This window comes from Cherax quadricarinatus, chromosome 29, assembly GCF_038502225.1.
Source record: "Cherax quadricarinatus isolate ZL_2023a chromosome 29, ASM3850222v1, whole genome shotgun sequence".
Lineage (NCBI taxonomy): Eukaryota > Metazoa > Arthropoda > Malacostraca > Decapoda > Parastacidae > Cherax > Cherax quadricarinatus.
This window is the reverse complement of record NC_091320.1, coordinates 31906803-32014373: the sequence shown is the minus strand read 5'-3', so window position 1 is coordinate 32014373 and position 107571 is coordinate 31906803. Positions and strand designations below refer to the sequence as shown.

At 39.3% G+C, this 107571-nt stretch overlaps 2 protein-coding genes across 2 annotated transcripts; one reads left to right on the top strand and one right to left on the bottom strand.

Moving 5' to 3' along the window:
* Positions 1–1430: 1430 nt before the first annotated feature.
* On the bottom strand, positions 1431–75565 carry Rab3-GAP (Rab3 GTPase activating protein). The gene is made up of 27 exons (XM_053779268.2): positions 75413–75565; positions 74850–74989; positions 74478–74687; positions 71887–71971; positions 71232–71355; positions 60405–60609; positions 58539–58715; positions 53828–53978; positions 53458–53547; positions 51947–52086; positions 51166–51334; positions 49999–50133; positions 48774–49006; positions 46456–46607; positions 29901–29999; positions 29484–29637; positions 26396–26587; positions 25349–25744; positions 18079–18312; positions 16217–16390; positions 15571–15752; positions 15066–15284; positions 12012–12161; positions 11769–11894; positions 11513–11665; positions 11112–11305; positions 1431–10537 (listed from the first exon to the last, which is right to left on the bottom strand). Exons 2-26 carry the CDS (start codon positions 74977–74979, stop codon positions 11141–11143), a joined length of 4245 nt encoding a protein of 1414 aa, XP_053635243.2. The 5' UTR covers positions 74980–74989; positions 75413–75565; the 3' UTR covers positions 1431–10537; positions 11112–11140.
* A 114-nt stretch (positions 75566–75679) lies between these two features.
* On the top strand, positions 75680–85330 carry LOC128690426 (myb-like protein X). Its single transcript, XM_053779103.2, has 5 exons — positions 75680–75852; positions 78749–78798; positions 79565–80436; positions 82542–82965; positions 84531–85330. Exons 1-5 carry the CDS (start codon positions 75830–75832, stop codon positions 85121–85123), a joined length of 1962 nt encoding a protein of 653 aa, XP_053635078.2. The 5' UTR covers positions 75680–75829; the 3' UTR covers positions 85124–85330.
* The last annotated feature ends 22241 nt before the right edge of the window (positions 85331–107571 follow it).

The following is a 107571-nucleotide window of genomic DNA, read 5'->3' as shown; positions in this document are numbered from 1 at the left end:
AAGCTCTCAATACCAATACAGAATATTCCATGTTGACAAACAACCTGCACTTGGGAGAGGAAACCTATGACAATTTGGTAAATCATGGACTGTCAAGTCCCAACTGAGTGAGAAACAACAGAGAAGACTGGAAGACAGATCATTAGGACGGATGGGAAAAGCGAGTGGTAGATGAAATTTAATAATGGTCCCAAATGACAAAAGTTTTCAAAGTGTGGGTTATTTATGAGCTGTACCAGCCACAGTATAGTAACTTTTTATTCTTTTATGTTGTGCTGATAGTGTTTAAACACCAAGCAGAGAATATTTGGGCACAAAAACTGTGGTTTCCTCGCAGTAAAATGTTATCTATCAAAGTCTTCTAATTTAGCTTTTCAACTCTACAATGATAATGAGCCTAATCTGGTACTGGGCAGAGTCAGTGAGCCATCATTTTCTGTGTATCACATTCATTTTATAAAGATTTAAACTAAAACAGACATTCCCGCTGACGGTCATAATGCACAGAGAGAGATTATGTATGAAACAAAATTCGTACATACCAAATGCCTAATAATGTTAGTGTTAGGAAACTTAGAATGAACGATCACCTGAGGTATCTCTACTTGTGTTACAATGTATCGTAATATTTCTTTGCTTTTATCATCCAGATAATACTACCTCGCTAGCTGCTTCGGTAATAGCTAAACCGAAGCCGCTGGATCGTCATAGTATTATCAGTCGTCCTTCATCATTTGTGTATATATGTATGGTTAAGTACAACAAGCTCGACTTTGTCCAAGAGTTGGGTTGTTTATGACATCATGATTTGGCGCCTTCTCTTTACCTGTTCCCGGCAGTCTCTCTCGAGCAAGCTCTGAGAACAGTCCTACTTAGCTTTGGCTCTTCCTCGTCTACCCTGTGAATGGGGAAACAGACCAACTCATCTATTCGAAGATTATTTTACAGTGTTTGCAAGGACGAGCTTGGGAAATTGGTGTTTTCTCGGTTATTGGAAAAGTGGCACCTCCATCTGAGCTGTAAGGAAGTATATATTATTATTATTATTTTTTATTATCACACTGGCCGATTCCCACCAAGGCAGGGTGGCCCGAAAAAGAAAAACTTTCACCATCATTCACTCCATCACTGTCTTGCCAGAAGGGTGCTTTACACTACAGTTTTTAAACTGCAACATTAACACCCCTCCTTCAGAGTGCAGGCACTGTACTTCCCATCTCCAGGACTCAAGTCCGGCCTGCCGGTTTCCCTGAATCCCTTCATAAATGTTACTTTGCTCACACTCCAACAGCACGTCAAGTATTAAAAACCATTTGTCTCCATTCACTCCTATCAAACACGCTCACGCATGCCTGCTGGAAGTCCAAGCCCCTCGCACACAAAACCTCCTTTACCCCCTCCCTCCAACCCTTCCTAGGCCGACCCCTACCCCGCCTTCCTTCCACTACAGACTGATACACTCTTGAAGTCATTCTGTTTCGCTCCATTCTCTCTACATGTCCGAACCACCTTGGTATATTTAAGCATTGAAATTGCTTAGTATTTAATGGGCCCAAATCATAAGAATTTGAATATACCTTTTATTGTATATTCTGAATGAAGATAAGTATGTTCATTAAAGTTAACATAGTATAGACAGCTTTGTCTTGATTTACCCCTTTTGATTAAGATTGATATAAACGAAACATCAAGGAATTTGTTTCAATAACTGTATTATGATAAAAGGAGACCCCCCTCCTTTTTCTCCTTGAGGAGAAAACGTAACCCGGGGTAATCCTAAACCTTTTTAAAAAATATCTCCTATTCGTAATAGATGGGGGCCTGTGTCAGGGAGATCTACTTTGGCCCATTATTGAACTATCATAAAATATGGAAGAGTTAAAATCCTTATTCGATGACATTACTTCTCAGAGCTGCCTGGCCACATTGAAATTACAAACATGTTGGCAAATCGCTAGAGTTTTAGGGGTACCATACGAGACACACTATACTGCAAACACTGTGCGCTCCATTATACGAAACTTATTGTTTCCCGATGATCAGGATGAATCTGTAGACAAAATAGAAGAATCTGATAGCCTGATTTCCCAGTTAAGTAGTACACCTCAGAAAGGGAGGGAATCCGATACAGCATGACCTCCAGAGGAGATACCAAGGGTTAGTCAGAAAGAGATCGAGGTGGCACTTATAGCCGACCCTATATCTCCAGCCCTTACGATGTTCTCCAGACTGACTGAATCCGACCAACCCGGACCTACAAACAGCAATCCGCGACCGACAAAATCTTTCCTTGAAACACTATCCTCAGAGCAATGTGAATGGATAGAGCGCATTCTCCATCTTCAAGCTAACCAGCTTGAGCTGCAACGAAAGTTGAATCAGGAGGACTTCGAAAGAGTCGATTCGTTATGAGAGACAGTTAATGAGAAAAATTAGGCGGTCGAGGTAAAGGTATTCCCGACCACTTTGACCTACACTGCGCTACTCATTTGGTTCCCAAGTTCAGCGATACTAGCCCCAACTCTTTCTTCGAAGCATTCGAAAACCAAGCACGCATGATGCATTGGCCCAAGGAACACTGGGCTGCCTTATTACATACAGTCCTTACGGGGAAAGCTCAAAACTGTACGGCTAGGTTACCTTCTGATCAATACTCCAATTATGACATCGTGAAAAAAACCGTGTTAGACTCTTATGAATTGTTGCCGGCTACTTATCAGAAAATTTTCCGGAGTTTAACATGACAACCCCATCAATCCTGGCTTGAGTTTGCGAGGGAGAAGCAAACGGCATTCCACAGATGGAAGAGGGCCATTCAGTGTACTACGGTGGAGGATCTGACTCGAATGATCTTACATGAAGACTTCTTCAACCATGTACCGAAGAGGCTACACTCGTACCTAATCGGACATTCTACTTCTACGGTGACCGAAACAGCCTCTCTAGCCGATCGTTATGATGTAACGTTACGTTTGACCGATTCCAAGATTCTGAGTAAGTTGACGCCTCCCCAACGAAAACCAGATGATCGGAGGAAGAATACTCTGACCTTCCCCTTGGTGAGAAAGTCTCAATCCCTCATGGGGGAAAAATTACCAAGTCGGGGCAGGGATGAAGCTCCAAAAGCTACTAGTAGATGGAACCAAGATCCATATTGTCAATATTGTAAGAAGATCGGGCATCTGCAGAACCAGTGTTTTAAGAGGAATAAAGACCAGAAGGACTATGGAAGAACATATCCCACTCAAATGATTACTCACTCGACTGGTGATAGCAAAAAATCTAGTGAGGTGAGGTTGACTTCTCCTCCTTCCAAGAATCACCTGCGCTGATGACTAGATATCGGAACTCCGGCGAATCTCATGAAGAAGGCAATGGCTCCTTATTATTCAAAAGATCAAGTTGGGTTAGATCAGAAAAGGTTCGTGGACATTAACACATTTCGGGACACCGGTTCTTACATCACGTTACTGAGAAAGGGAGTGTTACCTACAAGTGAGAATGATGTTTCCCAGTTGGAAGTTCTGTTAGAAGCCTATGGAGGTGCTCTAATCAAAGCTCCTTTGTGTAGTCTTTTTGAAAATTTCTTATTATAATGGATGGATCACAGTGGGATTATCCTCAGGGCCCTTTCCCATTGAGGGTGTAGATTTATTAATAGGAAATGATATATTTCATAAAGGGATATGTCCCGAACCCATAGTGTTCCTTAACACTTCAGACGATAATTATGCTCTAGAAGTTTCCAAGCAAGGAACGTCCTTATTCCCTCTTAATGTGATAACACGGGTGATGTCTCCTTCAGAGAGGGTTACCCCTTCACCCAATAGAAATGATATGGGGATAGGATTATTATTTAGTGATATGAATCAACCTGACACCTCCAAGCCGTATTCTATCACGAAAGTACCTAATATAAATTTTCCTCAGGCCAGAAACTGGGGAAAAGAGGACTTGATCCAGGCACAAATGGATGGTCCTGAGTTAGAAACTTGTAGAAGAATGGCAGTACCCGAGGAACTGATTAAGGTAAAAGAAAACTGTTATTTTGCGGACAGTTCAGGTATCCTAAAAAAGAAAGTGGTCATCAAGAGATTGAATTTACACAGAGACCTACTTGTGTTGCCTAAAGCATTCCATGACCTAGTTCTTGAATTTGCCCATGGCAGTACCCAAGGTGGGCACCTAGGCATTAAAAAGACTTTGGGAATAATCAAGAAATACTTTTTTTGACCAAAAATGTATGACACCATAGTAAAGTATGTGGCAAGAGTGTCATGTATGTCAAGTGGCCGGTAAAACCGCCCATGTCTCCAGGCCCGTTCCTTTAATCCTGATTCCTGTGTCTGGGGAACCATTTTCCCGCCTCATAATAGAGTGTGGGCCCTTTGCCCAAGACTAGACAAGGCAACCAATATCTTTTCACAATAATGGATACAGTCACCCGGTATCCCGAGGCTATCCCTCTGCGAAAAATCACAGCCCGAGTGTTGGTTCGATCCCTAGTAAAGTTCTTTGCCCAGGTGGGCATTCCCCGAGAGATCCAGTCGGACCAGGGTAGCAATTTCACATCTAAAATATTTAAAGAAGCCTTGTCTGGTCTAGGAGTGAACTCGGTGTACTCCACGAGTTATCGCCCACAGTCTCAAGGGGCGCTGGAAAGGTTTCACCAGACCTTGAAATCAATGTTACGTGCCTGCTGTGAACAGACCACAAAAGATTGGGATGAAGGTATACCCTTCTTATTATTTGCCATTAGAGAAAGCGAGCAGGAGAGTACCGGTTTTTCTCCTTTCAAAATTATCTATGGACACGAGGTTCGCAGCCCGATGGCAGTACTACGAGATACCTGGACAGGACAGACTGAGCCTACATTAAAAGCATCCATAGTGGCAATGAGAGAGCGGTTAGCCCCCTCTAGGGAATTTGCCATTAAAAATCTAGGAGAGGCTCAAGTCAAAATGAAACATTTATAAGATCAACGCTCAAAGCCTCGATCATTTGAACCTAAAGACCTAGTGTTGATACAAAGATTGACTCCTGGACATTCGTTATTACCCCGTTATTTAGGTCCATATGAGGTATTGAAGAAAGAGAACGATGTCAACTACGTAATTCGGATCCCTGGCAAAAGAAAAATCACTCGAAAGATTTCATATTAACCAGCTGAAGGCATACAGAGGAAGCTTTCTGGTTATGCCAATTTCAACATCACCCATAGAGACGAAACCCATATACGAAGAAGTCACCAGAGAAAAGGAGATCAGTCTCAAGAATTCGGAAACATTAGAAAATCTCGACCAATTCTTAGACAATCTAGGGCCGGAAAAGAAAATGCAAGTTAAAGAACCAATAAGGAAATATAGTTCTTTGTTTGAGGATGTACCCAAGAAGTGTACATTAGGAGAACATGACGTGGATGTCGGGGAGACTCGGCCAATTAAACAACCCCCCTACAGAGTTAGTCCAGCGAAACAGCAAATACATGTAATGAGAGATGAAATATCTCTCCTGCTGGAGCATGGACTGATTGAAAAGAGCAAGAGTCCTTGGGCATCCCCTTGTATATTAGTCCCCAAACTGGACGGCAGTCATCGGATGTGTACGGATTACCGAAAAATAAATGCCGTCACTCGTCTCGATAGTTACCCATTACCTCCCATTGACGACCTAATCGACACAGTCTCTACAGCCAAATTTGTCAACAAACTAGATTTATTACGAAGATATTACCAAGTACCCCTCTCGCCAAGAGCTAGAGACATTTCAGTCTTCATTGTGAAAGATGGGTTATTCAATTATACAGTTACACCCTTCGGATTATGCAATGCAGCTGCAACTTTCCAGCGTCTTATGAATGAGCTCACTTTTCCTTTACAAGGAGTGGCCGTATACTTAGACGACTTGGTTGCTTTTAGCGATAGTTGGCTTGATCATTTAGTTAGACTGGAAGAACTTTTAAAGGCTTTATAAAGTCATAATTTCGCCATCAATCTAGCCAAATGTGTTTTTGGTCAGGCCAAGGTACGTTATCTAGGGTTTGAAATAGGACAAGGCACAGTGGCCCCGATTCAAGCGAAAATCCAAGCCATCTCGGATTTTCCTTCTCCCTCGGACCGGAAAGGAATTCAACGTTTTTTAGGAATGACAGGATACTACAGGAGATTGTCCCAATTATGCCCAGGTCACTGCCCCTCTGACAGAACTTACTAGTTCAAGAGTGAAGTTTAAGTGGACCCAAGATTGTGAAGAAGCTTTTCGAAGACTGAAGCGTCTTCACTCCTCGGCTCCTATCCTACAAAGTCCCAACTTTGAGAAACCATTTACCTTACACATCGATGCTAGCAGTTATGCTCTAGGAGCCGTGTTACTTCAAAATTCCACCAATAATGACATTCTTCACCCTATTTGCTATTTTTCCTCTAAACTACGCCCCCATCAACTTAATTATTCTACTGTAGAGAAAGAGGCTTTAGCCCTTGTGGTGGCTTTAGAACATTTTGACTTGTACCTGAGCTCTTCACCCCATAAAATTTCTGTATATTCTGACCATAACCCCCTTACATTTATTAACACCATGAAATCTAAAAATCTCAGGATATTAAGATGGGCACTTAGAATTCAACCCTATGCTTTCGAAATTTCACATATGAAAGGTCCCGATAATGTACTGGCTGACGCTGTCCCGCTCTTAAGATGCTTCTTTTTTGTTCTTGTGTTATTAATAATGTTCTATTTTTGTCCAGATGGAGCGAGACGAAAATATCTTTACGAGGTCTTCGGGACATGCGAGCGAGGATGAAGAGTTTCTGTGTGAAGTTCTGCAGTTACTTCATCTCCAGGCACTCCAAAAGGGCTTCTCATGACAAGAACTTAATTACCGATCCCACTCTTGGAGGGTGGGGGTGTTACGATGTATCGTAATATTTCTTTGCTTTTATCATCCAGATAATACTACCTTGTTAGCTGCTTCGGTAATAGCTAAACCGAAGCTGCTGGATCGTCATAGTATTATCAGTCATCCTTCATCATTTATGTATAGATGTACGGTTAAGTATAACAAGCTCGACTTTGTCCAAGAGTTGGGTTGTTTATGACGTCATGATTTGGCGCCTTCTGTTTACCTGTCATTCACGAGGCTTGTTCCCGGCAGTCTCTCTCGGGCAAGCTCTGAGAACAGTCCTACTTAGCTTTGGCTCTTCCTCGTCTACCCTGTGAATGGGGAAACAGACCAACTCATCTATTCGAGGATTATTTTACAGTGTTTGCAAGGACGAGCTTGGGAAATTGGTGCTTTCTTGGTTATTGGAAAAGTGGCACCTCTATCTGAGCTGTAAGGAAGTATATATATAGTAATTTAAATAGTATGTACAAAGATTATCAACTTGGTATATTTAAGCATTGAAATTGCTTAGTATTTAATGGGCCCAAATCATAAGAATTTGAATATACCTTTTATTGTATATTCTGAATGAAGATAAATATGTTCATTGAAGTATAGTATAGACAGCTTTGTCTTGATTTACCCCTTTTGATTAAGATTGATATAAACGAAACATCAAGGAATTTGTTTCAATAACTGTATTATGATAAAAGGAGACCCCCCTCCTTTTTCTCCTTGAGAAGAAAACGTAACCCGGGGTAATCCTAAACCTTTTTAAAAAAGATCTCCTATTCGTAATATTATGGGAGATTTTAAATCAGAGTTATGAACTTTGTCTTGACAGAGATTGTCTGTTTTGTGATGCACCAACTAGTAGCCAGTACACATGCATGGGACATTTTGTTATTTATGTAACATAATTCACTAATATTAAAGACAGTGAAGTTTAAAGTGACCAGAAACAGCAAAATATATATACCTGAACTGTCTATTAGTCTAGCTCCCCAAAATAAATAGGCTCTCATTACTCATCTACATAAATTACTGTAAATATGTTCTATGCTACTCACATTAAATGTAAAAATGAAGAGGGCAGTCATTTGTCCTTCAAGTATCTGCTAAATTCTCAAGACTGCAAATGGTTTGAGAGCAATGCAAGCTGTTTCCACAACCATTTATAAAACCATAAAAAACCTTACACTGAAGCAACAGTTTACAGGTTTTAATCATTTAAACATGCACAAGGAAGTCTTTTGCTTACACATGATATTTACTATTATTCTTTATAACTGGCACTAAATACAGGACTGCAACATTACATGATGTATTCAGAACAGCTGGAATTCAAACACATGGCAAGGCAGTTCTAAAACTGCACTAACCACTGTACCATACAAATCTAGGAAGTCATCCAACTAGTATATTTCTATGCACTAGGTGAGAAAGTGTGGCCTCCTAGTGCAAGGTTTTCGTAGACAAATTAGTGCAGGAGATTAGTCTGCAAAGACTCTGACATTGTGATCACAGGGAGCCCCCAGCTAACCTTCCTAAGGTATAAAAATATACCTAGTTGGATGAATCTTGATAGACCAGCATAGTAGTGGATAGTGCAGTGGCCTCCTAGTGTTAAGACTGGCTAGCTACCTGGTCTGAGAGCTGAGCACAATAGTGTTATCAGTAATGTAAACATAATCTATATTAATATTGTTATATGTGTGTGCAGCATACTTCTGTTTTTCTTTTTGGGCCACCCTGCCTCGGTGGGATACGGCTGGTTTGTTGAAAGAAGAAGAGTGTGCAGCATGGGTGGCAAATGTTGCAACAAAAAAGCTGGAGGAAGAGGAGATGTAGCGTCTAAGCAGTGTGAACATAATGCAGAGAATCTCTAGCTTGAAGATTAGGAGGAGGTGCGGGGATTCTAAAAATATTATCCAGAGGGCAAAGGAGGCATTGTTGAGGTGGTTTAGACATTTAGAGAGGCTGGAACAAAATAGAATGACTTAGATGGCACATAAATCTGTAGTGGAAAGAAGGTAGGGTACAGGTCATCCTAGGAAAGGTTGGAGGGAGGGGTAAAGGTGTTTCTATGTGTGAGGGGCTTGGATTTCCAGCAAGTGTGCATGAGTGTGTTAGATAGGAGTGGAGACAAATGGTTTTTATGACTTGATGTGCTGTTGGAGTGTTAGCAAAGCAACATTTATGAAGGTATTCAAGAAAATGGTTAGCCAGATATGAATCCTGGAGGTGGGAAGTACAGTGCCTGTGCTCTGAAGGAGGGGGGTGTTAATATGTTGCAGTTTTTTTAACTGTAGTGTAGGCATGCCTCTAGCAAGACAGTAATGGAGTGAATGATGAGAGTTTTCTTTTTTGGGTAACCCTGCCTTAGTGGGAAATGGACGATGTATTAACGATGTAACCCATAATTTTTTTTTATTAATTTTCACAACATATGATGAATATTTACTATATGTATGTATTAATATATGCTAAAAATCCACAATGAAAAAAATGTGTGTATGTGTGTTAAATATATTACTAAAAAGTTTTTTTTTAAATTAGGCTGCTTGACAGAGTGGGTGTAGTCATAGAGATAAGAATTTATTATAAATGCTATGAAAATAGAAGCTGAAACAAAGCTGAAAGAGGCAGGAGAATTTCAGTGGAGAGAAATTAATGGAATTACATGGGGTGTACCCAAATTACATGGAGTGTATCCAAAAGAATCAGAGATAAGGGCATAGCAGTACTATTAAATGATCAACTATGGAAAGTGGGATTATTGGAGTATAAATTAAAGAATTATGTAGACTGGAATAAAGGTGAGATGCAAGGAGGGATTATTGAGGTGGTTTGGGAATCTAGTGGATAAGGAAGATAAAAATGACAGAGCATGAATAAATCTAGGGGTGAAGGTATGTCACCCCAAGAATGGGTGGAAGAAGGGTACAGTTTTTTCAGTGTCAGGGGCTTGAGCATCCAGCAGGCTTGTGTATGTTTTAAGACAGGAATGAGTTTTTAATGGAAATGCATGATGTGGAAACCAACAAGAACTGGGTGTTAACCCTTCAAAATGGACCAATAAATGCTTTCGACAAAGATTTCTTAAATAAGTGATATAGGCATTATCATAAATTAGATCTCTGGCAATGAATCCAGAAACTACATACATCATTATTATTATTATAATCAAAAAGAAGCGCTAAGCCACAAGGGCTATACAGCACTATACAGCAGATTTATCTATGCCCTTTGAAGGGAATTTTTTTCTTTAGAATTCTGACATTTGATTTTTTTCATACTTTTGTTTACCCTTTTTATGTTAAAAGTTTATAATGTTTTGATTTGTAATCTCCATGAAAGCCCCTTAAGAACCAGTATAAAAGGAAATAACATATAACATTTAAAAAAAATTCTTGTAACCCATAGGCAGCAAAAATTATAGAAGCTGAACAGCTACACTGTCTTCCATGGTTTCAAGTCCTCAGTGAATGCAATAAAAAAATTAACCTTGTAAAATAGGCAACACATCTGCAAAACTATCCTATGCTACTGGAGATCTCGTGTGTCACAAGAAGTACCATCCTCGCAAGTAGTATTTCACACAACACTCCTGCCTCGTTAACTTCGTGACCTCCATATTTTTATCACAGAGTTCTGCAACAGATACAATATTATTGTATTCATGTGGAAGTGCTAAACACATAAGGGTTATACACAACCTAGGGAATGAGAAGTAAACAGGTTTGACCTAAGGACAGGGAGGGTAGTTTCAGTTCCTTTAATCAGGAGCCAGTCACTAGCATTATGGCACCTCACTTAAACAGTTACTATACATTAGACAAGCTATCGAGAGATTCAAAATAAAAATTATTACAGTACTAATATAATGTATGTGGAATCTGCAAAAACTTATCAGTTTACTAAAAGCAAAGAGATTAAAGAATTTTACAAAAACATATTTTTTAAGCTATTTCTAAGAATTAGAATTTATCACAAATTTCAAGTCAGGAACAACAAATCTAAATTGTACTTCATATCCTTGGTAATACAATGGTAGAATACACCAACAGTTTGTAGGACAACATGTGGTTTATTACACTATTTATGAAGATGTTTAGTCCACTAGGAACTATCAGCTCGTGAATTGATAAAAGTTCCTAGTGGATGAAAAATCTTCATAAATAAAATGCCACAACTTGCATACTGCATCTTATTTCATAATCCTTACCCATTTAAAGATACGCAAAAATCCAAAGACTACGTGGAAGAATTCTGATCTTCTATAAATGCTGCTAAAGTATCATAGAGTGCAGTAGCCAGTTTAAACTCTTGAGTGGTGTCTGGGAGAAGGTTGAGAGCACGTGTCAGTAGGTTCAATGTTTTCTCTAGTGGCACAGCCGGACAACGTAGACTCCCGGAATCCTGAAGTGGGAAAAAAAATTAGAGGATTTAAAATGGGAAAAAAAAAAAAAAAAAAAATCCAGTTATATCTAAACAATAATTACATAATCTCAAAAATCATAAGAGTAGAAAATTTTTGAACTAACAAAAATCTAAAAATTAAATAAATATGCACTATACAATGTAACTACAGTACCTCACAGTCAATAAGAAATGCTAATAGCTTACACAGGATTTGACCCATTCAGTAATAGTAGGTGACATCAATGCTAAATGATGCGCAGTATACGAGGAGTTCACAAGGAAATAGTGGAGCCTTTGTCCTGCAATCAACACTAACTGTGACCCCAACAATGGTCCATCATTGACCACTGGCACCACCTGAAGATTATGGATCACAGATTAATTTTTTAAATAATTTTCAGTACAAATTAAAACAAGTTCAATATTTGTTTTAAGGAACAAGTGAATAAGAGATGCGTACTTCCTCGGCCATGCTATCAAAGCCCGATGTATAGAGCTCGCAGATGTGGTGACGATGTAAGACATCAAGAGATATTCCCCATGCCCTACCCAGATCTATTGCTTGTCTGATGCTTGGTGAAGTACCCTGAGGACAAATATGTTAAAGTTACCAAAAAGGGCTACAAAAGTTATTCAGAGTATACATCTGCCTACAGGGCTTCTCTTATCAATTAATAATAACCTACTCTGTAGAAAAACCAACCTGGCCAGAACCTGCAGTGTCTGGGAGAGAAGTAACTGTGGCAGTAATCACTCGACACAGGAGAGCCAAACGTGCTTTGGCTATGGTGGCATCAGTGTAACCTCCTATGGTCCAGCTCGTTGTCAAAGAATTGAACAAAACACTACGGCCCTGAAGTAGTTAAAATGTTTTATAACATTAAAATTTCTCTTATATAAAGTAATAAATCCCAACTGCCTTCATTTACATCTAGGTTAGCCCAGGTAACCCATCAATAAGGTTAGCCCAGGTAACCCATCAATATGGTTAGCCCAGGTAACCCATCAATATGGTTAGCCCAGGTAACCCATCAATAAGGTTAGCCCAGGTAACCCATCAATAAGGTTAGCCCAGGTAACCCATCAATAAGGTTAGCCCAGGTAACCCATCAATAAGGTTAGCCCAGGTAACCCATCAATAAGGTTAGCCCAGGTAACCCATCAATAAGGTTAGCCCAGGTAACCCATCAATATGGTTAGCCCAGGTAACCCATCAATAAGGTTAGCTCAGGTAACCCATCAATAAGGTTAGCCCAGGTAACCCATCAATATGGTTAGCCCAGGTAACCCATCAATATGGTTAGCCCAGGTAACCCATCAATATGGTTAGCCCAGGTAACCCATCAATATGGTTAGCCCAGGTAACCCATCAATATGGTTAGCCCAGGTAACCCATCAATATGGTTAGCCCAGGTAACCCATCAATATGGTTAGCCCAGGTAACCCATCAATATGGTTAGCCCAGGTAACCCATCAATATGGTTAGCCCAGGTAACCCATCAATATGGTTAGCCCAGGTAACCCATCAATATGGTTAGCCCAGGTAACCCATCAATATGGTTAGCCCAGGTAACCCATCAATATGGTTAGCCCAGGTAACCCATCAATATGGTTAGCCCAGGTAACCCATCAATATGGTTAGCCCAGGTAACCCATCAATATGGTTAGCCCAGGTAACCCATCAATATGGTTAGCCCAGGTAACACATCAATATGGTTAGCCCAGGTAACCCATCAATATGGTTAGCCCAGGTAACCCATCAATATGGTTAGCCCAGGTAACCCATCAATATGGTTAGCCCAGGTAACCCATCAATATGGTTAGCCCAGGTAACCCATCAATATGGTTAGCCCAGGTAACCCATCAATATGGTTAGCCCAGGTAACCCATCAATATGGTTAGCCCAGGTAACCCATCAATATGGTTAGCCCAGGTAACCCATCAATATGGTTAGCCCAGGTAACCCATCAATATGGTTAGCCCAGGTAACCCATCAATATGGTTAGCCCAGGTAACCCATCAATATGGTTAGCCCAGGTAACCCATCAATATGGTTAGCCCAGGTAACCCATCAATATGGTTAGCCCAGGTAACCCATCAATATGGTTAGCCCAGGTAACCCATCAATATGGTTAGCCCAGGTAACCCATCAATATGGTTAGCCCAGGTAACCCATCAATATGGTTAGCCCAGGTAACCCATCAATATGGTTAGCCCAGGTAACCCATCAATATGGTTAGCCCAGGTAACCCATCAATAAGGTTAGCTCAGGTAACCCATCAATAAGGTTAGCCCAGGTAACCCATCAATATGGTTAGCCCAGGTAACCCATCAATATGGTTAGCCCAGGTAACCCATCAATATGGTTAGCCCAGGTAACCCATCAATATGGTTAGCCCAGGTAACCCATCAATATGGTTAGCCCAGGTAACCCATCAATATGGTTAGCCCAGGTAACCCATCAATATGGTTAGCCCAGGTAACCCATCAATATGGTTAGCCCAGGTAACCCATCAATATGGTTAGCCCAGGTAACCCATCAATATGGTTAGACCAGGTAACCCATCAATATGGTTAGCCCAGGTAACCCATCAAATGGTTAGCCCAGGTAACCCATCAATATGGTTAGCCCAGGTAACCCATCAATATGGTTAGCCCAGGTAACCCATCAATATGGTTAGCCCAGGTAACCCATCAATATGGTTAGCCCAGGTAACCCATCAATATGGTTAGCCCAGGTAACCCATCAATATGGTTAGCCCAGGTAACCCATCAATATGGTTACCCCAGGTAACCCATCAATATGGTTAGCCCAGGTAACCCATCAATAAGGTTAGCTCAGGTAACCCATCAATAAGGTTAGCCCAGGTAACCCATCAATATGGTTAGCCCAGGTAACCCATCAATAAGGTTAGCTCAGGTAACCCATCAATAAGGTTAGCCCAGGTAACCCATCAATAAGGTTAGCCCAGGTAACCCATCAATATGGTTAGCCTAGGTAACCCATCAATATGGTTAGCCCAGGTAATCCATCAATAAGGTTAGCCCAGGTAACCCATCAATATGGTTAGCCCAGGTAACCCATCAATATGGTTAGCCTAGGTAACCCATCAATATGGTTAGCCCAGGTAATCCATCAATAAGGTTAGCCCAGGTAACCCATCAATAAGGTTAGCCCAGGTAACCCATCAATAAGGATATAAGTTGATTATTAACAATGTGTAATACATTAATATCATGCAACCAAATCACAAGAAAATTCCACTTTGCTTTTACCATTAATTCAGCTTTTGAAGCAAGATGAAATTACTAAAAGTTTTGACATGTAAGTACAGTTTAATCATGTCCATCACTGACAGCTCTAGAACTATCTTCAAGAGCCATCAGTTAAACACGGTAAAGGTAACTTCCCCACACTAATATGGTGATATCTATCACAAGAGCAGCAGCGCTGTATAGCCCTTGTGGCTTTGCACTTCTCTTTGATTATAATAATAATAATAATAATATCACAAGAGCAGAAAGTACAAACTAACAGCTTGCAAAGAATGAGGTTCACGGACTGAATTGTTTGATGAAGGATAACATCTGAAGAAGTCTGATTGAACAAAACAAAATTATATGAAGCACTATCAATAAGTCCAGTAAGAGACAAAAAATTTTGCTTGATAAAAGTTCCTTGATGAAAAAATTACAAAAGATATGCAATTTTTTTTAACATAATTTACATAAATTGAATAGACATATTAACACTTACCTTGCCATCAAAACATGTCAGAGGTCTGAAACCTTTCAGGTTGTGCTGGGATATGAGGTAGAGAACAGACAACAACTGGTAATGCAGGTAAACCAGGTCGTAACAAGTCATCTTCTGCATGATAGTCACCTCCACTAATGCTGGGGAACCCACTTGACCCATCCAAAATCTGTCAGCTGATAGTACCAGTGGCTTCTCAACCTCGCACACTACATTTGCCTTACAACAGAAATGCATATAAATGGTTATGAACAGTGCAGCTCAAAGAATATTTTCTATAAATTATTTAAGGAATGTTTCCAGTGCTGAAAAGCCAGCCAATTTAATTATCACAGTGGTATTTCACCCTAGCAACAAAATACTGATTTCATAATCCCAATCCTTTCTCCAAGTCAAAATAAATTAAGAATATTTTTCACTTCAAAAGGGGTATTAACACCCCAATTTATCATATTTTGTATGACTGAACGGAATTATTATTTACGAATGCAGAAATGCAACTTACATTCATTATTTGCTCTAGTATTCCTAAGGCAATATGAAACATGGGTGCTAAGCTGTGTTCTCCAAGGCCCAAGTCGCGTCGGCACAGTCTGTCTTTTGGTAACCGACCCACCTTTTCCATAAGACTCGATGCAGCTTGCACGCACTGGCTCACCCATGTCTCCCATATCATTAAAGACACTCCTGGGAAAAAAAAATCAGTAGCAAAGACAAATACTCTGAAATAAGCTTGAAAATGCCCGGTGAATCATTCGTAATATGAGGACTGCATTTCTGGAAGGCAGCTAGGGAATGAGAGATGGAAAATGAACTTTCTTCTTTCAGTCACTACCTTGGTGGAAAGCAGTAAATGTTATTAATAACTGAAATAAAAATAAAGCCAATCTAAATGTAGACTAATATAATTTTTTTGTGGTTATCACAAGTCATTTGTAAACCTATGACACAAGTAATGACATACTGCAGTGGTACACAGGATGGGTTTTAATTTGTCTCGCTGCTTGCTGCCAACACAAAGTGTGTGACTGAGTATTTTATTTATAGCCAGTACATCTAATCTAAACAGACTCTTAAGTGCCTATCTGACATAAGCTTTGAGAGAGATGAAAATTAAAATAAATTCACAGTAAAATGACCACATGGCATACCATGTCTGATGTGAGAATTCTTTATTCTCGTAATGTGAGTCAAAGCCTTGGAGAGCATACTGGTGTCATCAGGAGTCTTGTGCCAGGCTGCTGCTAGTTCCCAAGCCATGTTTGTAAATATAGAATCACCTGCTACTGAGTGTGGAAATTTTTCACCAACTCTTTTCAGCAGTTCTGAAAATATTGCAAAAATTTTAAGTGGTGTAAAGTTAAAGTAAAACATGCGTAATGTGCAAAGATTTAGACTCGGTGAAGCTTACAATTACAGTGGACCCCCGCTTTACGATCACCTCCCAATGCGACCAATTATGTAAGTGTATTTATGTAAGTGCGTTTGTACGTGTATGTTTGGGGGTCTGAAATGGACTAATCTAATTCACAATATTCCTTATGGGAACAAATTCGGTCAGTACTGGCAACTGAACATACTTCTGGAATGAAAAAAATATCGTAAACCGGGGGTCCACTGTATTTGGTCGTGGCCTTCTGACAACTTACCAGTCCACCCCATAAAAAGTAAATTTCACATAAGATGTTCAAAATTAATAGTTATATGGAGGAAATTTTGTTGGGAGAAAAAAGACAGCACGAAATAAAAGAGAGGTTAAAAATAACTCTAGAAGTATATGCCTCTGCTTTGATGTCATAGACGTGTTGAAAATATCTTGGAAAATGTGTTTTGCCTTACAGCATTCCATTACTACAGCAATTTAAAATTATGACCAAAACTCGCTACACGGCAACCCATCTTTCTTATGCGGCGAGCCCCACCCGGTTTGTTTACCTTCTCCATGAGCCCATTTCTCTATTGTGCATGGAAACTTTCCAAAATTTCAAGTGTTTTAAAGCTATTGCATATTTTATGTGAACTCTGATAATTATACTTTTGTGTACCTGTACCTAAACATACTTACACACTGGCATGCAGGTACACATTAAAATCACTAAGTCTCTCTCTACTCTTGATGCCATATTAATAATAATAATCTCTTGGGGACATTAAACGTCGTATATTACGTTAATATAGACATTTCCATTAATCCATCTATGATATTTTCTACAAAATTATATAATAAACATGGTACGTAACATATAAACATGATAAATACACCCCACGGTAGAATAAATTAACATAAATATGAGATGTGGTAGCCAGGCGACTTGTAGGAGGGATGGCAAGAATAGCGTTTTCTCCAGCCCAACATCAGAGAAAATGTGTACACTATAATGTTACTGGGGGTAACCTTCATATGCCTTCACTCACAGCTTCATTTCTTCTAAAAATAGTGGGACAAGAGAATGGGAGTGTTCCTCTTTATTTATTCTACTGTATCAACATGGAGACAACTTGTACACAATGTAAAGTGTTTGTATTATGGTATACGATTCACAGACATGGGAATGAATGTGTATCAACCCAAAGCAGATGCATCTGTTTGTATACATTACATGTGGGTGAGGTGGTGTCAGGTGGGGTGGGGTGGGCTGCCCTGACTGGCTACCTTACTTCCTGCACCTGACTTCCTACAAATAAATACGACTCATCTTTCACCTTACATTAAGACTACAAATATTTTAAGTTACGTAATGAGTGTACTGTGCGTGTATTTTACTTTGTACTGTGTTTTTTAATGTCTAGTCTAATACTAACTTAATGTAAGTTAGTGTAAGCTTACTGTCTGGCATTTATAAGAGGAAAAAAATGGCATCCTGCTTTAAGGCGGTAACCTGGAACCTAACCTGCCGTATAAGTGGGGCCCTACTATACACACAGTATTCTTGGATAGGATGCAAGATACCAAGGTAGAGGGATTCAATTCTCAAGGTGGTTTGGAATCCCAACAAGATTTCATAGCACTTACCATCAATTTCTTCACAGGTCTCAACATCTGCCCTGAGTTCCTCTGTAACTTCTGCAGAATCTGGGGAATACTTCAGATTATCATCAGCCACTTTGTCAACAACACTCTCAACTTCCATATCCTCCCTTTCCTTGGATTTTCTGAACACATCTTGTTGCACGAGAAGCTTCTCAATGGTAGTTAAAGGCAAACCAGAACCTATAAACCAGTTTGCAACCAGCTCTGCAACATAACCTGTAAAAAGCATATGGGTATATTAGTTATCCCCATTACAGTTTTAAACATTAATTGTTTCTTTAAGAAAAAGAGGATAAGTAAGTATACAAGATATGATGTAGGGCATAATGACAGTAGTGTATTGGTAGATAAAAGATTGTTGAGCAGACTTTAGGATGTACATTTTCATAGAAGGGCCAGAGATATGTCACATCACTTTTTAGTTGCAGCTACAGTGAGAGTAAAAGGCAGATGGGATACAAGGAAAATATAGCAGCAAGTAAGAGAGAGGTGAAGGTTTATAAACTAAAGGAGGAAGCAGTTAGGGTAAAAATATAAACAACTACTGGAGGATAAATTGGCTAGTGAGAGTATAGACAATGGTGTCAAAGATGTATGGGGTAGGTTTAAGAATAGTGTTAGACTGTTCAGCAGAAGTTTGTGGTTACAGGAAAGTTGGTGTGGGAGAGAAGAAGAGTGATTGTTGGATGATGATGTAAAGAGAGTAGTAAGGGAGAAAAAGTTAGCATATGATAAATTTTTACATTGTAGTAGTGATGCAAGGAGGGAGGAGTATATGGAGAGAAAAAGTGAGGTTAAAAGAGTGGTGAAGCAATGAAAAAAGACAGCAAATGAGAGAGTGGATGAGATGTTATCAACAAATTTTGTTGAAAATAAAAAAGTTTTGGAGTGAGATTAATAAGATGAGGAAGCCTAGGGAACGAGAAATAGAGGTTTTGGGAAGATGGAGGGAATATTTTGAGAAATTGTTAAATGTTGATGAAGATAGGGTAGCTGTGATTTCGTGTACAGGGCAAGGAGGAATAACATCTTGTAGGAGTGAGGAAGAACCACTTGTGAAAGTGGGGAAAGTTCATGAGGCAGTGAGTACAATGAAAGGGGGTAAAGCAGCTGGGATTGATGGGATAAAGATATAAATGTTAAAAGCATGTGGGGATATAGTTTTGGAGTGGTTGGTGCTTTATTTAATAACTGTATGGAAGAGGGTAAGATACCTTGAGACTGGCAGAGAGTGTGCATAGTTCCTTTGTATAAAGGCAAAGGGGACAAAAGTGTGTGCAAAAATTATAGGGGAACAAGTCTGTTTATAACCGTGGTTGTTTAATATATTTATAGATGGGGTTGTAAGAGAAGTAAATGCGAGGGTCTCGGCAAGAGGCGTGGAGTTAAAAGATAAAGAACAACACATAAAGTGGGAGTTGTTAGAGTTGCTCTTTTCTGATGACACTGTGCTCTTGGGAGATTCTGAAGAGAAGTTGCAGAGGTTGGTGGATGAATTTGGTAGGGTATGCAAAAGAAGAAAATTAAAAGTGAATACAGGAAAGAGTAAGGTTATGAGGATAACAAAAAGATTAGGTGATGAAAGATTGGATATCAGATTGGAGGGAGAGAGTATGGAGGAGGTGAATGTATTCAGATATTTGGGAGTGGAGGTGTCAGCGGATGGGTCTATGAAAGATGAGGTGAATCATAGAATTGATGAGGGGAAAAGGGTGAGCGGTGCACTTAGGAGTCTGTGGAGACAAAGAACTTTGTCCTTGGAGGCAAAGAGGGGAATGTATGAGAGTATAGTTTTCCCAACGCTCTTATATGGGTGTGAAGTATGGGTGATGAATGTTGCAGCGAGGAGAAGGCTGGAGGCAGTGGAGATGTCATGTCTGAGGGCAATGTGTGGTGTGAATATAATGCAGAGAATTCGTAGTTTGGAAGTTAGGAGGTGGTGCGGTATTGCCAAAACCGTTGTCCAGAGGGCTGAAGAAGGGTTGTTGAGGTGGTTCGGACATGTAGAGAGAATGGAGCAAAACAGAATGACTTCAAGAGTTTATCAGTCTGTAGTGGAAGGAAGGCGGGGTAGGGGTCGGCCTAGGAAAGGTTGGAGGGAGGGAGTAAAGGAGGTTTTGTGTGCGAGGGGCTTGGACTTCCAGCGGGCATGCACGAGTGTGTTTGATAGGAGTGAATGGAGATAAGTGGTTTTTAACCTTTAAATGGTCCAAACGTATATATACGTTTTTTCAACATCTGAAAGTATGTAAAAAAATGTAGATCTTTTTTGTTTTACATTTGAAAACGTAAAAAAAACTTTTACCTACATTTTTTTTTTTTGTTATATTTGAAAATATGTAAAAAAAAGTAGATCTACTTTTGTAGCACTACGAATTTGAACGTCAATCTCTTTGGACCGTTTAAGGGTTAATACTTGACGTGCTGTTGGAGTGTGAGCAAAGTAACATTTATGAAGGGGTTCAGGGAAACCGGCAGGCCGGACTTGAGTCCTGGAGATGGGAAGTACAGTGCCTGCACTCTGAAGGAGGGGTGTTAATGTTGCAGTTTAAAAACTGTAGTGTAAAGCACCCTTTTGGCAAGACAGTGATGGAGTGAATGATGGTGAAAGTTTTTCTTTTTCAGGCCACCCCGCCTTGGTGGGAATCGGCCAGTGTGTTAATAAAAATAAAAAAAAAGTCTGTTGAGTCCTAGGTAGTAGGTTAGTAGGCAGCAACTGCCCAGGGAGGTACTACCGTCCTGCCAAGTGAGTGTAAAACGAAAGCCTGTAATTATTTTACATGATGGTAGGATTGCTGGTGTCCTTTTTTCTGTCTCTTAAACATGCAAGATTTCAGGTACATCTTGCTACTTCTACTTACACTTAGGTCACACTCCACATACATGTACAAGCATATATATACATACCCCTCTGGGTTTTCTTCTATTTTCTTTCTAGTTCTTATTCTTGTTTCTTTCCTCTTATCTCCATGGGGAAGTGGAACAGAATTCTTCCTCCGTAAGCCATGCATGTCGTAAGAGGCGACTAAAATGCCGGGAGCAAGGGGCTAGTAACCCCTTCTCCTGTATATATTACTAAATTTAAAAGGGGAAACTTTCGTTTTTCCTTTTGGGCCACCCTACCTCAGTGGGATACGGCTGGTACATTGAAAGAAGTCTGTTGAGTCATAGGTAGTAGGTTGGCAGGCAGCAACTGCCCAGGGAGGTAGTACCATCCTGCCAAGCTAGTGTAAAATGAAAGCCTGTAATTGTTTTCCAAGATGGTAGGATTGCTGGTGTCTTTTTCTGTCTCATAAACATGCAAGATTTCAGGTACATCTTGCTACTTCTACTTACATTAAGGCCACACTACACATGCCTGTACAAGCATATATATACACACCCTTCTGGGCTTTCTTCTATTTTTCTTACTAGTTCTTGCTTATTTCCATTTATCTCCATGGGGAAGTGGAACAGAATTCGTCATCCGTAAGCCATGTGCATCATAAGAGGCAGCTAAACTGTCAGGGGCAAGGGGCTGGTAGCCCCTTCTCCTGACTATATTACTAAATGTAAAAGGAGAAACTTTAGTTTTTTCTTTTGGGCCACCCAGCCTCGGTGGGATACAGCAGGTGCATTGAAAGTAGTAGTAGTCTGTTGAGTATACCTGGTAAAGTGTATGGTAGAGTTATTATTGAAAGAATTAAGAGTAAGACGGAGAGTAGGATAACAGATGAACAAGGAGGCTTTAGGAAAGGTAGGGGGGTGTGTAGATCAAGTGTTTACTGTGAAATGTATAGGGAACAGTGTTTAGATAAGGGTAAAGAGGTTTCTGTGGCATTTATGGATTTGGAAAAGGTGACTGACAGGGTGGATAGGGGGGCAATGTGGCAGATGTATGGAATAGGAAGTAGGTTACCGAAAGCAGTGAAGAGTTTTTAGGATAGTGAGGCTCAGGTTAGAGTATGTAGGAGAGAGGTAGATTATTTCCCAGTAAATGTAGGCCTTAGAGAGAGATGCGTGATGTCACCATGGTTGTTCAATAAATTTACAGATGGGGTTGTAAGGGAAGTGAATGCTCGGGTGTTGGCAAGAGGTGTGGGGTTAAAAGATAAAGAATCTAACACAAAGTGGGAGTTGTCACAGTTGCTCTTTGCTGATGACACTGTGCTTTTGGAAGATTCTGAAGAGAAGTTGCAGAATGAGTTTGGTAGGGTATGTAAAAGAAGAAAATTAAAAGTGAATATAGGAAAGAGTAAGGTGATGAGGATAACAAATTAGATGACAAAAGATTGGATATCAGATTGGAGGGAAAGATTATGGAGGAGGTGAATTCATTCAGATATTTAGGAGGTATACCATCTTTTAGGAGTGAAGAAGAGCAGAATGTAAGTGTGGTGGAGGTACGTGAGGCATTACGTAGAATGAAAGGGGGTAAAGCAGCTGGAACTGATGGGATCATGACAGAAATGTTAAAAGCAGGGGGGGATATAGTGTTGGAGTGGTTGGTACTTTTGTTTAATAAATGTATGAAAGAGGGGAAGGTACCTAGGGATTGGCGGAGAGCGTGTATAGTTCCTTTATATAAAGGGAAAGGGGACAAAAGAGATTGTAAAAATTATAGAGGAATAAGTTTACTGAGTATACCAGGAAAAGTATACGGTAGAGTTATAATTGAAAGAATTAGAGGTAAGACAGAATGTAGAATTGCGGATGAGCAAGGAGGCTTCAGAGTGGGTAGGGGATGTGTAGATCAAGTGTTTACATTGAAGCATATATGTGAACAGTATTTAGATAAAGGTAGGGAAGTTTTTATTGCATTTATGGATTTAGAAAAGGCATATGATAGAATGGATAGAGGAGCAATGTGGCAGATGTTGCAAGTTTATGGAATAGGTGGTAAGTTACTAAATGCTGTAAAGAGCTTTTATGAGGATAGTGAGGCTCAGGTTAGGGTGTGTAGAAGAGAGGGAGACTACTTCCTGGTAAAAGTAGGTCTTAGACAGGGATGTGTAATGTCACCATGGTTGTTTAATATATTTATAGATGGGGTTGTAAAAGAAGTAAATGCTAGGGTGTTCGGGAGAAGGGTGGAATTAAATTATGGGGAATCAAATTCAAAATGGGAATTGACACAGTTACTTTTTGCTGATGATACTGTGCTTATGGGAGATTCTAAAGAAAAATTGCAAAGGATAGTGGATGAGTTTGAGAATGTGTGTAAAGGTAGAAAGTTGAAAGTGAACAGAGAAAAGAGTAAGGTGATGAGGGTATCAAATGATTTAGATAAAGAAAAATTGGATATCAAATTGGGGAGGAGTAGTATGGAAGAAGTGAATGTTTTCAGATACTTGGGAGTTGACGTGTCGGCGGATGGATTTATGAAGGATGAGATTAATCATAGAATTGATGAGGGAAAAAAGGTGAGTGGTGCGTTGAGGTATATGTGGAGTCAAAAAACGTCATCTATGGAGGCAAAGAAGGGAATGTATGAAAGTATAGTAGTACCAACACTCTTATATGGATGTGAAGCTTGGGTGGTAAATGCAGCAGCGAGGAGACGGTTGGAGGCAGTGGAGATGTCCTGTCTAAGGGCAATGTGTGGTGTAAATATTATGCAGAAAATTCGGAGTGTGGAAATTAGGAAAAGGTGTGGAGTTAATAAAAGCATTAGTCAGAGGGCAGAAGAGGGGTTGTTGAGGTGGTTTGGTCATTTAGAGAGAATGGATCAAAGTAGAATGACATGGAAAGCATATAAATCTATAGGGGAAGGAAAGAGGGGTAGGGGTCGTCCTCGAAAGGGTTGGAAAGAGGGGGTAAAGGAGGTTTTGTGGGCGAGGGGCTTGGACTTCCAGCAAGCGTGCATGAGCGTGTTAGATAGGAGTGAATGGAGACGAATGATACGAGACGAATGATACTTGGGACCTGACGATCTGTTGGAGTGTGAGCAGGGTAATATTTAGTGAAGGGATTCAGGGAAACCAGTTATTTTCTTATAGTCGGACTTGAGTCCTGGAAATGGGAAGTACAATGCCTGCACTTTAAAGGAGGGGTTTGGGATATTGGCAGTTTGGAGGGATATGTTGTGTATCTTTATACGTATATGCTTCTAAACTGCTGTATTCTGAGCACCTCTGCAAAAGCAGTGATAATGTGTGAGTGTGGTGAAAGTGTTGAATGATGATGAAAGTATTTTCTTTTTGGGGATTTTTTCTTTTTTGGGTCACCCTGCCTCGGTGGGAGACGACCAACTTGTTGAAAAAAAAAAAAAAAAAAAATTAGGAGTGGATGTGTCAGCAGATGGATCTATGAAAGATGAGGTGAATCATATCCTGGGACACTGACCTAAGGAGGCCTGGTCACAGACCGGGCCGCGGGGGCGTTGACCCCCGGAACTCTCTCCAGATAAACTCTCTCTCTCCAGATGGATCTATGAAAGATGAGGTGAATCATAGAATTGATGAGGGGAAAAAGGTGAGTGGTGCACTTAGGAGTCTGTGGAGACAAAAAAACTTTGTCCACTGAAGCAAAGAAGGGAATGCATGAGAGTACAGTTATACCAACACTCTTATATGGGTGTGAAACATGGGTGGTGAACATTGCAACAAGGAGAAGGCTGGAGGCAGTGGAGACATCATGTCTGAGGGCAATGTGTGGTGTGAATATAATGCAGAGAATTTGTAGTTTGGAAATTAGGAGGAGGTGCAGGATTACCAAAACTATTATCCAGAGGGCTGAGGAGGGGTTGTTGAGATGGTTCGGACATGTAGAGAGACTGGAACAAAATAGAATGACTTCAAGAGTGTATAAATGTGTAGTGGAGGGAAGGCGGGGTAGGGGTCGGCCTAGGAAATGTTGGAGAGTGGGGGTAAAGGAGGTTTTGTGTGCGAGGGGCTTTGACTTCCATCAAGCATGCATGAACATGTTAGATAAGAGCAAATGGAGACAAATGGTTTTTAGAACTTGTACTGTTGGAGTGTGAACAAGGTAACATTTATGAATGAAGTCAGGGAAATTGGTAGGTCGGACATGATTCTTGGAGATGGGATTTACAGTGTCTGCACACTGAAGGAGGGGTGTTAATGTTGCAGTTTTATAACTGTAGTGTAAGCGCACCTCTGGCAAGACAGTGATGGAGTGAATGATGAAAGTTTTTCTTTTTCGGGCCACCCTGCCTTGGTGGGAGAAGGCTTTGTGTGTTAATAAAAAAAAAAAAATATTATTGAGAAAATGCAATACATTCAATCTTCAAATGCTGGAATACTTCACATACCTTTACCCTTATCAAGCAAAGCTTTGACAGAGACTTCAAGTTTTAGTCTTCTTTCTGAGCCATTTGGTGGCAAGAGTGACAGGAGTTGACTCAGTGGCATTAGACATTCCAGCTGCCACAGCACTAAATTCCACTCTGCCATCTCCATGGACAAACTTTCCCAGTCATTCAATGAAGGATATGAGACTTCGGCAGCTTGGTCAACATCCATCTTGCTTGGCTCAGTTCCTTCGTTCTTTTCAGGCTGATGCGAGTGTGTTTCAAGGTTGGCATGGGTGCCTCTACAAAGAAGTGCAGCCATGAATGCGTGGTAGGGTTGTGTGGATGCTACCAACTTGTCCCTCACTGCATTCCACCACTTACTCTGTTCAGCAATATCACAGAGAACTTTATCACCTGAAAAAATAAAAAAAATTAGATAACTTTGTTTTTTCTAGGTAGTAGGTTGGTAAACAGCAACCACCCAGAGAGGTACTACCATCCTGCCAAGTGAGTGTAAAATGGAAGCCTGTAACTGTTTTACATGATTGTTGTATTGCTGGTGTCTTTTTTCTGTCTCATAAACATGCAAGATTTCAGGTACGTCATGCTACTTACACTTGGGTCACACTACACATGCATGTACAAGCATATATATACACACCCCTCTGGGTTTTCTTCTATTTTCTTGCTAGTTCTTGTTCTTGTTTATTCCTTATCTCCATGGGGAAGTGGAACAGAATTCTTCCTCTGTAAGCCATGTGTGTCATAAGAGGTGACTAAAATGCCGGGAGCAAGGGGCTAGTAACCCTTTCTCTTGTATACATTACTGAAGTTAAAAAGAGAAACTTTCGTTTTCCTTTTTTGGGCCATCCTGCCTCAGCGGGATATGGCCGGTTTGTTGAAAGAAAGAAAGAAAGATTTCCAGTGATTGTAACACTGACTACTTATCTTCTTCTTGAATTCCATTTCACTGTTAGAAATAGCAAAAATAATTAAAGCGTTAACTTGAAAAAGAAAATACCAAGAGAATCCTAAGAAGAAAAGTCTTTACATTGTCAGTCTCACCTGCTAATGCAGAGAGTACATGTATAATGGTTCCAAAATGGAGTACAGCCACTGTATCTGGTTGAGGACTGAGGGACCAATGTATGAGAGCCAAGTGAAGCAATGACTCCAAGTTTGCACCACTGGCCTCCACAGTCTTGCTGAACAATTTCACACTCTCGCCATGCCATGACCATCTATACAGGAATTCACCTGGAAAGAAAAATTTGTATACAATATATATATAAAAAAAAAATTAAAAACATTCATGAAACTGGACACATGAACAGTACATTAAGTTCGGGTAAAAAGTTGCAAAGTGTTTGCTACAAATGACTACAAATATATATTCATTATTAAGGTTTTACCCTTACAGAATCTCAAATTTTTTATTATGTCATTAATAATTATAGAATAAATTTTGAAATAAGAATGGCGAAAGGTAGGAACAACCATTACAAAGAATAATTAGAGACCAAAACATTTTTGTCTCATGACATAACCACTTTAGCTTGAATGAACTGGACAGACAAGAGTGTCTATACCACATAATATGGCCTGATTCTAAGTACTATATCAAAACTTCCAATGACTAAAGTGCAAATTATAGTCCCAAAATTCATGTGTCACTTCGTCAAATTGAGGTTTGGAAAGGCCACAATAAGGTTTGATTACGCATTTTTTTTTTCACATAAATATGGAGGAAAAAACTAGTTTACAATTATCAAAATCTATATAGTCAGAAAACAGTACTGATTTTTTGTTTTTTATATATTTCTTTGCTTATTTTTACCAAAGAGTTATAAACAAACCAGATAGTCAACAAACAGTGATATAATAAAAATACAGTAAATGCAACTGAGTCCTGGAAGTGGGAAGTACAATGCCTGCACTCTAAAGGAGGGGTTTCGGGATATTAGCAGTTTGGAGGGATATGTTGTGTATCTTTATACGTACAGTAGGGCCCCACTTATACGGCGGGTTAGGTTCCAGGCTACCGCCGTAAAGCGGAAATCGCCGTAAAGTGGAACACCCTTTTTTTCCACTTATAAATGCATACAAACACTAGATAACAAGTTTACACTAACATATATTAAGTTAGCAATAGAACCAGGCATCAAAAAACAATAAAAAGGTACAATACACACATAGTGCACTCATTACTTACCTTAAAATATTTATAGTCTTAATCTAGGGTGAGACAAGTAGTATTTATTGTAAGAAATCAAGTGTGGTATGTATTGTAATAGGCAGGCTATTTCACCAGGCCACCCCACCCACACATACTATTCTATGATATTTAAGCATCCCAGAGCGATAAAATGTATATACAGTTCACTCATTACTTACCTTAAAATATTTGTAGTCTTAATGTAGGGTCAGGAGTAAGTAAATGAGATAAAACGAATAAATGAGAGAGAGAAAGAATGAATACATGAGAGGTGACAGGCCAGGCACAGAGTAAACAAAACAATGAGACTCCGTGACTATTGTTATTATTACCACTTGTGGAAGTCTCTGCTACCACAGATCACATTTATGTTTATTTATTCTACTGTGGGGTGTATTTATCTTATTTATATGTTATGCATCGTGTTTATTATATAATTTTGAAAAAAATATCATGGATGGATTAATGAAAATGTGTATATTACCGTAATATACGACATTTAATGAGACTCCGTGACTATTGTTATTATGGCGTCACTTGTGGAAGTCGTCTGCTACCAGAGATCACATTTATGTTTATTTATTCTACTGTGGGGTGTATTTATCTTATTTATATGTTATGTATAGTGTTTATTATATAATTTTGAAAAAAATATCATGGCTGGATTAATGAAAATGTGTATATTACCGTAATATACGACATTTAATGAGACTCAGTATTGTTATTATCACCACTTGTGCAAGTCGTCTGCTACACAGCTCACATTTATGTTTATTTATTCTACTGTGGGGTGTATTTATCTTATTTATATGTTATGCATCGTGTTTATTATATAATTTTGAAAAAAATATCATGGATGGATTAATGAAAATGTGTATATTAACGTAATATACGACATTTAAATGACTTGATGTGTGTAAGTTTATTTAGGTACAGGTATACATAAGTATAATTATCAGAGTATATATAAAATATGAAATAACTTTTAAAAACATTTGAAATTTTGGAGTTTCCAGACAAAATGGAGAGACTTAGTGCTTACTGAGCTCATGGAGAATGTAAACAAACAGGGTGGGGCACGGTGACCGTATTAGAAAGTCAGGTGGGGGGAGCCGTATAGTGAGTTTTGGTCATAATTTGAAATGTCCGTATTAGCGGAACGCCGTAAAGCGGAACGCCGTAAAGCGGGGCCCTCCTGTATATGCTTCTAAACTGTTGTGTTCTGAGCACCTCTCCAAAAACAGTGATTATGTGTGAGTGAGGTGAAAGTGTTGAATGATGATGAAAGTATTTTCTTTTTGGGGATTTTCTTTCTTTTTGGATCACCCTGCCTCGGTGGGAGACGGCCGACTTGTTAAAAAAAAAAATATGCAACTGGTTAAAAAAAAAAAAATATGAGAATATAGTTAAATTCAAAATTCAATATATTCCTCCTTCCTTATACCCTACCTCCTTCCTAAAACACCAACCAACTAACCGGCCTGTCCTGTCTGGAGTGATATGCATATATCATGAGCCCGTGAATACTTATCATCCTGCTACTATTTCCTCCCTCCCTCTAACCCCTAGCCCCAACTCTCCTGCTATTGCAACCCAATTTTTTCTGGCCAGGCATTTATTTTTTTGACTTGGTGGAAAACACTGAAAATGAAAACTAACCATAGAATTTCATTCAAAATATATGCATTTAATTTCTCAAACCAATTTTTTCTTCTTCAAGTCCTTCTCATGATATTGTTAAAAAAACAAGTGGTACTGGGCTTGGGTTATTACATTCAAGTAAATTTAAACAGTTTATAGTGAATTACTGTCAGCCAGAGGGTCATCGCATGAGAGCAAATTCACACAAGGCAAAATAGCATAAAGGAAGGGCAACCTGTACAGTATGTAGTACTGAATTAGGTTAAAAATTAAAATTGCTGTATAATCAATATTTACCAAGCCTTAGCTTCTTCTCCGAGGGCAAGTCTTCTTTTAATTCAACTGGAAGCACCGAGACACTGCCATTCTTCACCAGCGTACCCACAGACACGTCCCAACAGCGTATAAATGAACCGATGGTTAGATTTTGCGCACACTCCGAGAATTTCACCTGGCAAAAAAACAAAGTAGTATAACTACCAGCATCCTATGTTGTATAATCTGCAATAACCAAACATACACATTACAAATTATGGTCATCACTTTGGTATTCAATCCACATTATATATCCAAGACAAGACAAGGTTGTGAAATTCAGTGTGTACATGGTACTGTGCTACCACCTGTGACCTGTATCAACAATTATACTGTATTTCTAATAAAAGTGATTTTCATCCTCAAAACTTCTCGCTCTTACAGAAAAATTAATAGTACCTTTCTAGTACTAAGACGCTTTGAGTAGCCATTACGTTCACACCCTGCTACTACCTCTTCAGTTTCATGTGGAGTCAACAATAGGAGCTTGGCTAATTCCTGAAAGGACAAAAGAATCTCAAAAAAAAAAAAAAAAATTATATATTCTTTCTTTCTTTCAACACATCGGCCATATCCCACCAAGGCAGGGTGGCCCAAAAGGAAAAATGAAAGTTTCTCCTTTTACATTTAGTAATATATACAGAAGAAGGGGTTACTAGCCCCTTGCTCCTGGCATTTTAGTCGCCTCTTACAACATGCATGGCTTACGGAGGAAGAATTCTGTTCCACTTCCCCATGGAGGTAAAAGGAAATAAACAAGAACTAGAAAGAAAATAGAAGAAAACCCAAAGGGGTGTGTAAATATATGCTTGTACAAGTATGTGTAGTGTGACCTAAGTGTAAGTAGAAGTAGCAAGACATACCTGTAATCTTGCATATTTATGAAACAGACAAAAGACACCAGCAATCCTACCATCATGTAAAACAATTACAGGCTTTCGTTTTACACTCACTTGGCAGGACGGTAGCACCTCCCTGGGCGGTTGCTGTCTACCAAGCTACTACCTAAAATACATTTCTTCTTTCTTTCAACACACCGGCCGCATCCCACCGAGGCGGGGTGGCCCAAAAGAAAAAACGAAAGTTTCTCCTTTTACATTTAGTAATATATACAGGAGAAGGGGTTACTAGCCCCTTGCTCCTGGCATTTTAGTCACCTCTTACAACACGCATAGCTTACGGAGGAAGAATTCTGTTCCACTTCCCCATGGAGGTAAGAGGAAATAAACAAGAACAAGAACTAGAAAGAAAATAGAAGAAAACCCAGAGGGGTGCATGTATATATGCTTGTACATGTATGTGAAGTGTAACCTAAGTGTAAGTAGAAGTAGCAAGACATACCTGAAATCTTGCATGTGTATGAGACAATAAAAAGACACCAGCAATCCTACCATCATGTAAAACAATTACAGGCTTTCGTTTTACACTCGCTTGGCAGGACGGTAGCACCTCCCTGGGCGGTTGCTGTCTACCAACCTACTACCTATAATACATATATATATATACATATATATATATACAGTGGTCCCTCGTTTTTCGTAATTAATCCGTTCCTGGAGCCGTTACTATAAACGAAATTTACGATCTGCGAATAAATTTTCCCCATAAGAAATAATGTAATTAATTAATCTGTTACTGACACCCAGAAGCATTAAAACAAAAAACTTTTTTACATGAAATATACATGTAGTACATAAACAATACAATGGGAAATGATGAATGAAACATTAATAGCTTAACACTTACCTTTATTGGAGATTCTTCTTAGTGTATGGGAGACTGGAGGAGGAGAGAGATTGGATTGTTTACAGTTTGGAAGGGGAATCCCCTTCCAGCAACACCTCAGGTACCAATTGCTTCTCTGGGGTTGCTTCTCTTCTCTGTTTCTTAATGCCACTAGGACCACCTTGAGAGTCACTCTACTCTTGTCTCACAAAGTAACTGTGGAGAGAGCTCTGTTTCTGGCATCTCTAACACTTCCCTAAAATGGCCCAAGACTGTCACTGTACATATTTCTCACCTTCTTTACCACAGGCTTGGCACTAGGAGCTTTCTTTGAAGCCATGGTAGCTTATTTAGTACTTGCAAGCACTAAAATGAGTGGAATATTATGAAATATTTCGTAGAAGCACTTGAGGGGACCTTCACTCACTGGTAAACAATGCCAGACTGGCTGGGTTGGGAGGCTGCCCCGGCTCACACCGTGCATACGCGTCCCGGAACTACTATTCGCCAGTCAACCTATGAAAAGCGAGTCCATGTTTATACGAAAATACACCTATGATCGGCAAAATTTACGATTGCTGAGAACTACGAAAAGCGAGGGACCACTGTGTACATATATATATATATATATATATATATATATATATATATATATGTAGGTAGTAGGTTGGTAGACAGCAACCACCCAGGGAAGTACTACCGTCCTGCCAGATGACTGTGAAACAAAAACCTGTAACTGTTTTGCATGATGGTAGGATTGCTGGTTTCTTTTTCTGTCTCATAAACACGCTAAGATAACAGGGATATCTTGCTACTCCTACTTACACTTTGGTCACACTTCATAGACACGCACATGCATATATATATATACATACATCTAGGTTTTTCTCCTTTTTCTAAATAGCTCTTGTTCTTTTTTATTTCTTCTATTGTCCATGGGGAAGTGGAAAAGAATCTTTCCTCCGTAAGCCATGCGTGTCGTATGAGGCGACTAAAATGCCTGGAGCAATGGGCTAGTAACCCCTTCTCCTGTATACAATTACTAAAAAAGAGAAGAAGAAAAACTTTATAAAACTGGGTTGCTTAAATGTGCGTGGATGTAGTGCGGATGACAAGAAACAGATGATTGCTGATGTTATGAATGAAAAGAAGTTGGATGTCCTGGCCCTAAGCGAAACAAAGCTGAAGGGGGTAGGAGAGTTTCAGTGGGGGGAAATAAATGGGATTAAATCTGGAGTATCTGAGAGAGTTAGAGCAAAGGAAGGGGTAGCAGTAATGTTAAATGATCAGTTATGGAAGGAGAAAAGAGAATATGAATGTGTAAATTCAAGAATTATGTGGATTAAAGTAAAGGTTGGATGCGAGAAGTGGGTCATAATAAGCGTGTATGCACCTGGAGAAGAGAGGAATGCAGAGGAGAGAGAGAGATTTTGGGAGATGTTAAGTGAATGTATAGGAGCCTTTGAACCAAGTGAGAGAGTAATTGTGGTAGGGGACTTGAATGCTAAAGTAGGAGAAACTTTTAGAGAGGGTGTGGTAGGTAAGTTTGGGGTGCCAGGTGTAAATGATAATGGGAGCCCTTTGATTGAACTTTGTATAGAAAGGGGTTTAGTTATAGGTAATACATATTTTAAGAAAAAGAGGATAAATAAGTATACACGATATGATGTAGGGCGAAATGACAGTAGTTTGTTGGATTATGTATTGGTAGATAAAAGACTGTTGAGTAGACTTCAGGATGTACATGTTTATAGAGGGGCCACAGATATATCAGATCACTTTCTAGTTGTAGCTACACTGAGAGTAAAAGGTAGATGGGATACAAGGAGAATAGAAGCATCAGGGAAGAGAGAGGTAAAGGTTTATAAACTAAAAGAGGAGGCAGTTAGGGTAAGATATAAACAGCTATTGGAGGATAGATGGGCTAATGAGAGCATAGGCAATGGGGTCGAAGAGGTATGGGGTAGGTTTGAAAATGTAGTGTTAGAGTGTTCAGCAGAAGTTTGTGGTTACAGGAAAGTGGGTGCAGGAGGGAAGAGGAGCGATTGGTGGAATGATGATGTAAAGAGAGTAGTAAGGGAGAAAAAGTTAGCATATGAGAAATTTTTACAAAGTAGAAGTGATGCAAGGAGGGAAGAGTATATGGAGAAAAAGAGAGAAGTTAAGAGAGTGGTGAAGCAATGTAAAAGGAGAGCAAATGAGAGAGTGGGTGAGATGTTATCAACAAATTTTGTTGAAAATAAGAAAAAGTTTTGGAGTGAGATTAACAAGTTAAGAAAGCCTAGAGAACAAATGGATTTGTCTGTTAAAAATAGGAGAGGAGAGTTATTAAATGGAGAGTTAGAGGTATTGGGAAGATGGAAGGAATATTTTGAGGAATTGTTAAATGTTGATGAAGATAGGGAAGCTGTGATTTCGTGTATAGGGCAAGGAGGAATAACATCTTGTAGGAGTGAGGAAGAGCCAGTTGTGAGTGTGGGGGAAGTTCGTGAGGCAGTAGGTAAAATGAAAGGGGGTAAGGCAGCCGGGATTGATGGGATAAAGATAGAAATGTTAAAAGCAGGTGGGGATGTAGTTTTGGAGTGGTTGGTGCAATTATTTAATAAATGTATGGAAGAGGGTAAGGTACCTAGGGATTGGCAGAGAGCATGCATAGTTCCTTTGTATAAAGGCAAAGGGGATAAAAGAGAGTGCAAAAATTATAGGGGGATAAGTCTGTTGAGTGTACCTGGTAAAGTGTATGGTAGAGTTATAATTGAAAGAATTAAGAGTAAGACGGAGAATAGGATAGCAGATGAACAAGGAGGCTTTAGGAAAGGTAGGGGGTGTGTGGACCAGGTGTTTACAGTGAAACATATAAGTGAACAGTATTTAGATAAGGCTAAAGAGGTCTTTGTGGCATTTATGGATTTGGAAAAGGCGTATGACAGGGTGGATAGGGGGGCAATGTGGCAGATGTTGCAAGTGTATGGTGTAGGAGGTAGGTTACTGAAAGCAGTGAAGAGTTTTTACGAGGATAGTGAGGCTCAAGTTAGAGTATGTAGGAAAGAGGGAAATTTTTTCCCAGTAAAAGTAGGCCTTAGACAAGGATGTGTGATGTCACCGTGGTTGTTTAATATATTTATAGATGGGGTTGTAAGAGAAGTAAATGCGAGGGTCTTGGCAAGAGGCGTGGAGTTAAAAGATAAAGAATCACACACAAAGTGGGAGTTGTCACAGCTGCTCTTTGCTGATGACACTGTGCTCTTGGGAGATTCTGAAGAGAAGTTGCAGAGATTGGTGGATGAATTTGGTAGGGTGTGCAAAAGAAGAAAATTAAAGGTGAATACAGGAAAGAGTAAGGTTATGAGGATAACAAAAAGATTAGGTGATGAAAGATTGAATATCAGATTGGAGGGAGAGAGTATGGAGGAGGTGAACGTATTCAGATATTTGGGAGTGGACGTGTCAGCGGATGGGTCTATGAAAGATGAGGTGAATCATAGAATTGATGAGGGAAAAAGAGTGAGTGGTGCACTTAGGAGTCTGTGGAGACAAAGAACTTTGTCCTTGGAGGCAAAGAGGGGAATGTATGAGAGTATAGTTTTACCAACGCTCTTATATGGGTGTGAAGCGTGGGTGATGAATGTTGCAGCGAGGAGAAGGCTGGAGGCAGTGGAGATGTCATGTCTGAGGGCAATGTGTGGTGTGAATATAATGCAGAGAATTCGTAGTTTGGAAGTTAGGAGGAGGTGCGGGATTACCAAAACTGTTGTCCAGAGGGCTGAGGAAGGGTTGTTGAGGTGGTTCGGACATGTAGAGAGAATGGAGCGAAACAGAATGACTTCAAGAGTGTATCAGTCTGTAGTGGAAGGAAGGCGGGGTAGGGGTCGGCCTAGGAAGGGTTGGAGGGAGGGGGTAAAGGAGGTTTTGTGTGCGAGGGGCTTGGACTTCCAGCAGGCATGCGTGAGCGTGTTTGATAGGAGTGAATGGAGACAAATGGTTTTTAATACTTGACGTGCTGTTGGAGTGTGAGCAAAGTAACATTTATGAAGGGATTCAGGGAAACCGGCAGGCCGGACTTGAGTCCTGGAGATGGGAAGTACAGTGCCTGCACTCTGAAGGAGGGGTGTTAATGTTGCAGTTTAAAAACTGTAGTGTAAAGCACCCTTCTGGCAAGACAGTGATGGAGTGAATGATGGTGAAAGTTTTTCTTTTTCGGGCCACCCTGCCTTGGTGGGAATCGGCCGGTGTGATAATAAAAAAAAAAAAAAATATATATATATATATATATATATATGATGAGGGAAAAAAGGTGAGTGGTGCGTTGAGGTATATGTGGAGTCAAAAAACGTTATCTATGGAGGCAAAGAAGGGAATGTATGAAAGTATAGTAGTACCAACACTCTTATATGGATGTGAAGCTTGGGTGGTAAATGCAGCAGCGAGGAGACGGTTGGAGGCAGTGGAGATGTCCTGTCTAAGGGCAATGTGTGGTGTAAATATTATGCAGAAAATTCGGAGTGTGGAAATTAGGAGGAGGTGTGGAGCTAATAAAAGCATTAGTCAGAGGGCAGAAGAGGGGTTGTTGAGGTGGTTTGGTCATTTAGAGAGAATGGATCAAAGTAGAATGACATGGAAAGCATATAAATCTATAGGGGAAGGAAGGCGACGTAGGGGTCGTCCTCGAAACGGTTGGAGAGAGGGGGTAAAGGAGGTTTTGTGGGCAAGGGGCTTGGACTTCCAGCAAGCATGCGTGAGCGTGTTAGATAGGAGTGAATGGAGACGAATGGTACTTGGGACCTGACGATCTGTTGGAGTGTGAGCAGGGTAATATTTAGTGAAGGGATTCAGGGAAACCGGTTATTTTCATATAGTCGGACTTGAGTCCTGGAAATGGGAAGTACAATGCCTGCACTTTAAAGGAGAGGTTTGGGATATTGGCAGTTTGGAGGGATATGTTGTGTATCTTTATATGTATATGCTTCTAAACTGTTGTATTCTGAGCACCTCTGCAAAAACAGTGATAATGTGTGAGTGTGGTGAAAGTGTTGAATGATGATGAAAGTATTTTCTTTTTGGGGATTTTCTTTCTTTTTTGGGTCACCCTGCCTCGGTGGGAGACGGCAGACTTGTTGAAAAAAAAAAAATATATATTATATATTTTTTTTTTTTTTTTTCAACAAGTCGGCCGTCTCCCACCGAGGCAGGGTGACCCAAAAAAGAAAGAAAATCCCCAAAAAGAAAATACTTTCATCATCATTCAACACTTTCACCACACTCGCACATTATCACTGTTTTTGCAGAGGTGCTCAGAATACAACAGTCTAGAAGCATAAACATATAAAGATACACAACATATCCCTCCAAACTGCCAATATCCCAAACCCCTCCTTTAAAGTGCAGGCATTGTACTTCCCATTTCCAGGACTCAAGTCCGACTATATGAAAATAACCGGTTTCCCTGAATCCCTTCACTAAATATTACCCTGCTCACACTCCAACAGATCGTCAGGTCCCAAGTACCATTCGTCTCCATTCACTCCTATCTAACACGCTCACGCACGCTTGCTTGAAGTCCAAGCCCCTTACCCACAAAACCTCCTTTACCCCCTCTCTCCAACCCTTTCGAGGACGACCCCTACCCCGCCTGCCTTCCCCTATAGATTTATATGCTTTCCATGTCATTCTATTGTGATCCATTCTCTCTAAATGACCAAACCACCTCAACAACCCCTCTTCTGCCCTCTGACTAATACTTTTATTAACTCCACACCTTCTCCTAATTTCCACACTCCGAATTTTCTGCATAATATTTACACCACACATTGCCCTTAAACAGGACATCTCCGCTGCCTCCAACCGTCTCCTCGCTGCTGCATTTACCACCCAAGCTTCACACCCATATAAGAGTGTTGGTACTACTATACTTTCATACATTCCCTTCTTTGCCTCCATAGATAACGTTTTTTGACTCCACATATACCTCAACGCACCACTCACCTTTTTTCCCTCATCAATTCTATGATTAACCTCATCCTTCATAAATCCATCCGCCGACACGTCAACTCCCAAGTATCTGAAAACATTCACTTCTTCCATACTCCTCCTCCCCAATTTGATATCCAATTTTTCTTTATCTAAATCATTTGACACCCTCATCACCTTACTCTTTTCTATGTTCACTTTCAACTTTCTACCTTTACACACATTCCCAAACTCATCCACTAACCTTTGCAATTTTTCTTTAGAATCTCCCATAAGCACAGTATCATCAGCAAAAAGTAACTGTGTCAATTCCCATTTTGAATTTGATTCCCCATAATTTAATCCCACCCCTCTCCCAAACACCCTAGCATTTACTTCCTTTACAACCCCATCTATAAATATATTAAACAACCATGGTGACATTACACATCCCTGTCTAAGACCTACTTTTACCGGGAAGTAGTCTCCCTCTCTTCTACACACCCTAACCTGAGCCTCACTATCCTCATAAAAACTCTTTACAGCATTTAATAACTTACCACCTATTCCATATACTTGCAACATCTGCCACATTGCTCCTCTATCCACTCTATCATATGCCTTTTCTAAATCCATAAATGCAATAAAAACTTCCCTATCTTTATCTAAATACTGTTCACATATATGCTTCAATGTAAACACCTGATCTACACATCCCCTACCCACTCTAAAACCTCCTTGCTCATCCGCAATCCTACATTCTGTCTTACCTCTAATTCTTTCAATTATAACCCTACCGTACACTTTTCCTGGTATACTCAGTAAGCTTATTCCTCTATAATTTTTACAGTCTCTTTTGTCCCCTTTCCCTTTATATAAAGGGACTATACATGCTCTCTGCCAATCCCTAGGTACCTTCCCCTCTTTCATACATTTATTAAACAAAAGTACCAACCACTCCAACACTATATCCCCCCCTGCTTTTAACATTTCTGTCATGATCCCATCAGTTCCAGCTGCTTTACCCCCTTTCATTTTACGTAATGCCTCACGTACCTCCCCCACACTTACATTCTGCTCTTCTTCACTCCTAAAAGATGGTATACCTCCCTGACCAGTGCATGAAATTACTGCCTCTGTTTCTTCCTTAACATTTAAAAGTTCCTCAAAATATTCTCGCCATCTACCCAATACCTCCATCTCCCCATCTACTAACTCCCCTACTCTGTTTTTAACTGACAAATCCATATTTTCCCTAGGCTTTCTTAACTTGTTTAACTCACTCCAAAATTTTTTCTTATTTTCATTAAAATTTCTTGACAGTGCCTCTCCCACTCTATCATCTGCTCTCCTTTTGCACTCTCTCACCACTCTCTTTACCTTTCTTTTACTCTCCATATACTCTGCTCTTCTTATAACACTTCTGCTTTGTAAAAACCTCTCATAAGCTACCTTTTTCTCTTTTATCACACCCTTTACTTCATCATTCCACCAATCACTCCTCTTTCCTCCTGCCCCCACCCTCCTATAACCACAAACTTCTGCCCCACATTCTAATACTGCATTTTTAAAACTATTCCAACCCTCTTCAACCCCCCCACTACTCATCTTTGCACTAGCCCACCTTTCTGCCAATAGTCGCTTATATCTCACCCGAACTTCCTCCTCCCTTAGTTTATACACTTTCACCTCCCTCTTACTTGTTGTTGCCACCTTCCTGTTTTCCCATCTACCTCTTACTCTAACTGTAGCTACAACTAAATAATGATCCGATATATCAGTTGCCCCTCTATAAACATGTACATCCTGGAGCCTACCCATCAACCTTTTATCCACCAATACATAATCTAATAAACTACTTTCATTACGTGCTACATCATACCTTGTATATTTATTTATCCTCTTTTTCATAAAATATGTATTACTTATTACCAAATTTCTTTCTACACATAGCTCAATTAAAGGCTCCCCATTTACATTTACCCCTGGCACCCCAAATTTACCTACTACTCCCTCCATAACATTTTTACCCACTTTAGCATTAAAATCCCCAACCACCATTACTCTCACACTTGATTCAAAACTCCCCACGCATTCACTCAACATTTCCCAAAATCTCTCTCTCTCCTCTACACTTCTCTCTTCTCCAGGTGCATACACGCTTATTATAACCCACTTTTCACATCCAATCTTTATTTTACTCCACATAATCCTTGAATTAATACATTTATAGTAACTCTTTTCCTGCCATAGCTTATCCTTCAACATTATTGCTACTCCTTCTTTAGCTCTAACTCTATTTGAAACCCCTGACCTAATCCCATTTATTCCTCTCCACTGAAACTCTCCCACCCCCTTCAGCTTTGTTTCACTTAAAGCCAGGACATCCAGCTTCTTCTCATTCATAACATCCACAATCATCTCTTTCTTATCATCTGCACAACATCCACGCACATTCAGACTTCCCACTTGGACAATTTTCTTCTTCTTATTCTTTTTAGTAATCTTTTCTTTCTTTCAACACACCGGCCGTATCCCACCGAGGCGGGGTGGCCCAAAAGGAAAAACGAAAGTTTCTCCTTTTACATTTAGTAATATATACAGGAGAAGAGGTTACTAGCCCCTTGCTCCCGGCATTTTAGTTGCCTCTTACAACACGCATGGCTTACGGAGGAAGAATTCTGTTCCACTTCCCCATGGAGATAAGAGGAAATAAACAAGAATAAGAACTAGAAAGAAAATAGAAGAAAACCCAGAGGGGTGTGTATATATGTGCTTGTACATGTATGTGTAGTGTGACCTAAGTGTAAGTAGAAGTAGCAAGACGTACCTGAAATCTTGCATGTTCATGAGACAGAAAAAAGGACACCAGCAATCCTACCATCATGTAAAACAATTACAGGCTTTCGTTTTACACTCACTTGGCAGGACGGTAGTACCTCCCTGGGCGGTTGCTGTCTACCAACCTACTACCATATATTATATATGTAACATTTATATTTATTTTAACAAGTCGGCTGTGTCTCACCGAGGCAGGGTGACCCAAAAAAGAAAATCCAGAGGTGCTCAGAACAACAGCTTAGAAGCATATACCTATAAAGATAAACAACATATCCCTCCAAACTGCTAATATCCCAAACCCCTCCTTTAGAGTGCAGGCATTATACTTCCCATTTCCACGACTCAATTCCGGCTATATAAAAATAACCGGTTTCCCTGAATCCCTTCACTAAATATTACCCTGCTCACACTACAACAGATCGTCAGGTCCCAAATACCATTCGTCTCCATTCAACCCTATCTAACACGCTCACGCACGCTTGCTGGAAGTCTAAGCCCCTCGCCCACAAAACATCCTTTACCCCCTCCCTCCAACTTTTTCGAGGACGACCTCTACCCCGCCTTCCTTCCCTTACAGATTTATAAGCTCTCCATGTCATTCTACTTTGATCCATTCTCTCTAAATGACCAAACCACCTCAACAACCCCTCTTCAGCCCTCTGACTAATGCTTTTATTAACTCCACACCTTCTCCTAATTTCCACACTCCGAATTTTCTGCATAATATTTACACCCCACATTGCTCTTAGACAGGACATCTCCACTGCGTCCAACCGCCTCCTTGCTGCAGCATTTACTACCGAAGCTTCACACCCATATAAGAGTGTTGGTACTACTATACTTTCATACATTCCCTTCTTTGCCTCCAGATAACATTTTTTGCCTCCACATACACCTCAATGCACCACTCACCATTTTTCCTTCATCAATTCTATGATTAACCTCATCCTTCATAAATCCATCCGCTGACATGTCAACTCCCAAATATCTGAAAACATTCGCTTCTTCCATACTCCTCCTCCCCAATTTGATATACAATTTTTCTTTATCTAAATCATTTGATACTCTCATCACCTTACTCTTTTCTATGTTCACTTTCAACTTTCTACCTTTACACACATTCCCAAATTCATCCACTAACCTTTGCAATTTTTCTTTAGAATCTCCCATAAGCACAGCATCATCAGCAAAAAGTAACTGTCACTTCCCATTTTGTATTTAATTCCCCATAATTTAATCCCACCCCTCTCCCAAACACCCTAGCATTTACTTCTTTTATAACCCCATCTGGTGACATAACACATCTCTGTCTAAGACCTACTTTTACTGGGAAGTAGTCTCCCTCTCTTCTACACACCCTAACCTGAGCCTCACTATCCTCATAAAAACTCTTCACAGCATTTAGTAACTTACCACCTATTCCATACACTTGCAACATCTGCCACATTGCTCCCCTATCCACTCTATCATATACCTTTTCTAAATCCATAAATGCAATAAAAATTTCCCTACCTTTATCTAAATAATGCTCACATATATGCTTCAATGTAAACACTTGATCTACACATACCCTACCCACTCTGAAACCTTGCTCATCCGCAATTCTACATTCTGTCTTGCCTCTAATTCTTTCAATAATAACCCTACCGTACACTTTTCCTGGTATACTCAGTAAACTTATTCCTCTATAATTTTCACAATCTCTTTTGTCCCCTTTCCCTTTATATAAAGAGACTATACACACTCTCCGCTAATCCCTAGGTACCTTCTCCTCGTTCATACATTTATTAAACAAAAATACCAACCACTCCAACACTATATCCCCCTCTGCTTTTAACATTCCTGTCATGATCCCGTCAGTTCCAGCTGCTTTACCTCCTTTCAGTCTACGTAATGCCTCACGCACCTCCCCCACACTCACATCCTGCTCTTCTTCACTCCTAAAAGATGATATACAGTGGACCCCCGCATAACGATGGCATCACATAGCGATTTTTCCGCATACCGATTACTTTTATCGCAAAATTTTTGCCGCGCATACCGATTAAAAACCCGCTTACCGATTTTCGTCCGAGACGCGTCCAATGTGCCCTCAGCCAGCCTCACATGTGCCGGCCGTCCCATTGTTTACCAGCCAGCCTCCGCGGTAACATCCAAGCATACACTCGGAATATTTTGTATTATTACAGTGTTTTCGGTGCTGTTTCTGGAAAATAAGTGACCATGGGCCCCAAGAAAGCTTCTAGTGCCAACCCTGTGGTAAAAAGGGTGAGAATTAGTATGGAAATTAAGAAAGATTTTGAAGGGTTTGGGGCTAACCCTGAGAAGCCTATGCCAGTTGTGGAATCCATTGTGCCTACTTCAAAGATTAAGGAAATGTGTGCACAGTGGGTTGAACTGCAAACCTTTATAGATGAAAATCACCCTGACACAGCTGTTGCAAGCCGTGCTGGTGACTATTTCAATGACAATGTTGTGGCCCATTTTAGACAAATCGTAAAGGAACGGGAGGTACAGAGCTCTATGGACAGATTTGTTGTGCGACAGAGGTCCAGTGACTCTCAAGCTGGTCCTAGTGGCATTAAAAGAAGAAGGGAAGTAACCCCGGAAAAGGACTTGCTACCTCAAGTCGTAATGGAAGGGGATTCCCCTTCTAAACAGTAAGAAGATAATGCTCTCCCCTCCTCCCATCCCATCAATCATCACCAGATCTTCAATAAAAGTAAGTGTCATTTAATTGTGCATGCCTTTTTCAGTTTGTGTGTATTAAAATTAACATTTCATGTCGTAAAAAAAAATTTTTTTCATACTTTTGGGCGTCTTGCACGGATTAATTTGATTTCCATTATTTCTTATGGGGAAAATTCATTCGCATAACGATTATTTCGCATAACGATGAGCCCTCTTGCACGGATTAAAATCGTTAACCGGGGGTCCACTGTACCTCCCTGGCCAGTGCATGAAATTACCACCTCCCTTTCTTCGTCAACATTTAAACGTTCCTCAAAATATTCTTGCCGTCTACCCAAAACCTCCATCTCCTCATCTACTAACTCCCCTTTTCTGTTTTTAACTGATAAATCCACTTGTTCCCTAGGCTTTCTTAACTTGTTTAACTCACTCCAAAATTTTTTCTTATTTTGATTAAAATTCCTTGACAGTACCTCTCCCACTCTATCATCCACTCTCCTTTTGCACTCTCTCACCACTCTCTTCACCTTTCTTTTACTCTCCATATACAGTGGACCCCCGCTTCACGATCACCTCCCAATGCAACCAATTAAGTAAGTGTATTTATGTAAGTGCGTTTGTACGTGTATGTTTGGGGGTCTGAAATGGACTAATCTAATTCACAATATTCCTTATGGGAACAAATTCGTTCAGTACTGGCACCTGAACATACTTCTGGAATGAAATAATATCGTAAACCGGGGGTCCAATGTACTCTACTCTTCTTATAACACTTCTGCTTTGTAAATACCTCTCATAAGCTACCTTTTTCTCTTTTATCACACCCTTTACTTCATCATTCCACCAATCACTCCTCTTTCCTCATGCACCCACCCTCCTATAACCACAAACTTCAGCCCCACATTCTAATACTGCATTTTTAAAACTATTCCAACTCTCTTCAAGCCCCCCACTACTCATACCTGCACCAGCCCACCTTTCTGCCAATAGTTGCTTATATTTCACCCGAACTTCCTCCTCCCTTAGTTTATACACTTTCACCTCCCTCTTACTTGTTGTTGCCATTTTCCTCTTATCCCATCTACCTCTTACTCTAACTGTAGCTACAACTAGATAATGATCCGATACATCAGTTGCCCCTCTATAAACGTGTACATCTGGAGCCTACCCATCAACCTTTTATCCACCAATACATAATCTAATAAACTACTTTCATTATGTGCTACATCATACCTTGTATATTTATTTATCCCCTTTTTCATAAAATATGTATTACTTATTTCCAAACCTCTTTCTACACATAGCTCAATTAAAGACTCCCCATTTTCATTTACCCCTGGCATCCCAAATTTACCTACTACTCCCTCCACAACATTTTTTCCCACTTTAGCATTAAAATCCCCAACCACAAGTACTCTCACACTTGGTTCAAAACTCCCCACGCAATTACTCAACATTTCCCAAAATCTCTCTCTCTCTCTCCTCTATACTTCTCTCTTCCTCAGGTGCATAAATGCTTACTATAACCCACTTCTCACATCCAACCTTTATTTTCCTCCACATAATCCTTAATTAATACATTTATAGTCCCTCTTTTCCTGAAGATTGAGACACTTATGCAGCATATGGGAATAAAGATTCCCATATGCTGCATAAGTGTCTCAATCTTCAACTTGTCGGTTTTTCAAACCATTCATCACAACCCTCTTTTCCTGCCATAGCTTATTCTTCAACATTATTGCTACTCCTTCTTTAGCTCTAACTCTATTAGAAACCACTGACCTAATCCCATTTATTCCTCTCCACTGAAACTCACCCACCCTCTTCAGCTTTGTTTCACTTAAAGCCAGGATATCCAGCTCCTTCTCATTCATAACATCCACAATCATCTCTTTCTTATCATTCGCAGAACATCCATGCACATTCAAACTTCCCACCTTGACAATTTTCTTTTTATTATTATTATTCTTTTTAGTAATTTTTACAGGAAAAGGGGTTACTAGCCCATTGTTCCCGGCATTTTAGTTGACTTTTACAACATGCATGGCTAACGGAGGAAAGATCCTTATTCCACTTCCCCATGGATATAAAAGGAAAAGTAATTAGAACAAGAACTAAGATAAAATCAAAGAAAACTCAGGTGAGTGTGTATAAATAAACGTGTACATGTATGTTTAGTGTGACCTAAGTGTAAGTAGAAGTAGCAAGACGTACCTGTAATCTTGCATATTTATGAGACAGACAAAAGACACCAGCAATCCTACCATCATGTAAAACAATTACAGGCTTTCGTTTTACACTCACTTGGCAGAGCGGAAGTACCTCCCTGGGTGGTTGCTGTCTACCAACCTACTACCTGAAAATTTTTTTGTTTATGTTAATGCCCAGGGTTTATTAACTGGACCTCAGCAATGAAAGTCGCTACTCTCACCGCTGGGCACCGGCCGTATCCCACCGAGGCAGGGTGACCCAAAAAGTAAGAAATTCCCCAAAAAAGAAAATACTTTCATCATCATTCAACAATCCGATCATAACAACAGTACACCTTTCACCTTTGGTTCAAATGAACAATGTCACTTTAACACCAATTATCACAACTTAACCATACTTTACCACCACCTATTCAGTATATGCTCTAGTATATAATGACAGGTCAGTATAACCAAAAGGATGATGAACAAAGTGTACTTAAGTGGGGGTGCATAAGAGATAATAAGACCAAGTGAAAGGACACACTGAGCAGGTAAGTAGACACAGGAAAAAGTTTGTAAATCTTTGGCATTTACTAATCTCCAGGTTGATAGGAATGTGTATAATTTTTTTTTCAGTACGTCGGCTGTCTCTCACCAAGGCAGGGTGACCCAAAAAAAAATACTGTCACCATCATTCAACACTTTCACCATCAATCACACATAATCACTGCCTTTGCAGAGGTGCTCAGATTTTTTTTTTTTAACACGTCAGCTGTTTCCCACCGAGGCAGGGTGACCCAAAAAGAAAAACCAAAAAAGATACAACAGTTTAAATGTCACTCCAAACAGCCAATATCCCAAACCCCTCCATTAAAGTGCAGGCATTGTACTTCCCACCTGCAGGACTCAAGTCTGGCTAACAGGTTTCCCTGAATCCCTTCACAAAATATTACCCTGCTCACACTCCAACAGCTCGTCAGGTCCCAAAGATTTTAAAAACCCTTCAGAAATAGGAAAATAATTGACAACCATACCAACAATCTTCCCATTACTAGATGGTGTTTTGATATCTGAAAATTAATTTAAGACTCTTCTCAAAAGCCACTTAATCACCCTAAACTCAATGCTAAATACTCAGTACACACATACTCACTTATGTACTCCCACATCATAACTTCAACAATCACTTTGAACCTTTTATCCACTGTTGACAGGAATATAATTGAATCATTGTTTTCACAGAAAGCATTTTTGAATATATGAATATATCTTTTGTCTTATACAAATTTGATTTACTTATAATTAATGATCTACTGTACAACTATGAAATAATTACTATCCTACTGTACATCTATGATTTAATCCTTTGTGTTAAATAGTCTGTAAGCCAATAATGTTAAGTTGGCCTATAATGCCTAGGCATAATAGAGGCTCTCTTTGCATTGGAACCCACTATTGTAAATACAAAATCTCAATGTACTGTTTGCAAAGACATAAAATAAATAAATAAATATTTCATAAGACTTGTTAATTTTAGTAATGAAAATTTACGGACTGACCGTGACTAAAGCTTGGTCATCAGGATCTGGTGAAGCTTCCCGGACAGTGTGCAACTGCACTAGCACGGTGTACAAGTTCAGCAACTGCTTGAGGCGAAGCAACTGCTGGCCAAGCAACAAACTCTCATGATCCAAATTTTGAGTCCCCTCCCCTAGAAAAAATATTATACAAAAATCAATAAAGCACTGTACATTGCAGTATAACATATGAGAAAAATCAGTACACAGTATACTAGAAAATCAACTAGCATGTATCTGTAAAACACACACATTTATTATTTTAGGATTACAATTAATAACACTTTTCAGTCTATTAATCTGCTGAAATTCAATAATCTATGCTGTGCATTTTCCAATGAATATTTAAGTTTCATAACTTGGAGAAGGAAAGAGAGAGAAAAAAGAAATCACTCTCTAGTATTATGGAGTGGTGATAAATCTAATGAATGAATTAATATGATGGGAAGATAGACCAACCTATAGCTCCTGCTCCCACCTCTAACTTTTCATGGGTGAAAATTAGCTCTTACCATATTTCCACACGTATCCCTGCATGAAGTCTACTTCCACTTTGTTACCTAGCTCATTCCACTTTACTATGTGGACCCTCGAATTTCATCATCCCTTTTCTGAATGTAAAACTATAGTTATTCTCTATAAAATGTATTTTTTGTTGACCCTTTCAGGGTTGAGAGGCCCTCTCCTAAACTTGTTCTCAGGGTCGAAAATTTTTGGGAAAAAAAAAAATTATTTTTTCTTATTAAATGATGGAGAATCTTTTCCCAATCATAATGAAACCAAAAGTACGAAACTTGATGGAAAATTTACGGAATTATGCTCTCGCAAAGTTAGCGGTCTCGCCGATGCATAAACATCGGCGATTTCGCCCACTTTGAGCCCTATTTTCGGCCAATTCCTGTGTACTAGTCAACAAAAATCATATTTATTTTGCTAGAACTCCATTTTTTTATCAAATGAGTACAAGAAACCACCCATTTACCAATTTCAACTACCCAATAGTGGTTAGAAATTTGCAATTTTGCCAATTTCACACAAATTTCAGAAGATGCCAATTTCCAAATAGGGTCCAGAATAAACAAGAGAGACATTCCTGGCACTAAAATGACATTTCCTCTGTTCGTTAGTCACATCCCCAGGCCCCTCTTACATTTCTTTTGCTTTCCACTTTGAATTTTTATTCTTACAAAAAATAGAAGATTTACTGTTATGCAGACTACTGCATTAGTGTAGAAATGATATAAATAATATCAGCGCACTTGTGAAAGAATATTAGACTCGCCAGTTGACGTGTATTGGACGACGCTTGGCATGATTTGTTTACTTTTGAACTTTGGTAAAAATCGAACATTTTTGCTACTTTGAGCTCAATTTCAAAGTACTTTTTATTGTGAGACCAGTCAAAATCATCTCAATTTCTGTAATATGTCTTTCATTCTATAAAATGAGACCAGGAAAACTAGAATACAACCATAAATACCATACGAAAATACAGTGCAAAGTCGCTGTTTTAATCCAAAAACACGGTCCAAGTTTTTTTTTTTCTCATTACACACTGTGTTCTGTAGGATTTTTTTTATACTGCGCACACTGACCACAGACTCATTCTTTCATATGTAGGCCTACCAGCTTTCTCTCGCCAGATCTGAAGGCTCTAGAATTTAGGCGTACTAGTACGTCAATAACCCTGGTTCGTAAGCTGTACTAGTACGTCAAAAACCCTGTAAGGGTTAATATTTTTGGGTGTCTGGAATGGTTTAATTGGATTTACATTATTTCTTATGGGAAATATTAACAAAAAATACATTTTATAGAGAATAACCATAGTTTTACATACAGAAAAGTGATGACGAAATTCGAGGGTCCACTGTACTTTCAATACTGTGCAGTTGCAGTTTCATTAATACATACTGCTGCCAACAGTGAGGTTTAAGACAAGTTGCAGAAAAAGTTTTTCTTTTTTAACGCAGCTGTCTTCCACCAATGAAGGTAAACTTAAAAAAAAAAAAAAAGTAGCCGTCTTGCCAGAAACATGCTGCCATCACAGTTTAGATAGCTCTCCAAATTGCAACATCCCACTTCTTCTTTAATGCTGGAAATGTGCTGTTCACCTCCAGGAAAATGGTCAACCAGTTTCCTCTGAATCTCTTCATAAATGTTTTTGCTCACATTCAAAAAAAGCTTTTATTCTCCCATACAAAATTTATTCTGCAATGTGTAATTCCTTCACAGAAATTCAAAGGTATTGAAACATTTCTCCTAAATATAAGTAATGCAATTGGTAATATCTCTTCACATACCATTTTCTGTCTCCATTACACCATAGAGAGGGAGAAGATGATGAAGCAGTCCTTGTAACAACAGTACAGTGAGATGCTGAGACATGATGAGCGTTGTCACAGCCAGTTTACGCACTCCTGCGGTCTTGATCTCCGTCATGGTGGTCAAGACTTCTTCTTCATTTCCACTCCTTAGGTGGGACTTGAGAGTCTTTACAAGGTGAAGATCTCGAGCACGTTTACTAGTTTTCCCACTAAAAGAATGGAGAAATTAATCATAAAAAAAATTGAGCTCTCAAACTCTCCTTTCCCCAGAAAATGTGAATACAACCTGCTTTTACAAATTTTGCCAATACCACAATAAGTTGCACATCAGAAATATGATGCACTATAACAGGTGCTCAATAACTGGCACCTAAACTGAATTAGCAATAATGAAAAGTCACCATAGCAAAAAAAAATTATTTTTAGTGAAGGCCACATCAAAGAAAAAAGTTTCCCCAGTCATTAATACTTAACTAACTACTGCCCAGAAGATATCACAATTTGACTTAATGATAAAGTGCAGACAAAAGATCACAGGAATAATTGAGTTCTGTAGAATGACTGTGGAATGAAACAATAGTTATTTCTCTTTTAAGTTTGCTAATTTATTTATTTTAAATCTAGAAAGTCAGCCTGTTCTTCCACACCACTGATATCTTAGGTCATCTTATATTTTTTTTTTTTTTTTTACCTGATCTCTTGCACACAAGTTCTTTCCTCTCTCACTCTTATTTTCTCCCTGCCTCGGTGGGAGACGGCCGACTTGTTAAAAAAAAAAAAAATCTATTTTCTCCCACATTCCCATTTTCTCCCATATTTCTATTTTCTCCCACATTCCCATTTTCTCCCATATTTCTATTTTCTCCCACATTCCCATTTTCTCCCACATTCCCATTTTCTCACATTCTCATTTTCTCACACATTCTCATTTTCTCACACATTCTCATTTTCTCACACATTCTCATTCTCATTTTCTCTGAAAGAATTATGTACAAGATATCAAGTTAAAAAAAGTGAGAGGCTGGGATAAAACTACACTGGTGTGGAAGTACAAGTTACAGACTCGATACAATTACTTGCAAACTTACAACAGAATAAAACAATGAGAACCTTGCATGCACTTTCTCAACTGGATGAAAAAAAGGAGTAACTACAGTTATCTTTATATGGATGTTGGAGACTTGACACTCCTACTACTCACCCTAATGCCAAGTGGAATGGAATAGTAACCTCGCTTATCAACCCATCTGGATTGATGAAAACCACCGGAAACACTTTACAGCACACTCTTCGAACAGTGTTCACCCCTAATAGGGTATGGGGAGTGTACAAAAGTCTGATGAAAACAAGAATTTGTTAGTATATTATGAAAACAGCAATGATTATTTCCAGTAAATACAATTATTGCAAGAACTGGTGAAACAGACATATTTACTGAAAAGTCCCTGGTTATACAGAGCATTTCAGGTAGTCTAAAAACTAGGTTAAAAGATCAGTGTTTTGCTGCACAAATAAAAAATTAAAACAGTATTCACAAAATAATGTGGTGATTTCTGTATGATCAGGGCCCTATTAAGGAGGGAACCGAGGGAGCTAAAGCTCCAGATCCAGCACCATAATAGGCCTATGAAAATTCAGACACTTTTGTTCAGAGACTTTTGAAAATACAGCATCTCAAAATAAAACTACAAGTTTTATTTTAAAATGAATTATTAACTCATTGGAATTTATTATTTCAAATTCCAATGTGTGCTTCAAGACCACAAAAAAATTCTCAGCTCTAGGGTCCAGCAGGCTCGTAATCCAGCCAGCTGTGTGTATGATGTGTATACAAGCCTCCCAATGTATTGTTCAATTTTCTGTGCTATTTTCAGTCAGTGTATAATATACAAATGTTCCTTAAAGAATCTGTATACTAAATGGAATGTTACAGTATGTGTGGTGCCCTTTAACATAAGTTAGTAAATATCTTTTTAAAATCTACAGTATGTATGTTATATACATTGAGGATAGGACTGTACTGTGTATTTATTTCATCCCTAAGGATTATAAATCACACTAATCAGGAAAATGAAAAAGCATAAAACTTCGAAACTATTGCTCAGAGCTAAATAAAATTTTGTTTAAGATTACTTTTACAACACACATCAACAAAAGAAGTCAGCAAAATTGGTCAACAAGCTTTCCTTAAAATCCTTAAATAATGTAATGCATTTGCTGAAAAAGAACCATGAACCATCATTTTTACACACTGTCATGCTATCACACTACAAAACAAAATTATTACCTTGTACTAGTGAAACTGAAATTTTTCATACACAGTGGTCATATTTTCAGTAAAACTTAAAACTTGCTGAAAATATTTTACCTCGATTGTTTAGGAACATTAAATGCTGCTACTCTTGGTCCCTGCTGAGGTGTCCAAACCTCCAATAGACCCCGTCGAGGGGCATAGATCAGCAAGAAGGCTACGCGTCTTTTGGTTCCACCCCATTCTCCCTCCACCTCAAGCCATCCACAGTTAGCATCCCGATAACCTGGTGAAATTTAAAAAGCAATACATTTTTTTTGAAAATCGACTAGATCTAAAACTTACCATCTTCAACTTTTCATTCTACCAGTCCAGAAGTTTACAATTATATGTACCCATCTGTGATCACAGCCTAGCCCAAGGCCAGATTTTCCTAGCAAACAATCAAAAGCCCTGTTGTTAATACTCGTCTACCCACTGCAACAAACCTGTATACTTAACCGAGATTACTGACAGGAGATAAGAATGTAAATTACAGTTCCAAGACAATCTGAAGCACTCACAGCACAAGATTATATCAATTTCTGAGACATATTAAAAAGATATGACATTAAATGTCTGAAGTACAGAAGATAAAGAAAAATGACTAATATATTTTAGTGAGGGACAAGGAAGATTACACAAGAAAATACAAGTGAGGGAAAGACCCAACAGTTGAGAAAACTGAAAATGACATTAGCAAAAAAGACTGTCCAAAGATATACTGTACTGTGCATCAACAACAATGCATTAAGAAAACTATGAATTACAAAAAACTTCACTCATTTCATTACATAAATTTCACCAAAATATGTTTCTGAGTCATTCATTTATTCAGTAAACAATTTTGCATATTTACCTTTCCACATGCGCACAGCAACTCCTCTGTGTATATCTATTAAAGTCACACGTCCAAAATCATCGGTTACAGCAGCTAATCTTCTTCCAGGAGACAGGATCACCGACACACCCACTCGTGTTGTATCTGGTATAGACCACCTTGTCATAAAAGAAAAAATGCAGTAATGATAGCAGTGTGTTTACACAAATTCACATTACAGCATTTCTATATTAAAATATTATTCATTACACTGACACTTTATCAGTAGTAATTTTCTTGACCTCTTAACTATGGTGTACTATACACTTGCATGCATTATTACAGTATTACATTCAAAGGGAAGCACTAAACTCGCAGGGATCATACAGTCCCTGGGAAATGGGAGGTAATCTCATCTGATCAATGGAAGGAGAGAGTAGCTTGAACAGATCAGAACAAGAGCCCTTCACCAACACCAAGGCACCCACCTTGATGGATACAGTTACAAATAATGGGGCAACACTAATACAGTGGTATCCAGAATTTCGTACCGCTCCCATCTCGAACAATTCTTTCTTCTTCTTTCAACACACTGGCCGTATCCCACCGAGGCGGGGTGGCCCAAAAGGAAAAACGAAAGTTTCTCCTTTTATATTTAGTAATATATACAGGAGAAGGGGTTACTAGCCCCTTGCTCCCGGCATTTTAGTCGCCTCTTACAACACGCATGGCTTACAGAGGAAGAATTCTGTTCCACTTCCCCATGGAGATAAGAGGAAATAAACAAGAATAAGAACTAGAAAGAAAATAGAAGAAAACAAGAGGGGTGTGTATATACAGTATATGCTTGTACATGTATGTGTAGTGTGACCTAAGTGTAAGTAGAAGTAGCAAGATGTACCTGAAACCTTGCATGTTTATGAGACAGAAAAATGGACATCAGCAATCCTAGCATCATGTAAAACAATTACAGGTTTCCGTTTTACACTCACTTGGCAGGACGGTAGTACCTCCCTGGGCGGTTGCTGTCTACCAACCTACTACCTACATCTCGAACAATTATGTAAGTTTATTATTGTAAGTGCTTTTGTATGTGTGTTTTTGGGGGTCTGCAACGGACTAACCTAATTTACATTATTCCTTATGGGAACACATTTGTTTAGTATCAGCACTTGAACAGCCTTCTGGTATGAAATAAGTTCAAAACTCGGGGTACCACTGTACTAAGAAAGCTGTTCCCCTTCAAAGTACAAGATTCTTCTTTCTTTCAACGCACCAGCCGTATGCCACTGAAGCGGGGTGGCCCAAAAGGAAAAACAAAAGTTTCTCCTTTTACATTTAGTAATATATACAGGAGAAGGGGTTACTAGCCCCTTGAAGTACAAGATTATTTATATTAAAAAAGAGGAGAGCCAGACTTGAGTCCTGGAGATGGGAACTACAATGCCTACACTCTATTAATAATAAAGATACACAAATCCATCCTGTAAAATGCATAGTCTTTTCTTAAGTACCTTGCACATACTGCTTATAATGGTCTGGCTTCTCACCTGTAGGGTAGAGGAGTGGCAGGTTCAATCTTAGGCTTCACTTTAGATGGATCAACCTCTTTACTTCTACTTCTTCCAAACAGCCATCCACTGGAAAAATTAATGGCTCTACCAGTTTTTTATTAATAACTACAAGATCCAGCTAAAGCATGATATGTATAACAAATACATTTAAAATAATTTGCTTGAAAAAAAAAAAAAGATTGTTTGAATGTTGGCAATGATTGCTACTGCAGATCAACTTTTGTAAATAACTAATTGGCTCCAAAGTTACAATAACATAGGTGTGGAACATCATATGTTGGAATATCTGGAGTCAGTGACCTACTACTGTATATGCAAGTCAAATACTCTTGTTAATTTGTGTTACCTGGCAGCAGAGACCAGTGCGTCCTTAAGTTTACTGGCATACAGGCGTGCTACATCTGCTACAAAGGGTGGTGCCGACCCCTCCTGAGCAGTCAGAAAGCCAACAAAAGGTACACGACCAACTGTGAGGAGGAGTGACGTGGCCGGCACACCTGCAAAAAAATGCACGTTCTATGAAGGCAAACTTAAATAATATATAATGAACCTGGACACAAGGTACATACTGATTAGCAGTTACTGCAATATAAGAATTTAAACCAAAACTTGAACTGCATATATTACATCTGTATACAGATACACAAATTAATTGTCAATGTATAAAATTTTCTCACATTACTTTCATTATCACTGTGTAATCTGCATGCAATGAATGTGTTTACAGGCCCAGATCCAGAAACCATTTGATGAGGTTAGGAGATGAAAATTAAGTGTCATTAACTTGGGCAAGGTTTTTTAAAGACATGCAATACATTAATCAGTACATCAAGGTTACTAGGACAGCTGATAATCAAGGGCAATTAGAGTAATGTACAATTGGGGATACAGTTTCTAAGGGATTAAGAGGGGTGTTCAGGAAAAATAAATACTAACTGAGAGCTCATGTGGAAACACCGAAACCAGTGATTGTTCAAATGTACTAATCTTCTTTGGTGAGGTTGAGAAGAGTTAAAATTGTGACCCCAGAGGATTTTTACTATGCCCGATAGTCCACATAAGTTATATTATGCCTGACCTATCAACCTCATTGCATTCCAGATTAAATAGGATGATAACTGAGAACCAAATCTTAGAGGAAACTAATATATTTATCCTCATATTATAATGAGCGAACAAAATTCAACCTCCGGAATAGAGAACCCAAATTCTCTATAAACGTATTATTCCACTTGCTCAGTATATTGATTCAACATTACATGTTCATAAACAACTTTTCTAAACAATATTTGGTTTCTTTTTCATTTTTGAGTCTACCATACATCACCAAAATTTTCAAAACCTTGATTTTAATCTAGGATTAACTTAGATACAACGAGCTAGATAAAAGATAAGTAGGTTTGTGATGCCAATACAGGCTAGATTAAGCAGTGCTTTTGGATAATAAATATATTACATATAAGGACCTCAGAGATAAAATTAACAAAGAACTACAAAATTTAATGCACAAATACCAACACACCAAGTTAAAATAACCAGCATCAGTTAAAAATTCCATTAAACTGTCAATGTCAAAAGACTCTCGTGAAAGTTCCACAAGATGCTTAAAGCAGAGGCGTTGTAAGGGGGGGACGGGCCGCCCTGGGTGACAACATTTAGGGGGTGACACCATAGAGCCTCTGAAGGTGACACTAATGCACAAAACAGTGCTGCACCAACATAAGAGAAGAATCCTTCGTTTCTATATAGTCTATATAGGCCTATATAAGGAAAATCATTGATTTTGATGATGTGATAGATGATTTTGCAGGATTGAAGGCAAGGAAATGTAAGATCAGATTCACTGAGATGTTACCTGTACTCAAGGTCAAATGTAAGATCAGATTCGCTGAGATGTTACCTGGGCTCAAGGTCAAATATAAGATCAGATTCACTGAGATGTTACGTGGGCTCAAGGTAAAATCAGAACTAGTGTTTCTCTGGTATTGCAAAGTTTTTCTTTATTTTTCATTTTTTTTTGTGGAGGGGGGGGGGGTCATTGCTGAAGACGAATAAATGTGGGATCTGTACGATTATTTATTTTATCATTAATTATGTTGAGAATACAGTGGACCCCCGGTTTACGATATTATTTCATACCAGAAGTATGTTCAGGTGCCAGTACTGACCGAATTTGTTCCCATAAGGAATATTGTGAATTAGATTAGTCCATTTCAGACCCCCAAACATACACATACAAACGCACTTACATAAATACACTTACATAATTGGTCGCATTGGGAGCTGATCGTAAACCGGGGGTCCACTGTATTCTCCTGTTCGATTTATGGCCCTTAACCCTTTGAGGGTCGACAGGCCCTCTCCGAGACTCGTTCTCAGGATCGGCCAAATTTAAAAAAAAAAAAAAAATTCTTATGAAAAGATAATATTTTCCCGATCATAATGACACCAAAAGTATGAAATTTGATGGAAAACTTACGGAATTATGCTCTCGCAAAGTTAGCGGTCTCGGCAATGTTTATGCATCGGCAATTTTGCCAACTTTGAGCCCCATTTTCGGCCAATTCCACTGTACTAGTCGACAAAAAACATGAATATTTCGCTAGAACTCCATTTTTTCTATCGAATGAGTGCAAGAAACCACCCATTTACCAATTTCAACTATCCAGTACAGTGATCAGAATTTAGCAATTTTGCCAATTTCACACAAATTTCAAAAGATGCCAATTTCCGAATAGGGTCCAGAATAAACAAGAAAGACATTCCTGGCACTAAAATGACATTTCCTCTGTTCATTAGTCATGTCTCAAGGCCCCTCTTACATTCTTTTGCTTTTCACTTTGAATTTTTATCATCACAAAAAATTGAAGATTTACTTTTATGCAGACTACTGCATTAGTGTAAAAAATGGTATAAATAATATTGGCGCACTTGCGAAAGAATATTAGACTCACCAGCTGACGTGTACTGGACGCTTGGCATGATTTGTTTACTTTTGAACTTTGGTAAAAATCGAACATTTCTGCTAATTTGAGCTCAATTTCAAGATACTTTTCATTGTAAAACCAGTCAAAATCATCTCAATTTCTGTAATATGTCTTCCATTCTATAAAATGAGACCAAGAAAACTAGAATACAGCAATAAATACCATACGAAAATACAGTGCAAAGTCGCTGTTTTATTCCAAAAAAACGATCAGTTTTTTTTCTCATTATGCACTGTGTGCTGCAGGATTTTTTTTATACTGTGCACACTGACCACATAGACCCATTCTTTCATATGTAGGCCTGCCAGCTTTCTCCCACTAGATTTGAGGGCGCTAGAATTTAGGCGTACTAGCACGTCAAAAACTCTGGGTCGTAAGCCGTACTAGTACGGCCGAAACCCTGAAAGGGTTAACCCTTTGACTGTTTTCGACGTATAAATACGTCTTACGAGCCAATGTTTCTGACGTATATATACTCAATAATTCTAGCGGCTTCAAATCAAGTGGGAGAAAGCTGGTAGGCCCACATGTGAGAGAATGGGTCTGTGTGGTCAGTGTGCACCACATAAAAAAAATCCTGCAGCACACATTGCGTAATGAGAAAAAAAAAACTCTGATCGTTTTTTTGGAATAAAACGCCGACTTTGAGGTGTATTTTCGTATAGTATTTATCGTTGTATTCGCGTTTTCATGGTCTTAGGTGATAAAATGGAAAACATATTACAGAAATAGAGATGATTTTCATTACTTTTACGATGAAAGCGACCTTGAAACTGAGCTCAAAGTAGCGGAAATGTTCGATTTTTACCAATGTTCAAGAGTAAATAAATCACACCACACGTCCAATACACGTCAACTGGGGAGTCTAATATTCTTTCACTAGTGCACTGATATTATTTATACCATTTCTACAATAATGCAGTTGTCTGCATAACAGTAAATTTTGTATTTTTTTGTATGAATAAAAAATCAAAATAGAAAGCAATAATAATATAAGAGGGGCCTAGAGATGTGACTAATGAACAGAGCATATGTTATTTTAGTGCCACAAATGTCTACCTTGTTTATTCTGGACCCTATTTTGAAATTGGCATCTTTTTTATTTTGCGTGAAATTGGCCAAATTGCCAATTTCTGACCACCATATTGGGTAGTCCAAATTAGTAAATGGGAGGTTTCTTGTACTCAGCTGATAGATAAAATGGAGTTCTAAAGAAATAGCTATGAGTTTGGTCAACTGGAACAATGGAATTGGCTGAGAATAGGGCTCAAAGTCGGCGAAATCGCCGATACGCATATGTCGCCGAGACCGCTAACTTCGCGGGAGCATAATTCCACGAGTTTTCGACCAAATTTCGAACTTTTGGTGTCATTACCATCGGGAAAAGATTCTCTATCATTTCATAAGAAAAAATAAATTTTTTTTTTTCAAAAATTGAGCGACATAGAATGACAGTTTCAGAGAGGGGCCTGAAACAGTCAAAGGGTTAAACGGTCCAAATAGATCGACATTCAAATCCGTAGTGCTCCAAAAGTAGATCTATGTTTTTTGACATATTTTCAAACAAAAAAAAAAAAAAGTAGATAAAATTTTTTTTACACATTTTCAAATGTAAAAAAAAAAAAAATGTACATTTTTTTTCATACTTTCAAATGTTGAAAAAACATATATATACGTTTGGCCCGTTTAAGGGTTAAACGTTCTCATTACTAAACATTAGTCACTGGTCATGCGGTAGTGACGTAACTGGAGTTTACCCCCCATCCCTCCGCCCTTGAATTTCATGGGGGTGACACCCAAGATTCCGCCCTGGGTGACGCCAACCCTGGCGACGCCTCTGGCCTAAAGGTACCCTTGTAATTATAAAAGCCACAATGACAACTAAAAAGCCTAAGTTGCAGGCAAACTGCACATCACAAGCTACTCAGTGAAGAGCCAGGAGCAAAGGCAAACAGGTAGTTATGGGAAAGAGATGTGTGCCCAATCCTCAATCAACACACCTTAGACAAAAATGTAATACATGCATGTTTTAGTAATAAAAAAGGATAAATAAATCATGATACAACCTACCTGATGCACAAGCATGGTTGAATCCTTTCGCAAGAGAAGTCTGGACCAAATGGTCATAGAGAAAGGGCGGAGACATACCAGGAGCAGCACAGTCCTTGACCATACTCTGATCCACAAGACCCCACTTCTTATACCCTAGTGGTGGAACACTCACGTTTTCCCCACCACTGGCTGCTGCTGCAGTATCACAACAATCAACAAGTTAGTGATGTAGAACAAAAGATACTGGGTAGGTGAAATGTATTACGATTTATTTGGCGGGTATGTGCAAGCGGGGCTTGTTACTTTATTTGGGGTCTTGTACACAGGCAGTGTGTTTAAGTGCCCAGGCCCAGAGGGCCATGCCCAGGAGAGAGTGACAGAGTAAACCTTGTTGACAGAGGTCAGCTGCCAGAGTGAGACTGGGTAAGAGTGGTGTGGGCTGAGATTGGTAGGCCTATGCCACTAGGTGTCAGCACCATAGTGCCACGAAATATGAACCCAACTGGGCATACAAATGTAAATAAACTGTCATATTTTCAGAATTTATTTTGAATCTATCCTGAAATATACTGCTCTAACACAAACTTTATACAGCATTTTTCAATGCGGTACTGTTTCATGTAACCAATGTTTAAGCATTAATTATACATAATTAAAATACAGTGGACCCCCGCATAACGATCACCTCCGAATGCGACCAATTATGTAAGTGTATTTATGTAAGTGCGTTTGTACGTGTATGTTTGGGGGTCTGAAATGGACTAATCTACTTCACAGTATTCCTTATGGGAACAAATTCGGTCAGTACTGGCACCTGAACATACTTCTGGAGTGAAAAAATATCGTTAACCGGGGGTCCACTGTACTTATGTGTAATTAACATACGAGCTGTACATCATTTCAAGTCTTTCCTTGAGATTATTCATTTGAAATACATCTTGAAGAAAATATGACATCAAACTGATTTAAATAAATTTAAACTAAACTCATCCTAACTTGCCTTTCTTAAGCAGTATTTAATTTTTCACACAACATAAAGCAATTACAAAAATTCTGATTTACACAGGGAATATAACTCTTACTAGGCCAATAATTTTTTCAAACCAACGAGGTCGCTCATATTCCCTTAATTTTTCTGTTTAACATACCAGCCGTCTCACACTGAGGAAGGGTGCCCCAAAAATAAAGAAAAAAGTTTTTCTTCTTTTTACATTAAGCAGTTTATAGAGGAAACATAAATCCCTTAGCCTAGGTAGTAGGTTGGTAGACAGCAACCACCCAGGGAGGTACTACCATCCTGGCAAGCGAGTGTAAAACAGAATCCTGTAATTGTTTTACACGATAGTAGGATTGCTGGTGTCTTCATTCTGTCTCATAAACGTGCAAGATTTCAGGTATATCTTGCTACTTCTACTTACACTTAGGTCACACTACACATGCGTGTACAAGCATATATATATATAGTTCTTGTTTATTTCCTCTTATCTCCATGGGAAAGTGGAACAGAATTCTTCCTCTGTAAGCCATGCATGTCGTAAAACACGACTAATGTGCTGGGAGCAAGGGGCTAGTAACTCCTCCTCCTATATACATTACTAAAGTTAAAAAATAAACATTTTTCTTTTTAGGTAACCCTGCTTCAGTGGGATATGGTAGGTTTATTGAAAGAAAGAATAAATTCCTAACAAAAACCCCCTAAAATTACTAAACATCAAAGCCATACATTTTCCTCACACACATTTTGTACTTAAGAACTACTGTAATTTTAAACACTACACAAGGCTGCAATGGGCTTCATAGACACAGTATTATAAAACAAGTATAACCCTTTTCTAGGCAATTAGATTTCTATCTGTTATCATACTTTCCCAGTTGTATACATACCTTTAGCAACTTGGTTTCTACAACCCCGCAGGGTTTGAAAGAGAGAGAACCCATCAATGGTGGTGACTGAACGTGGATAAAGAATGACCAGCTCCTCAGTCAGGTCGGGCGCTAATAAACCGTTGCACCCGCTATACAGTGTGCGGCATGTGAGGCTCAGAACTGCTTCTTCCTCAAAAAGTTGAGACAACAATACCAAACCATTCTGTTGGATAGAGAACACTAATAGGCTTATTTTAAAATTAAGAGATGTGCAAGAAAATGTTCATTTTTTCCATTACTTACCATTTCCTTTGGCCTCAATTTCCAGATATAATTATTTTCTCTAGTTTTATTTATGATTTTCCCTATTATGCATTACATTTTTTCCTGATGCCTTTTTCTTATCCTTGTGTATTTAATGTTTGTTTATAATGTTTTATAATCACCTACTATACTTTTTTTCTTTTTAACAAGTCTGCCGTCTCTCACTGAGGCAGGGTGACCCAAAAAGAAAGAAAATCCCCAAAAAGAAAATACTTTCATCATCATTCAACACTTTCACCTCACTCACACATAATCACTGTTTATGCAGAGGTGCTCAGAACACAACAGTTTAGAAGCATATATGTACAAAGATACACAACATATCCCTCCAAACTGCTAATATTCCAAACCCCTCCTTTAGAGTGCAGGCACTGTACTTCCCATTACCAGGACTCAAGTCCGGCTATATAAAAATATCCGGTTTCCCTGAATCCCTTCGCTAAATATTACCCTGCTCACACTCCAACAGATCCCAAATACTATTCGTCTCCATTCACTCCTATCGAACACGCTCATGCACTCCTGCTGGAAGTCCAAGCCCCTCGCCCACAAAACATCCCTTACCCTTTCCTTCTAACCTTTTTGAGGATGACCCCTATCCTGCCATCCTTCCCCTACAGATTTATACGCTCTCCATGTCATTCTACTTTGATCCATTCTCTCTAAATGACCAAATCACCTCAACAACCCCTCTTCAGCCCTCTTGACTAATACTTTTATTAACTCCACACCACCTCCTAATTTCCACACTCCGAATTTTCTGCATATTTACACCACACATTGCCCTTAGACAGGACATCCCCACTGCCTCTAACCGCCTCCTCGCTGCTGCATTCACAACCCAAGCTTTACACCCATATAAGAGTGTTGGTACTACTATACTTTCATACATTCCCTTCTTTGCCTCCATAGATAACAATTTTTTGTCTCCACATATACCTCAACACACCACTCACCTTTTTTCCCCCTCAACAATTCTATGATTAACCTCATCCTTCATAAATCCATCCACCAACATGTCAAATCCCAAGTATCTGAAACCATTCACTTCTTCCATACTCCTCCTCCCCAATTTGATATCCAATTTTTTTTTATCCAAGTCATTTGATACCCTCATCACCTTACTCTTTTCTATGTTCACTTTCAATTTTCTACCTTTACACGCTCCTAAACTCATCCACTAACCTTCGCAATTTTTCTTTAGAATCTCCCATAAGCACAGTATCGTCAGCAAAAAGCAACTGTGTCAATTCCCATTTTGTATTTAATTCCCCAAAATGTAATCCCACCCCTCTCCTGAACACCCTAGCATTTACTTCTTTTATAACCCCATCTATAAATATATTGAACAACCATGGTGACATTACATATCCCTGTCTAAGACCTACTTTTACTGGGAAGTAGTCTCCCTCTCTTCTACACACCCTAACCTGAGCCTCACTATCCTCATAAAAACTCTTTACAGCATTTAGTAACTTAACACCTATTCCATATACTTGCAACATCTGCAACATTGCTCCCCTATCCACTCTATCATATTTTTATTATTATTATTAGCACACTGGCTGATTCCCACCAAGGCAGGGTGGCCCGAAAAAGAGAAAATTTCACTATCATTCACTCCATCACTGTCTTACCAGAAGGGTGCTTTACACTACAGATTTTAAACTGCAACATTAACACCCCTCCTTCAGAGTGCAGGCACTGTACTTCCCATCTCCAGGACTCAAGTCCAGCCAGCCGGTTTCCTTGAACCCCTTCATAAGTGCTACTTTGCTCACACTCCAACAGCATGTCAAGTATTAAAAACCATTTGTCTCCATTCACTCCTATCAAACACACTCATGCATGCCCGCTGAAAGTCCAAGCCCCTCGCACACAAAACCTCCTTTACTCCCTCCCTCCAACCTTTCCTAGGCCGACCCCTACCCCGCCTTCCTTCCACTACAGACTGATACACTCTTGAAGTCATTCTGTTTTGCTCCATTCTCTCTACATGTCCAAACCACCTCAACAACCCTTCCTCAGCCCTCTGGACAACAGTTTTGGCAATCCCACACCTCCTCCTAATTTCCAAACTACAAATTCTCTGCATTACATTCACACCACACATTGCCCTCAGACATGACATCTCCACTGCCTCCAGCCTTCTCCTCGCTGCAACATTCATCACCCATGCCTCACATCCATATAAGAGCGTTGGTAAAACTATACTCATACATTCCCCTCTTTGCCTCCAAGGACTAAGTTCTTTGTCTCCACAGACTCCTAAGTGCACCGCTCACCCTTTTCCCCTCATCAATTCTATGATTCACCTCATCTTTCATAGACCCATCCGCTGACATGTCCACTCCCAAATATCTGAATACATTCACCTCCTCCATACTCTCTCCCTCCAATCTGATATCCAATTTTTCATCACCTAATCTTTTTGTTATCCTCATAACCTTACTCTTTCCTGTATTCACTTTTAATTTTCTTCTTTTATATACCCTACCAAATTCATCCACCAACCTCTGCAACTTCTTTTCAGAATCTCCCAAGAGCACAGTGTCATCAGCAAAGAGCAACTGTGACAAAGAATCGCACATAAAGTGGGGGTTATATTTTAACTCCACGCCTCTTGCCAAGACCCTCGCATTTACTTCTCTTACAACCCTATCTATAAATATATTAAACAACCACGGTGACATCACACATCCTTGTTTAAGGGCTACTTTTACTGGGAAATAATCTCCCTCTTTCCTACATACTCTAACTTGAGCCTCACTATCCTCGTAAAAACTCTTCACTGCTTTCAGTAACCTACCTCCTATACCATACACCTGCAACACCTGCCACATTGCCCCCCCATCCACCCTGTCATACGCCTTTTCCAAATCCACAAATGCCACGAAAACTTCTTTAGCCTTCTCTAAATACTGTTCACTTATATGTTTCACTGTAAACACCTGGTCCATACACCCCCTACCTTTCCTATAGCCTCCTTGTTCATCTGCTATCCTATTCTCCATCTTACTCTTAATTCTTTCAATAATAACTCGACCATACACTTTACCAGGTATACTCAACAGACTTATCCCCCTATAATTTTTGCATTCTCTTTTGTCCCCTTTGCCTTTATACAAAGGAACTATGCATGCTCTCTGCCAATCCCTAGGTACCTTACCCTCTTCCATACATTTATTAAGTAATAGCACCAACCACTCCAAAACTATATCCCCACCTGCTTTTAACATTTCTATCTTTATCCCATCAATCTCAGCTGCCTTACCCCCTTTCATTTTTACCTACTGCCTCACGAACTTCTCCCCACTCACAACTGACCATTCCTCACTCCTACAAGATGTTATTCCTCCTTGCCCTATACATGAAATCACAGCTTCCCTATCTTCATCAACATTTAACAATTCCTCAAAATATTCCCTCCATCTTCCCAATACCTCTAACTCTCCATTTAATAACTCTCCTCTCCTATTTTTAACTGACAAATATGCCTTTTCTAAATCCATAAATGCAATAAAAACTTCCCTACCTTTATCTAAATACTGCTCACATATATGCTTCAATGTAAACACTTGATCTACACATCCCCTACCCACTCTGAAACCTCCTTGCTCATCTGCAATCCTACATTCTGTCTTACCTCTAATTCTTTCAATTATAATCCTACCGTACACTTTTCCTGGTATACTCAGGAAACTTATTCCTCTATAATTTTTACAATCTCTTTTGTCACCCTTCCCTTTATATAAAAGGACTATACATGCTCTCTGCCAATCCCTAGGTACCTTCCCCTCTTTCATACATTTATTAAACAAAAATACCAACCACTCCAACACTATATCCCCCCCTTCTTTTAACATTTCTGTCATGATCCTGTCAGTTCCAGCTGCTTTACCCCTTTCATTCTACATAATGCCTCATGTACCTCCCCCACACTCACATCCTGTTCTTCTTCACTCCTAAGAGATAGTATACCTCCCTGGCCTGTGCATGAAATTACCGCTTCCCTTTCTTCATCAACATTTAAAAGTTCCTCAAAATATTCTTGCCATCTTCCCAATACCTCCATCTCCCCATCTACTAACTCCCCTACTCTGTTTTTAACTGACAAATCCATTCGTTCTCTAGGCTTTCTTAACTTGTTTAACTCACTCCAAATTTTTTTCTTATTTTCATTAAAATTTCTTGACAGTGCCTCTCCCACTATCATCCACTCTCCTTTTGCACTCTCTCACCACTCTCTTCACCTTTCTTTTACTCTCCATATACTCTACACTTCTTATAACACTTCTACTTTGTAAAGACCTCTCATAAGCTAACTTTTTCTCTTTTATCACACCCTTTACTTCATCATTCCACCAATCACTCATCTTTCCTCCTGCACCCACCCTCCTATAACCACAAATTTCTGCCCCACATTCTAATACTGCATTTTTAAAACTATTCCAACCCTCTTCAACCTCCCCCCCACTACTCATACTTGCACCAGCCCACCTTTCTGCCAATAGTTGCTTATATCTCACCCAAACTTCCTCCTCCCTTAGTTTATACACTTTCACCTCCCTCTTGCTTGTTGTTGCCATTTTCCTCTTTTCCCCATCTACCTCTTACTCTAACTGTAGCTACAACTAAATAATGATCCGATATATCAGTTGCCCCTCTATAAAACATGTACATCCTGGAGCCTACCCATCAACCTTTTATCCACCAATACATAATCTAACAAACTACTTTCATTATGTGCTATATCATACCTTGTATATTTATTTATCCTCTTCTTCATAAAATATGTATTACTTATTACCAAACCTCTTTCTACACAGCTCAATTAAAGGCTCCCCATTTTCATTTACCCCTGGCACCCCAAATTTACCTACTACTCCCTCCACAACATTTTTGCCCACTTTAGCATTGAAATCCTCAACCACCATTACTCTCACACTTGGTTCAAAACTCCCCATGCATTACTCAACATGTCCTAAAATCTCTCTCTCTCTACACTTCACTCTTCTCCAGGTGCATATACGCTTACTATAGCCCACTTTTCACATCCAACCTTTATTTTACTCCACATAATCCTTGAATTAATACATTTATAGTCCCTCTTTTCCTGCCATAACTTATCCTTCAACATTATTGCTATTCCTTCTTCAGCTCTAACTCTATTTGAAACCCCTGACCTAATCCCATTTATTCCTCTCCACTGAAACTCTCCCACCCCCTTCAGCTTTGTTTCACTTAAAGCCAGGACATCCAGCTTCTTCTCATTTATAACATCCATGATCATCTCTTTCTTATCATTTGCACAACATCCAAGCACATTCAGACTTCCCACTTTGACAATTTTCTTATTATTATTCTTTTTAGTAATTATTACAGGAAAATGTGTTACTAGGCCACTGTTCCCAGCATTTTAGTTGACTTTTTCAACATGCATGGCTTATGGAGGAAAGATTCTTATTCCACTTCCCCATGGATATAAAAGGAAAAATAATAAGACCAAGAACTATTAAGATAAAATCAAAGAAAACTCAGATGAGTGTGTATAAATAAACATGTACATGTATGTGTAGTGTGACCTAAGTGTAAGTAGAAGTAGCAAGACGTACCTGTAATCTTGCATATTTATGAGACAGACAAAAGACACCAGCAATCCTACAATCATGTAAAACAATTACAGGCTTTCGTTTCACACTCACTTGGCAGGATGGTAGTACCCCCCTGGGTGGTTGCTGCCTTCCAACCTACTAGCCTTGTGAACCAGCAGCCAAATCTAACCATCATGTAAAACAATTACAGGCTTTCGTTTCACACTCACTTGGCAGGATGGTAGTACCTCCCTGGGTGGTTGCTGCCTTCCAACCTACTATACATAATGTATTTTTATTTTTTTATTATCACACCGGCCGATTCCCACCAAGGCAGGGTGGCCCGAAAAAGAAAAACTTTCACCATCATTCACTCCATCACTGTCTTGCCAGAAGGGTGCTTTACACTACAGTTTTTAAACTGCAACATTAACACCCCTCCTTCAGAGTGCAGGCACTGTACTTCCCATCTCCAGGACTCAAGTCCGGCCTGCCGGTTTCCCTGAATCCCTTCATAAATGTTACTTTGCTCACACTCCAACAGCACGTCAAGTATTAAAAACCATTTGTCTCCATTCACTCCTATCAAACACGCTCACGCATGCCTGCTGGAAGTCCAAACCCCTCGCACACAAAACCTCCTTTACCCCCTCCCTCCAACCCTTCCTAGGCCGACCCCTACCCCGCCTTCCTTCCACTACAGACTGATACACTCTTGAAGTCATTCTGTTTCGCTCCATTCTCTCTACATGTCCGAACCACCTCAACAACCCTTCCTCAGCCCTCTGGACAACAGTTTTGGTAATCCCGCACCTCCTCCTAACTTCCAAACTACGAATTCTCTGCATTATATTCACACCACACATTGCCCTCAGACATGACATCTCCACTGCCTCCAGCCTTCTCCTCGCTGCAACATTCATCACCCACGCTTCACACCCATATAAGAGCGTTGGTAAAACTATACTCTCATACATTCCCCTCTTTGCCTCCAAGGACAAAGTTCTTTGTCTCCACAGACTCCTAAGTGCACCACTCACTCTTTTTCCCTCATCAATTCTATGATTCACCTCATCTTTCATAGACCCATCCGCTGACACGTCCACTCCCAAATATCTGAATACGTTCACATCCTCCATACTCTCTCCCTCCAATCTGATATTCAATCTTTCATCACCTAATCTTTTTGTTATCCTCATAACCTTACTCTTTCCTGTATTCACCTTTAATTTTCTTCTTTTGCACACCCTACCAAATTCATCCACCAATCTCTGCAACTTCTCTTCAGAATCTCCCAAGAGCACAGTGTCATCAGCAAAGAGCAGCTGTGACAACTCCCACTTTGTGTGTGATTCTTTATCTTTTAACTCCACGCCTCTTGCCAAGACCCTCGCATTTACTTCTCTTACAACCCCATCTATAAATATATTAAACAACCACGGTGACATCACACATCCTTGTCTAAGGCCTACTTTTACTGGGAAAAAATTTCCCTCTTTCCTACATACTCTAACTTGAGCCTCACTATCTTCGTAAAAACTCTTCACTGCTTTCAGTAACCTACCTCCTACACCATACACTTGCAACATCTGCCACATTGCCCCCCTATCTACCCTGTCATACGCCTTTTCCAAATCCATAAATGCCACAAAGACATCTTTAGCCTTATCTAAATACTGTTCACTTATATGTTTCACTGTAAACACCTGGTCCACACACCCCCTACCTTTCCTAAAGCCTCCTTGTTCATCTGCTATCCTATTCTCCGTCTTACTCTTAATTCTTTCAATTATAACTCTACCATACACTTTACCAGGTACACTCAACAGACTTATCCCCCTATAATTTTTGCACTCTCTTTTATCCCCTTTGCCTTTATACAAAGGAACTATGCATGCTCTCTGCCAATCCCTAGGCACCTTACCCCCTTCCATACATTTATTAAATAATTGCACCAACCACTCCAAAACTATATCCCCACCTGCTTTTAACATTTCTATCTTTATCCCATCAATCCCGGCTGCCTTACCCCCTTTCATTTTACCTACTGCCTCACGAACTTCCCCCACACTCACAACTGGCTCTTCTTCACTCCTACAAGATGTTATTCCTCCTTGCCCTATACACGAAATCACAGCTTCCCTATCTTCATCAACATTTAACAATTCCTCAAAATATTCCTTCCATCTTCCCAATACCTCTAACTCTCCATTTAATAACTCTCCTCTCCTATTTTTAACTGACAAATCCATTTGTTCTCTAGGCTTTCTTAACTTGTTAATCTCACTCCAAAACTTTTTCTTATTTTCAACAAAATTTGTTGATAACATCTCACCCACTCTCTCATTTGCTCTCTTTTTACATTGCTTCACCACTCTCTTAACTTCTCTCTTTTTCTCCATATACTCTTCCCTCCTTGCATCACTTCTACTTTGTAAAAACTTCTCATATGCTAACTTTTTCTCCCTTACTACTCTCTTTACATCATCATTCCACCAATCGCTCCTCTTCCCTCCTGCACCCACTTTCCTGTAACCACAAACTTCTGCTGAACACTCTAACACTACATTTTTAAACCTACCCCATACCTCTTCGACCCCATTGCCTATGCTCTCATTAGCCCATCTATCCTCCAATAGCTGTTTATATCTTACCCTAACTGCCTCCTCTTTTAGTTTATAAACCTTCACCTCTCTCTTCCCTGATGCTTCTATTCTCCTTGTATCCCATCTACCTTTTACTCTCAGTGTAGCTACAACTAGAAAGTGATCTGATATATCTGTGGCCCCTCTATAAACATGTACATCCTGAAGTCTACTCAACAGTCTTTTATCTACCAATACATAATCCAACAAACTACTGTCATTTCGCCCTACATCATATCGTGTATACTTATTTATCCTCTTTTTCTTAAAATATGTATTACCTATAACTAAACCCCTTTCTATACAAAGTTCAATCAAAGGGCTCCCATTATCATTTACACCTGGCACCCCAAACTTACCTACCACACCCTCTCTAATGTATATATTGTATATATTGTATATATTGCTAAAATGCTGCCAGAATAAGCGAAGAAGTCAAGAGTAAACTGGAGCACTACCTCTGCAAAGTGCCAGATAAACCAGGCTGTGATGGCCTTGTGAACCAGCAGCCAAATCTAACAACAGCCTGGTTCAACAATCAATCAACAGAATCAGCCTGGCTTCAAGACAGGTTGTGAGACGGATTTATCTGTAATCTAAATTGATTACAGGTAAAACACAGGCATATAATATCTCATTTTTGAACAAGTAAAGATTTAAAAGACATATACAGTATACCTAAGAGTTTGATATAAACTTTGGTAATTGATGACAAGTGATTTAAGCCTTAAACTGTCCAAGCAGATCTATGTTCACATACGTAGTGCTCCAAAAGTAGATTACATTTTTTTACATATTTTCAAATATAACAAAAAAAAAAAAAAAGTAGATCCAAGTTTTTTTTTACACGTTTTCAAATGTAAAAAAAGAAAAGAAGATCTACATTTTTTACATACTTTCAAATGTTGAAAATGCGTAGATCTACGTTTTGACAGTTTAACCCTTTGAGGGTCCGTCCCGTAGATCTACGGCTTTACGTTCAGGGTCCAAACCGTAGATCTACATCATGAGCTCAGCTCACTCTGATAAACTGTGAGTGGTACATTTGGGCCTAGATATGAGAGAATACATCTATGTGGTATGTGTGCACCACATAAAACAGATCCTGCAGCACGCTGTGTATAATGAGATAAAAAAACTGAAATCATGATTTTTCGATTAAAACAGCGACTTTGCAGTGTTTTTTCGTATGTTTTTTATAGTTCTATTTGCAATTTCTTGGTCTCATTTGATAGAATAGAAGACATATTACAGAAATAAAGTTGATTTTGATTGGTTTTAGCACTGGAAATGGCTTGAAACTGAGCTCAAAGTAGCAGAAATGTTAAATTTTTGCCGATATTCAAGAGTAAACAAACGACCTCACACGTGGGTCTAATATGCATTCACAAATATGGTGATGATATTTATACAATTATTACAGTATTGCATAACAGTAAATCTTCTATTTTTTGGTGTGAGTAAAAATTCATTATGTGAATAAAAAATCAAAATGAAATTTATTTGTAAAGCTTCAAAACGTAACTAATGAACAGAGGAAATGTTACTTTAGTTCCAGGAATACCTACATTGTTTATTCTGGACCCTATTTTGAAATTGGAATATTTTGAACTTTGTGTTAAATTGGTCAAATTAACAACTTCCGATCACTTTAATTTGTAGTTGAAACAGTTGACTTGGCAATTTCTTGTCCTCAATCGATAGAATAGAAGTAATACTAGTGAAATAGCTAAGAATTTGGTTGATTGGAATAATGTAATTGGCCTAAAATGGGAGTCAAAGTCGGCAAAATCGCCGATTCGTAAATATCGCTGACACATCAAAATTCACGAGAGCATAATTTCGTCAATTTTCCATCAAATTTCGTACTTTTTGTTTTATTACCTTCACAAAAAGATTCTCTACCATTTCATAAGAAAAAATAACAAATTTTTTTTTTGAAAATTCTTGGACACTGGGGCACCACTTCCGATTTGGGCCTTGGACCCTGAAGGGGTTAAGGGTTAAATAGACATGTGGATTTAAAGAGACACATGATGAAGGTCCCAGGACCAAAATGTTTTCTAATAAATATATCCTAGCGTTTCCATGGGGAAGTGGAGAAGAATCTCTTCTGTAAGCCGTGTGTGTCATAAGAGGCAATTAAAATGCTGGGAGCAAGGGACTAGTAACCTCTTTCTCTGTATAATTGCTAAATGTAAAAAGAACCAGCCAGGTGTGCTAAAAAAATAGTCCTAGCATTTGCTCACTTGTCTTTTAACAACCATAACTGAGAACTTTACCTCGGTATACATAGCAACATTTCCTGAAGTGAAGCCAACAATAATGCAAGTCCAGTCTGGGCCTCCAGTGCTGCTCTGCTTCTGGGAGATCAGTGGCAAACAAAGCAATGCACTTATTTCATCACTGCCAGAGAGAAGCAAAACAAAGTTGGAGCTATAAAAAAAGTATTCATTCAATTTTGTGATGTAGAATTCTCCTATGAACAGAAATTCAGTACTGTATATACATGATAACATTACTTATATTAAAATTCTGATTATCAGATTTTTGAACCTATTACCCATCTACTAATACAAGGTGACCCAAAGAAATACATTCACCATCCCCCATTCTCTATGTTTTTCCAGAAGTTACATGGCCCTCCAATTTTCAATATAATCATCAAAAGCAGTAAATTATAAGTAAATACAGTAATGAGATACTAGATAAATATGATTAGTTAATTAGGCAAATGGTAATTGTATTATCACATATTAAAAATTGTCCTCCGATACCAAAATTCAAAATTCTCCTCTAGGGCATGTGAGAGTGTTTATTCATGTACATATTTAACTGTTAAAACAGAAAACAGTACAGGAATATTTTGAATACCATACATAATCCAGAGACAAAAGGCAACCAAGTAAAATCATTTAAAAAACTGAACTCGTGTACCTTGCACCAAATCCAAGTGTACCACGCCAAGTAATTACTAACTTCATTCTTTCTTCTTCTTCTTCAGCTGAACTTTCCCAGCGACCTTAAATAATACAAGAAAAGGTACTGCTTTGGAAAATTACATGTTGGAAAATTACATTTTCCACATGTAATGCAACAAAGAGGATAGCTAAATCTTTTGGGAGAGGGGGGAGGGGATAGGGGTCGTGGAAAAGGGAAGAAAATACATGTTCAGTGCTAAATCTGATTCCTAGAAAATTCTTTCCTATCATTTGTAAATTAACAGTAACCTAGTTTAGTGAAAAAAAAGAAAATGGATGTATATGTACAGCACAGCATAAAATAAGAACAGTACAGTCTTAAGAAATGGAGAAAGTAACACCCTTAATATATTTTTAAAATCATTTACACAGCATCATGTAAGGTGTGGCAAATTTTAATAATGAGCTGCCCCATAAAAATAAATTTTGAAGTAAAATGCCTACTAGGTTTTGTTAGTTATGTATTTAATATACATATCATTTTCAAAGATTAAAGGCCATTATCCTATCCAAGCTCATTTCTAAGCCCACCCATATCGAAGGTATACCACCACCCCCTGGGATGTCACCCACAACAGATGATTAACACCCAGGTACTTACTGCTAGGTGAACAGGGACAGCAGGTGTAAGGAAATATGCTCAATGTTTCTACCTGTGTTGGGGATCAAATCCTGGACAATCAGAAAGTGAGCTGAATGGGCTACTAACTGAACCACAGTGCAAACTGGTGTCTCAACTACAAATAAATACATTTTAGTATGGTTTGTAAGATGGTTTGATAATTCAAATAGACATGAATGTGACAGAATATAACGAAATGCGTGGTATGTAGTGACTGATTCCAATAGTGATTAAGTTATTTCATGATCTTGAGGAAGGCATTCAATGTGACCAAGTATAGAAACTATTAATAACATGCACCTCTGTGCACTTGCTCTCCCTCTGTGGGCACCTAGCTCCCTTGCAGTGCTCCCCTTCCTTTGTATTTGACTGGCTCGTCCTCCTTATTCCCCACTACTACCACTACTACTACCTCTTCTACTACTACTACTACCACCACCACCTCTTCCTGCCTATATATAGCCGTCCTGCTCCACTTCTGGTTAGTGTGACTTTGTAAATGGTCCAAGTCGGACCGAAACGTCGTCGTAAGTTTCTCTTTTATGTGAGAGTTATTTGTGTATAGAAACTATTACTCACGAAACCATAATAGCACAATTCTAAACAAATATTTATAATAATAATAACCTCTATTTCTACAAGTACATGTACAATGTATACAGACCTAGCTGACATCAGTGACATACTACTATATAGAAAGCCCTTAGTTATGCAGAGCATTTTAGGGAAACTAGGTCAATTTTGTCCCCAGGATTAGACTCGCATAAGTCAACTAACACCCAGATACGTACTCACTGCTAGGTGAACAGGGACAGCAGGCATCTTAAAGAACCACATCCTAATGTTTCCACTCATACTAGGAATCGAACAAGGAACCTCAATGTGTGAAGTGAGTGCGCTAGCCATGGGTTCAAGCCCCACCCATTTTGCGATTTATTGCAAGTATTAAAATCCAAAGGTATCTCTGAAGGGGTGCCTTAAGGTGGTTGCCTGAATTTTCCTGTTTTCTTCTCCCTCCAAGGTTTACATTTATAAATGCCTCATTTGCTCTTGGCATGTTCAGGTGCTGTCTGGTCAGTTGTACACACACACACCAATCCCAATTTTTTTTTCCATGTAATAACTTGATAAAGCTTCATCTGATTCGCCTCAAACTTTATTATATATTGTTGCCAATTTTATTTTGAAAAAGGTGTAATATATTTTTCATGGAATAGAGGATGCCTCTTATGAATGTCTTCAACCTTTAATGGATGATGCATCTAATGAAAAGGACAATACTTTTTGGGTTGAGGCTGTACAAGTGCCTTTTACTAACATGTTTATAATAAACTTTAAATATGTTGACTGCCATGCAATAACTGGAGAATACATCATCTGGTCAGCTTCAAACTTTTAGTGGTAGTGCATTTTTCTTAAAGGAAGTTTTGTATTGATTTTGGGCTGTAATGGGTACGAAGCTGGTAAAGGGTTAATTTGCAGGTTTTCATCCAATAATTTACAAACATTTCAAACCTGACAACTTAAGAATGCAATTTCTGAATAGCTTTAAACCTTCAGAGCTTGTGTGCCATACATAGAAGAAGGTTCAAACTAGTTTTGGACTGCATAACTGCCAATTTGTCATGTTTTTATTAAAAGGATTTGGATATTAGTTCCTGTAATCTAGTGGTCCCAATGTTGTGAGAATGCTTGTGCTGAGTGTGAGTGATACAAGTTATCTCTAAGCATAGCTGTAAACCGTATATACAATAATTGGCTTGCCACCTCTCTAGATTCACTTTGATTGGTTCCACCATATGCTTTCATCGTTACTGTGCTCTACCCGAATACTCATTAAAGCAATTTTTTAAAATTACATATTACAGTAGATAAATAAAAGATTTTAAAGAAAATTTATATTAATAGTACAGTACTGTACTTACAAGACAATATTACCATGCGGCTTTTGTAAGAAACAGCCATAAAATCTAATGTGGGAGAAGCTGCAATAATACACTCTGACAGCCAAGAAGTTTCTGGTTGTGGGGAAGAGGAAGATTTTGGCCGTACATCGCTGCTGCTTCCAGTACCAGAGAGTCCTCCACTTCTCTCAAAGTCATCCCATTCACCCCATTCATCATTCCATTCACTATCTGGAAAAAATGTAATTATAAATCTGTTCTAAACTATAAGAAATATTTGTAATTTAATGCTGGACTGGATTATACTCTCCAATTAACAAAAATATAAATACAGTACTAAGCTGTAAGTGAAATTCTTACCTACTGAAGTGAAAGAATATTGTACAAGCTAACCTGGATTCTGTGTCAAGTTTAGACTTCCCTGGAGAGAGGCTCTACTTCCACTGATCAGGTGAGGACACAGGAACTGAACAAGCTCTGGGGTGTTACCAACAGCTGCTATTTGTTCCAAGAGGCACGACATTTCAAACGTGCTGTGGGAAAAAAAATGTTTAGATAGCAACAAGATTTCTTTTTACTGAAACCATTAACAGCCTATCAGAATTGGTTAAATAAGGTTATTTAGGCATATGTAAATAATTAAGTTTATTTAGGCACAGGCAAGTAATTAAGTTTATTTAGGCACAGGTACACATAAATACAATTAACACATAGTGTAAATTACCTAAGGTAACCAAAAAACATGTCACGTAAGTACAATTACACAAATTTAGGAGAGTACATAGTGACACGTGTGTAAATTACCAAGGATAATTCACAATTATTAACAATAAAAATAAAGAACATCAAATACACGAAAACGAATGACAAGAACAACAGACACAATAAAAATAAAACTGACCTTGACACAATAAAGTCACCAAGACTCTTAAAGAGACACCAAGAGAGGAACTAACCTTCAGTTCCACCAGTATAACCTCTCCCTGGCTTCCTTTAATGACAAACTAGTCCTCTTACAGTCAAGGGTGGAAACACTAGGCCTACACAGGCCTACATCAGTGTGAGAGCAGAACAGCTGACACTCCAGCTTTGTTGTCATCACGTGACCCACCAACCAACTCAACAACTATTAATCTAACAAATAACGTCTAATATACAAATAAAAATTACCACCCAATGAACAAACTTTCAACACCTTTGATAATTTAAGTTATACTTCATTTTAATAAGGAATTTCTCCAAGGATTTAGTTTTATAATAGCTTGAAGTGCTCGTTTGATCCCCGCCAAAACTCTCACAGATAAATATAAAAAAAAAGTCTCAATAACTTATTATAAATAATTCGTAATATAACCCGTTGCTTAGAGTTATTAATGGAAATTTGTGAGGGTAAAAGGTTAGTGTTTAATATTATTATCATTATTTGTAGTGATGAGGATGTGCTGAAGGAATAACCTGGAGTTAAGTCTGCTAGATATGTGTATAATGTATAATACAACCATAATACATAATACAGCCATAATACATAATACAGCCATAGTACATAATACAGCCATAATACATAATACAGCCATAATACATAATACAGCCATAATACATAATACAGCCATAATACATAATACAGCCATAATACATAATACAACCATAATACATAATACAGCCATAATACATAATACAACCATAATACATAATACAACCATAATACATAATACAGCCATAATACATAATACAACCATAATACATAATACAGCCATAATACATAATACAACCATAATACATAATACAGCCATAATACATAATACAGCCATAATACATAATGCATAATACAGCCATAATACATAATACAACCATAATACAGCCATAGTACATAATACAGCCATAATACATAATACAGCCGTAGTACATAATACAGCCGTAGTACATAATACAGCCATAATACATAATACAGCCATAATACATAATACAGCCATAATACATAATACAGCCATAATACACAATACAGCCATAATACATAATACAACAAAATTATGTAGTATAACCATAATACAACAATGCAATCATAATACAATAATGCAACCATAATACATAATCATAATACAACATAATACATTGTCATAATATATAATACAACCATAATACATAATATATAATACATAGTGTCTACACATATCTGCTGTGTATGGTAATCAGTATAACTGTATATGTGTATACCTGAATAAACTTACATATATATATAATACAACTTCAGGGTATTATGAGGAAATAACTGGACTTATAATCCCCTTCCTCGGATTGAACCTGATTGCTTCACTTCCTCCTGGTGCTTCCTCCCTGGCGAAAATAAAAGCAATAAAAAAAATCTTACGAAATCGACATATTGGGTCATCACGGGTTAAATTTTGCATCATTTATTGTGTAAAATCGTTGTAAGAGTTTAATCCCTCAGGAAAGGGTTCTTGATCCATGGAATTGAGCCTGGCTCCCTTCATTCCCCCAGATGTTGTATGACCCCTATGGGTTTAGTGCTCCCCATGAATGTAATGTAAAAGTGTAACATTATGCATGACGCTTTAATATAAAAATGTAGTTTCTTACCAAACCCGTACAGGTCATACAGAGCTTAGGGAAGATGTCTTGATTTAAGATAATCTATAAATGGCTTTGCAGATATAATTTTTACAATAAATATGTCCCTTCAAGTTGTATCACCCTTACCATTTTAGCGCTTCAGTTGATCATAATAATAATACAGTGGACCCCCGCTTTACGATCACCTCCGAATGCGACCAATTATGTAAGTGTATTTATGTAAGTGCGTTTGTACGTGTATGTTTGGGGGTCTGAAATGGACTAATCCATGTCACAGTATTCCTTATGGGAACAAATTCGGTCAGTACTGGCACCTGAACATACTTCTGGAATGAAAAAATATCGTTAACCGGGGGTCCACTGTACATGTCTCTTCAGGAGGGATGCCTCCATGCTGTTGAAGGGCTTTTAGGTTATCCTGGGTAATTTACATTATGTATGATAATTGTACTTATGTGTACCTGTGCCTAAATAAACTTGATTACTTATTCAGTCCAAGGAACTGGAGCTCTTACTTTTCCTTGAATTGAACCTGAATACCTCCCATTACCCAGGCGATATATGGCCCTTACAGGTTTGAGATTGAGATTGTTTATTTCAAAGTAATAATAGACAGAATATTCTACACTAAACTTAAAACTAATTTAAGAACTACATAGTTTAATTTTCTCTCTATTTAGCTTCTATACAAGGTATTATCAGGAAGATTAAAAAAAAAAATGCAAGTTACAATTCATAAAATAAAAAAAAACTGTAATTGTCTAGTTTTAAAAACGGCGAGTGGAATTAATTTATGAACCTAAAATACAATATAATGCAATAGGGGCTTTGGCATGCTGCACTTTAAAAATTGTATTCCTTGTACTTCTCTGTATCATGTTCAGATTAATAAATAAATAAATACAGGAGGTCCCCGCTTTACCACACTTCGCTTTATGACATTTTGCTCATGCAGCAATTTTCAGCTATACCCATTCTTCATTTATTCAGACTTCCTACAATAAATATATTCACCACTTACTGTAAACCAAAGACAAAAGTATTTTAAGGTATGGAATATGTACTATATATTCATTTTTTTTAGGGCTACCTCTGTTGCTCACTTGATATATGATAGTGTTAACATGTTATCAGGCATGCATTTGAAAGTGAAAAAAGGCTATGTTTCACTTTACAGCAGTAGCTGGAACCTAGCCTGCTGTATAAATGGGGCCTCACTCTGATCTGGTTAGATTAGGTAAGGTTTGTCAGGAAACAGGACAAGTGTTTCCTGACGCAAGTCTTAGTCAGATGATGACACGCCGTCGGAGCTTTTGTTCACCTGACTGAGGCTTTCCGCTGGCTTACCAGTACACCCCTTTAAAAATTATGGTTATAGGTGATCTGAAGATTATCTTAGCAGATGTGGAACCAGCCTTTCCCAATCAGGATTACTTACCTCACAAGCCTTTATCTTCCTCAGATTTAGCATGTGTGCTGCTATACCAGCTTTTACCATATAGCATCGGAATGGAAAATTAGATTTCCGTGATGTATTATTGAGAACATGCTGCATGAATGTACTTTTCCATAAATATATTCATAATATTTTCCAGTTATTTTAGACTATACAGTATTGAGATCTAATAAGTTTTTAGAAATATTTAAAGGATTTCTTTTAGTACAGTGTGTAAATTTCACAAACTATTAATTTCTTCTGGCAGGGTTCGGAAAGCTGTGAATTATGCTGAAGTCTTATGCGAATCCCAAGATGGTAAGTTATTAATCAAAAGACACATTGCAGAGCAAGCTTTTATTAGGTTAAAGTTTTTGTGTAAATAGTTCAGAAAGCCTACAAGTTGAAGATTAGGACACTTTTGCAACATTTGGGAATCTTTACTGTGGCAAAAACTTTTCCACAGTAAAGACTCCCAAGTGTCTCATTCTTCAGGATAAAGTTTTATTAGAAAGAATATTTTGCTCTATGCAGATGTTTATCACAAATGGCACACCATCCAATAGGAGCTTGTTTGGCGTGTCTTTTCTTCACTGTTGTTGGCATTATGCCACTTGGATCCAAGCTAGTAATCATTTAAATTCTGAAGAATCCCATGGCTCATAGGATCTTACATTAAAGCATTGACTTTGTACAAACGTTGCCACCACACTATAATGACGTAAGGCTTCATTAACAAAGTTTATTATGAAAAAACTAATAAGTACATTTTGCTGTATGACCCATTCGGATTTAGTGCTTCTTTGTGACTATAATAATTATAAAGTTACTGAATGAGCGATGGTAAATATTTCCTTCTTTGGGTCGCCCTACCTTGGTGGGAGATGGCTGGTGTGTTATAATGTATAATAATAATAATAATAATAATAATAATAATTAGCCATCTTTGTTTTCTTACAATGCTATTTCTGCATAACAAATAATTTTCTTTATATTGAATATCAAATACTGTACTAGTAATATAATTTCCTTTCAAGCTCTATATCAAAAAAGAGTGAAAACAATTGTTATTTTTTTCTTTCAGATGATGATTTTGCTGATTTTTCTCCTCCTCCAAAAAAAATACAAGAGGAGAAATTAAAGCAAGCAAATGAAGACAGAGAAAAGAGAGTGAATGGCCATTATAGTGATAAAGAAAAAGACAACAGGGACAATAAAGAAAACAAACATGACAGAGATAAATATAGAGAACAGGACAGGGAAAAAAGTGATAAAGATAGAAGCAGAGATAAAAATGACAAGGCTAAGGACAGAGATAAGCACAGAAGGGAAGATAAATATGAAGATAAGAATGGGAAAGATAAAGACTGTGAGAGAAAGGATGATGATAGATCAAAACTGGATAGAGAAAAGGAGAATAAGGAGAGGACACATAGTGAAGTTAAGAAACAGAATTCAGATAGGGAAGAAGAGGATAAGAGCGGACTATACGATAAAGCAAATGGAGACGGAGAGAAGAGAGTGAATTGCCATTATAGTGATAAAGAAAAGAAAGATAAAAGGGATGATAAAGAAAAGAAACACAACAAAGAGAAATATAAAGAGCAGTACAGGGAAAAAAGTGATAAAGATAGAAGCAGAGATAAAAATGACAAGGCTAAGGATAGAGATAAGCACAGAAGAGAGGATAAATATGGAGATAAGAATAGAAAAGATAAAGACAGTGAAAGAAAGGATGAGAGTAGATCAAAACTGGATAGAAAAGGGGAGAATAAGGAGAGGACACATAGTGAAGTTAAGAAACGGGATTCAGATAGGGGAAGAGAAGATAAGAGCGGACTATATAATAAAAGTTCACTTTCACCCATATCAGCCAGTCACACTTTGACTTCCATTCAAAAATCCCCAAATAAAACAACTAAGCCTAGGCTGACCATTGAGGAAAAACTTTTTCAAGTGAGAAGATAATTATGTTCTATTAATATATTGTGTATGCATAAAAATTGCTTTAAAAATGTATATATAAAATGGTACTGGGTAGAATTATAGAAGTCCAATTTATTCCTTCTTTTGTAGAAGTTAATACTGTCTATAAAATGTTTGTAAATACATAAATTAATGTTACTTTAATGAAAATGCATGTATCCCCCATAGTTTTCATTAAAAAATATTGATATAGAGTAAAAGTGCCCATTATCAATTTTTAATAGACTTATCATATGCAATTAAGTTTGATCCAAGGAAAGAGCTCTCAGGTAGCTCCAGTTCCTTGGATCTACCTCTAAAGTTGTCTTATGGTTTCAAAATCTCTTGTGAAATCTCAGGTGAAAGGTTGTTGTAATTTTAAATGTCCACATCATAGGACTTCTTATTACTAGGTCAGATCTCAGCAGTGATGTCCTACCTTTGATTTCTGTTTAATTTTCTTTTCCAGTGCTCATTTATTAGTATTTATAATTTGTTATATATATCCCATGTTTTGCAGTGCTCATTTATTAGTATTTATAATTTGTTATATATATCCCATGTTTTGCAGTCTTGCTTTTGCTAAATTTTTGCTGATACTTGTTTTATTAACTTACTTATTTTTTTATCAGCTCCCAATAGTAGAAATTTTTAATTTTTGTTCAGTTATAAACAAAATACTGAATTTTTTGTGTAAATTTTGTTTTCATAAATTCCACAAGGGCTTGGACTTCCAGCAAGCGTGCATGAGCGTGTTAGATAGGAGTGAATGGAGACGAATGATACTTGGGACCTGACGATCTGTTGGAGTGTGAGCAGGGTAATATTTAGTGAAGGGATTCAGGGAAACTGTTTATTTTCATATAGTTGGACTTGAGTCCTGGAAATGGGAAGTACAATGCCTGCACTTTAAAGGAGGGGTTTGGGATATTGGCAGTTTGGAGGGATATGTTGTGTATCTTTATACGTATATGCTTCTGAACTGTTGTATTCTGAGCACCTCTGCAAAAGCAGTGATAATGTGTGAGTGTGGTGAAAGTGTTGAATGATGATGAAAGTATTTTCTTTTTGGGGGATTTTCTTTCTTTTTTGGGTCACCCTGCCTCGGTGGGAGACAGCCGACTTGTTGAAAAAAAAAAAAAAATCCACAATTATATTTGCTGGTAAATCTTTGATAAAAGAAATTAATGTAAAATTATATAAGAACACAATAATAGTGGAGCACTGCAGTAAGTCTACTAGGCAGTTATAACTCTCTTGCTTCAGTGATGCTACTTAGAAGTTTGTTGCAATCATCCATAGTGTGGCCAAACCAATGGTTTCCTATACAGAAGGGCCCTGCTTTACAGCTCTTTGCTTTATGGTGTTTCACTAATGCAGCCATTTTCTATTATGTCCATTCTTCATTTATTCAGATTTCCTACAATAAATATATTCACCACTCATTAGAAGCTGAGGACAAAACTATTTTAAGGTAAATAATGTAGTGTACTCTATATGCATTTTTTAGGCCTGGTTCTGTTGTTAACTTAATATATGACAGTGTAAACATGTTATCAGGTATTTATATGCATTTGAAGGTGAAAACAAAGCTCTTATTTTACAGCCATTTTTTGCTATACAGCAGTAGCCTGGAACCCTGCTGTATAAGTGAGTGCCTGTACTATATCCTTTCTAAATCTAAATTTGTCCAACTTGAATCCATTGCTGTGAGGCCTGCCTTGGTTAGATATCTTTCAGCACATTATTTATATCCTTTATTTATCCCAGTTTTCCAGTTGTACACTTCAGTCATATCCCCCTAATTCTACACCTTTCCAGAGAGTGTAAATTCAGTGCCTTCAGTCTATCTTCGTAGGAAAGGTTTCTAACACTGGAGATCTACCTCGTCATCCTTCTCTGTATGTTTTTCAACGCATTTACTGTAATCTGCTAATGTATATTGTATATATAGTGCCATCAGTTATTTTTTCTAAATACTGTAGTTAGACTTCAGTTATTATTCATGTTTTCTTTTATGTATTATTAAGGTTATATGTAAGAAAAGTATTCTGTAAATGTATGCTGTATCTTCATTAAAATTTATATTTTTATAGAGGGAATTGGAAGCTGCCATTGCAATATCAAGACTTGCTGCTGGAGATGTAGCTGACTTTAAGACTCAACCAGATCAAAGAAAAACAAGAGTAGACAAAGAAGTAACATACAGAACAGATGCTCCCACCTGTACTACACTGCCTGGCTCAGAAAGCTCTCCAAGACCAATTCACAGCACATCACAGCTTAGCAGCTCACTCCAAAACCAGGAGGCTAATGAAAGAAACAAAGTGTGTTCATTTTCTCCTCACAACGAATCAACTAATGCAAAAGCTGATACAGCTGGAGAAATAACAAGCATGGACTTGCTTGAGTTGAAGAGGCTTGAGAGTAATGCAGGCAGCAAAAATGAAAATTCCCAACCCAGCACATCTACCGGTATTACCAGCAAAAGGCAGAGGAAAACCGTGGTATTCAAAGAAGGTATGTGCAGTGGGTTATTCCAAAAGTTGATAGACTGTAATTATTCAGGGAGGTACCATGCTGTCCTGTCACAGGAGTGATAAATATAAAAGCTTATTTAATACTGCTGCTCCTCACTTAGCGATGTACTTGTTTACCAACCACTTGGACTTATGACCAGCTCTCCAACCAGTATGCAAACCTAAGTAATGTATATTTGAGCTGATTTCCTCTATTCTGTTTATTACAGTATACAGTACACTATTGTATAAATATTTAAAAATGTACTAGATATGTTACAAATGGTGCAAATGTGATATTAAGAAATATCTAAAGATGGTTGACACAAACCCACTACCAGTATAGTATGCTCCTTGCTTAATGACTATTTCGCTTACCGACCTACTCTTAGGAAAGGAACCCCGTCATTAAGTGAGGAGAGGTTGTATAAGTATTTAGGATTTTAACCCCTTTTTCTGTATAAACTACTAAATTTAAAAAGAAAAACCTTTGTTTTTCTTTTAAGTCACCCTGCCTTGGTGGAATATGGCCAGTTCATAGAAAAAAAATAGGATTTTTTCCCTTACCTATATCTTGTGCTGAATGGCCCATGGAATTTAATTCATATTTTATATAAATATCAGAATAATAATAGTAATTTTCTGTCATCATGACACAAAATCTCAATAACATAATTGCAAACAAACCACAGATCAGAATGTGGTTAATTTTCTCTGTCTTATCAATCTTAAGGTATTAGACTAATCTAAGTACCTTCTTACATTTATTATTCACTTATCATCTTTACTTTTCTTTCTAATTATATAAGATATGAGGACCAGAATTTTTGTTTAGTAGCTGTGTATGTTGCAGGAAGATAAATAAATTGCTAAGAGCATGAGTCTGGTTACCCTTACTGTAATTAATAAACCAAAAAATAAAGAGGGAAATCATGTCAAACTGTTTGTGCATGTGCAACATCTGGGTATCTTTAGTTTGTAGACATTTTGTCATCCAATGGCTTTATCAATACAATACATGGACATAATATGAAGACTGTAGAAATATATGTACAGTGGACCCCCGCTTAACGATCACCTCCCAATGCGACCAATTATGTAAGTGTATTTATGTAAGTGCATTTGTACGTGTATGTTTGGGGGTCTGAAATGGACTAATCTACTTCACAATATTCCTTATGGGCACAAATTCGGTCAGTACTGGCACCTGAACATACTTCTGGCATGAAAAAATATCATTAACCGGGGGTCCACTGTATACGGAAGACAGTGGAAGACGAGGTAATCAGCCCCTCAGCCTAGGAACAGGTGATGAGCACCATAGACTTGTAGATTCTACAGTATTTGCATACAAGGGGCTTTTGGCCTGTACACCCAATCACTATATTTCTTTGTACAACTATGTATCTTGTGCAAATAATAAAAAAGTAATTATATATATATTTGTAGGCCAACATTTTCTTATTAAATTGAAAACAAAATATAGGTAGTAATATAACTAAATATTGTAATGAGACCTGGTGATTGAAAAGTTTAATTGTACTTATTATGTACCCTTCATTACAGATACTGACTCGGATAGTTTTGACGGATTCAGCATAGATGCTGATCCTGACTCAGACTTTTCAGAAGGAAGTGATTTTGCATTATCTCCTAAGAAGAAAAAGAAGAAGAAAAATAAAGAGAAAAAACAATTGAAGAATAGTAAATCAAAGTCACCCAAACCTATACAAATACCTACTCCTATCGAGACGGTGACATCATCTGCGATCGAGAACAATGATCTGAAAAATTTGTCTTCCCTGTCAGTTCCTCCAAGCCCTACTATAACTTCACTTAGAAGCCCCTACAATGTGACTCCTTGCAGCCCCCTCATTGTGTCGAAAGGAAAACCAACTAGCTCAAGCACTATTGTCAAAGAAAAATCTAAAGCGGTTTTAGATTTGAACTCTGCTAACACTAAGTCTTCCTCTGCAAATTCTACAATAAATTTAGTTAAAACACCCTTTAGAAGTCCTCTACTGCAGTCTCCAGGGAACAGTAGTTCAGATTTGACAACTAGATCATCTCTCATTATTAATAAAAATACTGGGCTACGACTTGGATTGTCTCGGAGAACTAGTGTTAAACCTTTACATCCCAGTGTGTCTCTAAAATAACTGGGAGTATTTAATAGTTTTAAGTGTTCTTTCACATACATTTTAATTACCACTACATGTATAATTTTTATCATATCAGTGTATGAAGACACTTTCTGGGAAATTTTACATTATTAGGGGATACTGTAATAAATTTTATATTAATACTGTATTTAAATAATAATTTTCATTTTATTTTAATGTATAAATAAATATATTTGAATAACTTTTTACACTTCCTTCATCAATTCTGTGGTTAACCTCATCCTTCATAAATCCATTCTCTGACACATCAACTCCCAAATGTCTGAAAACATTCACTTCTTCCATACTACTCCTCTCCAATTTGATATCCAATTTTTCTTTATCTAAATCATTTGATACCCTCATCACCTTACTCATTTCTATGTTCACTTTCAACTTTCTACCTTTACACGCTCCCAAACTCATCCACTAACCTTTGCAATTTTTCTTTAGAATCTCCCATAAGCATAGTATCATCAGCAAAAAGCAACTGTGTCAATTCCCATTTTGTATTTGATTTCCCATAATTTAATCCCACCCCTCTCCCGAACACCCTAGCATTTACTTCTTTTACAATCCCATCTATAAATATATTAAACATCCATGGTGACATTACACATCCCTGTCTAAGACCTACTTTTACCGGGAAGTAGTCTCCCTCTCTTCTGCACACCCTAACCTGAGCTTCACTATCATCATAAAAACTCTTTACAGCATTTTGCTCCCCTGTCCACTCTATCATATGCCTTTTCTAAATCCATAAATGCAATAAAAACTTCCCTACCTTTATCTAAATACTGTTCACATATATGCTTCAATATAAACACTTGATCTACACATCCCCTACCCACTCTAAAACCTCCTTGCTCATCCGCAATCCTACATTCTTGAGACCAGGTCTCATGGTGGATCAGGGTCTGATCAACCAGGCTGTTACTACTGGCCGCACGCAAGCTGACGTGCGAACCACAGCCCGGTTGGTCAGGTACTGACTTTAGGTGCCTGTCCAGTGCCTTCTTGAAGACAGCCAGGGGTCTGTTGGTAATCCTCCTGATGTATGCTGGGAGGCAATTGAACAGTATTGGGCCCCGGACACTTATTGTGTTGTCTCTCAGTGTACTCGTGGCGCCCTTGCTTTTCATCGAGGAAATGTTGCATCTCCTGCCGAGTCTTTTGTTTTCATTGGGAGTGATTTTCGTGTGCAGGTTTGGTACCAATCCCTCCAGGACCCTCCAAGTGTATATTATCATGTATCTCTCTCGCCTGCGTTCGAGGGAATACAGATCAAGGACCTTAAACCGTTCCCAGTACTTTAGGTGCCTTATCGCACTTATGTGTGCCGTGAAAGTTCTTTGTACACTCTCCAGGTCAGCAATGTCGCTAGCCTTGAAGGGGACCGTTAGTGTACAGCAGTATTCCAGCAAAGAGAACAAAAGCAATTTGAAGAGAATCATCATGGGCTTGGCGTCCCTAGTTTTGAAGGTTCTCATTATCCATCCTATTATTTTCCTAGCGGATGAGATAGATACATTGTTGTGGTCTTTGAAGGCGAGATCCTCTGACATTATCACTCCCAGGTCCTTCGCATTACTTTTCCGCTCTATTGTATGGTTAGAATTTGTGGTATTCCCTGACACATTTTTAATTTCTTCAGGTTTTCCACATCTGAGTAGTTGAAATTTCTCCTCGTTTAACTTCATATTGTTTTGAGTGGTCCATTCGAAGATTTGGTTGATGTCCGCTTGGAGTCTCGCAATGTCTTCGATGGAGGTCACTGTCATAGTGATCTGGGTGTCATCCACAAAGGAAGACACGGAGCTATGGCTTACATCTCTGTCTGTCAGAAATGAGGATGAGGAATAGAATGGGAGCGAGTACTGTGCCTTGTGGAACAGAACTTTTTACCATGGCTGCCTGGGACTTTACTCTGTTTACTATTACTCTTTGTGTTCTATTTGTCAGGAAGCTGTAGATCCATCTACCAACTTTTCCTGTTATTCCTTTATCAAGCATTTTGTGTGCTATTACACCATGGTCACACTTGTCGATAGCTTTTGCAAAAGTTTGTGTATACTACATCTGTATTTTGTTCATCCTGTGCAGCTTGCAGCTTGCATAGTGGTCCAGTAGCTGGGACAGACAGGAGCGACCTGCTCTAAACCCGTGTTGCCCTGGGTTGTGTAACTGATGGGTATCTAGGTGGTTGGCGATCTTGCTTCTTAAAACCCTCTCAAAGATTTTTTATGATGTGGGATGTTAGTGCTTATCGATCTGTAGTTCTTTGCAATTGCTTTACTGCCACCTTTGTGGAATGGGGCTATGTCTTTTGTTTTTAGTGTGTGTGGGATGACCCCTGTGTCCATGGTCCCTCTCCATAAAATGCTGAAGGCACGCGATAAAGACTTCTTGCAATTCTTGATGAACACGGAGTTCCAAGAGTCTGGGCCTGGGGCAGAGTGCATGGGCATGTCATTAATTGCCTTTTCAAAATCTTGTGGAGTTAGAATAATATCCGAGAGTTTTGGGATGACCAAATTTTGGGTTTCGTTCATAAAGAATTCATTTGGATTGTCTACCCTTAGAGTGGGCAGTGGATCGTTGAATACTGAGTCATATTGGGACTTTAGTATCTCACTCATTTCTTGGCTATCATCTGTGTATGTCCCATCCCCCCTAAGCAGAGGTCCAATACTGGATGTTGTTTTTTTCCTTAGATTTGGCATAAAGGAAGAAGTATTTTTTTTTTTCAATTTCCTTTATGGCTTTTAGTTCTTCCTGTGATTCTTGTCTCCTATAAGATTCCTTCAGCGTACGTTCGATATTTGCAATTTCATTGACAAGTGCCATCCTTCATATTTCAGATATATTGACCCCACTCAGCAGCTCTGTGACTCTTCGCCTTCGTCTGTATAGGGAACGTCTCTCTCTTTCTAGTTTACATCTTCTCTTTCTTTTTCTTAATGGAATGTGTCTTGAGCCAATCTCAAGAACCAAAGAATTCATTTTTTCAAGGCAGATGTTTGGGTCTGTGCTGTTTAGGATATCTTCCCAGCTTGTTTCATTGAGGACATGGTTTACTTGATCCCATTGTATGTTTTTGTTATTGAAATTGAATTTCGTGAAGAGACCTTCATGACTGCTTACATTTTGCTGGTCCGGAGCCCTGTGCATACATGTCTGTACCTCTATTATGTTGTGATCTGAGTGAATTGTCTTTGATACAGTTATATTATGTATCAGATCATCATTGTTAGTGAAGATGAGGTCCAGCGTATTTTCTAGTCTTGTAGGCTCTACTGTTTGCTGGTTTAACCTGTAAACGGTCCAAACGTATATAGTATACGTTCTTTCAACATTTGAAAGTATGTAAAAAAAGTAGATCTTTTTGTTTTTCTACATTTGAAAATGTGTAAAAAAAACTTTGATCTACTTTTTTTTTTTTGCTATATTTGAAAATATGTAAAAAACTTAGATCTACTTTTGTAGCACTACACATGTGAACGTAGATCTGCTTGGACCGTTTACGGGTTGAGGTGAATTTGTTGCAGAGATTTAATAGTTCGTGTGTGTGTGAATTTTCATCTGAGCTGCCTCCCAGGGTGATCTCTGCTAAAACATTGTTTGCTATACTCCTCCATTTTAGGTGTCTCGTGTCTCAGGTTGAAATCTCCTAGTAGTAAGATGTTTGGGGCAGGAGTTGGGCGATTTTCCAGATAGTGGTCAATTTTCTCAAGCTGCTCCTGGAATTGCTGGGGAGTTGCATCTGAAGGCTTGTATACTACCACAATGACAAGGTTTTGGTTTTCGATCTTTGCCGCCAAAACTTCAACTACATCATTTGAAGTGTTTAGTAGTTCTGTGCAAATGAGCGACTCTGTGACATACAGGCCAACCCCCCCTTGTTGCCTGTTTAGTCTGTCGCATCAGAATTGGTTATAACCTGGGATCCATATTTCATTGCCATAATGATCCTTTATATGGGTCTCTGTGAATGCTGCAAAAATTGCATTTGACTCCGTGAGCAGTCCCTTGATGTAAGTCAGGTACACTGGCAGACCTGCATGGGAGGGTTCTGGCAACTGTTTACAACATGAACCTGCCTCTTTGGGCCTAACACTTCAGTTTTAAATTTCACCTTATCCTTTATTATCCATATACTAGGGTACCACTGTGGTACACACTATAACACTAAGTATAACATGCTGTTATCAGGGAGACTGTCTTTCCTCTGACAAAAAAAGTTCTAATATTATTTTCACTGGCACTCTAGGCCTCAAGGTTCCCTCTGAGAGTATGGTTATGCTTGTTATTGTACACTGATTCTCCTTTTTTGACTCGGTAGATATTTTTTTTTGTTAGATTAGTTCCAAGCGCTGGAGGGATGTATCTTATAAGTTAACTGGCACAGTTTAAAGTTCTAGTATGCAAGAGAGACCATGAAAAACATGAAAGAACACAGAAGCACGGCATGTAGTAGGAGTAGGTACCTTCCCTTCTTTCATACATTTGTTAAACAAAAATATCAACCAGTCTAACACTATATATCCCCCCTGCTTTTAACATTTCTGTCATGATCCCATCAGTTCCAGCTGTTTTACCCCCTTTTCATTCTACGTAATGCCTCTCCCCTCAGGGAAGGTTCCTTGATGTTGGTGAGGGGCTCTTGATTTAGGGAATTGGATCTGTGCTCCAGTTCCCCGAATTAAGCCTGAATGCCTTCCACATCCCTCCCAGGCGCTGTATAATCCTACGGGTTTAGCGCTTCCCCTTGATTATAATAATAATACGTAATGCCTCACGCACCTCCCCCACGTTAAGGTATATGTGGAGACAAAAATGTTATCTATGGAGACAAAGAAGGGAATGTATGAAAGTATAGTGGTACCAACACTCTTATATGGGTGTGAAGCTTGGGTTGTAAATGCTGCAGCGAGGAGACGGTTGGAGGCAGTGGAGATGTCCTAAGGGCAATGTGTGGTGTAAATATTATGCAGAAAATTCGGTGTGAAAATTAATAGAAGGTGTGGAGTTAATAAAAGTACAAGAGGGCTGAAGAGGGGTTGAGGTGGTTTGGTCATTTAGAGAGAATGGATCAAAGTAGAATGACATGGAGAGTGTATAAATCTGTAGGGGAAGGAAGGCAGGGTAGAGGTCGTCCTCGAAAAGGTTGGAAGGAGGGGGTAAAGGAGGTTTTGTGGGCGAGGGGCTTGGACTTCCAGCAAGCGTGCGTAAGTGTGTTAGGAGTGAATGGAGACGAATGGTATTTGGGACCTGACAAGCTGTTGGAGTGTGAGCAGGGTAATATTTAGTGAAGGGATTCAGGGAAACCAGTTATTTTTATATAGCCGGGCTTGAGTCCTGGAAATGGGAAGTACAATGCCTGCACTTTAAAGGAGGGATTTGAGATATTGGCAGTTTGGAGGGATATGTTGTGTATGTTTATACGTATATGCTTCTAAACTGTTGTATTCTGAGCACCTCTGCAAAAACAGTGATTATGTGTGAGTGAGGTGAAAGTTTTGAATGATGAAAGTATTTTCTTTTTGGGGGGATTTTCTTTTTTTTGGGTCACCCTGCCTCTGTGGGAGACGGTCGACTTGTTAAAAAAAAAGCTTTTTAGGTGAAAATACTTTAGTTACAAAGCAATATGCATATCACTGTGGATATGTGAATGTCGTTTAGCCAGATTAAGTAGTTAAAAATGGTATGGGTGGGGACCAGATCGATATTTTTTTTGGGGGGAGGGGGAACTATGTAGGTACCAGCAATAGAATAATTATTTCCTTCCCCAGTGAGCAACCTCCTTTTTATGGTGGAGGTTTGATTCCTGACTTGGGTCTTAGTCATATGATGACCTGCAGTTGGAGCTGCTGGCTTACTGGTCAACCCCTTTAAAAATTATGGTTATGATTATAACCATTAGAATATATAATAATAGGGGTAACTTGTGATGTCTGCACACTTCTGACAAGATAGCTATTGAGTGAATAATGGTTTTTTTTTTTGTTAATGACTCCCTACCTCTGCCTGAGACGGCCTGTGTTAAAAACTTACCTAGATGACTTCCAATGCTGGGTCACCCATATCTAATAAGGGATTCTGTGGTTTGTCTTTAGGAGACTATAGCAAAGCCCTGCTGTATAGCCCTTGTGGCTTAGCGCTTCTTTTTTGATTATAATAATAATAATATAGCAAAGCCCTGTCCATGGATGTAGAATCCAACATTTTCTTTAATTTAAATGACAAGAATATTACCAAATCAGTTTCAGTACTCTAAGAGGTCAATGATCTTCCTTCAAAGGGGATGCCTTGAAACTTACAAAGATCTTTTGAGCTAAAGGAACTGGAGTTTCCCTCCCCTTCCTTGGATCAAACTATTACCTTCCATTCCCCAGGAGCTGTATGACCCTATTACTATAAGTAAGTTTATTCAGGTATACACAAATACAGTTACATAGATTATCATACATATCAACATGTGTGTAGAGAACCTGGGATAAGCCAGAAAAGTAGACAGATTGACTTATTTTCATTGGGGTCCTTTTGATACCTTATTATTATACTATAATGGAGATAATATCTTATTATTCTATAAAGGAGATAATATCTTATACTATAAAGGAGATATACTACGAATAAGGTAAAATGAGTGTTAGCTAAAAAAATAAAAAAAAAATTATCCCAGGTACCTTTTGGCTCTCTTCTTGAACTGGTTCATGCTATGACTGGCTTTGACATGTGCAGCGAGTCTGTTCCTCGCTTCCTTCCTGCCCTGCAGCGCTGTGTAGTCCTTGTGGCTTAGCGCTTCTTTTTGATTATAATAATAATAATGTACAATAAAAAGTTTTTTAAGCCTGACCACTGACTGTGGATACTACAAAGTTGTGCTCTCTCCCTGTAGTACTATGGTTGCTTTGGGTTTGGCTCATTTTCATAAAATAAATATATTTGTAAGATTTGCCATGGCTGTAGGGGTAATTATAGTATAGTGCCCCCTCAAATGAAGTGTTTTAATGCTGATAAGGGCCTCTTTATCCAAGAAAGTGGACCTGTCCTTCCTTTCCATGGATTGAACCACATTGCCTCTAACTCCTCAAGTGCTGTATGACCCCTATGGGTTTAGTGCTTTCCCTAAATAAAATTTTAATGTCTTTGCAGGTCGTCCCTCTTAGTTCTGTGACTAAGTCTTATTGCAAATCTTTGCACTTTTTTTTTTTAGCCATGCTAAATCAGGCACCTCCTAAGAACACCGCCCCTCATAGGAGGTTCCTTGACGCTGGTGCAGGGCTCTTGATCTAAGATATTGGATCAGTGCTCCAGTTCCCCGAACTAAGCCTGAATACCTTTAACCCCTCCCCTCACATGCGCTGTAAGATCCTATGGGTTTAGTGCTTCCCCATGATTATAATAATTATAATCCTAAGAACATCTGGACTCTATCAATTAAATACAGATGTATCTGAAGGTGTTTAAATTGGAGACAAAAGAAGACGAGGTAATCATCACTTATATAGGAGTCAGATGCGGTGCAGCAGTTGAAGGTCCTCTCAAGGGAGGTTCCTCGCTGCTAGTGAGGGCCTCTTAATCTAAGGAATTTAACCTGTGTTCCAGTTCCTTGAATCGAGCCTGATGGTTTAGGTAAGGTTCGTCTGGAAACAGGAAAAATGTTTCTGGAGACATTCCCCCAGGCACTGTATGACTCCTATGGGTTTAGTGCTCCTCCATAAATACAGTATACAGCAGTTGAAGGTATTGTGACGGTAGGTGGATCCCTGGTGAAGTAGGTTATGCCTAAGAGTTGGGCCAGATTAGCAAAAAGGCTGAAGATTAAATGTAAAAAGAAATCATAGAAGAATGTAGAGATTAAGAAAAAATTACTGAACTGCTTAAAAATGTGAATGTCACCATGAAGGAAAGGTAACCCTTTGTCATTACTAAATTAGAGCAAAAACTTTTGCTTTTCTATCCGGTGGAAGAATCACAAGCTGTATAACCCTAGAGGGTTTAGTGCTTGGTTTGGATTTTAATAATAATGGAAGAATTACCAACGGAACCAAAAATTACCCATATGTGCAAAATTTTGCGTATATGCAAAATTCAAGTTAAGACTCACATGAATTGGACCATTAATTAATCACAGGAGGCTTATACACATGACAGAAAAGAAATGAGCGAAATTCTAAATATAAATGCAGAAAAATACTTTGTTTCCCATGAAGGCAGCATGTTCAGGTCAGTACAGGGTTTAGCGCTCAGTTCAGATTGTATTATTAGTATTTCAGGACATTACATAGGTGATTTGACCCTTTCGAGAGGAGACGCCATGTTGAATTTAAGGTGTGGGCACTGGTCGGAAATTTGCACCAGGAATTCGGCGTTTTCCGAGGCCTAACGAAATGTTTCGGCCTAAATTTTTAATAGGAACCCATGTTACTGTCATCTGCTGACGAACTGGGACCTCAAGAATTACATGTGAATGGCGAAATAAATGCGGACATCACTCACAGGAAAGTACACCAAAGTCCTTGCATTTAGATCTAGCTGGCCAGCGTAGGTTCTAGATGTTAAGCAGGTGTTGTCTACCTGGAGGTTATTCTGGGGATCAACGCCCCCGCGGCCCGGTCCACGACCAGGCCTCCCGGTGGATCAAGGCCTGATCATCCAACGTACGAACCACACCCCGGATGATTCGGCACTGACTTTAGGTATCACGAGCCTTTTCCATCCTATGGAGAGGGAGCATGGACACGGGGGTCGTCCCACAGTTACTAAAAACAACAGACATAGCCCCACTCCACAAAGGGGGCAGTAAATCAACAGCAAAGAACTACAGACCGATAGCACTAACATCCCATATCATAAAAATCTTTGAAAGGGTCCTAAGAAGCAAGATCACCACCCATCTAGAAACCCATCAGTTACACAACCCAGGGCAACATGGGTTTAGAACAGGTCGCTCCTGTCTGTCTCAACTATTGGATCACTACGACAAGGTCCTAGATGCACTAGAAGACAAAAAAAAATGCAGATGTAATATATACAGACTTTGCAAAAGCCTTCGACAAGTGTGACCATGGCGTAATAGCGCACAAAATGCGTGCTAAAGGAATAACAGGAAAAGTCGGTCGATGGATCTATAATTTCCTCACTAACAGAACACAGAGAGTAGTCGTCAACAGAGTAAAGTCCGAGGCAGCTACGGTGAAAAGCTCTGTTCCACAAGGCACAGTACTCGCTCCCATCTTGTTCCTCATCCTCATATCCGACATAGACAAGGATGTCAGCCACAGCACCGTGTCTTCCTTTGCAGATGACACCCGAATCTGCATGAGTGTCTTCCATTGCAGACACTGCAAGGCTCCAGGCGGACATCAACCAAATCTTTCAGTGGGCTGCAGAAAACAATATGAAGTTCAACGATGAGAAATTTCAATTACTCAGATATGGTAAACACGAGGAAATTAAATCTTCATCAGAGTACAAAACAAATTCTGGCCACAAAATAGAGCGAAACACCAACATCAAAGACCTGGGAGTGATCATGTCGGAGGATCTCACCTTCAAGGACCATAACACTGTATCAATCGCATCTGCTAGAAAAATGACAGGATGGATAATGAGAACCTTCAAAACTAGGGAGGCCAAGCCCATGATGACACTCTTCAGGTCACTTGTTCTATCTAGGCTGGAATATTGCTGTACACTAACAGCACCTTTCAAGGCAGGTGAAATTGCTGACCTAGAAAATGTACAGAGAACCTTCACGGCGCGCATAACGGAGATAAAACACCTCAATTACTGGGAGCGCTTGAGGTTCCTAAACCTGTATTCCCTGGAATGCAGGCGGGAGAGATACATGATTATATACACCTGGAAAATCCTAGAGGGACTAGTACCGAACTTGCACACGAAAATCACTCACTACGAAAGCAAAAGACTTGGCAGACGATGCACCATCCCCCCAATGAAAAGCAGGGGTGTCACTAGCACGTTAAGAGACCATACAATAAGTGTCAGGGGCCCCAGACTGTTCAACTGCCTCCCAGCACACATAAGGGGGATTACCAACAGACCCCTGGCAGTCTTCAAGCTGGCACTGGACAAGCACCTAAAGTCGGTTCCTGACCAGCCAGGCTGTGGCTCGTACGTTGGTTTGCGTGCAGCCAGCAGTAACAGCCTGGTTGATCAGGCTCTGATCCACCAGGAGGCCTGGTCACAGACCGGGCCGCGGGGGCGTTGACCCCCAGAACTCTCTCCAGGTAAACTCCAGGTATCTGTTCAGCATGCAAAGAGTACATAACTTTTATTCGGCGCATGTACACACCCTCATTGAAAGGCTATCTCCCCCAACCAGCAAACCAGGTACTAAGGGTTGATGATGGGGCCCCGTCGTTTAATCAGTACCCAGGTTCCAGCCAATGAGAAGATGGTTTTGGCAATCACAGAGGTGATGTGGGTACCACTCACCTGTCTGCCCTTGTCATTCCCATTCTGGAGCTGGTTGAAGCACGGTCTGCTCTCTAGTGGCTTCTATTCTGCCCTGCTTACCGTGGAGTGCACTAGTACCTATCGTTGTACATAATAATATCTTTATTTATTACAAGTACATGTACATGGTATACAGGCCTAGCTGACAACAATGACATACTACTATATAGAAAGCTCCTTGTTGTGCTCCGCATATCGGGCAAATTAGGTCAGTGTCCCAGGATGCGACCCACACCAGTCGACTAACACCTAAGTACCCATTTTACTGATGGGGAACATAGACAACAGGTGGAAAGAAACACGCCCAATGTTTCTACTCTGGCTGGGAATCGAACCCAGGCCCTCGCCTTGTGAAGCGAGAGAGTTAGCCACCAGGCCACCAGAACCCATAGTGTATATAGTGTACATACTTTTGTTCTAAATTGGTGAAGGATAATACAAGTCAAAAGTTTTTCTGTTGTGTTTATTTTGTTCCCTTTACACCCAGGATAACAGGTCTTTGGGACTCCTGAGTTGTAATACATGTGAATGGCGAAATAAATGCGAACATCACTCACAGGAAAGTACACCAAAGTCCCTGCATTTAGATCTAGCTGGCCAGCGTAGGTTCTAGATGTTAAGCAGGTGTTGTCTACCTGAAGGTTATTCCGGGGATCAACGCCCCCGTGGCCCGGTCCACGACCAGGCCTCCCGGTGGATCAGAGCCTGATCATCCAACGTACGAACCACAGCCCGGCTGATCCGGCACTGACTTTAGGTATCTGTCCAGCTCTCTCTTGAAGGCAACCAGGGGTTTATTGGTAATTCCCCTTATGTTTGGTGGGAGGCTGTTGAACAGTCTTGGGCCCCGGACACTTATGGTGTTTTCTCTTAGTGTACCAATGGTGCTCCTACTTTTAATTGGGGGTATTTTGCATCACCTGCCCTTTCTTTTACTTTCATAGGGAGTGATTTCTGTGTGCAGACTCGGGACCATTCCTTCCAGGATTTTCCAAGTGTAGATTATGATATATCTCTCGTTCCTGCATTCCAACGAGTACAAGTCAAGTGCTTCCAAGCGTTCCCAGTAGTTAAGGTGCTTGACAGAACTTATACGTGCAGTGAAGGTTCTCTGTATACTCTCTAGATCTGCGATTTCACCTGCTTTGAACGGAAATGTTAATGTACAGCAGTATTCCAGCCTAGAGAGAACAAGTGATTTGAAAAGGATCATCATTGGCTTGGCATCCCTCGTTTTGAATGTTCTCATTATCCATCCTATCATTTTCTTTGCACTTGTGATCGTGGCACTGTTGTGATAGTTGAAAGTGAGATCCTCAGACATTACTACTCCCAGGTCCCTTACATTATTTTTCCGCTTTATTGTATGGTCAGAGTTTGTAGTATACTCTGTTCTAGTTATTATCTCCTCCAGTTTTCCATAACGGAGTAGTTGGAATTTGTCCACATTGAACATCATATTGTTTTCCGTTGCCCACTGGAAAACTTTGTTTATATCTTCTTGGAGGTTAACCGCGTCCTCAGCAGATGACAGCCTCATGCAGATCCTAGTATCATCCGCAAAGGATTATACGGTGTTGTGGATTACATCTCTGTTTGTGTCTGATATGAGGATGAGGAACAGGATGGGGGCGAGTACTGTGCCTTGTGGAACAGAGCTCTTCACTATGGCAGCCTCCGATTTAACTCCGATTGGTTAGGAAGTTGAAGATCCATCTCCCCATTTTGCCAGTTATTCCTTTAGCACGTATTTTGTGCGCTATTACGCTATGATCGCACTTGTCAAACTCTTTTGCAAAGTCTGTGTATATTACATCTGCATTCTGATTTTCTTCCAGTGCATCCAAGACCATATCATAGTGATCCAGTAGTTGTGAGAGGCAGGAGCGACCTGCCCTGAACCCATGTTGCCCTGGATTGTGCAGTTTTTGGGAATCCAGGTGATTTGCAATCCTGCTTCTCAGCACTCTTTCAAAGATTTTTATGATGTTGGACGTTAGAACTATTGGTCTATAGTTCTTAGCTAATGCTTTGCTGCCACCTTTATGGAGTGGGGCTTTTTTTTTTTTTTTTTTTTTTATTATTCGCCGATACTCTCCCGGCCTATATCTGTTGTTTTAAGTGACTGTGGAATTTCACCCATGTCCATGTGTTAATACAAAGTTCTTTTCAAATAACACCATTGGATTATATGTATTGTTCTTATAGTTATATTTTTTTGTGAACCCAGCAAGAAAACCTAATTCTGTACAGTCCACCTAATTGTAATTTTACCAGAGTAGTTGGTTTTAATATTATAATTATTAATTTAATGTTATGTCTAGCTTTTTGTGAAAGAGGTGTAGAAGTGGGCAGTCGAAGGAGTTGCAGTTTGGTGACCTGTGATAAAGTCCCACTTACCTCACCAAAATTAATTGCAGGTAATAATTCAGGTAATGTCCTGCAAACCTCCTGCAGGTGATTTGCTAATAATAATAATAATAATAATAATAATAATAATAATAATAATAATAATAATAATAATAATAATAATAATAATCATTTTTCACAAGTAGTATGTGGTCAACTTGAACTTTCTTCATCAACTTCTTGTAGTTTGTGCATCAACTTCTTGTATCTTGTGGATCAACCTCTTACGAAAAATAACAGGATGGATACCTGGAGTTTACCTGGAGAGAGTTCCGGGGGTCAACGCCCCCGCGGCCCGGTCTGAGACCAGGCCTCCTGGTGGATCAGAGCCTGATCAACCAGGCTGTTGCTGCTGGCTGCACGCAAACCAACATACGAGCCACAGCCCGGCTGATCCGGAACTGACTTTAGGTGCTTGTCCAGTGCCAGCTTGAAGACTGCCAGGGGTCTGTTGGTAATCCCCCTTATGTGTGCTGGGAGGCAGTTGAACAGTCTCGGGCCCCTGACACTTATTGTATGGTCTCTTAACGTGCTAGTGACACCCCTGCTTTTCATTGGGGGGATGGTGCATCGTCTGCCAAGTCTTTTGCTTTCGTAGTGGGTGATTTTCGTGTGCAAGTTCGGTACTAGTCCCTCTAGGATTTTCCAGGTGTATATAATCATGTATCTCTCCCTCCTGCGTTCCAGGGAATACAGGTTTAGGAACCTCAAGCGCTCCCAATAATTGAGGTGTTTTATCTCCGTTATGCGCGCCGTGAAAGTTCTCTGTACATTTTCTAGGTCAGCAATTTCACCTGCCTTGAAAGGTGCTGTTAGTGTGCAGCAATATTCCAGCCTAGATAGAACAAGTGACCTGAAGAGTGTCATCATGGGCTTGGCCTCCCTAGTTTTGAAGGTTCTCATTATCCATCCTGTCATTTTTCTAGCAGATGCGATTGATACAGTGTTATGGTCCTTGAAGGTGAGATCCTCCGACATGATCACTCCCAGGTCTTTGATGTTGGTGTTTCGCTCTATTTTGTGGCCAGAATTTGTTTTGTACTCTGATGAAGATTTAATTTCCTCATGTTTACCATATCTGAGTAATTGAAATTTCTCATCGTAGAACTTCATATTGTTTTCTGCAGCCCACTGAAAGATTTGGTTGATGTCTGCCTGGAGCTTTGCAGTGTCTGCAATGGAAGACACTGTCATGCAGATTCGGGTGTCATCTGCAAAGGAAGACACAGTGCTGTGGCTGACATCCTTGTCTATGTCGGATATAAGGATGAGGAACAAGATGGGAGCGAGTACTGTGCCTTGTGGAACAGAGCTTTTCACCGTAGCTGCCTCGGAGAACCTTCAAAACTGGGGAGGCCAAGCCCATGATGACACTCTTCAGGTCGTTTGTTCTATCTAGGCTGGAATATTGCTGCACACTAACAGCACCTTTCAAGGCAGATGAAATTGCTGACCTACAAAATGTACAGAGAACCTTCACGGCGCGCATAACGGAGATAAAACACCTCAATTACTGGGAGCACTTGAAGTTCCTGAACCTGTATTCCCTGGAACGCAGGCGGGAGAGATACATGATTATATACACCTGGAAAATCCTAGAGGGACTAGTACCGAACTTGCACACGAAAATCACTCACAACGAAAGCAAAAGACTCGGCAGATGATGCAACATCCCCCCAGTGAAAAGCAGGGGTGTCACTAGCACGTTAAGAGACAATACAATAAGTGTCAGGGGCCCGAGACTGTTCAACTGCCTCCCAGCATACATAAGGGGGATTACCAGTAGACCCCTGGCAGTCTTCAAGCTGGCACTGGACAAACACCTGAAGTCGGTACCTGACCAGCCGGGCTGTGGCTCGTACGTTGGATTGCGTGCAGCCAGCAGTAACAGCCTGGTTGATCAGGCTCTGATCCACCAGGAGGCCTGGTCACAGACCGGGCCGCGGGGGCGTTGACCCCCGGAACTCTCTCCAGGTAAACTCCAGGTTACATAATACACTGCGAAATACCTTCTTACAGTCCGAGACCTGAGACCAATATCCCCCGCAAGAGGCCATATCTAAATACATTCACTGCCTTTATACTCCCTTCAGTCTGATATACATTCTTTCATTGTCTATACTTCTTGTTACTACTCGGAGTTAACGTTTATCAACAACTGTCGTGCTGAGTAGATACCTAAAGAAATTAACCTATTCTTCTGTACCTCATTTTATGCCTTGAATAAGGACGATGGAATCAGGTCCTTCGCCGTCTCATAGCCAAACCGGCAGTGAGAAATATTCACTCAGAAGCTGCCAGCTTGCTGTAGCCACACCAACTTGGTTGTGGGCTCATGCAACAAGAGTTTACAAAACAGGACTTTGTCACATGATAAGGTCATAACTAGGCTAGACTTCAAGAATGCTTTTAACTTATTTAAAAGACATTGCCTTGGCAGCAGTTCGTGACCATTCCTCTAGTTTTCCCCATGGTTTTAATTGGTTGCAGCAAAGATTCGACCTTGTTTAGCTAGCACGAAATCACCTCGTTAAGGTCGTTCAACAGGGAGACCCACTCTCCCCATTTCTCTTATGAACGTAAGAACATAAGAAAGGAGGGACACTGCAGTAGACCTGTTTGCCCATACTGGGCAGGTCCTTCACAAATCCAACCCACGAACAGAATATTTACCCAACCCACTTTAGTTCTACCCTAACAATAAACTCTGATAAATCCACTAACTCATGTGCAAGTCCCACTCAAATCCAACCCCTCTCACTCATGTATTTATCCAACTTAAATTTGAAACTACCCAAGGTTTTAGCTTCAATAACCATACTAGGAAGACTATTCCACTCATCAACTACCCAATTTCAAACCAATACTCTCCTATATCCTTTCTAAATTTAAACTTATCTAATTTGAATCCATTATTCCGGGTGTGGAAAATAATGTATTTTCCGAAAAAATCCAGAGTATTTTTTATGAAAATTCGTGTAGTACATTGTATTTAATAAAAATTAAATTGTAAATGAAAAATGGAACCAGCAACGGGGAGAAGCATTGTTGGAACCAGAGTCGCCATTGTTTTTGAATGTGGTACAGGCATGCTAATGTAATGTGCTTAATTTTCGTCGCTCTAGGGCTTATATTGGGCTTAAAACCTCTCAAATAGGAGCCGAAATTGTTGGATGTGCAGTCCTGCATAACTTGAGCACTAAGCAGATAGACAGGACAACTCCAGGAACCTCAGATAAGATGTCTAAGTTTATGTTTAGTTCTGGCCAGTAAATTTTTCATAAATGTAGACAGGGTTTGTTTGAGTATGATACACAGTAATCTCCAGATAAATTAGTGAGTGTTATGATTATAAATTCTCCTTCTGTTATATAAATGTGTATATGCAATCATTTATTAATTTTAATATACAGTCCACAAATTTATATTAAATTTTACCAGAATTCCTGGTGATGTACATTTCATTTCCAATTAATATAGGTCTAGAGCAACTTGTGGAGAGATAGATTATGGTAGGTATCGAAGGGAGACATTTTTGCGACCTAGGTGTCCCAAAATTCCTACGTGTCTGTGTAACTTTGATAAATAATAATTATCTCAGTTACCATTTACTGGTATGTATCTAATGAGATACATCCAGGTAAATGTAATTTTCCACACCGGGTTCTTTCTTGGAGGAATATCCTCAAAACTTTGTTTATATCCCCTTTGTTAATACCCATGTTCAGAGCTTCTTTTTGATTATAATAATAATAATAAAGTTGGTAGAATTACCGACAATATGTAAAGTAAAAAGACACAAGTGCAACTAATGTGACATTTTATTGTGGCAACGTTTCGCTCTCCAGGAGCTTTGTCAAGTTCCTGGAGAACGAAGTATTACTACTACTACTACTACTACTACTTATATCACTACTACTACTAGTACCACTAGTATTGCACCTCACTCTGAGCCTATATATACCCTCTGTGTCCATGTACTGTTTGTAATGGCTTGACAAAGCTCCTAGAGAGCGAAACGTTGCCACAATAAAATGTCACATTAGTTGCACTTGTGTCCTTTTACTTTACAATAATAATAATTTTAATACCCATCTTCCACTTTTACACTTCATAATGTCTCCCCTCGATTTGATCATGGTAAGAGAACTCACAGCCAGTTTGTGCAGTGAACTCGCCTGGTACCTGGATGATGGCACTCTGGCAGGTATGACAGGCTAACCCATTTCTTGAGGTGCTCATTCTCTTGTGACAGCCAAAACTTCAGTGAATACGACAAACTCCTGAGATTAGTATTCAGGAGGAAACTAAATCTGAAATAAAAAGATCAGTGGGATCATGCAACACTTCCAGTGAGACTAGGGAAAATAATAAATTTTCATGGCTACACATAGCATGATCCATATTTCCGTCCTCGTGTGGTGCATCTAGCAAAATAGTGAGGGAGATAGTCTCCGAGTGCATGAAGGGTGTTGCAGGAACTCACGATCCACTGTGCGTCCAAGTAACGAGTAGGCTGTGCAGAAAATAGATCGAACATGGCTTGACAATGACAAAAGAAATTACAACTCTCACCTAGCAGTGAGAGCACAACATTCTGGGGATTTCCTCTAAGCTGTCACTCCTTGGGCACTCGCCTCGACCCTCAGGCCATTTGCTTGTTGTTGCTCTTAGCCAAGTTAACCACATTCTCACCGAAAACAGGTGTATCTGCGGCAATGCAATGGCAGATCAATATGGTTCCATGGTCTCATCAAATCATGGAAAGAGGGAAAAAAGTGATATCATCAAGGAAAGCCTCTCCAAATCCCATTGTCCATCAGAATGGGAGACACAGGTATTCCTAGCTGATGGCAGCCAGAAGCACCCGAATGGAGTCACCATGCTGTCCTGGAAAGATGGTAAGCTGATAGCTTAGGACTACACTTGTGCATCTACGATGCCTGACACGTATCTACGATACTCCGAAGCTGCAGGGACGGTTACCTGGAGGTTACCTGGAGGTTATTCCGGGGATCAACGCCCCCGCGGCCCGGTCCATGACCAGGCCTCCCGATGGATCAGGGCCTGATCAACTAGGCTGTTACTGCTGGTCGCACGCAGTCCAACGTACGAGCCACAGCCCGGCTGATCCGGCACTGACTTTAGGTATCTGTCCAGCTCTCTCTTGAAGGCAGCCAGGGGTTTATTGGCAATTCCCCTAATGCTTGATGGGAGGCTGTTAAACAGTTTTGGGCCCCGGACACTTATGGTGTTTTCCCTTAGTGTACCAGTGGCGCCCCTACTTTTTATTGGGGGCATTTTGCATCGCCTGCCCAGTCTTTTACTTTCGTAGGGAGTGATTTCTGTGTGCAGATTTGGGACCATTCCTTCCAAGATTTTCCAAGTGTAGATTATGATATATCTCTCCCTCCTGCGTTCCAACGAGTACAAGTCAAGTGCTTCCAAGCGTTCCCAGTAGTTAAGGTGCTTGACAGAACTTATACGTGCAGTAAAGGATCTCTGTACACTCTTTAGATCTGCGATTTCACCTGCTTTGAATGGAGATGTTAATGTACAGCAGTATTCCAGCCTAGAGAGAACAAGTGATTTGAAAAGGATCATCATGGGCTTGGCATCTCTCGTTTTGAAAGTTCTCATTATCCATCCTATCATTTTCTTTGCACGTGCGATCGTGGCACTGTTGTGATCCTTGAAAGTGAGATCCTCAGACATTACTACTCCCAGGTCCCTTACATTAGTTTTCTGCTCTATTGTATGGCCGGAGTCAGTAGTATACTCTGTTCTAGTTATTATCTCCTCCAGTTTTCCATAACGGAGTAGTTGGAATTTGTCCTCATTGAACATCATATTGTTTACCGTTGCCCATTGGAAAACTTTGTTTATATCTTCTTGGAGATTAACCTCGTCCTCAGCAGATGACAGCCTCATGCAGATCCTAGTATCATCCGCAAAGGATGATACGGTGCTGTGGCGTATATCTCTGTTTATGTCTGATATGAGGATAAGGAATAAGATGGGGGCGAGTACTGTGCCTTGTGGAACAGAGCTCTTCACTATGGCAGCCTCCGATTTAACTCTGTTGACCACTACTCTTTGTGTTCGATTTGTTAGGAAGTTGAAGATCCATCTCCCCACTTTCCCAGTTATTCCTTTAGCACGTATTTTATGGGCTATTACGCCATGATCGCATTTGTCAAATGCTTTTGCAAAGTCTGTGTATATTACATCTGCATTCTGATTTTCTTCCAGTGCATCCAAGGCCATGTCATAGTGATCCAGTAGTTGTGAGAGGCAGGAGCGACCTGCCCTGAACCCATGTTGCCCTGGATTGTGCAGATTTTGGGAATCCAGGTGATTTGCAATCCTGCTTCTTAGCACTCTTTCAAAGATTTTTATGATGTGGGATGTCAGAGCTATTGGTCTATAGTTCTTAGCTAATGCTTTGCTGCCACCTTTATGGAGTGGGGCTATATCCGTTGTTTTAAGTGACTGTGGAATTTCACCCATGTCCAAGCTCCTCCTCCATAGTGTACTTAGGGCACGCGAGAAGGGTTTCTTGCAGTTCTTAATGAAAACAGAGTTCCACGAGTCTGGGCCCAGGGCTGAGTGCATAGGCATGTTGTCAATGGCTTTTTCGAAATCTATCGGAGTTAGGGTAATGTCGGAAATCTGGCATACATTTATGGAGTTTTGAGGCTCATTCATGAAGAAATCATTTTAGTCGTCGATCCTCAGACCGATTAGTGGTTCACTAAACACAGAGTCGTACTGGGATTTCAATATTTCACTCATTTCCTTGTTGTCATCTGTGTAAGTCCCATCCTGTCTGAGTAAGGGGCCGATACTAGATGTGGTATTTGCCTTGTTTTTGGCATATGAAAAGAAATATTTTGAATTTCTTTCAATTTCATTAATAGCTTTAAGCTCCTCCTGCCTCTCCTGGTTCCTGTAAGAGTCATTTAGCTTAAGTTCGATAGTTTCCACTTCCCTGTTCAGCGCCTCCTTTCGTGTATCAGATGTTCTTCGTCGTCTTCTGTGCTGGCAGTTTCAGAGGAGACCCAGAAAATGAACAAATAAAGGGTCAAGAGGATCAAAGACCCTCGGAGCTTGGGACAAGTGTGATCTCAAGTTCCTGAAAGTGTTGGGTGACAAACTCATCGGAGAAATCAAGGATCCCAAATCGACCAGCTTTCTTTTCCAGAGACTTAGTTGAGATACAGAGGAAATACCTGATGGATCCTGGGCATACGACCCAACACCGGGGAGTTGAAGGATAAGAGATAAGATTTTGTACGGATTTTTAACCCCGGAGGGTTAGCCACCCAGGATAACCCAAGAAAGGCAGTGCGTCATCGAGGGAAGTGTTGAAAATATGTTTTAATTCATGTTATTCTCATTCCTGGTGAAACTGTTTAATGAAGTCTTTAAAGGAATAATTATATACATACTGTATATAGGGGTTTGGTGGAGGAAGAAAATCTTTGAACAGTTCCACAGAAAAATATACAGGCTTTTCCTATAGCACTTTTAGTCTTTTCTCAGAGGCTGTGAGTTTCCAGGTAACACTAGCTGCAACACCCTTACCACACCCTTACTGCAGCCAAGGCTGCAGTAAGAAGGCTGCAGCCAAGGCTGCAGTAAGAAGGGTGAGTCAAGAGGCTGCTGCAATGCTGAAACCATCTCAGCTCGGTTTTGGTGTTCAACAAGGCTGTGAAGCAGCTGCCCACGCAGCACGAGTATATATCAACAACATGTCCGATGAAAAACCCGTGATCAAATTGGACTTTGCCAACACTTTCAACTCAGTCAGAAGGGATGCTGCTCTCCAAGCAGTTTATAGAAACTTCCCTTCCCTTTATCCCTTCATAGAATCGTGTTATAGTGTGACTTCCAAACTGTTGTTTGGGGACCATGAAATTGACTCTGTTTGGTCATCAAGGAAGTCACAGAAGCACTCTCCAGTGAGCTCAATATCTGGTTCTTGGATGATGGTGCCCTAGCTGGTACAACAGAATCAGAAAAATTAAAGACATGGGAGAAAGCCTTGGCCTATCTTTAAACCCCACCAAATAAGAACATAAGAAAAAAGGAACACTGCAACATGCCTACTGACCCATGCGGAGCAGGTCCATGTCCCTCCCCCGGATTAGCCCAATGACCTCCCCCCCCGGATTAGCCTAATGACCCACCCAGTCTGGTCACCTCCACTCAAGGATGGAGCACTGCACCAGACCCAGCAGCACAACCTAGTCAGGTCCAACTCACACCCACCCACACCCACTCATGTACTTATCTAACCTATTTTTAAAACTACACAACGTTTTAGCCTGAATAACTGTACTCGGGAGTTTGTTCCACTCATCCACGACTCTATTACCAAACCAGTGCTTTCCTATATCCTTCCTGAATCTAAATTTTTCCAACTTGAAACCATTGCTGCGAGTCCTGTCTTGGCTGGAAATTTACATCCCCTTTATTTATTCCTGTTTTCCATTTATACACCTCGATCATATCCCCCTAATTCTACGCCTTTCGAGAGAATGCAGATTCAGGGCCCTCAGTCTATCCTCATATGGAAGATTTCTGATGCATGGGATCATCTTTGTCATCCTCCTCTGTACGTTTTCCAGAGCATTTATATCCATTCTGTAATACGGTGACCAGAAGTGAGCTGCATAGTCTAAATGAGGCCTAACCAAGGATATATAGAGTTGAATAACAACCTGAGGACTTCTGTTATTTATACTTCTAGATATGAAGCCAAGAATTCTGTTAGCTTTATTGCGAACACTAATGCACTGTTGTCTTGGTTTTAGATTACTGCTAACCAGAACTCCTAAATCCTTTTCGCAATCAGTAGTATTAAGATCTACATTATTTAGTTTATATGTGGCATGGTTATTTAACTGTCCAACATTTAGAACTTTGCATTTGTCAATATTAAACTGCATCTGCCACTTCTCCGACCATTGCATCAGTCTATAATATTCAAATCATCCTGGAGTGCTCTAGTGTCCTCATTAGAATGAATTGGACGGCCTATTTTGGTGTCATCAGCAAATTTGCTTATGTCGCTATTTATTCCCTCATCTATGTCGTTTATGTAAATTGTGAACAACAACGGGCCCAACACTGACCCCTGAGGAACACCGCTTGTGACGTGCCCCCATTCTGATTTCTCCCCATTTATGCAAACTCTCTGCTGCCTATTTGTCAGCCTTGCCTCTACCCAGGATAAAATTTTTCCTCCTATTCCGTGTGCCTTAAGTTTCCTCAGTAGCCTCTGGTGTGGAACTCTATCGAAAGCCTTACTGAAATCCATATACACAATATCATATTCATTACCATGATCTACCTCCTCAAACACCTTAGTGAAAAAAGTTAGTAAATTCGTAAGACTGGAATGCCCTTTGTAAAACCGTGTTGAGATTCATTAATCAATCTGTGCCTGTCAAGATGGCTACGAATTGCTTCGGCAATTATTGATTCCATAAATTTTCCCACTATGGAGGTAAGGCTTATTGGTCTATAGTTCGAAGCCAAGG

What these genes read in the sequence shown, in the direction of transcription:
- Rab3-GAP (XM_053779268.2), bottom strand. Translation starts at nt 74,979, where the DNA reads ATGTCGTGCCTCTTGGAACAAATAGCAGCTGTTGGTAACACCCCAGAG. An exon ending in TGCTGTGCGCATGTGGAAAG is followed by an intron (nt 51,335 to 51,946) that starts GTAAATATGCAA and finishes AAATTTCACCAG; the next exon opens with GTTATCGGGATGCTAACTGT. An exon ending in GGAGAAGAAGCTAAGGCTTG is followed by an intron (nt 26,588 to 29,483) that starts GTAAATATTGAT and finishes TTTTCTTTCCAG; the next exon opens with GTGAATTCCTGTATAGATGG.
- LOC128690426 (XM_053779103.2), top strand. Translation starts at nt 75,830, where the DNA reads ATGGAAATTTGTGAGGGTAAAAG. An exon ending in GAAATTTGTGAGGGTAAAAG is followed by an intron (nt 75,853 to 78,748) that starts GTTAGTGTTTAA and finishes TTCTTCTGGCAG; the next exon opens with GGTTCGGAAAGCTGTGAATT. An exon ending in TTGAGGAAAAACTTTTTCAA is followed by an intron (nt 80,437 to 82,541) that starts GTGAGAAGATAA and finishes ATATTTTTATAG; the next exon opens with AGGGAATTGGAAGCTGCCAT.